General features: G+C 36.1%; 1 protein-coding gene and 2 long non-coding RNA genes across 11 annotated transcripts; 2 read left to right on the forward strand and 1 right to left on the reverse strand.

The window, feature by feature from the left end:
* Positions 1–14,152: 14,152 nt before the first annotated feature.
* On the reverse strand, positions 14,153–43,502 carry PEX2 (peroxisomal biogenesis factor 2). Of its 4 annotated transcripts, XR_010883306.1 has the most exons (4): positions 43,242–43,502; positions 17,307–17,458; positions 16,208–16,263; positions 14,153–15,646 (listed from the first exon to the last, which is right to left on the reverse strand). XR_010883306.1 is itself a non-coding variant. In XM_067290569.1 (2 exons), the coding sequence occupies exon 2, from the start codon at positions 26,401–26,403 to the stop codon at positions 25,489–25,491; it is 915 nt and encodes a 304-aa protein (XP_067146670.1). In that variant the 5' UTR covers positions 26,404–26,421; positions 43,242–43,500; the 3' UTR covers positions 21,233–25,488. The 4 variants fall into 4 exon arrangements, 3 of the variants coding, with proteins under 3 accessions (XP_067146670.1, XP_067146671.1, XP_013798335.1); XM_067290569.1 differs by lacking the exons at positions 14,153–15,646; positions 16,208–16,263; positions 17,307–17,458 and adding an exon at positions 21,233–26,421 and having other exon boundaries at positions 43,242–43,500; XM_067290570.1 differs by lacking the exons at positions 14,153–15,646; positions 16,208–16,263; positions 17,307–17,458; positions 43,242–43,502 and adding exons at positions 21,233–26,421; positions 28,182–28,659.
* A 221-nt stretch (positions 43,503–43,723) lies between these two features.
* LOC106484655 (uncharacterized) lies at positions 43,724–81,004 on the forward strand. 6 transcript variants are annotated; one of them, XR_010883310.1, is made up of 6 exons: positions 43,724–43,827; positions 45,782–45,866; positions 46,303–46,460; positions 49,896–50,004; positions 54,856–54,960; positions 58,228–59,761. It is a non-coding gene; the product is annotated as an uncharacterized lncRNA (long non-coding RNA). The 6 variants fall into 6 exon arrangements; XR_010883307.1 differs by lacking the exon at positions 43,724–43,827 and having other exon boundaries at positions 43,976–45,866; XR_010883311.1 differs by lacking the exons at positions 43,724–43,827; positions 58,228–59,761 and adding an exon at positions 55,081–55,109 and having other exon boundaries at positions 43,976–45,866.
* A 44,100-nt stretch (positions 81,005–125,104) lies between these two features.
* LOC106484600 (uncharacterized) lies at positions 125,105–143,651 on the forward strand. The gene is made up of 4 exons (XR_001292587.2): positions 125,105–125,177; positions 127,172–127,255; positions 127,531–127,670; positions 140,458–143,651. It is a non-coding gene; the product is annotated as an uncharacterized lncRNA (long non-coding RNA).
* The last annotated feature ends 528 nt before the right edge of the window (positions 143,652–144,179 follow it).

Here is a 144,179-nt window from a genome sequence, read left to right on the forward strand (position 1 = left end):
GAAGTTTTTAAAACACAGATGATTATCGAAAGAATAAGTCAGATCCTTTATCATAATGAAAATTGCCAGTAATAGATTAAATGTATAGATATTAAGAAAACATTATTTTAATGGTACACATACAAAGGTGTTTGTTGCTTTACAGTGGTGGCTTTCAGAGATTTTATTTAAATTCTGTTAATAATGCATGTTGATACATATTGTGCCATTTAACTGAGGAAAGGGAAGAAAGGTTGAAATCTGAGATAGTATTAAAATACGTTAGAAACTTTAGAGCATTATAATAGTTATTTCTATAAAATTACTTCAAATATTTCTTCAAGAAGGAAACAATTTGGAGTTCAAGTTGAGCAGCATAATAACTGAAAATATATAACAGTACTCTTATTCCCATTGCTAAACTATAGATTAGGGTCTTTTTTGGTTGTTGCCATTATAAATCCCTGTTCCCAGGGGTTCCCTAGCAATCATCAAAATTTGCTTTGGGCAAAGCTTTGAGGTATGTTCTTCAAATAATGCATAGGGGATTGGCTTACAACTCCAACTTGTGTTAACAGGAGCCATCTAGGTAAATCTCTCATGGATTCATGGGAGAAAAAACTCCAGAGTATAAGAGGTTTCGTCCCAAGGATTATTTGTTTCTGATATATATATCCTCATAAAAACATGCTCTAGAATAAAACATTCAAAACTAGTGATCTCAGATACTTGTTGGGACTACTAACACTCACTTAATTGTGTTAAATTGAAATTCCATTGATGAAGTTTGCAACATAAACTATTTCCTAAACATTTATGGAAGAGAAAATGATAGTGTTGATGAAGAAATATATACATTTGCAAGTAAATAAAATATTAACTAATGAATTATGTAGAAAATCATCCAAAATGTTTATATTAACCACTGTCAAATTCAAAGTGTTGGTTGATGCACCCTCTGTTCTTTACAAGGCAGGGATATAGGTTGGCTTGGCTGATCCGAATGTAGGTGGATCTACATGCCAGCTTCTGTTTTCCATTTTGTGGGTTACAAGAGTAAACTAGCTCATCTTCCTGTCTTATTCTGGGAGGAATTCCTTTCCCCTGATTCTATCAGCTCAGTTCATCCACAGATTACGTCAAAGATTTACTATTAATGAGTGTGCTGATTAAACAACTTGACAAACTATATGTTCTAAGAAATCTGGCTATGTCTATGTCTCTGGTCCCTGTATTTCCCAAGTAGCCAGGCAGCAAAGTATAGTGGAAACCATGACTGAGAACCATAATTTTCAGTTCTCCTAAATTTTCCTAACCATTTACATCAAATTGTCATCTGATTGCTGCAAAAGAGAAGCCATTACTCGGTAACATCATCAACCAGGATATACACAGATGCTAGCTTTAGTCTAGTGAGAATGTCCCTACACAACTTCTGGAGTTCATGAAGAGACAGAGATTCCTCCAGTCAGTTTGGAGTAGTAGCTTAATTCCATGTGCTCTGAATCACTCCCTGGAGGAACCTCTTTCCATGGACTGTTGCAAGACTACAGGGAATAGAAAGATTAGCCTTCCAGATTAAAAAAGGCTTTGTGAGCACCACTTGTTCTGCCTGTGAATTCTAACTTCTTTTTCTTAGGCAAGGTATGCAAAAAAGCATCAACTTATTTCAGAGGTAGAATATATTAGCTGAAACAAAGTACTTCACTAATACAGCTACAAGACTACAAGCTCAATGCATTTAATGGGCTGGAAAAAGTGTGCCATTCTGCACGTACAATGTGCAGCTAAACATACACTTTGTCTCCTGTAAATAGATATTTCAAATACACTTCCTTATACTTCTTTCAATATCTATACATCTTTCCAGTACACAGATGACTGGGACTGTACATAGTACTTTGGGTGAGAACTCAACAATGTTTTGCATAGTATTCTTATTTTCCTGTCTCTAGTCTGAGTACCTTGCTTGCCATGTCCTCAGATCATGTTTGTCTTTTGATAGTCTTATCACATTGGTGTTTCACATCTTTTATGTGACTGGTTAGTACCAAGCTTTTTGTTCTTTCTCTATTATTTCCAGTCTATAAGCACCAAAGTCTTGCTTTTAGTCCTAAACCTCATATTTCCTACTGTTGTGTGTGATCACATTTCTTTTACTCCAACGTTCAGTTCTCCAATTTGCTCTATCTGATACTCTGGACCTCCTCTGTGCTGATAGTATATCCCAACATAGTATCATCATAAACAATATTATTCTTCATACCAAGAGTATCACCTAACATTACCACCTGCTGTCACCATCTCTGTGGTCTTTTCCTGCCCATATTACAACTCTTGGGCTAGTCTACCTTTTCTAACTTACTTAAAAAAAAATCCTATTGGAATTAATTTATAATAAATTTGATATCTAGATATATGATAGCTACAATGTTTTCTTTGCCTAGAAAACCTGTTACTTTAGCTGACAAAGGTACAGCCTTACCCTGGCAAGATCTGCCTTTGCTATACCTGTAGAGAATTTTATTTCACTTCCTATTTTTCTCCATATCCTTAATTATACCTTCATCCAGATTTGTTCTAAAATCTTGATACTAATGAGGTAAGATTGCTGTTAATCAGATACCCGGTTCACTTTTCTCCCTTTCTTAAATATAGACATCATGTTTGTTTTCCTGCACCAAATGCATATCACTCCCAACCTGATGGACTCCTTTAAAAGTACTTGCTATCAGAGTACTACCTGTGAGGAAAAACAGTTCAAATATTAAAACAAAGCTTAAAAAATATTGGCTGTGGTCAGGCAGAAAACATTTCAATAATTAGTGGAAAGTTATAATGAAATTGCATTTTGCTGATCTCTTTGGTTTGCAATGGGTAGCATTTAACAAAATAAATAAATAAAGGTTTCATGAATATTTATAGCCCATCTGCTCTGAATATAGTATATCAAATTTAAATGAGGCAAAGGATTAAAGCTACAATTTAAAAATGTAAAACTAGAGGGGCTTATTTTTAACCTTAGGACAGCCCAGCATTTAAATAAGACAGATTGGAACTGGGAAGGAATATGAACTCTTAATTTTATTAATCTCCTTATGCTGCTGTGCATTGTTCTGAGTCACCAAAATATGCATAATTTCTGAACAGCTTGACACTTTGCTTTGCTTTCCATGTTAAATTTTAAGAAATACATATCATGTATCACTTGTTAATGGTTTCTGTGGGTGGAGATGAGTAATTAAGGGCTTGTGAAATTGGAGCAGCATACATTTTATAATTGATAACATAAACTCACAGGATTACTGCAGTTCCATAAAGGGCTTAGCTTGTGCTATTTTATAAATAAGCAGAGGAAACACTCCCTTAAAATTAGATTGCCAAGATTTTCAAAAGTGACCACAGGCTCCATGTGTCTTGCTTTGGGTCTCCAGCTGTGTAGGACTTTTCAGTATCCTGACACTTGACACATTTTGGAAGTATGTCCCTTTTAGAAAGTATTTTAGTTGTCCAACCTAAAATTCTTGATACATTTTTTTAAAATAAGTTTTATGAGCCTTGAGGAAGAAAAAGAAACAAAAACAAAAACAAGAAAAACCCCAAAACACAGAACAAACAGAATTAGTAATTCAATTACACTGTTTATTAGACATATCATATATAACAAACTATGGGATATAAATTTTCAGTTAGAAAAGTGGATTATGGTCACTCAAGTACACTTGTGTGTGTGTGTGTGTGTGTGCGTGTGTGTGTGTAAAGTATTTATCTGTAATACCGGAGATACAAACTAAGGCTTACAGTTTCTCCCTCTACACAATCAGTTTGCAATTTCATTTAGAAATTTAATGTATGTTTAAGTTTCATTGGTTTTCTTTCCTAAATGTTAGTAGAGTATGAGACAATGCCACTTATAGTCTTGGAAATTTGTAAATAAGCCAGTCCTGTTGTTTTGGGCTCAGTTACTGAGTTTCAGTTTCAGGCGGAGGGGGAGGACTGGAGACATTTTTCCTCCATTAGTGCTGAAGAAGCTGTCTGGTACGTGATAGCTTCAGAAAACCTGCTCTGTACAACTGGGGCATTAAGGCAGATTTAGAAACATGGTTTGTAACTATGTTATGGATTCGGGAATGCTTCCCCAAATCCCTCTGATATCTCAAACCATGCTTTGACTCTGTTTTGGAATAAAACCTGTGCACTCCCCTTCCCTTACTATCAGTTTGCTTTCCAAGAGAAGAAAACCAAGGTGGGATAGTGAGAAGGATACTGGTGTGGATGATGGGGGCAGCAAGAAAATTTTCAAAACACACTTTGGCTTCAAGTCTATTCTTGTGTTTACTGTGATAGATCCAATTTTTAGGAAGGCCTGTAAAATGCTCTTATAGAAAATATTCTCTTTCACAGAAGGAGAAAGTTCAAAAGATATAGCCTGTATTTATGGTTTCTCCTGAAAGAAAAGGATACACTGACAATTTTCTTTTTGGTGTTTTTGATGAGCTGTTTTTTGGTTTGTTTATTTGTTTTGTTTTTTTTTTTTTTTGACTGAATTTGAGACAGACATCTCTATAATCCTGGACATTTATATTTGTTGCATTTTTGGAGCAGAATGAAAAAAGAACCCAAAATAATGAAACTTTATTCCCCTTTTCTTAAATTATCTCTTTTTGCTCAGTACTGTTTCACTGGTTAAACTGTTTATGAAAGAAAAGAGTCAAAATGAGTTTTGAAGATTAAAAGAAAACTTGCTAATGTACCTACATATGATCTTGACCATAAATTAAACATTCACAACGTGGTAGCAGACAATGATAAGAACAAAGAAAACAGTTGAATGTAAAACTCAGTAGTTCAGCTGCTGCTGCTATATCACAAAATCACAGAATGGCTGAGGTTGGAAGGGACCTCTGGAGATCATCTAGTCCAACCCCTCTGCTCAAGCAGGGTCACCTAGAGCATGTTGCACAGGATCGCGTCCAGGCGGGTTTGGAATATCTCCAGAGAAGGAGACTCCACAACTTCTCTGGGCAACCTGTTCCAGTGCTCTGTCACCCTCACAGTGAAGAAGTTTTCCTCATGTTCAGATGGAAGTGTCTGTGTTTCAGTTTGTGCCCGTTGCCTCGCGTCCTGTTTCTGGGCACCACTGAAAAGAGTCTGGCTCCATCCTCTCGACACCCTCCCTTCAGATACTGGTACACATTGGTAAGATCCCCTCTGAGCCTTCTCTTCTCCAGGCTAAACAGGCCCAGCTCTCTCAGCCTTTCCTCATAAGAGAGATGTTCCAGTCCCCTAATCATCTTTGTAGCCCTTCACTGGACTTGCTCCAGTAGTGCCACATCCCTCTTGTACTGGGGAGCCCAGAACTGGACACAGTACTCCAGATGTGGCCTCCCCAGGGCTGAGTAGAGGGGGAGGATCACCTCCCTCGACCTGCTGGCAACACTCTTCCTGATGCAGCCCAGGATACCATTAGCCTTCTTGGCCACAAGGGCACATTGCTGCCTCATGCTTAACTTGGTGTCCACCAGCACTCCCAGGTCCTTCTCAGCAGAGCTGCTTTCCAGCAGATCAACCCCCAACCTGTCCTGGTGCATGGGGTTATTCATCCCTAGGTGCAGGACTCTGCACTTGCCTTTGTTGAACTTCATGAGGTTCCTCTCTGCCCACCTCTCCAGCCTGTCCAGGTCCCTCTGAATGGCAGCACAGCCCTCTGGTGTATCCGCCTCTCCTCCCAGTTTTGGATCATCAGCAAACTTGCTGAGGGTGCACTCTGTCCCTTCATCCAGGTCACTGATGAAGAAGTTGAACAGGGCTGGAGCCAGTACTGACTCCTGGGGAACACTGCTAGCTACAGGCCTCCAACTAGACTCTGCCCCACTGAGCACAACCCTCTGAGCTCTGCCATTCAGCCAGTTCTCAGTTCACCTCACTGTCCACTCAGCTAGCCCACACTTCCTGAGCTTGTCTATGAGGATGTCATGGGAGACAGTGTCAAAAGCCTTGCTGAAGTCAAGGGAGACAACATCCACTGCTCTCCCCTCATCTACCCAGCCAGTCATTGCATCATAGAAGGCTGTCAGATTGGTTAAGCATGATTTCCCCTTGGTGAAGCCATGCTGACTACTCCTGAGCACCTTCTTGTCCTCCACGTGCTTGGAGATGGCCTCCAGGATGAGCTGCTCCATCATCTTTCCAGGGATGCAGGTGAGGCTGACTGGCCTGTAGTTCCCTGGGTCCTCCTTCTTGCCCTTTTTGAAGACTGGGGTGACATTGGCCTTCTTCCAGTCTTCAGGTACCTCTCCTGTCCTCCATGACCTTTCAAAGATGATGGAGAGTGGCTTAGCAATAACATCCACCAGCTCCCTCAGCACTCGTGGGTGCATCCCATTGGTGCCCATGGATTTGTGGGTGTCAAGTTTGCTTAAATGATCTCTAACCCACTCCTCCTCCACCAAGGGAAAGTCTTCCTTTCTCCAGACCTTCTCTCTTGCCTCCAGGGTCTGGGGTTCCTGAGGGCTGGCCTGAGCAGTAAAGACTGAAGCAAAGAAGGCATTCAGGAACTCTGCCTTCTCTGCATCCTTCGTCACCAGGGCACCCACCCCATTCAGCAAAGGGTCCACATTTTCCCTAGTCTTCCTCTTGCTACTGATGTATTTGAAGAAGCCCTTCTTGCTGTCCTTGACATCCCTTGCCAGATTTAATTCCAAACTGGCTTAGCCTTCCTCGTCGCATCCCTGCATACTCTGACAGTGTTCCTATATTCCTCCCAAGTGGCCTGTCCCTTCTTCTACATTCTGTATACTTCCTTCTTCTGGTTGAGTTTTACCAGGAGCTCCTTGTTCATCCATGCAGATCTCCTACCTCCTTTGCTTGACTTCCTACTCATAGGGATGCACCACTCTTGAGCCTGGAGGAAGTGATGCTTGAGTATTAACCAGCTCTCTTGAACACCCCTTCCTTCTAGGGCCCTCACCCATGGGATTCCTCCAAGTAGGTCCCTGAAGAGGCCAAAGTTTGCTCTGCTGAAGTCCAGGGTTGCGATCCTACTTAGTGCCCTGCCTCCCTATATGAGCCTTTTCTATTGTCTTCACTACTTGCAGTGTGACACTTGTAGTGTTCTGTAAAGCTGGCCTTTACAGAACATCTGTGCAATATCTAGAAGCTTATCTAATACCTGTATTTGGCTGTTTTCAGTTTTGAAAGTACCTTTATACTGGGAAAACAGTAGCATAGATAAAATGTTTCATGAAACAAGGGGAATTTTAACTTCACCTTACTGAGACTATTGTCAACCACATAAAAATGGAGATTGGATATGCCAGTCCCTTTGTTCTCCAGTCCCCCTCAACTTCTCTTGAATTACTGGCCCGTGTAAGAGGATTTGGGACACTGGAGCTAAAAAAATAATTAGATAATTATTCTAGCTGCCATTAAAAACATTTTAGATGAACTACCAACAGTTCTTGCTGTTGTGACAGTACAGGTGGAAGAAACAACAAAATGTATGGATAAATGTGCAAATTTATAAGTTTTGTCCAAAATTTTTATTATTAGAGGATCCTAAATCTACTTTGAAGTTGACTTTTTGTTTCTAGCCCATCAGTTGAAATCAGTCCTAGGAAAACTGTGATGAAATTTTATCAAGAAGAACTGGTGATCCTTGTTAGATTCCTTCATTTTCTTTCTTTCTCCTATCCCTGATAGATACGTATACACTTACAAATAGCTGTACCAAAATTAAATGTTCAGACAAGAATTGGAATGGGTCTGTAAACTGTGTAACTACTCTTTTTGTGATGGTCTATGTAAGACAGCATACTGATGGCACTGTACACTGGGGAAAACATGCAGCCACTCCTTGTGCCATCCTCCTTTTGTGCCTCACAGATGTAAACTTATGCATATTAGCCTTATGCGTGAAATTCATGTACTCTTTGAAGGACAAAATAAAACACTAAGTTGAATACTATCAACCGCGCTGAAGGTGGGAGGGGAATAGCTGATGAACCACATTTACTTTGATTGCACTCTCTCACTCCTCAGCTGAAATGAAGGAAATGCGAATCTTACTTCCGTTCGGTGAGAATCTGAATACCTTTGTGGGTATTTTGATGCAAGTGGAAATAAGGAGTTTGAGCAAATTCACTGTGTGTGGATGAGGAACAGCATAACAGCAAATCTTTATCCTCTGCTATTTAACCTTAAAGCCAAACTGCGTGCGTATGTATGAATACACCATAAGTTGTCTAGCATATATATACTGTATATTATCTATGAAATATGAAGCTGAGGTACCAATCTGAAGCAAACAAATAAGAAAACTGATGTCTTTAAGTTAGTATAACAGATATTATGCAAACCAGAAGAGTCTGTTTTTCAAGAATAGTAAAAGACTGTTTTCTTGGACAATGTATTAAGGTCTACATAGTCAAAGGGTTTTTTGGACTTAGGCCCAGCAAATGAGTGAAGTGTTGTATGATAAGTTAAAACTGGGAAGTATTTTGGCATTTAGTAAAAAAGATAGCATGAAGTATTGTGTCTCCTGTCATTTCTCAGAATTGAACTTATTGACACAAGAATTTCTAATTTTAATTAACACAGTATAATAAAATTTTACTCTGTGTGATAAACTTCTTACAGAAAAAAACATTTGGAAATGATGCAACAGGATTTAATTTAGATCCTGAAGATGGGGGGGGGGGGGGGGGGGGGAGAAAATAAAGTCCAGAACCTGATATATTCAATGATGCATTGAATACCATCAGTTCTTGTTGTTGATCGTTTCAGTTCCCACTGACATCTATGGAAGCTGATCTCTTAGTATCTCTCAAGCGCTGAACCCCAAGAAGGGACATGCAGAATAAAAGCTCTACAGAGATAAGAAGAATAGATACTAATTGACAAAATATTTCTGCTGACATTATTCTTGATTAACTTTTCAATTGAAGCTAAGTGATTATTTTCTCCCAGGGGAAAGGACAGTGTAGAACCTAACACAGGAGACAGAGAAATAGATTATTAAAAAGAAACATTTGAATGCTATAAATGCTTACACATTGACCACTCATTCTACCCCTACCTAATCTAGAGCAGGTATTAGCTCTTCACAAATGATTTGAACTTCCAGGAGGTAGAAAGCACAGAAATCAAAATCTCCTGTTTCTAGGGCTAATAGTCTACCCATTTCTGTATTAAAATACATGGATATAAGCAGGAGAGACCCCCTCAGCACCTCTCAGTATGTTTTATGTTGGACTCACTGCTGTCAATGCATGTCTGAAGATCTTGGTGCATGACTACTGAATGAGGTCTTTCAGAAGGTAAAGCGATACCTACTTTATAAATCCCAAATTGCCTTAGGCACAATGTAGGCACTGGCATGCTCAGCTTTCCCAAAAGAGCTGGGTACACACAGTAACAGCATATGAGATGTCTAAGAAATTTGCTGTAGCAATATATGTACCTGTAGAAAGTGAGGTGCCTGAATATTTATGTGGGAGTTGTGGATCACTCTCTTGGACTTAGATGTTGAGTCCTTTCTTGAATAAGGTCCTTAGACCCTAACCATTTCTGTTTAAGAGTTAGTCTTAATACCTTAATTATTATTTAGTGTTTTCTATGTGTATTGCATCTTAAGAAACTGTAAAAAATTCTCTCTTAAATGTTGTCTGGGAACTACTAATTGCTACATATCTGTGTTTTTTTTTTTTTTTTTCCCCCCCCATATAGTAGTGTAGTGAGAACCCATCTTCCGTTTTGTCAACAAAGTCTAGTTGCTTCCCGGACAGTAGGTTCTCAAGGTTAGCACAGCTGAGATAAGGAAGTAGTTCTAGTAGATTTAAGGGGCCCTTAGGAACAAAAAGTGGAGTCCCGCCTAGGCGTCTGACCCGTGTGTCTGACCCGTGCCTCCAGCAGCCTCCCATCAGTGACCCCTCCTCACAGTTCCCGGGGCTCCCCGTGCAGTTTGTAGTGCAAGTCCTTTATTAAATCTATCCTGTTTAATCCCTTATGAACCTTGAGTGTCTCTCTCCGCCAGTATCCGATCCTTTCTTGCCTGCTTTGTGGTCACAAGTAGCTATGAAATTTAACTTGTAACTGCTTTCTGAATGCTACTAAGAAGAGCAAACTTTGCCCTACATTTCAGCAAATAATACATCTGAGGTGTAGGAAGAAAGAGGGCATTAATTTACACAGAGCATTACCTTGCTTTTTGCTTTACACATTAGAAAGAAATTAATTTTGCTAATTATTAGCTGATTACTCATATTGCATTTCTGGTGAGTTTAAGGTCTTTTACTAATATAACTGCTGTTCTCAGTTACAAGTTATTAAAACAATTTTTTTTTCTAATTTCACTATTTTTACTGAACAGTGGAAAACTATCAGTCTGTTTTTTGTAAGATTTTTGAAACTTGAGCCTGGTATTAAAATAACATAAAACTATTTTGCTTTTAAGTGAAACAGTATTTCAGGTTATGTTCTTTTTGTGTAAGAAACTGTCATTTCAGCTAACATCACAAACAATGTATTATTTCTCCATTATAATTGCTTTAGGCATGACTTTTCTCTTTGCTATCTGTTCATTGCATGCAAATACAATTTCTGATTAGAAATATGTGCTGAACTAAGAATTAAACATATACAAATAGTACTTTCTTAAAAATATTTAAGTTAAAATTAATTAAGTAGTGGCCTAATAAAAAAGAAATGTTTGGCTTTATTACTTATCAAATAAAACCACTGTAGAAATATATTATTCTGCTGCTTTTATGATGATGATTGCACATTAAAAAATGTCAGTTCAGTTCAAACTAGTATTATTTCAGGAGAGTTTTGCAATTCCTGCTCTGTTAGTACAGCTGTTTTTCCCTAAAAGACTTAAGCAAGATTTGTATTTACGATAAGCTTTTGTTGTTACCAGTAGGAGGAGTTGTCAGCAGCCAGAAATTGGATGGGTATCTCATTTCTTGTCTTGTCCGGGTGTATTTTAGCTTATAAGAAGCAATTTGTTACTAGTATTAAAGTTATTTTTGCTTGGTTTGGATGGGCCGTTTTTGTTGACTTGTTCCCTTGTCAAGACACTGACATGAACCAATAAGAACACAATGCATGCTATGCACATAAATCCAAGGTGGTCACTACAGTGTTTTATACATCACGTCTTACATCTAAACATGAGAAAGGAGGGCAAACGTCTAGTGGTTTCAGATTCATAACCACATAACATTCTTGGACTCTTCGTTCCTAGAACATAAGGCTCATAAATCTTTATATGCAAAATATCATGCTAGTGTTTTCAGAGTAGGATATCTGTTTAAATCGTCATGGCACAATTTAAATCAAGAGTGCTGTAACAGAAGATACCGCTGGAGGATATAGTTTAAGAAAACTTCTTAAGACATTTCTGTTCAGGGTTTCATAAGTAAAATTTTCATTTAGGCTGAAGTATCTTTACCACCATCTGAATTTATTCTTCAGTATCTAACCTGAATGTGGTTATATGTAGTGTTATCTCCATTATCTCACTTTTAAACCTGTTCACTGCCTACAAAGCAAATGGCTCAGTTTAGCCTAGTTTCAGCAACACACCCACATAAGACTCCAATATCTGAATCACTTCCTATTTGTTCTTTGTTTTTAGTCTTACCAAACCTGCATGCTGGAAATATTTCCTCTTGCTTTTCACTGCTGCATCTATGGGCTTCTAATCAAGTACTTACTAAATCACTGTGTCCTTCTGTTTTAACTGCATGTGTTGGTTGGCTTTACCTTGAAGACTTTCAATTCACATTGGCTTTTCAAAATATAAATTAAATGTTTCACCTGAAATTTGATAGAATATAGATGCTTTCAATACCTTTACTCATTATCTGTTAAGTATGTTCATTAATCAACATTTCCTACTTTAAATAAAAATGTATTATTCTGGCACTTGTGATTATGGTCTCCTAGCAACTTTCTCAAACTGGCCCTTTTCATTTCAATGGGTCTAAGACCAGAAAAGAATGAAGATAGCCTTAATTCTCTATGTGGTTTAATCCTTTTCTCCATGTGGTATAACTTTAATTTATTAAAGGGGTTGATATCTGTAATTTCATTGGACTAATGATAAAGTATAGTATTAAGCTTTCATTCTACATGTCAGTGTAAGCTATATCACAGAAAAAGAAAAATCTTTTTCCATGTGTTCAGTTGGAGCCTGCAGTTATCAGACTGTTTTTCAGCCAGAAAGCTCCAGCAAGGGATTTTAAAGGAAAAGCTTAATTCAATAGTTTTTTTCAATAAATCAGTAAGAATCAACTTCTTTCATTTTATGTGCTACTCTCCTCAACTCCACCAGGCTGTATGAGGAAAATTCTCCTGTCCTCAGTTGCCAAGCGCTTTCTCCTTTTTCAAGTCCATAAGCTTCTCTCTGAAATTACCTCCTCTTCTTTTTATTTCTGTCTATTTGTCTATACTTTCTTTCTCCTGGACTGTATTTTTATGTCTTGTCTCAGTTCATTCTTACAAAACTGTGTAAGCTCTTCTACTGATCTTACAGTCTCTGGCCCCCTGGGGGACAACTGCACTGCTTTCACAAGAGCAGGAAAGTTTATGATGCTATGTCAGTAGATTCTAAAAATAATAGCTAATAAACTACCCAGTTTATATATGTATATTTACATATATAAAGAAATCTGTTCTTCATTACTATCACTGTGCAATTTCTCATCCTTCAGCACACCTGAATTTAGGACTCAGCAGTTCTCTCTGCTTTCATAGGGACTTACTCTTGATGGATACACAAGGATAGCAGCCATAATACCAACAGAATCTCACCCTCTCTATGTATACCTAAACTATCAATTTGCCAATGATCTAGGCCTGTTCTTGAATTTAGATTTGTCCTGCAAAGGACAAATACGGGTAGCTTGAGTAAGCTATCCTCTAGCAGATATGCCTCATTCAGCTTTTCTTTCTTGACACATACTGAATGTCTTGGTCCTCTGTGGTTTGGAGCCAGAAATCTGTTTGGAAAGAAAGAGCTAAGGAGATGGTCATGCTTAAGCCCAGTCTAGGACTTGCCCCAGTCTCTGAATCAACGCAAGTTTTCAGGCAGATTAGGGATGGAGAGACTAGATGATTTCTCCAGCACTGTTTTCAGCAAATCATACAGATTTTATCTTGGAAACATGAACAACAGTAGTCTGAGCTCTTTTGCTTATTGTAGTAGTCACAACAGGAAAACCATACAGGGATACTGCCCTGGAAAAAAATGAACTGGAGGAGCAGTAAAGAATCAGAGAGAACTTCGGTGGAATTCAGAGCTGCTTCTGCAGAATCAGTGATCACAAAGCTGAGCTGGTGCTCCTGTTATGGTGTCTTATCTTCTGCTGAAGAATTAAAGAATAACCAATGCACAACTAAGTACATATTGGAACTCAGTATTTTCAAAAAAATCCTGTGCCACATATCACTTCCTTTTCTACAGAGGTCAGTATAAGAAGGAAGCATGCATTCTTTTTCTTCTATTTTTATCTGTTATTGAGATCACAGTTATGCTGCAAATTCTGTAAATAGTTACAATATATGGGAAGTGCATACCATATCAAATATATCAGAAATGACTTAGCTTAGAAACAAGGGTTCTGTGGTTGTTCCTGTGTGTGCATATGGATATATTCAACAGAGCATTCAACAAAAGCATTCAGCTAAATTACACTGGGGACAAGGTCTTCCTATTCTGAGGGATGGTGAGTTTACTAATATAGATGGGGCCATCCAGGCTAGCCAGAGTAACAAAAAACAGGTCCTGACAGATTTAGTTTACTAGTATAGACATAGTGCAGCTGTCGGATACGATGAAATTCTGAATCTGGTCAGGCCAAAAGAACTCTTTCAATAGGATCAGGATTTTGTTATTTTCTAAGTCTTTTAACAAATAGGTTTATCCTTTAGGGCTTTCATCAATGTTTTTAGGAAAAAAAAATATATATACACTATTTCCGTGGTATCAGTCAAATGTATCAATATGTTATCAGTGAAACTTCAACTTTATAGGATAAGCTTAAAATCACTTCAGATATCATGTAATTTCACCATTTTTTAGATACATGGTACATTTTTAGGATTTTAGAGTACTCTAATAATCTATATGGGTTCAGAAGATACAGGTGCAAGACTGAGTCTCTTTCTGTAATTAGTTCAGTATATATTATTCACATAATTTTACAGAAATGTTCTTTCATCATTCTGCATTAAGAACAGTAGCCATGGAGAAAACAAGTGGGGAAACACACAGCTGTGAAGACTTACATAATTCTGCAGCATCACCTTCAAAGTAACAACAAATTTCACTGGCATGCACTAACAAACATTAATTTATACTTTTTTTTTTTTCCTTTGGCAAGCACCTGCTCCTATATAAAGCCAAAGGGTATGAGACTATAAAAACCATACCAGGATAATTGTAGAGAAACATGCAGTGTTCTATAACAGTAGCAGTAACATCTTAATGTCACAAAACAAAATGATTATGTTCAGGCCCTGACTGAGACTAGGTTTAGGCCTGACATTGCTTTGTAGCTCAGTCAAGTGACTTTGAATGTTGGCCTTGAAAGCTTTTAAAATAGTTAAAATAGTGCTAGTTATCTGTCGGTCAGTTCTCTTGAATCCCAAGATTAGCTTGCATGAACCACAGAGGTTAAAAAGAGAAAATAAACTTGGGCATTTAGGGAATTTACTTTGTAACACTAACATCTGCAACACAGGGCTGGAGGGTGTAATCGCTAAAGCATCAAACAGTAATTATTAAACAGAAAAGTACAAATTAAGGAAAAGGTCTATTTTTTTGTGTTGTTATAATTGACAAACATACATATATACATACATACATAAATACATATATAAAAAGGAACAAACCAGTGTAAGCCATCATACATTTGCTGACTTCATCTGTGAATTCCACTACTAACTGCTTCTTTAAGGGCTGAGTTGGACTCTGTTTTGGAGTTATTGGTGAAATTCATTCTCCTTATTTGAAAAGGATTTTTCTTTCTGCTTCCTGCTGCCTACCTGCCTGCTACTGTTCTGGTTTCTCTGTTTCAAACTTTCACACTCCTTTTTTTAAATTTTCATCGGAATGTATTGTTTCCTTTGTCTCCTTCCTCCCTTTCAGCTATCAGAACTGAATTTGGTGTCTACATAATTTAATGCAATGGAAATACAGTAGGGTGGATTCTATATGCTGCACAGAATAGAATTACATGAAATCACATACATTTGCAAAAAGTACCTTTTAGGCCCATCATCTCTTTCTGGCTCACTGAGATAAAACAGAGTTACATTAATAGTTATTTATTGGTTTATGAAACTAAACCCCAGTAAAGAAACAAGCCTGCTGGACAATGAAAATTAGTAGCTGATAACTATGAGAAACTTCTATATTTTGAAATATTTTAAATATTATTTGATATATTACAATTTTCTTAATTATGGGATTAAGAAAGAAGGGAAGGAAGGAAGGAGAGAGGGAGGAAAGAAAGAAAGGAAGGAAGAAAGAAGAAAAGAAAGAGAGGCAACTATGTAAACCTGTTACATTTTGTTTAACCTCAAAGGAGTATTTTTCTCTCCCACAAGTTATTCACTTATGCACTTGCTATGGAATCAGCATTGTGAGTAAGTTGATAGCCTGTACAGGAAAGGAAAGAATGGCAAGATGATTACTTTATGGTTATTTCACAAAAGTGATGAGACAGCAAATGATATTCAATCCTATTAAAAAGACTAAGCACAGCCTCCTTCCCCTCCCCCCCCCCTTGAAAAAAATCCTACATTCCTTACATTGGGATTGGATGATATGATTCTACAATTCAGGGATTCTAGAAATTACAGAACATCTGCAATGAAATTGGTTTTCTGGGGAAAACTGATGAATCACTTACTGCCAATGACTGGAAGGAAAAGTACTTGTTTATGCCCTTATGTAATGAATTTTTATGAGATGAAGTTTGCTGTTTATAAAAAAAATACACTTTCAGTTGCTGTAGATGTAAAATAATAGAATTCAGAATTTAAAGCAACACATTACTGAAAAGACAGTCACTAGCAGATTATCATCTGCTTACAAAATGCCAAAAAAGGCTTTTACTTCTGTAATAGAATTAAATTTTTTCATCCATCCTCCAAGATTCTTACAAGAGAAAAAACATTAACTGGGGCAGTATTAACATTGTCACCTTTGCTTACATACCTTAAAGTAGAATGAATGCTTTTATTGAAAAATATCTTCTGCTCCAAAAAGCAGATCTGAAATACAGTATAGAAGAAAATTATGCTTGCAAGCAATTCTTCAAAAACAGGCAATGTCTCTCTGTAATCATGGGTAATCATGGGTACCCACTCTTCTTTGCATGCCCCTTCATTTGTACTATATACCAGCTGGCTGTGTTTGCATGTAAGATATATGTTGAATTTCAGAGAGTCTCGCTTTCTTCCTTTTGAGAATAATATGGCTTGACTATATGAGAAAATTGTATTTCTGAAGAAACTATTTTATGGATGATAAAAAGAGAAAGCACCTATAAATTATTTGAAAAGCTAAAATGCTCTTTTAAGCAAGAGTTAAAAGTTAACCGATAGCTTGGGGGTAAGAACTGACCATCTGAATGTGAAAAAATACTTTTCACAATCAAATGTGCCTTAAGACAGTCAGTTGTATGCCTGCATATTAATTCATGAAGCTAGTTTTGAGAATTTAACTGAAATAATTATTTTATTCTTAAATTGGGGGATGGGAAGGGGAGTTGAGTTTGATTGCTGTTATCTTTAAATTTTTTGTTTTCACTAGCTTGAGATATTTCAGTAAAAGACATCATTGCTTGAGTGTAATTTCTTTTTGGATCCTGCCAAATGTTTCCAGGAATAGCTGTAGGTGATTGGAAATGCACAAATATATATATTTTTAATGACTAATGCATTTTGCATTTCTTTAGCAAAAGCCATATTTGCTGCATAGGAGAAAAACTTTAAGTACTGTTTTCTTTAGATTTCTTTCCTTTTTGTCCTGACATATATATTGGTTTTGCAAATACTGCTGATGTGCAAGTCTTCCATGGATCTATTTACATTTTAGCAGCACTGAGCAAGGGTGCAATAGGTAACCTGTGTTCCTCTGTGCCTTACCACACATCTATATACCACTTTTGAAATTGTTACATAGTGCTGCTGTTGCTGCTGTCAGTGACTGGGCTTCTGGAAAGAATATAACTGAGAAGGCATGCTGCAGGTCCATCTACACTTTCTGCAATGGCCTAAGCAAACCTGGAGGTAGCTGGCCAAATATAACTTACCTAACTCTTATTCTGTTTTCCACATGTATGCAACAGAAACTGCGCCACTTGGTGAATTGTCCATCTCATCTTCATATTTGGAGCATGCTCTGGCCATTCAAACATTGGTTTTGGAAGAGAAATACTCCCACGGGATAGGACCATATCATCCTCTGAACATGGAATGAACAGCAGTGAGTGCAAAACTTTCATATAGAAGAGGCCCCGTTTGATATCCTCAGGCACCTATCCTGAAGCCACAGCACTCTAGAACTCTGATTCCTGTGTCTAACTCAACTCCCTCCAGTCTGGCCCAACCCCAATCCTTTGTATCAGTATGGAAAACAAACAAACAAACAAACAAACAAAAAACCCGGGATGAATTCTTACTACTGTTAGTGTAGCAGTCATAGAGAAGTTAGAGGCCATCACTAATACTGCCCAGATATAATGGTAAGTATTGGCTCCTTGAATTCATGTTTGAACCATGCTTTGAATCATGCTTTGAATGTGACTTTATTATAATGTGGGGCAATCCATGGAATCTACATCTTTAGTAGGAGCCTACATCAAAGGAGTCTACAGTTATCAACAATTATGTCCACATCAATCAGGCTATTGCTGATTTCAGAGATTGCTTTCTGGATGTTATGACTAGCTGTAATGGGCACTCTCATAAGAAAATCTTACCTATTTGAGTGCAAGCAGACTGGCACCTTCTTTCCACCAAAGCAAAAGTATTCTTATAAAAGCTTAGTTAGATTCTGGGAACTTCTCTGTATCATGGACACTGCTTGTCAGGGGCCATGCAGCTCTACCCAGATTATCAGGTCTCATATGGTACGTTCAGTCAGATGTTCAACTCCTGCTTGAGTGCATCAAAGCAAGACGGAGATCTCCAGGGACGGATTGGGTACCAACATCCAGTACGCCAACGACATTGTCTACCTTGCTGTACCATGCATAGCCATGACTTTCATCAAAACTGGGTATAGAGCAAGACAGGATTCCTTCAGAGTAATCATGTAACAGGCAGTAGACCAGGTTTAAGGCTGAGCAAGCTTTAAAACTCTTTGCAAGTATTTAGTGCTAATATAAATTTCAATGAAAATTCATAAAGAGTTAATACTGCCACAAACACTACTGTCTTTCCTTGTTGCAATAAGCACCTTCCCAGTTTCATAGCCCCAGACACTGCCCTGTCTCTTGGCATAGAAAGCAGGTTCTTTTTGCACCCCGTCTTTGTGCCCCCAGCAACATGGGAACTAACTTCAGAGGGTAGGCTCGTAATCTTGTTTGGGAATCAGGCATATTTACCCCAAAATTTTCACTGAATCTTGAAGCCAACTTTTTTTTTTTTTTTTTTCCTTCTTCTCCCTCCATTAAGATAGCGTATCCCTGAGGAAGACACTTGCCACAGTTTTCATTGCTCCAGCGGAGACCTTCCCAGCTGTACACACAATTCAGAAATGCTAGGTTGGGCTATTTTGTTTGCAGACCTGTCCTGAAAGATAGGTAAGATCTCTAAATGAGATGGCACATCAGATTATTAGTAAGTGTCCAAAAGCTTGGGGATGTGACAGAATATTTTGGTTAGTTTCATCAAACTTTGCTGTTCTGCAATCAAAAGGTTAGACAAAGGGTTGGGAATATGGACAATGGCAGAAGATAGGAGAAGAGTCAGTCTCTTCCTCTCTCCTGGGCTACCACAAGATGCTATTGGTTCTCTGTTGTAGCTCTTCCAATATAGCATGATTTAGAGCGGGTAGCAGACTGACAACCTTCTGCTCCTTCAAATGTCTCTCTCAAAGTGGACTGATTGCTTGAGATGAAAGGTGGCACGCTGCCAGGCTTTCTGTACTTTGCATCATTCTGTTGCCTAACCAGATCCAGGATCAGATAGGCGTGCAATTAAGGATTATCTACTTATTAAGAACTACCTGCAATATCTAGAACTACCTGTAATTCCTTTTGCATTATGTGTTTCCCTATATCTCCTGTCCTGAACGGGTCTGCATTCTGTGAGCAGTGAACAGACAATTCAAGCAGAAGTACAAAATCCAAGAGATGCGTTCAAGAGAATGGAACAGACCACTGCTTCACCTCTGCAGATGCCCTGCGTCTTTGTAAATATTCGAGTAGTCCTCATCTGGCTCCAGTGTCGCAGAGTTTGACTGGGATCCCCACAGGTGCCTCTTGTTTGAATGCCATCTATTTGGTGACCTCATCTAGGCTTGTGCCAGATCTTGTCTTAGAAGTGGGCTCCCTGGAAGTGGGGGAACTATTAAGACAATAAGAATCGTAATTGGATCAAAAACTCTCTTTGGAGGGAAAGCGTTAGCGAGGTGGAGTAAAAAAAAGACAGTTATAATCTACATGACCAATTCTACCTAAGTTTCGCCTAAGAATGCATATGGTGCTGGCGCTCAAGAGGTCTGAAGCACCATTCTGAAACTGCACCCTGATGTTTTGGTTGTATGTGCTGTGATTGGCAGCAATAGGCCAAGCTATGATTATTTTTGTTATCAGCAGTAACTGTCATTCAGTCTTAATACTTACCATGGTACCCACCATATGACCCTATCCTGTGACCAGGTTGGGCTTGTCTGTTCTGGTTTGGGAGGGATGGAGGAGTAAGAAATGAGCAAGCTGAAATTTTTTTGGAATGCTCTTTTCACCTTGGGTGATAATGCTATTGCCTCTCCCTTCTCATTACACTGGAAACCTTGTGTGTTTTAGACACAACCCTTTTATCAGCCCATCTGCCATTTCTCAAAAACTTGATTCCCCACATTTAGTATCTCACCAAGCCTTGCTATTCAGTCAGGACTGAACCATCAGTTTGTTTGGCATCTCTAGTTATAAGATCGATGATGCTTCATCCAGTAGGATGGCTTCCAGCAGGCTGAGCCAGAACAAATCCCGTGCTCAGGTTCTCAGCTGACTATCTGCACCATCCCTAGGGGGCACTTGCAGCCTGCAGTATCACTGCATGAAGTCAAATGCCACACCAAGTTGGTTAGCATCATATATGCAGAAGAACTGAGGTTCTATTAACAGAAGCAGGCTTGCAGGTTTGTTTTTTGTTTTGTTTTGTTTTGCTGTTTTAAGCAGATGGATAGGGACAGCTGTGGCATAATATTCTCCTCTTTGCATGAGCCAAGACAGCTTCCTATGAAGCGCCTAAAAAAGTGGAACAGTTGCCAACTTATTTGAATGACTAGTCTGCTCAAAAGAAGCATTATTAAAAGAACAAAAACAACAAAAAAATGCTTTGGAATCTACAACTGAAGAAACTATTTTAAGTGAATTGTTTGTAACTCTAAACTAGTTTGCCACTTTGCATTTTAGTCTCAGAAATATTCAGTAAGAAATAGTTTGATGGCCAAACCATTGAAAAGGCATTATAACTGGCCTTCAAAAGAAAAAAAATATATATATATTTGTCTCTTAAAAAGAAAAAAAAAAAGCCTCTTCAGAACCTTCTGATAAGAAGTGTCTTTCACTTGTCAACTTGGTTTCAATCAGAATGATAAATCCCAGGTAAGATTTGTAGTAATACCATTCTCAAATAAGGACATTCCTTGGTTTTCATGGTATTTAGGAAAGACTTTTCTTCATCTTTGTTAACACCTTGTTTTCATCACTTTGTCCAGATCACCCTCTGTTAATAACATTAACATTTCGCATTTATGGAGAAATAAAGACATACGTGCAGGCAGTAGAGAAATCAGATATTCCTATCCCTGTCATTTCTTTTACAGAATACTGAAACTCCTGCCTTTGAGTCTTCCATAAAACTACTTAGAAGAGACCTCTTCACTCACAGGCAGCATGTAGTGCAGTTGCTTGTGGAAACAGGAAACCAGCATTCTCAGACTCTTTCCATTTGAATGCCTCCTAAAATGCACCTTTGTGGTAACTCTTAATTGTCATTCAAATTAAAATATGGAGAGTTCTATAATATGTTTATTAATATAAATAATTAGTCCATTTCAGTTATGGCTTCATTTTCTGATTTCTGATACAATGAAGAAGCACACCAAGACATGCAAGACAGCACAAATAAAACTGTTAATAAAAACTTGTAACCCTTATCCAAGACTAAGAACTGATTAATAGTTTTGGTCCTTTAGCTTTGATAAATTCTAACCATTTATCCTCTTCACTGATGCACATATGACTGCTCAGAAGTACATCTTCATGGTAGCTGAACACTAAAAACCTTTTGTGTAGAGAAGACGATTGGAGATTAATATTCAAAAAAAATGGACGTCAAATTTATTCCCTCTGTTGCAGGAACCGTAAGCAGATGTATCTTAGTCCTTTCTTATAGTATAGTTTTTACTTGAAAATATATCAATTACAAGAACATTTTACCCACACAATTAGTACATAGAATTAATTTATCCTTTGATTTAGCTTACAAATTACCAACTTTTTTTTTCTGTAGCATCTTCAAGTAAAACTTTTCTGCGGTTTTAATATCACAACACACAAAAAAACCAGAATGATAATATAAAAAAGACATTTTTAATTTCACAGTGTTATAAGGAAGCTACTGAGTATTGATTTTGTAGTCCTAAAATACTGACCTGGTAGCAAGTGTTTTTTGAATACGGAAGTTGAAATCTTCATCTCATCAATGTGAGTTTCAACTCCAACAGAGCAAAGGTTTCAACAAGTGCTAACAGGTTGGGGGGGGTAGGGGTGCGGGGGAGAAAAAACTCAAGAGCTGATGAAATGAACTGCTCTCTTCCCAAATCTTTTATTTCTGTGAGAAGAGTGGTACCTGCTTACTTGCATGGAAAATTGAAGGCACTCTGTAAAGTTAACACAGAAACAAACCCTGCCATGAATATGAATGCAGTATTTGCACCTGCAAACTTCATAAAGTACCCTGAAGCGTTAAATACCCTGAAACAGCATCCTTCTTTTCGAGACAGCTAACTGAATGAACACTGGACTAATGGCACATAGCTACAACAACTGTGCTGCTTAAACAGCACACATGAACTTTACAAACATACACTAGCAAGTGAATATGCTTTAGGTTTAGGTAACATTCTCCTGTATCGCAGCTCCCCATTATTAGTCAGGTGTAAGGCTAGCTTTACTATGACTATTAACGAGTGTCTTAATTTGAAAGTAGATTTAAAAGTTTTTATCATCTTCAAAAAAGATTATGAAAACAGTTGACTACATATATCAATAACTTCCTCAGTATACCATAAGCTTCCTATTACTATGGTTAAAAATGATTTCTGTATGATGTTCTGCACTTCTGAGGTTCTGAAATGCATGCATTTGGGGTCAAAGCATAAGAGTTAGGCTCTGGATTTTGAGAGAGCTGTTCTAAGAGGGAGCCGACAACAAACAGTTCCCGGCAGGTACCTGTACACTAAAACCAAATGTAAGACAGAATCTTAAAACAGGGAAAATAGAAGCAGCCTTATACATCTCTGGAAGATCAGTTAAGAGACTGGAAGTATTCTGAGTTATTCTTAACAGACATTGAGTCTTTAGTAGGCCAGTCTAGGAGAATCATATGAACCTTGGGAAGAATCTCGAAGACATCAAATTGAAGACACCCTGTAGGGGAAGGATCTCAATGTAGTGCAAGCTGTACTATTTGTGCCATAAGAGAGAGAGTTTACAAACTTGGTCAATGCTAATGGCTACAAATCTAACACTCTGATGACAAAGTACTACAACAGTAAGGTCAACCCTTTGGAGAAACAAGCCATTGTCAGTAAAGTATCAAAAGTTTAGCACCAGAAGAAACACAGGGATGCCAAAGGAAATATAACACAGCCCACAGAAAATAATTTTGACAAATACAGTTTTCAGTAGGAAACCACTAGCAACAACAGGTTTTGTACTGATATTGTAACAGAGACAAAAACAGAATAACAATGTTACTAGGATTTGCAGCTGCAAGAAGCTTCAAGGGGCAAAACAAATCCCCCAAAATTCAGAAAGTCTAGATAAATCAAACAGCAGGACAGGCAGAGGTGGAGTGAATAAGGAAGATAAAACATTCTTTAAATGTTCAGGTAAAGGAAATATTACTAAATAGGAAAAAAGTCAACTCCTACATAAAAGAAACATGACACCTATGTATAGATAATTCAGGCACTTTGGACACAATACCGCACTGTGACTTCAGAAGGAATGAAGAGTTCACTGGAAACAAAGGTCTGCCGTGATCATCATCACAGAACATTGGATTTTGGATGTGTACAAATCTTAATAAGGATAGTCAAACAGAGGGAGGTAGCAGGCATGCTGATAAACCTTTCTGAAGACATTAGACCACCTCCAAGTCAAGGCTGCCTTTACATTTCTTTGGGAAGAGCTATGATGTGGTATGCACAGACAATTCATAAAGAACCACTTCAGCACCAGCTCCTGTTTCCAGGATATTCTCCAATGGACTTTATAGTTTTGATACTTCTAAGGAAGATACACTTGTACTGGCTGGTTCAAATAGCAATTGTGAGTAACTGAAATGTGGCAGGCTGCTGACATGCTGACAAATAATATATTATGATACACAGTACCTGGAAGCAGTTGCTCTGAAGTGTCTGTTGATTCAGAGAGTAGTAGCAGAATTAATGAAGTTTTGGGCTGCCCAGAGAAACTTATGATCCTGCTAACTATATTTAATGGCATCAAGAGTTATGTGTCACTCTAAAGATCAAAAACTAGAATTTAAGATCTTCAAACAAATAGACTGGTACGCTGTTTTAATCAGACACTGAAAAATGTAATAAAACATTTTGTAAAAGGAGATCAAAGGTACTGGATCAGTTGTTACCATACTATCTTTGGGACTGACTATTGATGATAGCCAATCAAGAACCAAGTCATCATAAAGTTATTTATTCAATTTAACTGTATAAGATTTTAAGAAATTGTTTTAAGAACCAAAAAAGGATGAAATGTATTTTAGTTTTAATGAGACTGCTGGGTAGGATTTCCTGTAAAAAAAGGACTACAGTTTGGGTGAAGAAACAAACAAACAAACAAACAACCCAAATCCACTTATAAAAACAGGTCAGAGAATAAACAGATAAAGTATTAAAACTGGGAAAAATAAAACCATTGCAAAGCTGACAAGTAAAACAAATAGTAATAATCTCAACCAAGAAGAGTTACCTATTTTATTTCATTTTTTAAACACATCTACATGCACATATCTATATTTGATCCGTTTTCTGTGTGGTAGTGAGCTGCTAGTGTGGTTTGGCACCCAGCTTGACCACACCACAAAAAGAAGTGTGGCAAATGCCCATGACAGCATCTTGTAAGTAAACAGTTTTCTCCGCAACCTCTGATTTAGAAGGCAGGTTACATCATGTAGCTGCCACATTCCAATGGATGGTAGACTGGGTCCTTCAGCTTTATAAGGAAGAAGTGGGAGGTGGTCATATACCCCACCAAAGATCGCAGACATACAGCTGGGTGTGAAAATGTAAGATCTAAAAGGTGCTTTGTATTTGAGCAGGCAATGGCTATATCTCTTATAATAGTTTATCTATTGGGAATCTGTCTGTCTACCTGATGGATCACTTAGAGCTTACGGTCTATTAATTACAGTGGCTGCATCTGATGAAAACTATTAATAATCTGCTGAGATGACACTTCATTTGCACGCTTCCTTTTTTTTCCAGTGGAACATCACATTTGGAAAAGTATTCAAATTTAAAATTATTCTTTAGACACGGCTAAAAAACATTCCTTAGGCATGGGCACCTTCCCCACTAAATCCACCTACTAGCTAATTTAGTACTGTGTTTGTACAACAAGGTTGAGAAAAAAATCACAAAATGGGTAAAGGTTCCTCGGGCACCTTCTTCTCTAACCTTGAGGGAAGTGTATCGCACACAGTGGTAGGCTGCCAGGCTCTGTATCTAAGAAAGAGAGGCCCAAGAACAGAGGGTGCACCAAATAGGGATCGAGTAGTCAGAGAGCAGAAGACCTGGTGACCTCCTCCCTTTTGCTTCCTTCAGAGAGGCAGGTTGGCACAGTTAATTCATAAAAAAAACCTAATACCAGTAAGACAAGACATGTTACAACAAATCACAGAATTTCCAAAACCATCTTTCAAGCTGCCTGTTTACAGTAATTTCTGGATTTTTCCTGTCATCTCTGTAATATAATATTTCATGTACAGTATAAAAGCAAATCAAGTCCTCTATCAGGTATGCAATTCTGTCATTTCTATTTTGTATTTCAGTGGCTGAACATTGCGTACCTCTGAGCCACACTTAGGACAAGTAAAATACATGTCAAACAAATAGTTGCTTTTAATACAATAGTAACAAAAAACATGTGAGCAGCCTATGGTATGAGGCATGGTAGGCCACTCCCCACATAGTGAACACTCCTTGCAGTGAGCTGCTAATGTGTTTTCACTATTGGAAAGACCTGCAATAGGCAAAGACCAAGAAGAAATTTTGAGTTTCAGTTTCTGTACATTAATAAGTGGTAGTAGATAGATCAGAAACTCAGCAAAGCCATGCCATAAGAGCTCCCTGTTCATGTATTCAAATCCTATCTGACGAGCACTTTGAGGCTTGCAAAAAACTGATCTAATTCCTAGAATACGTTCTGTAAGGGTTGCAAATGTTCCTTTCTGAAGAAAAATCAAAAAATTTAGTAGTCCACAAAGTTTAAGTAGTCCAGCTCCAAAGTTAACACAATGTTTAATTCTGCAGAAAGACTCCAGCTGACGATTGCTAAATAAATCGTAACATCTTTCTTCCAACCATCGTCCGCCAACAGTGAAAATAAGATACCATAACTTCTGGTGTTTGCTCAGGGGTTGGTATTTCTCTGTCTGAGGTAAGTTATTCTTGTACTGAATATTCAGAATAGCCTGTCCAACAGTTGCATTTTTGGAATAGATAGTGAATCTCCACAATAAAAGCCATAAAAATGCTTTTACTTCTGGTTCAAAATGAGCCAACATCCCTGGTTTAAATCCATGGAAACAGCTGGTAAATTGGGACCATACAAGTTGCTCCAGGGCTTTATTTAATTCCAGAGCATCAAGCTGACTTATTCTGAGCACAGGATTCACACTCTTTTCATTCCCAATGCTGGAGGCCATGTCTTCACAAAAAATTTTCTAGGAATAAATAAAAATAGATTATAGTTTAATGGGGCATTTCATATTTTTATTCTTATTAAAGAATAGAAAGTTGTGATATACCAAAACTAAAGAACAACAAAAAAAACCCAAAATGCTTCTTTAGATATTAATGTGCTATCAGGACCTGCAACAAGTCCCTTTCAGTAAGCTTCACATTACCAATATGTCATTTCATCTTAAAAGGACTTACATTGGATTATTTTTCCAAAACAGTAACGCATTCATTGGGTTATAGGGAAGTCTATATCCTCTTCCAGAGAGTCACAAAACTTGACAGATTTAACATTTCACTATGAAAATTATTACATTCCATCACATCTTAAAAAGGAAGACCAGAACGAGATTCACAAAGCTGTAAGATGTTTTACGAGAAAATAGGGAAAATGAGCACATTGACTAAAATCTAGGAGAGATCTACAAAAATCTGCATAAAAATTAAGGTGGAAATGATAAAACATGTTAAATAAAGGCAATAATTTCTTTAATTTACAGAAGAATTGTTATATGAAATTAAAGAAATATTCAGCATTCAGACATAAATTATCATACAGTACATCACTGGGGCCTGCACATATTTTCTGGAGTCTGTTGACAGGCGGAGGATTGTGCTACTTTCTGTATAACAAATTTCCTGGCAAGATGATTAATGTGTACTAGAAACTTCAACAAAAGTGTACTCTTCTTGTTCAAGGATTACAGAGCAAGATAAAATTATTTTTAAAAATTGCTTGTTTTACATGTCATTACATCTGGAATTCTGTGAATAAGAAAATAAATGCAGTAAATTGCAAGAGCAAAATATGGGTAACATCTCAGTGATGCATGATTGTGGGATAACTGATTTTTGGTTCTTTTTGTCCACATTAAAAAAAAAAGTGATTACTAGGAGAAGAAGTGATTACAGAAGAAAGCGCAACAGATATCAGCTTCTGAACCGGATTCTTTGCATAACAAGCAAGGGTCAACAGCATTCTGGAAAAAGTACAGAAAAAGGTACTTCAGATTCTTATTTATAAGACGAAAAGCTGCTATAACACAAGACTGCTTTGAACAAAAGATGCTGTATAGGATCCTGTATAGGAATGGTTGCTAATGATACAAAGAGTACTAAAAACCTTCTCCAAACCAGCAACCCGTTGTTGAAACCGAGTTTGCCAAAAGTTTAAAAACCCAATTATAAAACATTTGTGGCATTCCTACTGTTTTTTACATCTATAATTGGTCATGTCAGCAAGAAAAATATTGTGCAAAGCTCACTGGAAATATGATTTTGTTCTTAATGTATGCTGTAGAATCACAGAATCACAGAATCACAGAATGGTTGAGGTTGGAAGGGACCTCTGGAGATCATCTAGTCCAACTCCCCTGGCTCAAGCAGGGTCACCAAAAGCACATTGCCCAGGACCCTGTCCAGGCAGCTTTTGAATATCTCCAAGCATGGAGACTCCACAACTTCTCTGGGCAACCTGTTACAGTGCTCTGTTACCCTCACAGGAAGAAGTTTTTCCTCATGTTCAGATGGAACTTCCTGTGTTTCATTTTGTGCCTGTTCCCTCTCGTCCTATCGCTGGGCACCACTGAAAAGAGTCTCACCCCATTCTCTTTACAGCCTCCCTTCAGCCGCTTAAACACATGGATAAGATCCCCCCTGAGTCTTCTCTTCTACAAGCTGAACAGGACTCTGCAGGACTCTGCACTTGCCTTTGTGGAACTTCAGGAGGTTCCTCTTCACCCACCTCTCCAGCCTGTCCAGGTCTCTCTGAATGGCAGCACAGCCCTCTGGTGTATCCGCCTCTCCTCCCAGTTTTGGATCATCAGCAAACTTGCTGAGGATGTGCTCTGTTCCTTCATCCAGGTCACTGATGACGAAGTTGAAAAATACCGGACCCAGTACTGACTCCTGGGGGACACTGCTAGCTACAGGCCTCCAACTAGACTCTGTCCCACTGAGCACAACTCTCTGAGCTCTGCCATTCAGCCAGTTCTCAATCCACCTCACTGTCCACTCATCTAGCCCACACTTCCTGAGCTTGTCTATGAGGATGTTACGGGAGACACTGTCGAAAGCCTTGCTGAAGTCAAGGGAGACAACATCCACTGCTCTCCCCTCATCTACCCAGCCAGTCATTGCATCATAGAAGGCTGTCAGATTGGTTAAGCATGATTTCCCCTTGGTGAAGCCATGCTGACTACTCCCGAGCACCTTCTTTTCCTCCACATGCTTGGAGATGGCCTCCAGGATGAGCTGCTCCATCATCTTTCCAGGGATGCAGGTGAGGCTGACTGGCCTGTAGTTCCCTGGGTCCTCCTTCTTGCCCTTTTTGAAGACTGGGGTGACATTGGCTTTCTTCCAGTCTTCAGGCACCTCTCCTGTTCTCCATGACCTTTCAAAGATGATGGAGAGTGGCTTAGCAATAACATCCACCAGCTCCCTCAGCACTTGTGGGTGCATCCTATCGGGGCCCATGGACATGTGGATGTCAAGTTTGCTTAAGTAATTGTGTAATGTAATTGATTTGTGACTCTCTCTCTATGTGTGTATATATATATAAATGAAATTATATATATATATACACACACACACACACACACACACACACACACACATATATATATATATATAAAATTATCAGGAAACCTTTTAAGGAGTATTCTTCAGTATTTTGTCTTAAAACGTATTTGTGTAACAAGTTAATCACACAGGTAGTTTGTTGTTTATCCTCACCTGATTTTTGACTATTGAATTCTGATCTTACAAGCTAAGTCTGATGGCATTGTCCATGGTCCTTTATGGAACTTTATTTGAAGGAAATAACTTCAATGAGTCTATTGGTATGAGACGGAACTTTGACTACAAAAAAATGGGAACCACTTTTGAACCAAGAAGTCCAAGCATTGTTTGTCAACCTACAAAATTTCTCAAAATCCAGGAAGCCCTCTTCAGCACTTTTTAAAATTAGAATCAACAGTGGAAATGCTGTTTAACTGTGCATATTTAATGTTGCTTCCTGAACTGCAAACTAGCATATTGATTCAACTTTGGAGTCACTGATATGCAGACAGACTATATGAAAAGGAAAGAGTATTGTACAAAAATGTAAGAATTTATTAATAAAGATACACTCCTTTAAAATCCTTTAAGTTGTGCTTATAATATTCCTATGTAAGTATAGCTAGGTTTTGGGGGTTTTTTGATCAATAATTAGGTAAGAATATTCTCAATTTAAGCAATAAAACTGGACATTATTTTGTTGCTAGGCATACTGAAAAGTTTGCTACAGGTCATGGCTGTTAATTGGACCCTGCAAGCTACCTAAACATTATGTCCATATAATTTTGACTTTAATGGGACTATGCGGGACTGATTACTCTTAGGCACATCCTGAAGTGCTCTGCTATATACTATACTTACTTCAGAACTTATTTAAGGTTTTACTGAACTTCTAGGCTAGATTCTCCACCTGGCACACATTTCCTACTTGTTCTCCATAGACAAACATTAAAATGAAAAATTTAAAATGAATATTCTCCCATGAAAAATACCTGCAGAAGTCCTAATGATCTGAGAGAGGAAGCCTAAATTCTAATCTTTCTCCATTTTGCTACAGCGAGGAATTCTCATTTCATTCCTTATGTATGATATCCATTGTTTAAACTGATAGTAAATATGTGTTTCCCTTTTTATATTACTTCCTCACAAAATCCTTTCAGTGCTTTTTAAATTTTTTTCAGGTTGTACTATTTTTACAAATAGTGGTCCTACAACAGGAATAGATGAGAAACCTGCTTTGTTCCAAAACTAGGTAATAAAAGCAAAGTCTATGAGTGTCAATACCTTTCATTCATACTTTTTAAAGTTAGTTTTACAGTCCCTATTCTGCTCTGCTACACAGATCTTAAACAGAATGTTGTTCTCCACTGTTCTGCATTAAATTCTGTTTTGTCAAGTCCTTACTGGTTTTATTTTTTTTATCTGGTCTATTTAAAATTATTTAAAACTCAAGAACTCAAAACTGTAGACCCAATAATGAAAAAGATAAACATTAAAGTTCATTTAAGAATGCCATCAGACTTAGCTTGTAAGATCAGAATTCAATAGTCAAAAATCAGGTGAGGATAAACAACAAACTACCTGTGTGATTAACTTGTTACACAAATACGTTTTAAGACAAAATACTGAAGAATACTCCTTAAAAGGTTTCCTGATAATTTTATACCGCCATAGATATTGCATGGAAAAGAAGAGTAACAATTTAATTCTCAGAAAAAAATAGACCTTTTCTCTCTTAAATAACCTGTATTTTGTCTGTTTTTTAGACTAAACAAATCAACAGTCCCACTTGTACAGTACACTGTACAACAAAACAAATTATTGTATATCACCAGGGAAATAGGAATTTCTCAGGGTATATATTAGTGCTGTTATCGAGCGTTGTACAAATTATGAATGAATATATTTTATTTGGAAACATGTTATTGACAGAAATCTATCAATAGTAATGTGAGTATTGTCAACAGCCTGTCAATATTAATGTAATTATGATTAAGAGGATAACATGGATTTTAGCTATAACACCAAGTAACATTTCCTGCATTGCTGCTATCAATATAAGCATTATTATTGAACTGAGATGTATTGTATGAGATGTATTACCATCAGGCATATTTGTCAATGTATTCTGCCTACAAAAATTCTACATTTAAATTTACAAGTTTGTAAACTTTGCCTGCAGAAATGCACATATGCAAGTAATCTCTAGGGTGCCATTTTTCCTCAGGGCTATTCCACTGTGGATCAGTAATCAAGGGGCTTCTACCATGTCAGTGCTAGTGCAATCTTATTCCCTGTTTTTCTAGTGTAATCATTAGAAGACAGATAAATATTTATATGCAGAAGCTTCAAGATATTTAAGCATGATTTGTTAAAACACTTTTTTAGAAGCCAAATAAAAATATATTTCTTTAAGTCAGAAATAAATTCTGTTCCTTACTGTCCTAACTTAAAATTGCATTTGGATGCAAGAAGTAGCACCCCATTCACTTTAATGAGTTCACAATTTAACTATTTTAGATAATGTCTTCTATGCAGCCAAAACATGTCTAGTCTGAGCACTGTACTCATGCAGAGCTGGAATGGATCACAAGAGACCATCTAACCCTAACTCAGCATAAAGGCAGGCTCAAGAATATCTAGACAAATGCTTAACTACCAAGGCAGCAGATTCCACAGTTTCTCTAGATAGTCTGTTCCAGTGTTTTATCATCCTAATAGTTACAAAGAATATTTTTCTAATATTCAACCTAAATAATCTTTATTACAAACAAAGATGGTTTTCATCCCACAGGAGAAAAGAATAATAAAAATGAAGCAGAATTCCCACTTTGTCTGCATCTTTTCAGGAGGAAAAAGCAGTGAGGAGTGTGAGGGCACTGAACCACACATTGAAGACTTGCCAAACTACAGAATCTCCTATTTCCTCAACGTGCCTGGTATTATCTTCCAGAACCAATGTTATTATTTAACTTGAGACCTTCTCTATCTTCAGATCTTTTTCTGTCACTATACTGTCTGAATATTTAGTTCCTATTCTGTATTCATATATTTGATTTTTTTCCGCTTAAACACAGTGCTTCATGCTTGCCTGTACTGAATTTCATCTTGTTGATTTCAGAGATTCTCTCTAATTTGTCAAGATTATTTTGGATTTGGATCTTATGTTCCAAAAAAAAACCAAACAAAAAAACCCAAAAAACCCCACCACCCCAACAAACAAAACCACAAAACTTTCAACCCCTCTTCAGCTTACCGTCACCAGAAACTTCTGTAAGTATATGTTCTCTTCGATCATGCAACTCATTAATGCCTTTTCATCCTGACAGGGTTCTATAGATAATTATTCTGTAAAGGCAATTTTTCAACTAGATGCTGTTAATCTCACCATCTAATGGAGATAGCATCAATACTATGTTTCCCTAGCTTGTTTATAAAGGGAAAAATATCTTTATTAAAATCAAGCTATATCCTACCTAAAGTTTTCCCCTTATTTATTAAGCTTGTCACCCTTTCCAGGAGGAGAAACAGATTAAGGTTTTTTATGAGCGGGTCATGTCAAACCATATTGGCTGTTTTATAGTCTGTCCTCTACGTATTTTTAGACACTAAATAATTGCTAAACTATTTATTACTAAATCTTTCTTTGGAACCGAAACTGATAGTTTCAAAAGAGATACTTTGCTGGCCATTTTCATCCTCTGTGACATTAAATAAATAAATAAATATTTAAATAATATCACTGAGGCCTAATTCCACAATCATTCTAGGATGAATTTTATTAGGATTTGCCAGTTGAGCACATCTATATCAAGATTCCTTAGGCTATTCTTTTTGTGCTTTGGTTCCACTCTTATTGTCTAGAATTAATTTTATAAAGTAGCAGGTCACAATTTACCTCTTTCATAAAGTATGAAATAAAGAAGATTTCAATATTTGAAAGTCTCTTACTTGTTCTCCTTTCTTGTTTAATAACAGACATAGGTAATGGACCTATCCCTTTGTGCCTCCTCTTGCTTAGATTTTTAGATCCTTTCATTGATTTTTTTTTTGTGCTTTGTTAATTGAAACTTATTTTATTCTTCAGAGTTACTGATTTTATCCTCACATTCTCATACTATTCCTTTACATTCATCCTTAACCATGCTGAATTATTTTTACTTGTAAAATTCCTTTTTATTTCCAGGCCTCTGAAGAATTCCTGATACATAAAGTCTCTTTAACATTTATTATTATTTTAGTTTATTATTATAAACTATCTCAATGCAAAGAAAAGAGACTATAACAAATAACAGATTTTTTTTTAGCCCTGATGGTTTTTTTTTCTAAAGTCCAAAGAGTCTGCCTACTAGAGCCCTGCAACTGTTGAAGCTTATTTTTCTAATGCCCATTATCTTTATCTGTTGTCTCTGTCCTACTTCTCTGAGTGAATCTAACATTTCACAGTCACTTCCAACCAAAATTCCCTTCCACCTTTAGATTCTCAAACAGGTCTTCTCTTTCAGTCAGAGCTGAACCTAAAACAGCTGTTCCCTTACTAGCTTCTTTGTCCTTCTAAAACAAGTTTTGTCTTAACTTCATTCCAAGAATGAAGTATTTCAGTCATCCTCTCCCGATTAGGCAGTGTAACTGCAGATCACACCATAGTCTTGCTCTTTCTCATTTTTACCTCTACCTAGAAACATTCAACATCATATCCTCCTAATTTAACAGCAAGTACATATAATTTTGATATAAAACACAGCACAGACTTCATTTTCCCTGCCTGCTCTTTTCAAGCAAGTTTCATTACACAAACCAATTGCACTGCAGCAGACATCGTGAGAATACCTGTTCCAGAACCACAGGAAAACAAATGTATAAAACTTTCTGTACTTTAGATGAATTAATATATCATTATAAATGATAGAGAAGAAACACAGTCTAGAGAAAAAAGGAAAAAAAAGTTTTTAAGTACTGAAAAGTTTGAATTGTGACTACTATCACTACCATCACTAAGGAACATTACATTATTATATATAAACAAAAAAACATGTAGGCCTACAGACTACTCCCTAAAACAAGAGGCACAGGATTAAAGCACCACTTTAATAGACTAGATTCTGCAAAGTCCTAACATTTGGATCTATGGCCCAGGTAATAATATGTTGTGGGCATGCTATGAATCACAGCTCCTCTAAATAAATCATCATTGACATAAGAGAGTTCCTCTCTTCTGCAGGAGCTACAAGGCATTACTCTGTTACTGTGGATTCAGTGTTGCTATACTGTGTGTTTGCCAGAGAGAGTGAGAGCAAGCCAGCCAGCAAGTAAAGAAGCAATACGATGAAGACCGGAATTACAGTGAAGACATTGGGCTTCTGTGTTGATACCTTTGGTCTCCTATCCCTCCTCTTTTGTGTTCACAAGGTTAGTGTACCAACAGAGAGCAATGAAAATGATTTTTTCACCCACTATATGAATGCTGAGATTTTTTTTAAATGGAATTTTTTTTGGGGGGGGGCAATTTATTTCATTTAACTTTTCTCTTCAGATATTCTCAATGGTAGAGGATGTTCTACATGTCAATTTGAAATCACTAAACTCTGAAGATTAGAAATCAAACCACAGGTATTCAGTTAGCCATAAAATTTCCCCTTATAAAGCACAAAACCGAGACCTCAGTTAGTGAAAACCTCCTCGTTTCTTACTATTAACTCACGTCTCTTTTTTGCTTATCAAGTGTAGAGAGAAATAACCTCAGATCAAAGTCTAATTGGGAGCCCCAACTGTGTTGTCTCTTAATCATTGTAAAATTAACTTATCACTAGATCATTACCTCAAATAACCTTACAAAAGATTGATTTTATGTTCCTGTCTGGGTTTCTATACACTTGAGTTAAATACCTATCATTTTTTAAAGAACACAGAAGATTCTCTAACCATTGGAATAACTACTAATACTAATTTAAATACACCAGTAATACACTGCAATCACCGAAAATATTATTTATTTCTCACCGTATTCCTGAGAGGCAGGACTATTGTTTTGAGAAACAGAGAAAATAAAGGCAAACACTGAATGACTGAATAACAACTCAATTTCATAGATGAAATTAAGTTTTTTTTTGTTTGTTTGTTTGTTTTTACTATGGAGGTCGAATGAGCAACTAGTAACAACACCTGTAATCTTGACTGCTATAGTTACATTTAATGCCAGTTACATTTAAGGCCAGAACATACAGAAGACAAATTCAAATCACAAATTGCTTTTCCAAATTAACTCAGTAAATTTAGATTTCATAAAATGGGATACAATAAATTAGCCTCTGCTGAATACACGGAGATAGTAAGAAAACATAAGGGTAGCTCATTGACTTATCTTCCATAAAATAAGTGTACTTGCAAGAGTCAAAATATTAGGGCTTCAAGGGACACAACACAATAGGCTCAGAAGAGCCAGAACTGATGCAACAGCAATGAAGAGCAGTAGGAAAGTGGTGCACTATTAGAAGCTGTGCAACAGTCATCTTTGTCAGTATCTGATGGAAACTGAAAATCCTGCATAATACATTTTCTTGAACGTTTGCAAGGAAGACTACTATTGACCAGAATTAAAAATATTCTGAATACTAAGAGCTTTCCTTGACTTCAGAGAAATTTGTGATCAGTCAGTACTTTTTAAAGACAGACTATTTGAAACAACTAGATTTGATCTCCTAATTGCTGCATAACTGATATTTAACATATTACCTCATAAAGTTTGTGATGTTAAATTTACAGCTACAAAAGCTCAAAGGTAAGTATACTTGTATTCCCTGCAGTATAACATGAACGGATAACATCATCCTACTGAATTTTTGGATATGGACCTTATTTTAGTTTATTAAAATAATTAGGAAGAGAAGTAGGCAATGAGTCATAGGTTCAATCACTCTTCCTTTCTCTCATACTCCATTTCCTTTTCTTCTTCTATCTTATTTCCTTTTTTTTTTTCTCTCTCTCTCTCTTTTTCTTTGAATCATCCCTTAGTATGTCAAAGTCAAATTGCAAACTTCTCTGTAAAGGGACACGTCCATATTGCTTGCAAATTCTCACTCCCTATTGTATGAAATTAAAACAAGCTGCTGTTCCTTTCAAATCACTCCAAAAGAAAAAAGAAAAGAGGAAAAAGGAAAAAAAACCCCCAAAACTTGACATAACAAAGTTGCATGGTAACTTCAGGCTTTCCAAAATACGTGGTTCAGAAAACCCTCAAACACCAAGATGAAGAGCCAAAACATAAGCCCACACAATCTTAACTCTCTTTGAAACTAGTAGTACCTCACGGGAATTATCTGGAGACGTGCCTTGTATTCACTGTTGCTTAACCTAAGTGGTGGAGGGGTCAGCTGGAGCAGTTTGGCAGAGCTGTTACTGTGATGGTTAACTATGAAGGACCAGCCCCTTGTGTGGAAGGGGGTAACACCTCTTGATTAAATCAGTATGTTTATATACTGGTATGTTTATATATGTCAATACGTACAAGCAGCACACAAAAAAGATACAAGACCCCTCATGCTACCAGCGTAGGTCTCAGTGAATTGAACTGTTGAAGATCACATCAGCAGATGACAAGGAGATCCTTGTACTTGAAGGGATTTTGGTCACAATGAGGATATGAGGTCTCTAGATATAATAATGGATAACTGAAAGTATATGCTGCATTGCATCTGTAAAAGCGAAAGGGATGTAAAGCTTAGTAGTTATGCCATCCTTTGTGTTAAGCAGGTGAAATATCACACTGTGGCAGAGGTATGCAACTCCTTTTCAGAATGGTTCAAAGACAGAGCATGAAAGCATGGTTGTTAGAGCACTGTGGGCAGTTATAGCCATAACTCTTCATTTTCTGGTTACCGCTACTTACCTGAAAAGTTGGCCTTATGCTTAGCAACATATGTAATATTTGGTTTTACTATCACAAGGGCACGGTACCTGACATAGCCTTATTTGTTAAGCATAGTGTCAATCCCAAATGTATGTTTTGTTTCTATGCCATCTCTTACCCTTCTTCAATTTGATACTAACTCAGAAAACTGAGTCACCTAACTTAAATTCTCATTTCACAGCTCTGTTGTCTTTCTGTTCTGCCCGTACTTGTCTGATCCATATGAATGGATCACCTAATAGCTATGGAGATGTCAGGATGAAGACTGAGAAGATATGTAGAAGGGATTCAGGAGCAATGCCTTTTCTACATACTCAGATGCAATTTACCACAGATAACAGAACTCCCCATTTGCAAAACACACAGCCACTGCCCAGACTTTATTCCATCTTTCTTCCTTTTTACACAGATATGTATAGTCATGTATTCAGCCACATACAAATGAAACAGTGCTACTCCATGTACTGCATTGCAGGAACATAACATCCTTTAGTCTTTTATTAAAAATATCTATTAGACAAGAAAGGTAAAATCTGTCATAAATGCACTGTAAACTCATAATTAACTTCTATTCACATCAGTACAAAAAGGAGGACTGTTTGCAAAACCAATGCTGTAACAGACAGTATATATGTATGGTATGTTAAAGTCAAGAAGGCCTGGCATCAGGAAAAAGATAAGCCTGTTTACCGTCACTTGTAAGTTTTGGCCTTATATTATATGGCATAACTTATGAATGATTACATATAATTACAATTAAGAACTCTCAGCTGCTGGAAGGATAAAGACCCATACTTGACTTGATGTATGTGTTTCATTTTTTAGGCTCCAGTAAGCTGATACAGTTTCCGACACATACAGTCACTCCCTCCCGTCTGCCCTCAATTGTGTATGCCTGCCCTTTCTTATAGGCTAGTTCCAATGCTCATTTGACCCTCCACTGAACTGTTTTAAAACTATTTTACTATGTTAACTGGCAGAAAACAAGTCTTTTTAAAATTTATTTATTTTTCTAGAGCTGTAGTACACTGAAACAGATCAGCCCAGCATCAGGTAAGAGGTAAGACCTATGCAGTATCAGTAAAAAACAGCATTGGGGTCAAGAAATAAAGGTGGGATGATGATAGTCATGAGACTGGCTGCCTTTGAATCTCGGCATTGTACTCTTAAATCTGCTACCAGTCAATACCGAGACAGAAAACTGAGCCTTTCATTTGACTAGCACAACTGTTCTTACGGTCTTCAAACCTGACATGCTGAATGGGCAAAGATAACACCAGAAAGCTGTAAATCTGAATAATGAAACTTTTCGCTGTCTTTTGATAGTGAAAAGAAAGAAAGAAAAGAATTATTTGCATGAGTCAGCTGTAGGATTCATGCAGATTTGCTGGTGAGAGGCTACTCTGTTTAAGCAAGGAATACTATTTGATTCCTCCCCATTCTTACCTTTTTGATATGATTGTACTTTGAAATGTTTGGCATACACAGTGACTAACAGGGAAGTTGGGAAAATTAGATGTGCTTGGTGTCCCCAAATCTTGACAGTTTTATTACTTGGTAATTATGGTAACTTTAAGCACATGAGAGAAGACTGATATGCTTTCACCACACTTTCTTCAATGCTATAAATACATTAGCATTTTAGAATCCACTAGCACAGTTGCATACACATATTACAATTGTAACAAGATCACACTAGTTTCTGCTAGGGAGTATGCAGATTAAAGAAGATGCTAGATAAACTGGCACAAACCTGTTGATTTTTTTTTTTTTTTGGTAATTAAAAAAGTATTACCTAGAGAGTCTTAGAAAACAAAAAAATCCTTTCCCAAAGAGCATTAAATATCTAAAATTTTCAGAAGCCATAAACTAAAGGTAATGTAAAATAATCCATTTTTTTCTGCAATTACACTGATGTTAATCCAGAATAAATTTATTGGTAGTCTTTGAAGCACACTTCTTACTAAATACAGTACTGTCTTTCAATATAAAACTTCATGTTTGTCTATTTTTTATTATTATTATTATTATTATTGGAGCACACCACACTTACGTGCTACATTAATGAACTTGCATCTATCCTGAAAGTTATCAGTTAGTGTTAGCTGGAAACAAATTATCTGGAAACAAATCATCTTACATCTTTTTGATCCTGTTCTCACTGAATAAACACAAAAATTGCAGGTGCAAGAGTGCTGTGGGAGTTTGGGGTTTTTTGTTTGTTTGTTTGAAAGAGTAGGTCATTATAACCAACATAGAAACATGGTACATCAGGTAATAAACTACTTATTCATCACCTGATATTGGTGGCCTACTGGTCTATTGTTTAATTAATTACTAATTTTTCTTTAAACACCTATCTCCTCCCTCTTTTCCTTGCCCCCAGTCTACCTGAACCTCATAACTTTTTAAATATGTTAACCACTCCCTCAAAAAATAAAATAAATAAATAAAAAACAGTAAAAAGAAAACCTTTCCCACTTTCTCCCATTCTGAATATGTAATTATGTGTTGGATTACTACTGCAAGATATATGTTAATAGTGGATTCAGATATCACTCTTATGTTTTGAAGAGTCATTTATTTCACAATATATTTTTTAGTACTGATAGTATGTAGTCATCAACTTGTTTCATTCCTTCCTTCCCAAATATTCTCTGAGTAGCAGTCTTTAGCAATTTTCAGAACCATCACTTTAAAAGACTATAAGCTCTTAAAGGATTAAACACAGTAAAGATCAAATATCTTTCTTGACTTGCACCAGAGTATTTGATGTCAAAGCACAAATGGAAGTCCTTGGATTAGAAACAGTGTCAAAAACTACCACAGCAGAGAAATTACCTTTCCTATTCTATTCTGAGAAGTTTCTATTGAAGTCTTTATATAATAATACCTGTTTGCAAGTTTTAATTGAGTTTTATTTAGTCCACCACAAGAACATTTGCTTCCTACACGTCCTGAATCACTGTAAGTATCAAAACATCTCTGTGAGTCATTACCTTCTCTAATAAAATAAATGATATCTAGAGTCTCGGGAAAAAGAAATTCTTCTAAAAGGAGACACACACAGTGTCCTCAAAAAAAAAGGAAAAAAAAAACACCATCCAAATTTAAACACCACCACTCCCACCCGAAAACAGTCAGTCAATTTAAAAGGAAAAACATGAGACACTCAAAAGGGAAGTTAAGTCACTCTACCAAACAGCTCCTTAGAATAATCAATAACTGAAAGTGAAATATCTATGTCAGGCCATATTAGTTTTACCTACATATACTAATCTAATAATGCGCCTGATTTGAGTCATAAATTATCATCCAACAAAATCAGAAATTAAAATTTTTGCATTTTTAAATGATCATCATCTGCAAAGAAAATTCTCTCCCTAAATGATGAGATTAAGTTGAATCAGTTTTGCCTATTTTATTAATAAACCTTTGGATCCTTAAATTCATGCTGGGTGTATCTAACTTAATCCTCAGTAATCCACCAGCATGAACTGGGGCATGACATCCCATCTACCTGACAGCCTCTTAAACAGTGAATGGATTTATAACGCATCTGAAGGCCCATTACTTGAGAGGTTAAACTTTTCTTAAAATAAATTCAGAGGATGATATTTTATGTGCTTGTATTGCTGTACTGAGAGTCCTGAGGAGTATTTGGAGAGATTTGAGCATGAGTTCATTCAGATAGGTGCAATTTCACCATTATTACTATACAGTTTTGCAACATTTCTAGCAAGAGTAAAGGAAACTTAGGCACTCATTCAATGAAATGTCTAATTCTAATTATTTAGGAGATTATATCAACATTGAAAGTTTCAGTTTACTTGTTAATGGGAATTCATTTCCTTCAACTGCGTTCTGAAAAGAATGAACAAAAACACAAGACTGAACCAAGGCAGGCCTAGAAGGTAAAAGGACTTAGCAAGCAGAGGCAGAAGTCTAAACTAAAAGTTATTTCAGCTGTTTTATCTTCAGACTAATGCACTTTTACACATTTTGTATTCAACATACACACATCCACTTGTTACTTAAAAACTGTAAAAAAGCCTTACACTTGCAAAAACCCCCAAACATATAAACACTCTCACTCTCCCATAATACAACCCAGACTGGAAAGCATGACAGAGTATGTAAATATAAGACAGCTGCAAAACCTTCATATAGTATCTGTGAGTATATTCTTCTTCTCAATTCACTGAATCTATCAATAGTCTAACAATACTGAGAACACTGTAAACATCATGATAATTGAAGTGTAAATATGTAAACTAATACTAGCAAAAAAGGAAGGTTTTCAAAAATAATAATCCAAATTTCATGCTGCTTTTTGAATAACACGTTTGCACCGTTTGGCTGACTGGCAACCTAGTGACAAATTTTAGTAATGATAGTAAGATCTACTCTACCCAAGGGACAAGAGAAATTCCTTACAAAACATTATTGAAATGTATGGGAGAGCAAAATATTGGAGGAATGCTAGAAAAATGAAAAATGTATTACAATGATAACAAAAGCTCACTACACTATCATATTGTTCTCCAAAACATGGATGGTGATGCAAATTCATCACTTTAACAAAAAATGCTCTTTTGACTGTGAAAGAAAAAAATCCAACATTCTAAATAAATTCTTTATCAGTATGCACAGAAAGTGACATGTGAATCTAGTTTTAATTCTTTTCTTCATAAAAATTACACTGAAATAAGTTTCAACTAGCCTGTTTGTGGTGTAACACCTAGTGCAAAACACCGTCTTTTCTTCACACCACCAAAGATACAAATGATGAGGTATTCTCTCTAAAGAAAAAGTACATGGGCAATGTAACTTTTTAATTCCAAGCAGATATTCTAAGAGCACTAGTCACAATAATAGGTGTTCCAAGACTGACGTGATCCTCTCTGCCAGAATTTGCTATAGGAATAGGAATTAAAGTTCTAGCGTCAAATCCATCCAACACTCTTGCCATTATGTATGGGGCCTACTGGTTTATTCTGTTTCTACAGAGAAACAAGCCTTCCCTCCTCTACCATAACTGTGAAGTTAATCCTCTAAATCTGGACCAAGTAACTGAAATTGATGACTTCATGCAGTGTGAACACAGATTGAAACAAAAGAATTCAGAGGTGTGAATTCTGTTACTCCTCTTTACAGTCTTTTTGTTTTGCTAATTCCTGAGCCAGCAATGACACTTTAAATATTTTCTTACTAAACACTTCATTAGATAAACTGATGATGATGAATCCTTCTAGGAAGTGAAGAAGAAAATGCTGATGAGTAGAAACCGAGGCATAAAGAGAAAAAAAGTTGGTAAGGAAAAAAACCACACTGACTGATGAAATAACTTTGATAAAGAATAAAAGCAGTAATAGACTTCAAGTGAACACTTTATCAGCAGTTAATGCTGAACTGTATATTAATATAGGTTCCAAAGAAATCAGTCCAGAATTCAGTAAGTTCCAGTAAAATCAAACAGCTAACTAAATATTTTTGAATCAAGCTTTGCTATAAGCTGGCTGTATTTCATCTTTGACCTTGATGCACACTTCTCTCCCACTGACAGATGAAAGGTGATACAAGGAATATGTTTTCGGATTTAAAGAAATATACAGTGCTATGTTTTTCTGGTAGTGACTGTAAGTGGAAATCATCTTTCTGCCAAAATAAGTTGGCCATTCAGTCTAAATCTACCCCAACTTCGTCTGTGACAAACCATTATTTTGCCATCAAACACCTGAGAGCTGCACAAAACTGGCTTAAACAGAAAGTGGAATGGAGCCACTGTCACTTTAGCGGACAGCATCTATGATCTGAGGACAGACTTTTGGAAGTCTTTAAATATTTCATTCTCTCAACTGACATCAGATTAACAATTCAGAAGAAAAATTCTCCTCTGACAAAATATTATGCCATTTCCTCTCTGCTTAACACCTTATAAGGCTCCATTCTTTCTTACTTTTCGCTTTGGGCCTTACTGGCAAGCTATAAAGTGCTTACATACTGGGGTACACGACAGTTGAAACAGTTTCAGTGGGACTCATGAAACTCAGCAGCCCGGGCATGGCACTGGAGGGAACAGAGACTGTTATGAACCGGGGCAGGAGGCACCTCACGAGCCGAGCCGCAGCGGCGGCCCTGGCCGCACTCCTGCGGGCAGCCCGGGCAAGGCGCGGGCGAGCGCCGGGACAGGGCCGGCGCGGCAGGCCCGCCTCCGCCTCCGCGCCCGGCCCCGGCCCTGGCCGGCGGCCTCCCTCCGCCCCTCGGCTCCCTCCGCGCCCCGAAAGCGCCGACCTCCCCCGTCCCCCCCCCGTCCCGGCCCCCCTCGCCCCGACTGACCTGCGCCGGGGCCAGGCTGCGGCACCGAGGGGCAGGCGCTGCTGGGCCGCGGGGGCACAAGGGTGAGGGGGGCCCTGTGCGGCGAGAGCCCGCGCGGACGGGGCCTCCTCTGCCCGCCCGGGGTCCGCTCTGTGGCGGCCCGGCCGACTCCCTCGGCCCCTGCCCCCGGAAGCCGTCCCGCCAGCCGGTCCTGACAGCCCCCGTGGGCCACAGAGACAGCCTCCGCGTCCTAGAACAGCTGCAGCACGGACGATAGATACCGCAGTGGAGCGCCTAGAGAGGCTTTGCCTACGCAGGAAGTGACCGTGGCGAGCGAGATAGCGTGCTAGAAGAGCTCCCGCGACAGCATTCGTGCCCGGAGAAGGGACGGCACGGCGGCACTTGACTGATGGTCCACAGAGCAAATCACGCGGCTCAGAGGGGAGGCTGGGTAGCCAATGGGGAGAGGGCGGGGGCGGTGCTGGGGCCGAGCGTGGGGTAGCGGCTGTGTAGGGTGAGCGGGGGGGTCGTTGTGTCCCTCCCGGCCGGGCCGGGCCGGCCCCCGGGTACCGGCCCGCAGGCCCTGCGAGCGTCCCAGCCCCTCGGGGTAAGCGGGGCTCGTCGTACAGCGGGAGTTTTCTGTGAAAACCGTCCCGTTCCCCACACCCCCCCCGCAGCGGCGCGGCCGCCGGCGCCCGGGTGGGCCCGGCCTCGGCCGGGGCGACGCGGGGCCGCGGGCAGGCGTTTCCCCGGCAGCTGCTCTGCGACGCCACTTCTTGCGCACCTGGCAGACGGGTGGCGTGTGGCAGCGACACGGCCCAGCCCAGGGGCTCGGCATAGCTGCTGCGGGGCAACATGCGGGCGGTGTAACAGGCACAGGGGTGCTGGGGGGAATGAAGAGAGGGCAGGGAGCGACTAGTAGTACTTGCAAATGATTTAAGTGTGAGTCCTGGGGATAGATTGCAGACCTTTCCTTGACTTGTTTTTCGAACAGGGGCCAAATTGCAAATTGTGGAATAAGTTAGGAAAACCTTTGTCCATTTTTAGCGTCTGGGTGTTTCATTTTTCTGTAAAAGCTTGAACGTACTGCACACTCAGTTGAGGAAAACTCCACTAAAAAGTTGCATGTTATGGTTCTAGAAAGCTGGTTGAAGGGGATTCTCTAAAACTGGGCTGTAAGGACAAGTTAGGAGGAATCTATATTTTTAAGTGCGAAAATTAAAAAATAAATAATCTTCCCTCCCCTGAACAGTAATTGCACTTAGTTTAGGCTTATTCACAGATGATTTTAAGGTCTCGGTGCTTCAGATAACTTGCTGAGACATAATGTTAAGGATTATGGAGGTATTCCATGGGCAGATTGGTGGATCCTGTGTCAATTTTTTTAGCTTGCAGCCAAGAAAATAGGTAGTCTTCTGGGTTATCTGTGCTGTCACATGAAGGGATAAAACCCGTTAGGAATATTATGACCTTGAAAGAACAGTTCTGTTGAAAGTTTGTGTGTCATTTTTACAGTCCTAAAGCATTTTCAAAACAGTTGCCTAACTTTGTAAACAGTAATTCTTCTTTGAGAAGAACTGTTTGAAGTGAATAGGACTAAGAACACATGACTGATATTGCAAAATTACTTTTCTTAATGTGAAAACTACATTTTAAGCAAAATGGGATAATGCTTCGTCTTTTGTAGTAGGATCTCTTTTGTGGTTCACAGCAAGATGTAGTAGTAGACAGCATATGACCACCAGTAGGGAAAAACAGAATCCCCCCCAAGTGTTTGGACAGTCGACGGTGTACAGTGCAATATTTTGGGGATTTTATTTTTCTTGCCTTTTTGACACAAAAATCATGGAATCATTTATTTTTGCTGAGGAGAAAAAGTAGTCATTCATTTAATTAAGTCATGGAATGAATACTAGTTATCATTTATTTTTGCATGCTTGAATTAGAAACAAAGAAAAACCCTTACTTGTGCAGGGCACTGCATGCGAACAGGCCTATCAGCTTTTAAAAGTTTTGTTAAGCGAGACCTTATGTGACATGTGGCATACCAGAGTAATACAACAGAGAAGGACCTGCAACTCAAGACTGAAGCAATGTTCTTTCTTCCTGTTGGGGCTGATTTTATTGTGAATCTCTCTGGAGACATGCATTTTGAGTGAAAGATTGCTCTCCAGTCTCTTTTCTGTGATGTGACCTGACACGCCAGGTGCAGCTGACCATCTGTGTCTGTCACATGAGGTCTCAGAGCAAACGAAGCTTGCAACGCTGAGCTGTCAATGCTTGAAATACATGCAGGCCCTGTAACAGGAAGCGTAATCAGGGAGTACTGAGTGAGTCTTACATGCAGAACAAGAGTTTTGACACATGTTCCAGAAGACAAGTTTCAGAATAGTTCCTGAGTAAAATTCTTGTAATGAAGCCACCTTTCCCCATCCACTCCAGTCCTTGAAAGAAACACTAAACAAACAGTGGTAGCTGAGATCCAGTGTTCATCCTCATTTGTGTACTCATCTGACACTTGCATTCCTTCCTGTTGTTCTTTTTGCTCTATTCATATGGAGATCATCTGGCACCCAGGCTGGAGAGAAGTATCTCTCTCTTCCAGGACTCAGCATGTATGAAGACTGCAAATCCATTTCTGCTCAGGCAAGTTTACAGACTGAATGGCTGGAAACAGCCTCTGCTTTTTCTAAGCTGGAAAAGGATGCTTGCTTAAACTGAACTACACTGGTGAAAAAGGAAGTTTTCAGATATACAAAATGAAATGGGTAGCAAAGTGAGATTACCTTTCTCTTTGAAAAGCTTTCAACGCCCCCTCCTCCCCACAAACAGTGCTTGAATTGTGGTAGTTTGCTGGTGATTCAAGAATCAAAATCTTGTTTGTAGTGTCTTTGTAGCAGACTTCACAGATTAGGAATTTAGTCACTGCAGTTAATGTTCTTCCTGAAGCAGAAAACCACAACTAAGGGACTGAAATACGAAGAAAGACTGGGGGATGGAACAAAAATGAAATGCTAGAGCATACCTTTGTCCAAGGTTTTCATTCTAACCTCCACTGTCATTTCTATCCTAATTCTTTCAGGAGATGATGGAAAAATGTCCTCTCTCACTACAGAAGAGCACTCTCAAATTTCCCTGCTACTACTTGAAACGTGGTGATGCTTTTAAAGCAGACATTTTCTGTGGCCTTAGCTGCTCACAGGTCTGTCCTAAAACCGAAGTAGCCACTGTGCATACATAGTAAGTACTGTTCATAAACATTTTTATAATGTTTGACCTAAGAGTGACCTGAAGATTAATGGATATGTTGTATCAGTTTTAATGGGTCTCTTTGCCCTTGGATGCACACATGTGACTCCCATTAGCCTTAATGGGAGTTATATGTGTGCCTAGAGGTTAGGCCAGACCTCTAAAGGTGTTGTTAGCTCTGTTGTATTAACAGTCTCATAATTGCTGAGGTGCTGCACCTTTGCATTGAAAGCAAACTAATTAAATCTGTCTAATGTAATTTGGTATACTAGCATACCTGGCACGTATATGTATTTTCCTATGAGTTCCTCAGTATATAGGTGCATAGGTCAAATCATATGCAGAATTTTAATTTAACTCTGCAGTTGCTTTCTTTTTAGTATCTTTTTAAAATCCAAAATTATTTCATAAATTTGATTCCTGAGAAAGAGGACTGTTCATATCCATACAGAGGAAGGTGGTGAATGTTTTTTTTTATCATTGTTAAAGTGTGTATTGAGAGAAGGGACTGCATTCTGGCAGTAAGCACATTTGTCCTCTTAATATCAAGTATGATTCTTGTTTTTGATGTCCCAAATCGTGCACTTTGAAAAAGGCAGGTCTAGAAGTATTAACACAAAGCTTGATGTTGAATTCTAATTATAGCTGTTACCCATTTCTTCTAAGTACCTGTAGACAAAGCACTTCACCTTTCTTTGATTTCCCCATATGTAAAATACCTGCTTGCTTCTCAGTGTTGTAGACATAAATTAATATCTGTTCTATGCTTTGAAAATTTAAGGCTGGTTCAACCCACTGTGTTTTGCTGGCATAATAATGACAGCTCAGGAGGTGGAAAAAAAATCATAGAACCTAACTGATACAGCCAGCAAAACTCCTGATGGGGTTGTAGGTATGCTGACAGAATTGTTTCTGTTGCTTAGTTTATGCAGCATAAGGCAGTTAATTTTACTGAAAAACTTCAGCATGGTTTTCGGTGGAGGAGACTGTATGGTAGCCAAATTACTGTATGTTGTATACACCTTAGACATTTTTATCCATCAAAATCTTAATTGAATTTGACTGTTACAATGAAAGTTTGTGTGCTGTCTTCCATTACTATTTCCATAAGTTTTAAAATTAACTATGACATAGTATTCTTTAAAGATAGATGTTTGGAGAAGGAATGAATCTCAGTATTTACATTCTGCAAAAAAGAAAGGGCTTTGTGTAGTAACCTCCACATTTAAGTTTTTCTTTCTTGTGCCAGATTAAGTTATGTTATATAAGCTCAATTCTGTGATTTAATTCTGTGATCAATTCTGTGATTTGTGAAGTTGTGGAAAGATCTTGCTTGCCTCTTTTCTGGTTTTTTTTTTTTAATTTTATTTTGTCTTTGTGTGATTCTTAGTCCCTACTGTTTATTTGTAAGCCTCAGATTTCCACTGAGATGGGATGGTAATGTCTTAGCTCTGTAATTTGTAAGGTACCTAGGAAACACCTTTGAATGGTTTTATAAATATACGTCTTTATTTTTGACTCCAATGTATAGAAGGTATGCTATAGTTTGATCAATGTATTTTCCTCAGGTAAATTTTGAACATTAATTTAGAGGTCATTTTAGTAACCCGGGGTTATTTCTCCCTTACTCTTTCCTGCTAAAGATGAAACAGTTATTCTTTTCAGTGTTAAGTATACACAGAGTATTTTTAAAGGAAGTTGAAGATGAAAACTGAATTTAGCTCACTTCAGTTTTTGTAAGTATACTTATCCATAAAAAAGAAGGAACATGTCTATTGTATAACCCTGGCAGACTATACACCTTTAATTTCCAGGTTTTTAGATGCATTCCCACATCCTTTTTTTTTTTTTTCTCTCCTAACTTTTTCTTTGGTGGCATACCTATAAATTCCCTGAGAGAGGGATTGTGTCCTATGTATTCGTACAGTATCAAGCCCCTACCCTCTCATGAAGCTTCTACTGGAAGAAATATTTCTAACTTTGATGTTATTTTTAAACCATTTTTCTAAGCAGAATAAGCAACGTCTTCAAAAGAATTTGGATTTTTTTTTCCCTAGCAAAGCTATGTTTATATTATGATTTTTGCCAGGATCATGGTTGACTGAGAGTGAGTGGTTTATTTCATCTCCCATATTTGAATGAAGATATTTGGGTAAATTGAACACTGGAACAGGTTGGCCAGAGATCTTGTGGAGTCTCCATCCTTGGAGATATTCAAAGCCTGACTGGACATGATCTTGAGCAACCTGCTGTTATCATTAAATTATATTGCCTGTATTTAATTTTTATGCATATAATCTTGATTGCCTTCAAAAGTTACTTTTATATTAAGTGCTCATAGTTTTAACAAGAATGAACTCGTTAGGCTTTATAAGAGATTTTTGAGACATAATAGTTGATTTTAATTGACCCACAGAAATATTAGGTGGTTTAATGGGAGGTTAAAGTGTTGAAGCTGAGAACAAAAAAAAGTATGTTCTTTTGAGTTATGGTCTGATATTGAAATCCATTGTTTAGTAGTTCTAGTGACTTAGTTCTAACTCTGATTCTCCAAGTTAAAGATGCTACTGTTACGCAGCTGTTTACCTCAATTCTGCAAAAATTCTGTAAAATAGGTGGCTGAGTTGGTAAACTAAAGTATAAGCCTGCATTTTAGCCTCTCTGTTTCATTGTCCCCTGCATTCATTAACAGATTAAGCATTAGTGGTGTGAAAACTAGAATGATTTCGGCATAGACACCCTTGCTACTTGCCCATAGGGATTACTGTGCAAGTGTGCAAGTGGAAAACAGATTGAGGATACCCTCTCCATAGCAATTTTTTTGAACTCAGCCCCAGAACTCTTGAGGATTTTAGAATCTTGTCAACCATTAGGTAGTATTCCATAAAGTTTTTATGTACGCCAAGTATATTGAAAGTTACCAGTTACACCTGGGAAAAAGGTCTGCTACATTTCATATGCCCATATAATTGTAAGGATGTTAATAAATCACTCTAGATTAATGACTCCTGTATGAATTTAATAAAGAAAAAATAAGATAAAAAAGGTCATGATAACTTAATCTTTGGTTTGGTAATCTGTAGTTTGTATTGCCTCTACTTGCACACTTCACAGATGGAACAAAATGGATGGTTTCATTTGTTAGTGGTCTATGGACAGACTGATTTGATATGCTTTTCCTAGCTTTTGTTGATCCCAGTACCTTAGTACAAAAAAATGCAGCCATCAAGGTATGCATGGGAATAGACCTAAGAGGGCAAGAGCATGTCTTGATTTATTGTTTTTTATTTTTATTTTATGATCAATTTTGAATTCTTCCTGTCTATGTTTTTAGTTGTGTTCGGTTTTGCAATGGAATTAGAAGCAGAGTCCAACTCTGTATTCTTTTATGAATGAGTTATTTATCCCATTCAATTCATTCTGCAGCTAATGTCACAGAAGAATGTTGTAGGAATTCACTGCTTTTTAACTCAATTTTCATAAGCCAGTGTTGCTCACATCTGGGATAAAGGGGCTAACCTGATTCTGAATGAAGGTATGTGATGGATATACAGGAATATTTGTTGCTTTTTTTAATGCACATATTAGTAACGATTTTATCACCCTGATTTAGAATTTTCAAATTATAGTTTATTCTGGATTAGAGGAAATTATCACCAAATAGCATGGCATGTTTTCAGTTGACTGTTCATGTACTTATATATGCAAAATCATCCAAGTTGTGCAGATGCCTAAAAGCAGGAGGAAAACTGCATTTGAGAGTAAAGCTGTGTTGTATTCTGATATCAGCAATAACTTAGATCACGTTGGTATCACATCAGAATAATGTTTTACAGCCTCTGCCAATTTAAAAATCAAAGTGATGTTAGATTTGTGTAGAACAACACATTTGACTGACAGGAAAAGCTGTTATAGATGGATGTGATGTTCTATCCTTGTATAACAAGGGTTTTGACTGACAGTTTAACAATAGTACACTTTCTATCCCATATATTCTAAATGATTATTATTATAGTACAAAACATTTTTTGCACTTGCTGTATATAGATAACATGTACACTTTTTGTGTAATAACATTCAAGAAGAGAGGATTTTTTATATCTTAGAGATGGTGACAATTAATGAATGCTCTGTCTGACACTTATAACCAATGTCAAGGATTGCTATTGTGGTGCGTGGTAATGCAAAAAATATATTGGGTACTTAGCTCCCAATGGAAGATCAGCATAACTCTTGACACATGCTATATGGTGGATAAAATAAATCTCCTTGGAGAGCAATAGAAATATTTCTTAAACTGAAGAGTACCCTTTCTGTTTTATAATCCCTTTCTTCAGCCTTGCAGTTCTGTGCATCACTGTAACATGCAGTTTTAATGTGAAAATTAGCTGTTTAAAAATGGTAACTGTTAATGCAACAAATGTGCTTTCTGTGCTTTCAGTCAATATTTCTCTTGATGTGAGACATAAGATTCTTCATTAGAACAATAGTTGGAGATAAGAAAGCTGTGCTTTTTCTTGTTTAGATATCTTCTCTCCCTGTTTTCTTCTGGGGGACCTTCTTTTAGTAGTATCCTTCTCATTTTAGACTTCTATTTTAAATTCTTGGCATCAGTTTTCCCTTAGATATTTTTAGTACTATGTACACTAGCTTGATGCTCTAAGTGCAGGTGTCTCCCATTTTGTATAGTTTTTCAGGAGACCAGGAACACCATAATGTATCCGATTGATTATATTTGATGATGTTGCAGAGATCAACACTGAAATCTAAACTTCCCTGTAAACTTCGCATTAGTGTTGCATGCAGCTAGTGATAAAGACATATTATTTTATGACCCTCTCAATGAAAAATAATATGAAAAATTTGAAAAAAAAAATTGAGCCATGTTTACAAAAACAGGTCTCCATCTTATCTCTATGATTGTTTAGATTGGGAGAACATGATAAATACGGAGATTGCTTTTACAGTGTTGAAAAAAATGGCTTATCCTGAGAGATATTTTTCCTTAATGACATGATAATATTTGATGAAGGAATTAAATAGATTCATTTGTTGACCACATTCTATGAAATAGGAGATATCTCAGAATAATGTAAAGGTACTTGTTTGTTCAGTAAAATTTGATGCTTCTATGGAAGGACAAATATGATAAATGTTTCATTCAACAACAGGGTCATTTATTGGTTTGGGACCAACGGTGAAAATTGATGGTGAAAATTTCCTGTGAAGTAGTAAAAAGGTCTTTAAAACTTCTGAAATGAAGGAGTGGATATAGGTTATTTGAGAAATAATATTATTCAGAAAAACTGAATTTGGATTCAATTGAATCCCTCATCTGCTACTTAATTCGAAAGAGTACTAATGACAGTCATCTGTGTATGGGCCAAATTCTAGAGGTTGTTAAAGCACACGCTCTGCCCATCACTGAAGACTGTTGAGATTGTAATCTCAGATTGTGTTCTAGTTTCTGTGTGGGATGTGTTGAAATAGCCCTCTGCTTCCTCTTAACCAACCACATCTGTCTGTGTCCCTCTTGTTTAACCCAGCCTGTCTCCTTCTGGTGTCTTTTCTCATCTTGCTTACGCCTTATCCTTGCCTTACCTTCTGTCCCGACTTTACTCATTGTCTTTCATGAGTAAATATGGTTCTAAAAGGCCTTATCTTAGTTTCTCCCCTTCTGCATTTTTTTTTCCTGACCTTTTGCATCCTTGTTCCAAAAGCAGTTGTCTGTCTAATCTATCTAATTGTCTTTGGCCTTTCTTCCCTCTTTTGTGCTTCTCTCATCTGTGAACTCTCAGTGCTCCATTAGTGAAGGAACAAAAGGCACAGAAGGAAATGTTCCCTTGCTGTCTATTCTTGTCTTTGGCAAGAACAGACTTTATAACAGCCTGGAACAGAGGCAACTACAAAAAGGTTGGATTAGCTCCTTCATCTCCAAATTGGAGAATACTCAGGAGAGGGTTTTTTTTTTTGTTTTTTTTTTCCCCAGAGATTTTGCTTTTAGGATGAGGCTTTGGCTGAGCATATGCAAAGTGTAATTTGAAGAGATTCACAACTTGGTCGAAGGTGGAAAGTTTTTTGCAGGGCTCACAAAAGCACAGCATTAACATAGTTCATTTCATGTGCCTTCTTTCAAGTTCTTGCGTTAAATTCTGATGAGACTTATGCTTTTAATCAAAACAATTGCTCACGTTTTAACAAGGACAAAGCTTTTCCTGCGTAGTTTGCTCTTGAAGTGTATGCACCATTTTTATTGTCATTCTTATGTGTCTCTCTGATTTAACAAAAAAAGAAAAAGTACAATCTGGGACAAGCATAAAAAAATACCGGTCAAAAGATGGAGCTTGAGCTTGGCATTTAAGCAGCTGAAAAATAAAGTTTAAGAGTTGGGGAAAGTCTGATATCTTTAAATACTTGCAGACTAACACCACTTATAAATATGTGTGAGGGAAACAGGTACACCTTTGTAAACTATCTTATTTTTCTAATTAAAAAGAAAAAAATGATTCTTCTTCTTAGCAAGAGAATTTCCTCTCTGAACAGAGACCTGGTTCTAGAGTCTTATAGATAATATTTAATTTGCAGGATAGAGTAATGAAAATATGTTAACAGCTTTTTCAATAAGTTAGTAGGTTTCAAGTTCATACTAATTAGTATTTGTTAAAATATTCTGTTAGTAGAATACATTTTCCTTTTCAATAAAACTTAAAAATTTAGCACAGCCTTATAGGGCCCATCTTGCCAATAGTAAGGGCGACATGAGAAGTAGTATGAAAGTTTTTAAAAAAGTAATGATAATAATTAAAAAATAGCAAGTGAGTTACAAAGGAGGCTGCCATAATTGCTATCAAAGATACCAATTGATACCAAAATGACAAAGATTTGTCATTTTATAGTGATATCTGAAAGAGCATGGGAGGAGTGGATCTTACAGAGAAAAAACAGTAAGCATTCTTGGAAACAGGATGAGAAGGTGGACTTCTCATGATGGGATACTTGCTTGCAGGTATCTTGCATTCCTGACTACCTACAGCTACAGCTGCAGGAATGGTGAATAGTACCCCATTCGCAGCCCAACCCTGGTAGCTTGGGTACCATGGATGCAATGCATACATCTTCAGATTGAGAAGATAACCTGTATCTTCTCTTTTCTGTGCAAGTGCCCTCTTGTTAGGGTAATATTACACTTCGTTCAGTGAGACATAACAAAGTACGTTTTCTTTGATTTTGTATCATGTCCCCCACATCCTGCCACACTCAAACTCAAGTTTTTGCCATCTTCCTCTTTGGCATCTTTTAAGACCCCTTTGCCAGCAGGACCTTCAAACCTCCAGAGTTTTCTAAAACAATACCCCTTATATGCCTCTACCTTTAGTCCTCTGATATCTCTTAAATCCCCCTGCAGTTTCTTTCATTTCTTTCTTATACCCCTTCAGATACATACCCTCATAGTATCCTCAGCTTCCTTTCGCTTCTCTTGGTGAATCAAGAGTCATCATGGGCTGCAGCTCTTCGCAAACAATTCATGTACTGACTGTCCTGCTGGCTATTGTCAAACAACATGAATAAAATCTAAGGTCTCGCTGTTCTCCCTGACCGTCAATCAGGGAATTATAGAGATTACTTCCCACTTCCCTCCCTTCTCCCCCACCCCCTGTTACTGAGTATCATAACAGTTGTAATATCTTTGAGAACTCAGTCCCTCTCTCAGATTTGGTAGAACTAGATCAATGGATTAAAATTTAAGGCAGTGCAGTGGACAAAACAATCTAGAGTTGGAGAATTTTACTTGAGGTAATTCACCGTCAATGAACACAAGCCTCTGATCACAGATTTGGGTGTTGAGAAAAAGAAGAACAGAATAAGGCAAACACATAAGCATCTATTCTTCCTCTCTCCCCTGTCCAACCTCCCTTATTTTTGCCATTGGTTACACTCAATCCATAAGAACTCCTCCAGTGAGCAGCACGGGAGGTGTGTGATGGGTTCTGTTTGCTGCTTTGTGTGTGTGCAAAATATTATTTCTGTGTGGATCCCTGGCGGCAGTTCCTGAGGGGTGTCCCTGCCCCATCATGGACTGCCCACAGCCGCAATCCCTAGGGGTGTCCTGCCATGGCGTGGGTCACCAGTGGCCTCAGTCCTTCAGAGGTCTCCTTACCCCGGCATGGTGTCCCCGCAACCGCTTGGGTCTTCCGCAGTCTGTCAGGGTGTGCTACTCCCTTTTGGCTGGGGGTCCCCACTCCACACCATGAGTGTCTCCACCCCCTTGCAGCTGTCTTAAATATGTCTGAGAAGGGGTAATGTGTGCTCCTCCGATGGCATGCAATCTTTTTTTTTTTTTTTTTTTTCCCCCTCCCCACAGTTATTTTTATCTGCTTTGTGGCAGGCTGGAGCCAATTTCAACTGGCATATGGCAGTTCACAGTGTCCTCCCACACAGGTCACCATTGCAGCCCCTGTTACTTAGAGCCTACGGTATATGCCCATTACAGGTAGGTGAAAGAGAGAATAAATGAATAGACAGATAACTTAGATGACTACCTCATGTTTCCATACAAAGCTATAGATAAGAAAGGAGGACACTGACTTTTTCCTCTGCTGATTATTCTTAGAAGATGGGTAAGATATTTATCACTCAAGCGATGAATAGGATATCTTCTTTGGAGGAAGGATTTTGGCAGTGAATTTCAGTATCATACAGGTATGTAATGGGAATGTTCCTAGTAGGGTGATATTAGATAGCAAAGACCAGAGAATATTGAAATCCTCTCACTTCGACATTTTTTTATTGGTAGTCCTTCCTCTTTCTTATAGCTCTTTAATTCCTAATTAGGCTAACTGTATTCACTGTGTAAGAAATTTGGAGACTTACATTTGGTTCATCGGCCCTAAGAATACGGAAATCTGATCAGTTTGTTTTTTCTGCTTAAAATTCCAGCTTTATTTTCCTTTAGGCTTTTCTAAAATGACTAACATAACACTTTAGAAAACTTCATTTGTCTCTCTAAACAGAGTATTTCATTTTTACACTGTTTATAGTTAGGTCACGTTTCTGTTTTCCTTTATCCTACTAGCATTTTTCTTATTGTTCTGGAAAACTATTTCCTGGTTCCATAATTTGTTGAAAGTATTATTTTCTGTTCATTTTATTAAGATTTCAGCATTTTCTCAGTGATTTAATTTTCAGTTGCAGAGTTTAATTGTGATTATCTGTTCTTTTGAAGGATAACTCTGTATAGTTATCAGTTTAATATGAAATCTATTTTGGTCAGGCATCATCCTATTTTACCTCTCCTGTAAAGGTATTTATAGAATCCAGCATTGTACAGAACCTAGATTTCTAAAATGTTTATATAATAATTGTTTATTATTTGCTTTAAAGTGCATTAATATTTTGCAAAAGAGACAATATCCTAACTCAGGTAGGGGAAAGGATGGAGCTGTGGAAAATTATAAGTGCTATTATATTTTAACTGTGGGTTAGGATACTTAATAAAAATATTTTCACTTCTTCCAGTCCTTATGGCAGTCATTAAGTTTATGGAAGGAGTTGAATGAGGCAAAGGGGTTTGTTTGGCAAACAGTGTTAGAATTGTACAAGGAGTTAAAATTTGTCTTGGTCAGCATCCAAAAGCTATATCCTAAAGGAAACCATGTTGTTAGTATGTTACAGAACCTTTAACCTTTAGATCAGTCTAAACTTCTAATAAAAGTAAGAAAGCATCCCTCCTCCCCAACAGTTCCTTGGGGCTACTTTTCCAAACATTTTGATTCTGTTTAATTTTTATTTTAATATGTATTAACTTACATGGCTATGCTTCTTATGACAATTAGGAAAAAAAAATGAATGATGGAATAATGTAGGTAGCGAGGTGAGAAGTAAATGACTCTTTTAACTTACAGTAAATACCAAAATTTTGAGAGAGGTGATCCCTTTTTAATGTTGTGGGCTTAATTTTCCTTGTTTTATTCTCAGTTCATGTGACAAGAAGAACTATGTCAGTTCTGTATCAATGATCTAAATGATGAAAATAGAGTTTTGTTTCAAACAACTGAAAATGTTCAAAGAGAGGCCAGTGAAGAAGTTGCTCAGTTGGATGCTATGATATTGAAAGCAGATTAGCTAACTAATGTAAGATCATCACTGCCAACCTGCTATAAACATAAATTTCTTTGCAGAAATTTTTTTCAGCTTTATGATTGCTTCTTATCATATCTTTCTACTTCTGTGTTCAATGTCTAGTTTTGCCTGTCTAATATATTTCTCCATATGTTTATAGATTACTGATTCTCCAAAATACTGGCTAAATTGGACTGCTGTCTTCTCCCTCAGCCTACCATGGCTGAGAGAAACTAAAAAACTGGTTTAACTAAATAAGCTTAAGAAAAGACTTAGTTAAAAGTTATAGAAATCTAGAGATTTCTGATAATCTTGAATCTAGTGGGTGAATAAACAGATCAATGGATGGTAGGTGAATTTAGACAAATTTAGAAAAGATTTAATTTTATGGTGAGGGTATTTAACCAGTGGAACAAATTGTATAGGAGTACGATGGACTCTTTAGAGCCTGAAGTCTTTTAAATTGGAATTGGAGGTCATTAAGTACAGCAAACTATTGCGTTAGCAGGAGTTTATAGATTTAATTTGGAATCATATAACTGTGTTGTCTGTGTTATTCAGGAGATCAGCATAGATGATCGTAAATAGCCTTAAGTCCTGTAAATCTAGAATTTGAACTCTTATGTTTATGAAAAGAAGCAAAAATACAGTCTTAGTAAGGAAAGCAAAGGAAAAACACAGTAGGTCTACAGTACTTAACATGAATGGCATGTGACAGAAGACCATTTTTTTCTTTTATTAGACTTCTACTCAGAAGATATTGCATAGGTATGATACTCAATTAGCTAAAGGGAGGAAGATGTTCATGTTGAAAACAGGAGAGAGAAGGGTTTTTTAGGGCATATCTACACCCTGCAATGCTTAGGAAATTAGCCAAAGCACAGTGCAATACTAATAGTTATTCTGATACTAGGAGTGAAGCTAGTGTTTCTGTATAGCACTTCAATGTGCCATGTAAATGTGCCAGCTGATTTAGTGCTAGTTCAGTCATCTCTAATATAATACTGCATTGCATGGCCTCAGTGTGCCCTTAGAGTTGCAGCTGGCTTTCTCTGAAGAATTTTTATTTTTGAGGAAATTTTCGTGTTTGTACAAGGAAGAAATGTCAATTAAAGTTTTAATGCATTCTGATTTCTTTTGGAGTAACTGCATTAGTATCTTGCTAGGGAGTTCTTGCTTTTAACCTGAGTTAGTGCAGTTCAGTTTCTTAACATTAACGCATTTTGTTTGTCTGCCTCATATACTAGGCTTTGTGAAAAGCCTGTGTTGCCAGTGACAGACAAATTTACAGTAATGACCACTGGTCAAGTCAACAAAAAGAGTAACCAGCTAAAAATGATGCTTACGTGATTTACTGTGACTCTGGGTCTCATATTTTGTCTTACATGCAGTTGGTAGATGTATAGACTACCAGTATAGTTAAACCATTCCTGTCTTTTTAGAGGGAAAAGGTTTGATCGTGAATGTAGGTGACCACTCCAGCATCTCTTCAATCCCTTTAGTGTGCCCTTCTCTAATTAGAAAGCAAACAGAGTAACCAGGCTATGGATGGAAAGAGGATACTTGCTCCATCCTTCTTTTACAGACCAAGCATTAGGGCATTCACATAATGCAATGATACTTTCATTGTTTCTTATAGGGATACAGAAATGACCAGCTGATTTGGAGAGATGTGGAGTCTGATCTGTCAGTCCACAGTGCAACAACAAATGTGAAGGACAGGAGTGTGAAGTAAGGGAAAAAGGGTTGGTGCCAATGGCATTGAACTGTACCTCATCTTCACCCTATCTCATTCTGCTGTGTTGGGAAAGGATAAATGCTGCTGTCCTCTTTGAATGCTGCTTTCTTTTCCTGAATTGGAGGTCAGTGGCAGTAGAGATTAAAAGCAGCCACCAGAGTCCTTGAAGAGGAAGCAGCTGTCAGCTGCAAGAAGCAGCATATTTCCAAACAACCCCTTCTTCTTTTTGGAGGCAGCAAGGTTGATGGTCAGCCAGGTCTTGCAGCTTCTCAACCATGTATACCTAAGCATAAAGCAAAAGGTGAATATAGGATAAAGTATGTTTTTAGGGCAGTTTTCTCACAACAAAATAATATCTTGATCTGCATTTAGATAAATGTAGTATTGCCTGCATCTATATTTAACTATAATATGATTTCCTCAAATAAAACTTTCAAAATGAAAACCTAAAAAGTAACTGAAATCTCACAAACAGGCTTGTTATTCTTTACCTGAAACAATTTTGATCACACTTTTGAATTATTAGACAGAATATGGTCTCCATGTGCCAGCATATTATTTGTGTTTTTCTATATCTCTAATTCTGTGTTGTGTAAAGTCTAGCCGAGTTAACAAGTAGCATATGACTCTGGGGCCTTATCAAGCTGCTGCTGAAGTCCAGAGAAAAAACATGAGAAGATCATTCTTGAGTACTTTCTTCACAGTTTCAGAGTCATATTTGAAACTTCAGACTGCCCAATTAACAGTTGGTGGGGTGTTCTGTGTTGCTGATATTTTATGCTGGCTCCTCCAAAAGTGAGGGGTAAATAAGAAATACTTGATGCATGAAGTCTTCTTCTTGTGTTAAGCCTAGTACTTGACTTTTCTGTATTATTTCTTCTTTTAGAATGCCAACAATAGATTATACAATCCCTTCACGAACGTATTAATGGACTGGTATTTTATTCTGCATGTGCTAAACTTTTGATCAGTGTTTTGGACTTTCTGATGATAAATTTACTGTAAATCCAGTTAAATATTCTACCATTTTGCAGATTTGCAGATTGCTTGTTTTTCTTGCACAGTAATGGATAGTGTCATATCAATTTATAGAAGAAATATTTACTATATCTTAATTTTATTTCCCATATCTTATTTTTGAAAGTTATGTTTTCATCTCAATTCAGATAACTTCTTCACAAGGCATTAAGTGATGAGCTTGCTACTGTTCTAAACATAGGGATGTATAGTGTGTGTTAATTACCTAAAATCTTGGTGATTTTTCTGGAAATTAGGTTTTGTATGGTAGGTTTTTCCCTGTTTCTTATGACTGTGTAAGAGTGCTTGACCTTTCAGTTGTATTTATTTTTGCATGCTGATAAATTCACAGGATACACTGTCCTTTACCGTGTATTGTGATTTTTACTGTTATTAATACAAGATGATTTACCTTAAACAGTGCATTTTTACTTGGGTACAGTAGATAAGGGAAAAGTATTATAAGTCATCCCTGCTCCTTCTCACTCCTCTCATTCTTACCTTGGTTATTGATTACTCACAGTGCATTCTTCTCAGGGTGTAGTTTATTCTCTGCAATGGTGCTGCTCCTCCTTTTTGCAGCCTAAATAAAAGGGTTAGTTAATAAATCTATTTTAAAAGCAACAGTGATTTTAATGTGGGTAGAGGCCACTCTCAATTCAACAGCAATCCAATTCAAGTTCTATCTTGGGACCATTTTCTAGAGCTGTAGAAGATAGCTTTGCTTTGACAGCTGATGGGGACAGCAGGAATCTTTCTAAAGCTAAAGCCCTCTTGTGTGGTGTCCTCAGTAAGTTTAAAAGGTCCTTGAAATTGCTCATATTTTGATGTCAAAATGTATTTCTTTTTCAATTATTGTTAATTGTACTGTTTGCTTAGTGAAATCCAGTGCTTGCCTTTGCTGATGCTTAATATTTTCTTAACGCAGTGACAAGATGCATTTTTGCTATTTGCTGTTTATGCTTTTTATGCTAATGTGTTGCTGATTGGTAAAACCTTTCAGATACAATGGAAGTGTTGAGTTTATTTTCTGACTATGGATTTGGGAAGATAATGCATTGTATCCACAAACACTTTGCTTGTTTTGACCCTGAAGTCTAGAAAATTTAAAAAAATTTAAAAATTCTAAAAATATTCCAAAAATGAATACTGTTTTTTGGTCCCTTCATTCAAAGAACAAATAGCTTGAACACTCAAGGTTGAAATTTTAATTGAAGTTTTAAATACCTTTTGAATTTACCAGTTAACTTATACATATATAAGTAACATACATAAATTCATTTTCATCTATGGATACATTTTTGCTGTGATTTATACTTGGTAGCTTAGAATGAAATAGTAAGAATTCAAATGATGTATCAGTGACATACTATCAGAGATGGTGTTTCTTTCTATGAAGCAAAACCAAGAGTAGAAAATATGGCACTATACAGTACTATATATTTTTTTTCTTTAGTGTTAAAAACAAACATGGCTAATGCATTTATCATAATTTAAAATTGAAATGGCTACATTTGGTGTTCTTCCTGGTATGCTAAGAATAAGATAAACTACTTTCAGTAAGTACTTTTTTTCATGTGTGCAAAACCATAGACTTTCTGCTACATTGCAATATCTTGTGAAGAGTTAAATATTTATTTTTGCATTTACTCATCTTTTGCAAGCGATCATTGCTGTGTTTTATCATGCTTCTTTCAGAGTAATTCCTGGAGCACAAAATAACAGCGTTCAGTAGTTGGGAATAAGTTCTGTTTAAAAAAAAAAAAAAGTAACATCCCAGTTCTTTTGCTTTCTTTTAGCCTTCAAAGGTGGTAATGTAGAAGAGATATATTAACTGAATTCCAGTTCATTTGGGATTTTCATTGTATTCAGTGGTGGTTTATCTGATATTTGAATAAATATTTGCGATGCGTTTTAGTACACGTTTTGTTGCATTTTGTACTTATAGTGAAAGCATTTCTACTTATATTGCTTTTCTTTATGGACAATCACAAGGTCCATTTTAGGAGATCTTTAGAAGATTTCTGATATTTTTTATTCTCTACTTTAAATATGATGGTAGAGGTGACCTTATTGTGCACCTCTTCTGTCATTTTTTTTAATATCAGCTTGATTTAAATTTTGTTCTAGATTCTTTTTCACATGGCACACATCTCTTTTTCATATAGATTTTTTTAAAGAGTACTCTTTAAGCTTTCAAGTTGAATATTTTAATTATTTGCTTAAATGTGCAATACTCAGATTGTTTATAAAATGCATGTTTTTTATTATCCTTTTTTTCTGGTACTTTGCACTGTATGAACAGAGTATGTAACATTAATTTATACATACACTGTGGAAAAGTTGTAGTGTCTTGATGTACGGAAATATCTCTGTATTAAAAATGTGGAATTTATAAAAAGAAAATAAAGGGTGTGGCTACACCAGGAAATACACTGTCCTAAATATGTAGCTATATCATATCTTTGGATACCTGTATTCTAGAATAAGCATGGCCATAGAGGAACTGTAGTGATATAAGTCTATGTATTTTAAAACAAATTACTTAAGTACTTAAATTTCTTATTTTCAGATGTTCTTAATATGATACTGTTCTTTCATTTCCACTTATTTTGATGAGTAATGAAATAGAACAATAGTTTGAGTAACAGAGCAGTTAAACATTGGCATTTAAAGTACCACCTCTGGTTAAACAAAAAGCTAAACCCAGGAATCTCACAGGTATTTAGCAAGGTGTGACCGTGATCTGACACCTTTGCTCATTTGCTCAATGCTATAAAGCTTTGTGTGCCTGATGGAAATGTTTGAAAGCCTTTCTCCAACTTTATCAAACTCATACTCTGAAACTTGTTCACTGTAAATATGAAACCTCATACTGTATCTCCAGTATGAAAACACAATAGCTGTCCCTAATCAAAGATTGTTTTTTTTTGATTTTCCAAATTTAAGTGATACTGTGGATTATGAAACTATGGAATAGAACTTTATGCCTTCAGAGAAAAAAATCTGTAATAATGTTTTATAAGCAACTGCACTCCCTCTTCCCTTCTGCTTCCTACAGTATGTAAATAAACTTTATTTTGAAACAACAAAGAGTTGGATTGAGTGGTAAGGATAGGACAGAAGTAGGCACTGCTTTAAATTGATATTATAGCTGAAAGAAACTGTCATCAAAGTACAGCTTCAAAAAACTGGGCTGAGAGTTTATAGAATTCTTTTTCAGCAGAATTCTTTTCATGTGACATGCATAGTCTGCAACAGGATTTAACAATTTTTTTTTGCTAGATGGCACTATTCATAAAAAGTAGAAGCATTGAGATGAGTTGCATACCATTTTGAAGCTGTTTGTGTTCTACTAGTGATACGCTTCTATGAATGGTACACATTGCCACAGTTTGAAAACCTCTAGTGTAGGAGAAATTGCATAGTTGGGCCTCAGAATAATTTATTTTGCTTGTTTTTGATCTTGCTATGAATATTTTCATTCCTAAATAGGATTTGCTCTGCTAGTCTTAAATGATGAGTATAGAAAGAATGGGTGCTTTGGAACCAAACCATTTGGCCTTGGAGCTTTGTGAGGATTGCTTAATGTGTGGATTGAGGACATGAGACAATTACAGAGTAATAGACGTTACAAATGGAAAAAGACCTGTTAGGTCATCCAGTCTGTCTCCTTACAAATTCAGGATTATTCCCTACAGAACATTTTCCAACATTTTGTCCAGTTCAGTTTTAAATATCCCAAATGATGGAGATTCCACTACTTCCCTTGGGGTGCTTTTGTACTGCTTTACAGATCTTATTGCCAAGTATTTTTTCATGATGCTCAGCTGCAGGTTTTCTTTTCTTATTTTTTTTTAAATACTCCTGTTTGTTCATTTTCCTTTTCTAAGTAGTTCTTTAATAATCCAAAGAATTAGTAATACAAATATTATAATATGTAATTATGAGTATTACAGTGACTTTCTGTATTGCCTCATAGTCCTGCTTAGTGAAATTGTGTATTTTTAATTTTCAGATGTTTTTCTTAACAATTCAGCATTGCCAGCTCTCTGATCATTTTCACTGGCCTTCTCAGTGCTCCTGCTTTCATATCAGTGCATATGAACACTTTTTTATAGCGAACCTTTTACCATTTCGTTGTGAACAAGATAAACAGCAGTAAATACTTTGAGTGTGATGGTATGGATCACTGTGATTAGGGATTCCATATTAATTCTAAGATGCCTGGTGATAGTATAAGGAAAGGGAAGAGGGATTAGTCACAGTTTAACTATTTTGAGTGTTCCGGTGCATGTACGTTATTGGTGTTTCTTTGTGACAGATACGTTAGTGTGTATGTAACTCCTGAGTACATAAGTGACTGCCTTTTTCCAAAACAACTCCAACTATAAATTTTACAGTTATGGCATACAGATGTAGGTTGCAACTGCTATAGACTTTTGTAAAACGATGTTGTGGCATTAGTTTGGGAATTAGAATATTTTCTGTTCATTAGCTCTTTCCTGCGATTTTTTGTAATGCTAGTGGCAAGTGTAGTAACTCTTTTAAGGGAGAGTGTCTGTATTTTATGTTTAAACTTAATATGGAACCCCGTTCTCACAGGCATTTGTTATTTGAACAGGTGATTAATTCATTAGACTCTATAAGAAATTTGACTAGCTGCTGTATGGCTCTTGAAAAAACCTTGCCTGTTACGTAACATTACAAACTCTATAGATGTTTTGGTCTGAAGTGTCATTAGGAAGTGATGTTCTGGCTAACTTGAGAAGATTTAGTAAACTTTTTCCTAGAATTCAAATCAAGAATCTCTTTCCTTTCATTGCCACTTCCCTAATGTGTCAAAAATAGAAAATCGTAACATTTAATTTCTAAAAATCCAGAAGACAATAGGAGTGAAGGACTATCATCTCCTTCAACAGTTTTTGGACTTTTTTTTCTTCTTGCAAAGCTGTTTTCCAGAGTTGTGCATTAGTCTGTTCTGAAATGAATACGTCCCCATGTAAGCTGCCTTACTGAGTTCTTGATGTAACTTGGCATAAGTTTCTTATATTTTTTTTCTGTTTACTGAGGTGTTGTTTTCATTTTAGCCAAGTTTCAGTTTCCTGTGATTAAGGATTCTGATACCAGTCTTCTTGTTTTCATGTTCTTTCTGCACAAATGGGCATACTCTGCAGAAATCAACAGATTGGTTTAGAAGGATCCAACAAGGAAATCCGTATCCCAATAGAGATTCTAAATGAACAAGATGATGCTGTTGATCTGATCTGATGCTAGTGATCTGTGTGAATTCTGTATTAGCAACTTGACTGTCTGAAATTTTCTCATTGACTTAGGCACAATCAAACAGTGACACAGACACTGAAATGTCTTTTTGACATGGTTTGAATGGCAGGCAGTAATTTTTTTGTCTCTCTGATTCATATGTACAGAACTTCATCTCTCTCAATTGGGAAAACTAGACTCTCTAATTTTGGGGCAAGACAAAGTCTTTTCAGTGCAATTGAAAAGGAACAAGCTTTTCTTGAAGCCCAGAACTGAATACATTTGGCCATGCCGGAGGATGTAATGTGAAACATGGCTGCACTTTCCAGTCATCCCAATATATGTTGTTCTGGGCTCACCTGACGTTAGATTCAGTAAGTTGCTCAACCAAAGGTCATATCCCACATTCAGTAAAGGAATACCATGATTTATGAACAACTCTACCAGTGTGCTTTGTATTATTCCATGAACAATAACCGTGGTGCTATATCAACCTTCTTTTATGCAATCTTCCTTGAAAACTCATGCAAAAAATTGTGACATGCAAAAAAATCTGTGTCAGGCAGTGTACTTCCACACCCCATTCCAGCTCATCACTGAAGAAATAAGTTGATATTTTTTATTGGACATAAATATAGGAAGTGACCAAGAATGCTTCTGGATTCTTTGAACACCGGAATTGCACATTCTGAAGTTTTCATATCTAAGTGATGACTCAGGATATTGGATAGCTGTAGCTTTTTGGACACTCAGTTGGGAACACAGTATATACTGCTGTCTCCTTCCTGCAAAACAGAAAGTAAATTCAGCTGTTGTTATGTAGAAAAGAAGGAGAAATTAATTGTTATAAGGCAAATGTTAGTCATAATAGCTGTTAAGCCTCCATTTCATAGTCACGTGGATCAGACTGTGCTCCATTCATGCATTTGATGATGCAGCTCACCATATCCAAAAAATAAAACTAAAATCATTGGGATTATAACCATCACAACACAGATTTGATTTTTTTTTTTTTTCCACTGCTGGAAATTGTATTTGGTTTTCAAGGTTTTGCTCATATATACAAAGAGGAGGTGCTCAGCAGGGCTCCAGAGTCATGGAGCACTGTCTACCTGGGCTACCTGTCTAAGTGAAGAAACTCCTTTTTCTTGTCTATTTTAGACTGCTTCAGAACCTCTTTCCAAGATGGCTTATACATTTGCTACCATAATGGTTCTGTTCAGTGTGTCTAATGAAGGTAAGGTCACCAGCTCATTCAACGTAAACATAAATAAATAAATAAAGACACTGTAAAAACTAGTAAGTCCTTTCTTGAACTATGATCCTGAAATATCCTGAAATGTCCCCAGTATGTGACCAAGTGTATCCATGAAAATAGCAACTGTTATTATGCTTCTGTCACCCTTTCGGGACCAGCATGACATTTCTTACAAGTGAATAGCTGTCTGTGTGTGTATGTATATATGTAAATATGTACGTATGTATAACATGGAATGAGATTGCTGTTGTGGGGGTGTTTGGAAGGCTGACAAATCAGGCCAGTTTTAAACTTTAAACTTTAATTCATTAACAGCACACTTCTTGCTAATGATTAGTTCGTGCACATTATTAAGCATTGTCAATCATATACAGAATGGTTGGGTTTAACACATATTTATTCTGTGAATAAACAATACTGTAGAGCTAATGCAATATGGTTAGCACTGATAATTATGGCCCTTGGTATGACAGAAGTCAGAACCAAAGTGAGCTTTTCTTCTTTCTTCTCCTGTCTTTCTCACTTGTGCCAGATATTTTTATGCTATTGCTCCCCTCCCCAAAAGGGAATGTCTCCTCTGCTCCCAGTACTGCTTATCTTATTTTTGGTTTTGCCGGTTATCTCCTGGTGTATTCAGTAGAACTGAACTATTAGTAGGCAGTAGAACTGTAGGCAGTAGGTAGTAAAACTGCCTATTTGCAGTCCCTTGTGCTTTCCCTCTCCTTTGTCTGACAACTTCAATTGCTCTGATGCCCTCTATGTGAACTACACCAGTTTTTCTTTTTCCTTTTGGTGGTCACATTGTTCACATACTTAAGTAGGATGCTTATATGTTGTGTCTGTGCAATTAGTGTTACAAAATACATAGTATTGTTAGTTACACTAACTTGTTTAGTACACTTAATATTTGGGTCCAAGGCAAGTGAATATTAATTATATCCTGTTTACTATATATATAATTTATAGCTGTTACAGTCCTCTGCTTTGGCTACATGTTCAACTGATTTCCGTACACGTGCTGTAAAGCCCAGTGTCTGCAAACCTGCCTGCTGTTACTAATGTAAGGCTTGTCTATATGACTCGAGGTCCAACCCCCAAATCAGGAAAGTAATCATTCCATATTACAGCAAGCATTTTTACAATTGATCTGATACTTTATAAGCAGCCAGTCTGTGCTGGTGAGAAACACTCCGTATCATGCTGCCCACAAAGGGACCAACTGTTCTGTTTCTTTCTATGCCCTGAAATTCCAAAAGCTCTGGGACTGGTTATGCTGAAAGTTCCTGGACAAAGTGCCTTTTCTACCCCTTCCCACAGTTGACTGCATCTGTGGTTCCAAAGCCAATTGGACATCAGCTGGGATTCTTGCTTGACCTGAGGAAAAATTTTCTTGAATGTTATCTTGCATCTTCCCAGACGAAATGCCATTATAGTACATATGCTACTTGAAAAAGGGATGTTAAAGCATATAGAGCAAGTTTGGAGGTCTTTAATAACTCTAAATGACTTAGTTTTTTTGTTTGACAGTGATAAGCACAGACTTCAGTTGTTAGCAAAAGACACAGATGTTTTCTAAGAAACTCTTCTTGTTGTGTATGTGCCACTGGAGAGATTCTTAATCTTTTTATTAAGATCAAACCTTAGTTTTCGATGACTTTGATCACTATTAAATACATAATTTCCCTTCAAAATACGTGCTGCAACTCTATACTCTGGTTATATTTGACTGTAATTGGAATTTCTATTGCATGCTGACACCAGAAATGCCACAGAGACCTGGGCAGGGTTTTTGTATGTCCATGTCCTCCTTCCCATTGCCCCATAGTTTTTCATTAACAGTCAATTGACATTAATTGGCCATTGCTTTTCTAGCACAAATGTGTGTTATACCCTATGCACATTTGAATGCAGACTGCACCTGCTTCTGTGATGCCTTCTTATCTACTTTGTCTCCCAAAAGACAAGGTTCTGGTTTGCCATGTGGAATGCATGATTTTTCATTAGTATGTCCAGTTTGATTCCTAAGTATATGAACAGTTGGACCAGGCCTTCATGTTTTTCCTTTAGATTTCTGGTGCAGCCATGGCTTGATTTTACTATGCTGTCTGATTTTAAACCTATACCCAGGCAGGAGGTCATTGGGTAGTGGTTTATCTGAGGCAGACCCACCTCCTGCCCTGATCAGTCATATGAGCCAGAAACATTCTGATGCATCTGAAAACAGAAAGAAATGAGAAATCCATGTCTTGTAAGTCTTGTTGGTTTTTTTTGTTTGTTTTTTTTTAAAGACAACATTCTAAAGTTGAAATTGCAGAGGTGTACCAGTAAAACCAATGAGCTGCCTTTGCCAACAACAGTTCCCATGAACAAGCATAAGGCGTTGCTCTTCTATACTACAAGCTTTAAAAAGGACTTCTAAGATGCAGCAGTCATGGCTTTCAACCCTGCTCTGAACCGTTGCAGTTTTTCTTTGCAATTTTACCTTTTCCTGTTCTCATTGTCTCCTTCCATCCACTGTGTTCCGAGTAAGCTGAAAGTGGCCAGCTTCAAATGCGAGAAAATTGTCTTGCTGTAAAAGCAGTCCCTTTGTCACTTCTACACAGTAACACAGATAAATTTGCTGGAAATCCAGGAGAAAAATCGTGATTCATCATGTGGCTGCATAATGGCTGCTGCCAACATAAGGACCTTCTGGAACAGGGGGATTGCATTTTTTTAAGGCAGCACATCTTAGATCAGTTTAACCTGGTCTTGTGTGTATATTCAGTGTATCCCTTCCTACAGCATTTATCCTTTTTGATTTTGAGAAAAATACCCAACTAGCTGCTACTTGCAGTTGGTGCCTCTGGATCCAAGAGCTCAGCCAGTTGCTAGATTCACTTAGCTGAACATTTTGGTTTAGGTTGCATTCCTCCCTGCAGCTCCTCTGTGCCTTGTCTTAGATATGGGACGAACATGTACTGAGTATAACCTGTGCGTAATTGCATGACAAATAAAACAGAGTATTATGTATAATAATATGTACTGCCTCTCAAATATATTGAGATTTGAGAAATACTGTTTATACATTTGCACTCCATAATATCATCAGAAATCACCAAGAACAATGGAGTGAATGTCCCTCACTATGCACATCGGCAGTTCTGATGCTTTTAGAATCCGTGATTGTCAGAGAGGGATTCCTGTACTTGACAGAGTCAAATAATTCTTTTTTGTGAAGGGCATAGTCTCCATTATTGACATCTAGTGCCTGAGTTCTGTACTTTTTCCAAGTGAGTTGAGTGCTGAGGAGAGAGAACTTCCATAAAGTAGAAAACATCTCTTTTTACTCCATCTCACTGTTTTTACTTTTTCAGTTTAATGAGAAAGTGATAGAGTTCCACATGAATGTACGTGAAATAGCCTGGTACCCATTAAACATTTGGTTGGTCCTTGCAATCCCCGTCCTAGAGGTGGAAGTGCACTTGAACTTCTTCCCCTTTCTTCATCCTAATATCCTGTGCCTAGCAAAATCCTCTCTCAGGTATCTGGTGGTGTCATCTACATAACTTAGATTTTGGTCTGCTTTTAGATATCACTGATATTAAGAGCAGAATATGGACTAAAATAGAGAATTAGACATTTATAAGTTATTCTTCCCATTTGAAAGATTGTCTTTTGCATCTAACTCTTCCATTCTTTTTTCATCTGAACTTTACCACACATCTTTTTTGTAACTATGCTGTACAAGTCATTCATGGATGATTTTTGTATAGCTCAGTATTTTTTTCTGATGATGGAGTTTGATAGGTCTAATTTTCAGTGAATGAATATGAAAATCAAACTAGACTTTAGTGGCTACAGAGACTGCTAGAATTTTGCAGTCATGATGGCTTAGGATATGTATGGCTTAGAAAGTGATTAATATACAGCGTTTTGACAAATTTTGCTTATTATTACTGAAGTTGTTGATGGATGGTAGTTGCTGTAAAGGTTAAAAATAGTTATTTTAATATTGCCTGGCTAAGGAATCTGTAGAGTAAGTCTCTACGAGTTTCAGTTTCTGTTCTGGGTTCTGGTGAGTTTGTTTGTTTCCATAAAAATATATCTTCTTTCTGAGTACTTATAATATTGAGAGGTGAAAACCAGAAATAATAAGTTGACCTTTCACTTTTGAAAGCCTAAATGTTTATCACTTTTTTTCAATGATGTTTACTGTATTTGAAAAGTATTAAGTGACTAGTAATATTGAACACTAATAGCCTGTGGCTTTTTGACCTGTGGTGAAATGTAATTGTTCTTTCTTAGTTAAAACTCTTCCATATGGTTTGTAGAGGTTTCCTAGGTAAACTCAGCTACATTAAGGTGCACCAGGACTTGGAAGCCTGGGAAAGATGATAGCCTTTCAAGAGAGGTCTGTTGGAGTGATAGGAAGCATTACACTTCTGTAGGGTTGAGAAATGATAACAGTAATGTACTCCTCTCTTTCATAGTGTTGAAGTAACTTTTTTTCCTCTCAAGATTAGCAGCAAGGGATATCTCTTCTTAGCAATAACAAACAATAAATTATTGGTGTGCTTTATTAAATAAATTGTGGTCATGGATCATGTTTCTACTTTACAGCTAATGCACAAATATAAAATAAAAAGATGATACTTGGCCGGAAGTGCTTGAAAAAGATGAGAAGGACAAATAAAGAGGAGTGTTCCACCTGTATCATGATGTTTCACCTGCAGAATTCATTTGCATCTAACCCACCCAGACAGTCTAATTGCTCTGTAGCTTGCTTTTGGTTATCATCTTCTGTGAGGCACAATGGGAAAGGTCCTTGGAGGAGTGATGGAAAGGGTTAGCTGCTACCACCAGTGTTATTCATCTACCTTGCATCTGTTGCTGATGTTTGATATGTTGTCAAGAAAGATGTCAGCCAAAAACTAGCTGTGTGCTGAATGAATTACTTCGATGAAGGCAGTCTGCTCTTAGCTATTTCTTTGTTGTTTACTGCTCAGTTATGGGAACAGTACAGTTGAACTTTATAAATCAAATGTTATCAGGACTCAGTGAATTCATTGTGCATTTGCAGATTGACTGCTGAGTGCATATTTGTGCGGAAATGCAGGCAGTGGGGCTTAAATCTGGGGGAAGGTAGGATGTTACTGAATTCAAACTTGCCACCATCCTTAAATCTTGTTCTAGGAGAATCTTATTCTCAACATACTCAACTACAGTATTAAACAGAACATTTTTCTGCCCATGGCTGATTACTTTCAGAGGCTGTTTCTCTTCAGTCCTGCTGATTTACTCCATTGCAGGTGTTTGGCTGTCTCTAGAGGTCCCTCTGCAATTTAATGGGAATCCTGAGCTTGACCTCTTTGGGTCTAAAATTGCAAAGGATGTCCAGCTTGTCACCCCGATACTCAACAATACAGCTTGGCTTTGTTACGCTTGTGTGCTGTTGTTATTAGTACAGTGAAGAACATATGTATTTTATTGACTGGAGCTGCCTCCAATTTAAGTAGAGAGCACTCCTCAAATAAAAGTAATAAAAAAAAACCCATGAAGCAGTGCAATCATGAAAAACTGCTCTCCCTATGTAAGCTTCCAACCCTATGTGTGCCCCATAGTCCACCTACGTTTTCTGTCATGTGTTACCAATGGTCTACTGTCCAGCTGGGCCATTTTGCCTGTGCAGGTGTGCTGCTGCTTGCCTAGCTGTGTAGTTGCTTAGTTCAATTGCTTAATTCAAATGCTTAGTTCATTTGCTTAGCCCCATGCTCTGAGCATGAGACTCAGCAATTGGCTTTTAACTGAGGTGGTGTTAAGAAGATGGCTACTGCCTGTTTAACTCTTCTCTCCCTCATTGTGTATTGACTTGCTATGGAAAGTGTTTTCCATTAGTGTCTCAAAATACCTGATGCTCTGGGCTTGCTCTGATTGAGATTCCATAACTGAGTGCTGGGTGGTTGGGCTCTGCTATCATTCATTTCTTTCTTTTGAGGCAAATGCTGCTTCTGTAGGTTCTACTACCTAATTGGGACAGAGGCAACTGAAACTGTGCCTGGTCAGTCTGAGTTGCCATTGGCTCTTGCTGGAGCTTTCTAAAAATTCATACTGCAAATCTGCCTCTGGAACATAAACAAAGATAAATGAGTTGGATTAAAAAAATAAAAATAAAATAAAGCAAACATTTCTGGAGAAAAACATTGCTGTATGTTAAGGGCCATGTGATAGAGAAGATTTTGTGTGTCCATAAGTTCTATGAGAAATCTGTTAATCTGTGTAATATTTTTTTATCTAATATAAGGAAGGAATGATGTTGAGCTGAATTATATAAATCTGTGTGTCAAAACAAGTAAACAAGGGTAGACTAAGCCGTTTACTCAACAACAGAAAACACGGACATTTCCGGAGGCTGGCTTCTTTATCAGAGATTCAGAGGAAGGCTGATTTGGGGGATAGTACAGTGCACTCTTGTATCATCTCTGTCTTCCTTTCCCTTCTTTCAGTCTGTAAATTAATAATTTGTTGTGAGACAAATGGAACTAACAACAAGAAATTTAATTTGATCCTAAATCAATTTGAGGGAATCCTCCTTCATGAGAAGTATTCAGATTTAACTGTCGTAGTAGATACACATTCACATTTTTGAGGAGTCAAAAGGAACAGCCTTTATAAGTGAAGAGAGAACCTGAGGAATGCGCGGAGTAATGTTTTAACTAAACATGTAGACAGATGCTTGCTTACAAAATGTATGTAGTGCTTTTCGAGGTTGTTACCTTCCAGCAGTTCATTACAACCTACTCCACTGAGATAGGGTAACTGAATTTATAAGTGCTCCAAGTTCATTTCAGTGTGGAATGAAGCAGGTTCACATAAACTAGTATCAGTAATATTAAATAGCTACTGTTTTTCTCAAGTATATTTCTTTCTTATCTAAACAAGTACCCTAAAATTAAACTACATTTATTTAGCTGAATTTTGCTAATTATCAAAACAGTATCTTTTCTTGCAATTTGAAACTTTATTCCTAATGTATTTTATTTAGATTACTTCAATCTTAGATTAGAAAATACATACAAACCATATCAGAAGGAGGGGGAAAAAAAATCAAATCCTGTGTCTCAGAAGAAGTAGTAAAATGAGTGCAATATGTGCCAAATCTTGCTTGTTGTAGTTTTCAACTGAAGGATCCTTTCTCTATCCTTTTTCCTATATTGTGGTACAACAGAGATATGTAAGATGGTTTAAATTCTCAATACATTTTAGAGGGTACAGATGGGAAAGTATTAAGTGGAGAAAACAGGAAGGAACATAAGATGGATAAAGATTTTAGAAAGAAAGATGATACGTTATACTAGAAGGTCAACTATCAGACTATAAGGACATTATTAGTAGAATTCACTGAGGCTTGGTCCTTGGTGAATTTTGGTTTTAATACTTCGGTGAATGATTTGATTTATTTTATTTTATTTTATTTAACACATATTGTGGAAAATACAAAGCTTTTTATGTTAAATGTTCTGTTGTCACCAGAACAAACTACATATACTGTCTATGAATTTAGCTGGATGTATATTTTTCAAAAAACTGAAACTTTGGGAATCCTTCAAAAATGAACATTAATGTTAAGAAAAATAGTTGCTTTTAAGGTAACAGTTATATTTGTTGAATCGTATTATGGATATATTGGATTGTGTGATGAGATTCTCAAAAATGATGTTAATAAAATTAAAATACAGACAATGAGAAAAGATAATTTATCATATATAAAATAAAAAATTCTAGACTCTATGTCTTAAACTCTTCTGGCTTTCACTAAAGTTATGCAATGTTGCAAGTGTTCAGTTATTATTACACTTGAACCATCCTGTTAATAAGACAAATTCGAAGTTGCAGTTTTGAATGAAATATTACAAAGTGCTGTTAGCTTTAAATTTAAAACTTAACATTTTGGATAAAAAATAAATTAATTGAAAAAACATATGTGGCCATTTAAGTAAAGAAGGTATTGTAATACCAACAGACCCAGCAGACTCTTTTGGGATGTGTATGTGCAACCTTGATTTTGGCATCTCCTAGTTTATGATCCTGTATATGTTCCTTTTTATACACTGAGTTTTATGGAATTATTATAAGATTGTACATTATTAATTACTGTAATTGCTCTACATTTACTTTTGTGTGCAAATCTATACTATGCTATTGATACTGTAGTTTCAGTGCTCGCTTGCAGATGAGGATATATTTTTTTTTTATTGCTTTCAAAGTCAGGCAGAAAGAATCATTGATATGTGCCTGTACCAAAGTCTTGTACATACAGCTAATGAAATAAAATAAGCCAAAACCCAGCTAAGAGAAAGGATAGATAATAAAGTCCTCCAGAATTGCAATAGGTACAAACAAACCCTCCAGTCATGGAAATGATAAATGGCAGGTAGGCTGTCTCCTTTTGGATATATTTCGTCTTTTGTTCTGGTGTGGACAATTACCATGTCAAAGGACTTCACCAACTGCTTTAAAATGTCATTAATTTTCTTAAATGAAATGTATCACAGGAAATAGCTCTAGTGCTTAATTTCAGAAGCTTGGATAATATACTAGGGACCTATCTTGGAACGAGCAGTCCTCTAACATTTTGTTTGCCCTTGAGATTTAGAAGGAATCATATCTATAGTCTTCATAATAAGTAGCAATTTAACCAAGTTCAAATTAGATGTGAACAAATGGATTAACAAGCACCTCATTAAAATTTTAATTTCCATTTCATTTATCACTTTTAATAGAATCAACTCTGTTTCAGAATGGGGGAGGATTCATTTCCAAGTGTAACATTAATTTCATTTGTTGTTCTCAATAGCTTGAAATTTTTCTGTAAAATGTATTTTCTATAGTTTAGAAATATCTAACACACCCATAAACCAGATATGTGCTTAAAGAAGGAAAATTCAGATTTACTGGATTTTTTTAAAGTACTAAACTTTACAGTACTGTTGTGCTTAGTATTTTCCTCTAATCTGCTGGTGTGCTTAGTTGTAATGATTTTAAGACGATTAAATGAATTTAAATTAAACACATATTGAGGAGTTATTTAAATAATTTCGCTAAAATTATCAGGGTAAATATTTCAGAACTAAATTCTGAGTTTTAAACTTTACATTACGATTCCTACCTCAGATATTTTAAAGTACTTTGAATTCCTTGGGCAGTGTCTATCGTAAGTGTGCAGAATTTTCATAATTTATTGGGAAGCTCCAATTTAAAAATGATTTCTGTTATTTAAAAATCATTTTACAGAAAAATACGCTTTGTTAAAAATGTGATTTTATTAATATTTTCACTTTCAAGGACAAAAATAAACTATAGGAATATAAGAATTGTATCTTGTGATGCTATGCCTGTCCTTTGAAGTTCCTTTTTTCAGCAGTGACATGCTCCAGGATTCTCCATTTTTTAGTTAAGAAAATCTTTTCTAACAGTCATGTTTTTTTCCCCAGATGTTTACTTCATGCTCTTTTCCATTTTGCACTGAAATGTATGATACTGATCACTGTCAGAAACAGGATAACTGTTTAGGGCAATTTTTCTGTGTACCAATATTAATGCCAGATTCTTAAATCTTTCTCAAATAAGTTAGGGAGAGAGAGAGAGAGAGACAAATCACTTTTAATTTTTCACACTGTGTATGGTATGTTTTCACTGTGGTGACAGGCTTTTTGCTTGAAAGAGAGGAGGAAAAATAAGGGAAAAGCAAGGATTTGAAAGAGTCTTCTTTCTTGGGAAAGAGTAAAAATAATATGAACAAACAAACATATCTAAATAAGAAGCCAGAAAAAAAAAGTAAATTCCTTCTTAAGATGGAGAAACATGTTAGGCTTCTTGAGTGTCAGTCCAGGTAAAGGCTAAACATAATGATCTTCAGTCTTCTTTTGTTGTTGTTGTTTTTCCTAAATAAATATATTAAAATGTAACCTCACTGCAATATTTTAATGAATCTTAGAAAACTTTTCTTTTTCACTGCATCCATTACAGCTTTTATTACAGATACCTTGATTCTTTGTAATTAATGTAATCTGTAGTTTGTAGAAGGGTCAAAATCTTAAACTGAAATAGGCACTGGAGCATCAGTTAGGATCTTAAAAAAAACCCAATCAAATTAAGAAAAAAAAAGTTGAATTAATTAAAAATAAGGCTGATTATTTTAACACTACCCTTCCATCATAGCAAAACATTAATATTTGAGCTTTAATGGCACGCTTAAAGTCTGCTTCCAACACTAAAAGTTGTTTGAATTTACAAATGTGAGGGTGAATATTGATATCCAGCATTAATAGACATCAGATGTTGCTGAAAAATATAGATGTGACTGATGGGGTACCTTTGTCAGCAACAGATATTAAATTAGATATTAAATTAAACAGGGTTTGGGTTTTTTTGTTTTTTTTTTTTTTGAAAAATGCATAAAGCCTATCAAACATTTTTCATATAGGATGCACGTTTTAATTATTGCAAAAATAGAGCTCTGCTTTTTCTGTCTCTCACATCTAGGGCTTTAGTGTAGTTTCAGCCTAAAAGTAAATAAACAAAAATGCAATTTCATATCATATCTTAAACAGAAAAGACATTTAAAAGTTGAGTCTAGAAGAATTCCTATGTCTTTTTTGTGAGGGCAGTTTGCATGCAAGGTGGATTAAATGTGTTGTGCTGGTGCTTCTCTCCGTTATCTAATTGCAGGTTATAATGCCAGTTAGTGTATTGCTTTGCATGAATTTTGAGGGGAAGAACTCTCTAATAAAGGACAAGGCTTGGATGCCTTAGGAGAAACAAGACGCCTCAAGAGGATGGAGCCATATAATTGGTCTAGACTGGATTAATCTTTTAACTAGAATCTTTGCTGATTTGTATAGTAATCATTGGTAGGAGGATCAGTTTGTCCTGAAAAGACACCCAAGTGAAAAATGGAATTGACCCTTAGTCTTTGTTTAGGATTCCAATATTAAAAATTTTTAGTTTTGTCGTGATAAAACTAAAGAAAGAAATATATTTTTTCATGGCTTCTTTTAAGATAGCAAGAAATTATTGAAATAATGTTTCATATGTGGAAGAAGAATCAAAAGTCTTTTATTGCTTTCAGAGGAAAGGATTGTTATTATTATAAATGAGAGTTTCCAAAGTGCTTAAACTCATCTATTAGGAATTGAGATAAAAAGAAAAAAGGATTTGAAGTATATATTGCAAATTATATGGACCAAATGTCTCTTTCATTGCATATTCATTAACTGTGAATAGATACATGAGTTTGCCGGGGCAGGGATAATGTCTTGGGTAACGCTGAATATTTTTACCTTGCTTTGGCTGTGGTCTGAAAGACAGGACAGTTGACGTTTCAGAAGTGATACAAGAATAGAAAAATCTTAATAAAATAATGTAGATCTAGGGATTGGAAATTTTACATGCCATGTTGCCAGCAATGGGAAGAAACTGGATTTAGATGCCTAGGATATATTTTGCTTTCCCATATTTGTACTGGTTGATTTTTCTGTCCTCATGTCTAAACTCTCTGTGGTAAGCTAAGAAATCTGAATTCAAATAGAGTACTATTAATGTTAAAAAAAAATTTACTTTGTTTGAAAAGCTCTCACTTACTTCCAAAAAGAAATGTGATCTAAATAAACTTTTTGAGTAAGTAAAATCAAGTAAATATAAAATCTGTTGCTTTTAGTAATATCCTTAGATTTCAGATTAGAAGTTTTTAGTTTTTTCCAGGGAAGGGGGAAAAAAAAAACTTTTAACTGGTATTACTCGAACGCTAACTTTATGCTAGCTTTTCTCAGTGTTTTTTGATTGAAGTGGTTCTGAGAACCCAAGAAAACTACCTTAACTGGTGAAGAAGGTTAAATTAAAGGGAAATGTCCCAATTTCACATCTGAAAGATAAAGAAAGACGAAAGATAAAGAAAACTTGTATGAATTTGTGCACGTATATGCATGTGGTAGTGGTCTGGGGTTGCTGCAGAGTGACTGACTACTTTTTTCCGAGAGAACTGAGTGAGTGGGTTAATGAGAACAAGAAGATTGTCTGGGTGTAAGTGATCTATCATGTCAGATTAAATATGTTTTGAGGACTCTGTGGTTCCACTGTTCCTCTTACTAAACTTTCTTTCTGCTAGATTCCTTTATGTATTTGAACTTCAGTTTATCAAGAAAAGAAATAGAATCATTTTTATTTTCTCTGGTCTTCTTTTTGTTCTTGAGAATTTTGCATTGCCTCTCCACAAGTTTGTGTTCCCTGTAATTATATCTCTGGTGTAAAGACACATAATTTCATCTACCTTCATGTCACCCTAGGTCCACAAATTCATTTATATCACACAGATGCAGAGTTAATTTATAGTAGGTGTCATTTGGTAAAACATATCTTGCTGTACTATTTTTTTAAATACTGTTTTGACAGGTTCTGATCAAACTTTTTTTTCTAACTTGTGGAGACAGAAGAATATGTCAAGGCACTAACAGGTACTTTGAATTATTAAGATAAATTAATTCTAGTAATTGCTATGAAGATAGAAGATTGAAGTACAGGATAAGGTTAATAAAGATAATTTAGACCTTTTATTTTTATATATATAAATACATAAATTAAAAAAATATATATATATATACTGTCAGGATTTACATTTCCCAGAATGCCTGTTTAGTATGGCTTCCAACTAGCGGACTGAGGTATGACTGAAGACCAGGCATAGCTGGAAAATCAAAAGAAAAGAATCAAAAGAATCAGGCATACCTGGAAAAGTATAAATAGTTTTTTGCTCCTTTTCCAGAAGCTACAGTTTGCTCTTGTAAAATGAAATCATCATGTATTGAAATGATGTTCTGAAAAACAAAAAAAGCCCCTAAAAAATAAGAGAAATCTTTTTGTTAAGCTCATTACGCTGGAGTATTTTCAAAGATGCAGTTATCCTTCTGTCATCAAAAATCACATGGCAAAAACAATCTTCTAGAGAAGTATGTCTCTCCTTTACAAAAAGGCAGACTTAGTGAATAAGTACTTCTGTTCTGAGTTTGGTGAACTACTAATATACAGAAGGATGGTGAAATATTGGCATCAAAGGTGACCCTCCAACATCGACAGATATTCTTCAACGTCGTGTGTTTGAAAGACTCAGAACACTTTTCTTTTTGCATCTTTGCAGAGTCTCAATCAAAATGTCTAAGGTATACAGCTGAATGCTTACAAAAGTCTAACTAGTCTCCTGGGACCTATGATGGCTTGCATGTTTGTGATGTTATTTGACGGATTATACATAAGAGCATTTCAAGCATTGTTCAAGTCCGTACACAATCCAAAACCATAGTGTACAGTATTTTTTTAGTAAATATTCCAAAGAAAAGATTTCTTCCCATGTAAGTGAGTGAATAGAAATAATATTTATATAGAAATGTTCTGCTGATGCCTGTCATGACTTATATCTTTAGAAGATCTAGAGATGCCCATGTAGATCAATTTCAAACTAAAGGATTAACACAGAATCATAGAATAGTTGAGGTTAGAAGGGACTTCAAGAGGCCATCTTCCTGCACAGAGCAGGGTCACCTATGAGTCATACTTTATCCAGTCTGGTCTTGAAAACTTCCAAGGATGGAAACTTCATAACCTCTCTGGGCAGCCTGTTCCAATGCTTGACTGGCCTCATAGTGAAAAAGTTTTTCTATATATCCAGTCAAAACTGCTCTTGTTTCAACTTCAATGTCCATCATCAATCACAGGACATGTGCTCCAGCTCCCTGACCATCTTGATGGCATTCCACTGAACTCACTCCAGTTTATCAATGTCTTTTACTGGGGGGACCAGTGTTCTAGAAGCCATCTAATGAGTGCTGAGCAAAGGGGGATAATCACTTCTCTCAATCTACTGGCTGTGCTCCTCTTAATACAGCCAGGATGTTGTTGGACTTCTTTGCTGCCAGGGCACACTGCTGGCTCACACTCAGTTCGCTGTTTACCAAGAGCCCCATGTCCTTTCCAGCAGAGCTGCTCCCCAGGCAGTCAGTCCCCAGCCTGCATCAGTGCAGGTGCAGGACTTGGCAATGTCCTTGCTGAACATCATAAAGTGCATGTTGATCCATTCCTCCAGCCTGTCCAGGCCCCTCTGTTTAGCAGCCCTGCCCCCATGTGTATTGACTTGCCCGTCCGATTTGGGATTACTGCAAACTTGCTAAGAGTGCCCTCTGTCACCTCCTCCGAGTCATTGATTGAGATATTAAAGAGGAGAGGTCCCAATATAGACCCCTGTGGTAGTCCACTTGTTACTGGCTTCCAGGTAGAGTTTGACCCATTTACTACTACCCTCTGAAGCTGACTATGCAAACAGTTTTTTAGCCATCTATTTGTCCATATCTCCAGACCATAACATCTTAACTTGCATACAAAAATATTGTGGGAGACAGTGTTGAAAGCCTGCTGATCACTAATGGATTCCAGACACTGTTTAAATGTCCTAGAATGAAGAACAACAGAGATGCCATTCAAGACTTCCACTGTTTCTATCTGGAAGATCAGTCCGTATCATGATGAGCAAAGTAATAGCCATTTGTATATAAACAAATGTGTGTGAGGTCAAATTGTTTATAGTTTGCAGAAAGCTGTTTAGGGCTGGTGCATCACTGATTGAATTATTTTGATAGTTTATTATCTCTTGAGAGAGATCATAGACTTAGTATATATTTAAGTATGAAAGCCTCCAGTTCATCCAAATGTGTTTAAAACTATCATCTGATTTTCACATATTTTGAGTTCAGAACATCCTACTGCAGAATAGAAAGCTTTCTGATATGAAAATGTAAACAGAAGAGAAATGTTTTTCTTCTGAGGACATCATGAAAATTTGTGAACTGAGGCAGTATTTTGTTACTATTTTGTCATCTTCCATTATTGTGGAAGACATTATTATTACTTTTAAGACAAAAGTGGTATTCTTGACTTACTGTTCACCAAATCAAGGTGTTTTGTTTTCTTCATGTTATTTATTCCTCTTTCTAAAGAGTTTTTTGAAGAGCTGACTTATTTTTATTTTCTTTTCAGGAAAATCCTGCCTCCTGAAACTTAAAACTTTGTTCTTTGTTCCTTGCTAGAACCTTAATTAAAATAACTGCATCATCCCTGTAGGTATTGTTTCATTACTTATGGTAAATAAAAACTTTGCACTAACTATATTCCATTTGAACACACTAACAAAGAATTTGCAGCCTCTCTTTATGCCAAAATGTCCTTAGGTTTTCATTCTGATCAGTATACATCTGTATATTTTTTTCCAAAGCCTTATTTCTTTCCAAGAGAAGCAAAACTTCATACCTTATAGAACTCTTTATATCACATTTACATAAAAAGTCCATTTGAAGATCCTCAAGAATTAGCTAGGCTGTTTTTTTGGCAGCAGATCTAAGATGAACCCAGTTTTGTCCTAGAGAGTATCAGATTAGATTGCAGACTGTATTTGTCTAAGCTATGATATTAGTAAATTAAATGTCCAAATTCATATGACAGCTGACAGAGAAAAAGGGGTTGAACTGCTTCCATAGCACACCTTTGTATGTTCCTAATTTTGGATATTTGCAGGGCAGCTTTATGTTTTACAGTACTTATTTTTACCTATCATATGAGCACTTGTCTATATAGGGACAAAACACACGAGTAGAATGATTCTATGATTATCATTGATGTGATTTCCAGTTTCCTGCTCCTTGAAGGACCAATGTTCTTGCTAATTAGTTGAGAAAAGTCTACATGTACACATACTTTAAAAAAAAAAAAAAAAGCAATAGGGTTCAGTGAGTTAGATTTTTCGGTTGTCCTGTACAGAGGGTTTCTACAGCCTGCCCTCTTTTGCCAGAGTTTAGCATTTTGCCATCTGAATAGTGGGTGAAGAAGGAACTAGATGATGGCTGAGATTGCTGCGTCTTTTATTCCTGTGTATACATATGATACAGAAACTTCTGAGGAAGACTTTCTGAAATTCAGAAATTATGTATGTGATGTGCATATAAAGAATAACTTGAAGGTCCAAGATAAGGAATTAAGTTTTTCCCACATACATTTATATTACTGTAATTCTGTATTGCAGTGCAGTATTGATACTAGTAGAGAAGATATTTGGCATACTAGAGTTTTAAGTCTTTCAGTATCCTTCAAATGGCATAGACAAAGCAGCTGGTTCTTCAGATCATCTGGCTGTGGAAGTTGGATGAGAGTTATAATCTGAAGCTCAGGGTGGATTAAGTGAACTATTGTCTTACTAATGGAGCTGTTCAGAGAAAATGGCCAACATAAAAGCATTGCATGCCATAACATCCTGGTATGATTCAAAACAAATTTCCTTTTGATGTATTCCTTATTCATACTTCTTATATTTCTTAAAAGTAAAATACATTTTTTTCATTTTAGTTGAAATGACTTTCAGCATGTTACCTGGATGAAATTATACTGTCCAAGTTTGCAGGGGGTCAGACTAGAATATCAATGTGCTCACTTCCATCCTTAGTATCTACAAATAAATCAAGATATTTTGTCAGAAGTTACAAAAATAAATGTGAACTGTAATTCTTGCAATCCTTATGAGCTTTCTTTAGGCTGGAAAACAGAGGGGATAAAACAAAGGGAAAACACCCAACCATATGTTTTTGTTTTGAATAGACAACAGTTTGAACAACTACAATTTGAACAAAATTGAGCAAATGAGGTTTTATTTTTGAAAGTATTCAATAGAAATAGTCTAGATTACTGCTCTGAGAAGATAAAAATGGAAATGGATGCAATTTAATTGAATGTATAGCAGTTTTAGAAATACTAATTTTTAATGTGGTATAAATTCTGGTTTTCTGTTGTGAGGCTTTAGGAAAATTTTATGGTCCATTCTATAAGTTTTGTGTTTGTAAATTTATTTTATTGAATCAAAAGTTGACTCTCTTCCTTTTTAAATCTGAACATTTATATAATTATATACCAGTCTTCTGCTTGTATTAAGTTTTACTCGTGTTAAATCTTGCTGTTTTTTACACTAATCTGAAAAATAATAATGAATAATGATACGATCATCTGCTGTTTTTCTTTGAGGAACAGCAATTAAATTTTCCTCTGATATAATAAAGCATGTTTTAAAAGCTAGAGACAATTTCAAGGTGTAATAAGCCAGAATTTGGAGATGGGAACAGGGACGCATATTAAGTTCTGCCTTGGAAACTATATATTTTTTTAATTTGTTTTGTTTTTAAGAGTCATCTGAACTCATTGTCTATATGTAATTAAGGAGGATATCTTTAACTTCTGAAGTGCATTTTACTCTTTGACTCCACCTCCTGCACAAAGTCTCAGAGTGCTTTTCAAGCTATATTGTACCAACTGTTAGAGAAAGTCTGTCTCCTGCTTCTGAAACATACCTTCTTTATGATAGAACATGATTGTTTTACAGTTCTGACTATACTATGGAGAACAAGGAAGAGATAAAGTGAGAAAGTAATTGTCCAAACTAAAGCTTTTGTCTAGACCAAACATAGGCTTCAGAATAGAAGAAACATTTTTTTACCACCTATTGTATAACTTGCAATTTTGTAATTATTTGAATTCCAATAAAAACAGTTTGACCTGTAAAAGAGTTTAAAAAAATGTTTTGTTATTGCAAATATTTAAACTTAATAGAACTTATTAAAATTACAACTACTGCATGTATAATATAGAACTTCGATTCCATATTATATTACTATTACTAATTTGCTCTTTTTCATTTTCTTTTATTTCCTATAAAAAGCAGTTTTCTAATGCCTAGTCTAACAGCCTGTGACTTAAACATTAGATTTATACTTCTTGTCCACAGAGTGCTGAAAGGTCAGTAGAATCAAAAAACATTGTTTTTGGCCATCCATTATGAGTCATAGACCTACTCTCCTTTGTTGAAAGCAAGTATCAGACTATCTAAGAGGTATTCCTTAAAAGTTGGGATGCTTACTTGGTTTGCCTCATAATCAGTGGAGTAAAGTTTCCCAAGAATTTGAAACTTCTAAGCAATCTGCTGAAACAGTATGTGATCTTAATGACCTTAACCCTCTATTTTGCCAACTCTTTGAAGAAAAGCTGTTTTTCTGAAGACAAGCAATATCAAGGTAAGATGCATAAAAATTGTGGATTTTTTTTAACTATCTTTTAAAGAAAGAATGTTAGCATTTGAAATTCTTTGTAATATCAGTCTCTAAACATTTGTAATTTCAGTCTCTTAATGGAAATTCAATTCACTAGTAAGTTATCTCCTATACTTGAAATAAAAATGTTACTGAAACAAGATAATGAGGATTTGGTAAAAGTTTGTTAAAGACTTGATGGAACTCTGTTGCTGATGGTCACCAGGTTATTATTATCAGATTTAATATGTATGCTGTATGTACTTTGAGGTAATATTTGGATGCTGCCTCTAACTGTGGCCTCTAAAGAACATTCTGACAAAGCGCAGTCTGATGCTTTTATCTTGGAACACATGGCTTGTATCCCAGTTACCCTTGCCCCTAAGACCAACGTCAAATATATTAATGTAAGTACATTGACCCTTATACTCCAACCTTCTGGGCACTTCTAGTTTACAATTTAACTGTCCAGGGACCATGTAACAGTTAAAGCAAGAAACATGCCAGTTCTGCAGTGGATTTTCATAAGTATCAATAAAAGGGGCAAGAGTGCTATAGATCAGTGGATTGTATGTAGATCTACATACAATTCCCTGACACACTTTCTTTGCCAAAAACTAAAAGGCTTTGGGTGCTATTCAGTATCCTTTACTGGTTCATACCTTTTGTTCTTTCTTTCCTTCAGTTCAATCATCTTATTCTATCAATAAGACCTGTTGAGAATCTCTCTTAATAATAATAATAATGATGATAATAGTAATAATAAACCTGTTAACTCTCTCCTGTTGTTCACACTAGGATTTTTCATATTACAGTCTGAGAGTAAGATTTCTGCTTTCTAATGGAATGGCTGACAAATACAGTAACCTCTTCTGACTCTGTAGTTTGCCCTGTTTTAAGCAGAGGGCAGGGTGAGATGGCCTCAAGATGTCCCTCCCAACCTAAGTTATTCTATGAGTCTAAATATACTGAAAGTTTCTGGCTCTGATTTTGTCAGTTACGCTTATTGTTCTGTGTGAGGAAAACTATTCAGTTCTTAATGCTTTTCTCATTTAGGTGGACACCTTGGTTTCTTAATAATATTATTTTATGTAGAATAGTACTCTTGCACAGTTTACTAAATGGAGATAGTTTTTGGTCAAAGAACTTGCGTAAACTCACATTATTTCCAGTTTATCCATGTTCCTTTCAATACCTTAGACCAGATGTCCAGAGATTCCTGCTGCTTGAACTATAGCAATATGAGTAGAATTCTGAGAGATAAAATCTCCAGCATTGATATATGAAGTGAGAATTAAAAGCATTGCATACTTTCTCAACTTGGGAATCAAGTTAGGTGACTGGTTTGGGAAAAATCTTGAAATCGTAATGAAAGTAGCATTCTAACAGCTTTATATTTTAAGGGTATGTTGGCTTGTATATTTAAAACATTTAAAACTTTGGGGCTTGGGTTGAAAGGTCACATGCATTTGCTCTGTTGACTTAAGAGCGTTCAAATCGTCCCACTGGATCACATCCAAAATCCATCCAGGTAGTTCCTTGTCTCAAATAGTGGCTGGTAGTGAAAGGCTAGAAATACTATAATACACAAAGCATAAAGAGATGCCTTTTGGCATAATATTCTCCAAGCTCCCAACAATTTTTATCTTAGCTGTAGGTAGTATTACTATGTTTTGTTAGTTTTTAAAGCTATATTCATTGGTATTTTTGCCATGCTTTTATCATTGTGGCACATGAATTTGCATTTCATTGTTTTGAATCTGTCATTTTGATGTTTCCCTTTGAAGCTTTCTGATTCTTGTCTTACAAGAATAAGGAAAATATGGTCTCTTTATTCATACTACTCTTGATTTTATAGGTCCTTGTCATATCTCTTCTCAGTTGTCTTTTCCAGGTGGAAGAGTCCTAGTTGAGTTAATCTCTGGCTGTCTGGAAGCTATTCTGTACCTTGTTACCCCACCTTTATATCTCATAAGATTAGAAATTCTTTTAAGATGAAAAAGAGTGGGACCAGAATGTATAGACATGGATGAAAATGCACTCATTGCTATAACATAATTAAGACCTGCAGTAATGATTCTGTTTAATTCAGGGTTCCTCTTCAAAAGGAAAAAAGAGGTCCTTGTAAAGGAGAGAAAAGACAAGTGGTTCAAATATATCCAGAAGTCCACTAATTCTAATCTTTATTATAGCTCCTGCTAATATGTCCAGTATGACATCTGGCTTACAGGTCTACAGTTGCACAGATTCCCAGATTCAAGTGTAGTAATTGCTTTTGATAACTTGCATTCCTCATATACCAAAGGAATTTTATGCAAGAGGTTACATACTACCATTAATAATTCAAATTGTTCATTCCTGAGTTCTGCTAGAATAATTGGGTGAATACCATCTAGTCCTGGTGATTTGTTAGTGTCCATTCTGCCTATTTGTACTATAACCTCTTTCACACCTCAATTTCAGACAGATCCACTGTTGCATCCCCTTCTACCCCAAAATGCTCCCCATATGGTAATCTTCTCCATTTCTTCTGCAGTGAATACCAATGCAGAGGACTCATGTAGCTTCTCTGCAATGACTCTGCATGCTGGTGCATTAGGAGTGTCAGCTGGTCTTACAAACTCCCTGATGGAGTTTTTTTCCTCCTGATGTTTTGGAAAAAAGATTTAGTGTTTGATTTGATTCCTTCAACTAGTTAAGATCTCTCTCTCTCTTTCTCTCTCTCTCTTTCTTTTTATTTTTTGACTTGACTAATTATATGTTTACATTTAATCTGACAGATTTTTTTTTCTATTATCTTTACTTAAATACTATTTCAGCTTTTTTTTTTTTTCCGAATTGCCTCCTTTGCTTTGTGTTTAGTCAGTCTGACCTCTATAATTGTGTCCATGGTTCAGAGCCAGTAGCTGCCCTTGCTATAGTGGATTGTGATGTTTTCTTCTTTTTAAGTTATGATTCTTCACTCAAAATCATTCCTATAAATCCTGTCTAGCATAATAGTATGTTGTTTAGTTCACTGTATATGGCTACATCTACATCATTTTCAAGTGAGGATTTGAACCTGTACTTAAATTGAATGTAATCTTCTATTTGTACTTGATGCTAGCTCAAAGTCTGGTTTGGGAAGAGGAGAGGTAGCTAACACACAAAGATATGTAGGAAAGATAGGGAAAGAGAGAGGGGAAGAAAATGTCACAGTTCAGAGTAAAGAAATGGAGGGGAAGATCAAATGAGTAGAAGTGAGAAGAAAAGAAAAAAACAAAAGTGCAAAGACCATGCACAGGCTATTGGGTGGAACAAAAATGATATTAAGAAATTATGTATTGAACAAGATCAGTGACACAGTTATTTAAATAATTAATATAAACATAGATTGAAGGGGTTTCATTTGTTCTATATAACTTCACAGAATCACAGAACGGTTGAGGTTGGAAGGGACCTCTGAAGATTATCTAGTCCAACCCCCTTGCTCAAGCAGGGTCACCTAGAGCACATTGCACAGGACCCTATCCAGACAGCTTTTGAATATCTCCAGAGAAGGAGACTCCACAACTTCTCTGGGCAACCTGTTCCAGTGCTCTGTCACCCTCACAGTGAAAAAGTTTTTCCTCATGTTAAGATGGAACTGCCTGTGTTTCAGTTTGTGCCCATTGCCTCGTGTCCTGTCGCTGGGCACCACTGAAAAGAGTCTGGTCCCATCCTCTCGACACCCTCCCTTCAGATACTTGTACACATTGGTAAGATCCCCTCTGAGCCTTCTCTTCTCCAGGCTAAACAGGCCCAGCTCTCTCAGCCTTTCCTCATAAGAGAGATGCTCCAGTCCCCTAATCATCTTTGTAGCCCTTCGCTGGACTTGCTCCAGTAGTGCTACATCCCTCTTGTACTGGGGAGCCCAGAACTGGACGCAGTACTCCAGATGTGGCCTCCCCAGGGCTGAGTAGAGGGGGAGAATCACCTCCCTCGACCTGCTGGCAACACTCTTCCTGATGCAGCCCAGGATACCATTGGCCTTCTTGGCCGCAAGGGCACATTGCTGCCTCATGCTTAACTTGGTGTCCACCAGCACTCCCAGGTCCTTCTCAGCAGAGCTGCTTTCCAGCAGATCAACCCCCAACCTGTCCTGGTGCATGGGGTTATTCCTCCCCAGGTGCAGGACTCTGCACTTGCCTTTGTTGAACTTCATGAGGTTCCTCTCTGCCCACCTCTCCAGCCTGTCCAGGTCCCTCTGAATGGCAGCACAGCCCTCTGGTGTATCAGCCACTCCTCCCAGTTTTGTATTGTCAGCAAACTTGCTGAGGGTGCGCTCTGTCCCTTCATCCAGGTCATTGATGAAGAAGTTGAACAAGACTGGACCCAGTACTGACCCCCGGGGAACACTGCTAGCTACAAGCCTCCAACTAGACTCTGCCCCACTGATCACAACCCTCTGAGCTCTGCCATTCAGCCAGTTCTCAGTTCACCTCACTGTCCACTCAGCTAGCCCCCACTTCCTGAGCTTGTCTATGAGGATGTTATGGGAGACAGTGTCAAAAGCCTTGCTGAAGTCAAGGTAGACAACATCCACTGCTCTCCCCTCATCTACCCAGCCAGTCATTGCATCATAGAAGGCTGTCAGATTGGTTAAGCATGATTTCCCCCTGGTGAAGCCATGCTGACTACTCCTGAGCACCTTCTTGTCCTCCACGTGCTTGGAGATGGCCTCCAGGATGAGCTGCTCCATCATCTTTCCAGGGATGCAGGTGAGGCTGACTGGCCTGTAGTTCCCTGGGTCCTCCTTCTTGCCCTTTTTGAAGACTGGGGTGACACTGGCTTTCTTCCAGTCTTCAGGCACCTCTCCTGTTCTTCATGACCTTTCAAAGATGATGGAGAGTGGCCTAGCAATGACGTCCGCCAGCTCCCTCAGCACTCGTGGGTGCATCCCATTGGTGCCCATGGATTTGTGGGTGTCAAGTTTGCTTAAATGATCTCTAACCCACTCCTCCTCCACCAAGGGAAAGTCTTCCTTTCTCCAGACTTTCTCTCTTGCCTCCAGGATCTGGGGTTCCTGAGGGCTGGCCTGAGCAGTAAAGACTGAAGCAAAGAAGGCATTCAGTATCTCTGCCTTTTTTGTATCTTTGGTCACTAGGGCCCCTGTGCCATTCAGCAGTGGGGCCCATATTTTCTCTAGTTTTCCTTTTGTTGCTGATGTATTAAAAGAAGCCCTTCTTGCTGTCCTTGACATCTCTTGCCAGATTTAATTCCAGACGGGCCTTAGCCTTCCTCGTCACATCCCTGCATGCTCTGACAATGTTTCTATAATCCTCCCAAGTGGCCTGTCCCCCTTTCCACTTTCTGTATACTTCCTTCTTCTGTTTGAGTTTTGCCAGGAGCTCCTTGCTCATCCGTGCAGGTGTCCTTCTCCATTTCCTAGACTTCTCGCTCATAGGGATGCACCAGTCTTGAGCTTGGAGGAGATGGTCCTTGTATATTAACCAGCCCTCTTGGACCCCTTTTCCTTCTAAGGCCCTATCCCATGGGATTCTTCCAAGTAGGTCCCTGAAGAGGCCAAAGTTTGTTATACTGAAATCCAGGGTTGCAATCCTACTTATTGCCCTGCTTCCTCCTCGCAGGATCCTGAACTCCACCATCTCGTGGTCACTGCAGCCAAGGCTGCCCCAACCTTCACATCTCCAACCAGTCCTTCCTTGTTTGTTAGTACAAGGTCCAGCAGCGCACCTCTCCTTGTTGGCTCCTCCACCACCTGTGTCAGAAAGTTATCATCAATGCTCTGCAGGAGCCTCTGGGATTGTTTGTGCCTAGCTGTGTTGTTCCTCCAGCAGATATCAGGGTGGTTATAGTCATGAGAACCAGAGCCTGGGATCGTGAGGCTACTTCCAGCTGACTGTAGAAGGCCTCATCTACTTCCTCTTCCTGATCAGCTGGCCTGTAGCAAACACCCACAACAGTATCACCCATGTTAGCCTGCCTTTAGTTCTTACCCATATAACTCTCGACCAACTCATCATCCACCTCTAGGCAGAGCTCAATACATTCCAGTTGCTCTCTCACATAAAGGGCAACTCCCCCTCCTTGCCCTCCTGGCCTGTCCTTCCTAGTGTGTGCAGCCATCCATTGCAGCATTCCAGTCATGTGAGCTATCCCACCATGTCTCTGTAATCGCAAAGAGATCATAGCTCTGCAACTGCACACAGACCTCTGATTCGTCCTGTTTATTGCATATGCTGCAACATTTGTGTACAGGCACTTAAGGCTCTTCAGAGAGGTATCCGAGCATGCTGATTTCCCAGAAGGGATGCAAGAGGTTTCCCCATAGTCTTGTTTTGTAGGTACTTCCTTAGCTGCATGCAATTGCTTGAGGTATCCCCACCCATGCCCTGTTTTGCTGACTGCATGGTCTCTATAATAATCTATAATATAATCTGTCTACTCCTTCTTACATTCTTCCTCCTCACTGGAAGGATGGAGGAGAAAATAATCTGGGCCCCCACACCCCTGACCACCGTCCCCAGAGCTCTGAAATCCCATTTGATACTTTCAAAGTTGCCCTTGGTAGTACCGTTGGTGCCCTTCATAAAGTTTTCCAGTATTAGACAGAATCCAGTTTAGAGCCGGGTAACCATTAAACACTTAAGTATACAAAATATTAAGTGCTAAGGCATGTCAGCACATAAAGCCTGAAGGACTGAAATACTTAACTGATTCTGCTGTATATCAGCTTCTACTGATCCAAACTTAATGGAGCTGAATAGTGTGAGGGGAAGCTTTGGTGTCCCAGTGCTTTGAAGATCTTTATGATCCCAAAGCTACATGGCTGCTTTGAGTTCCTCATGTTCTGCATATTTACTAAATTGTGAGGTGCAGGGATGCACTAACTTAAGAATTACCATTTAGTTTTTATTTACTTTGAAAAAATATGCATCTATGTTATTTACATTATTGTTATGTTTTAGGGAAAAACCGGAGTGTGATGCTGTTGAGTTCATTTCTGCAAAGTGCTGAATGCTTTTTGATGATGCCATCAAAGATTGAGGCCTTGACTAGAAAGTTAATTAAAGAATCTGAAGGTATAGCTTTCAGTTATTGATGAACACACTATCTGTAGAAGTTAGTTATCTCTCTGGTATAGATTAATGTTGAATGTTTTCGAATGGAGTAGTATGTGTTGCTTTTAGAACAATGTGTTCCAGCCAGTCTTCAGAATAATAATGTATTTTTTTGAAGTAAAAATGCAGTTTTATATTAAAAAAAAATTGCTTCTTGAGTGAAGTTCTAATCGGTGTAACAGTAAATTCAAATTTCACTGTATCCTAGAATTTAAACACCCACCGACTGGACTATATATGTCAGTTATAGCATCTACACTTAGAAATCTTTAAATACCTTCATGGGAATGAAAACTGCTTCCAATTTCTTATAAAATTACAGCAAAACAAATAAACACCCTATGCATTTCACAAATACTGAGCTGCATCATATGTATACATTCATGTGATATGTAGGTCTCTAATCATATAATTAATGAATGTATTCAGATGTAGAGATGCGCATATCAAAAGTATTCCAAAGTAACCACTGTAAGCTAGAAAACAATTCTCAGGAGAAGAATAAGACTTTTGGCAGATTGAGGGTTTATCCTTTACATTCTTGATTATTGTCTACCGTGTAGATAGGATTCTGCTATAATAGAAGGTATAATTGCTATGATTTTGATTGACATCTTGGATGCTCCTGTGAAATACAAAATAGATAATGATGGTGATAGAGACCTTGGAAAAATTCTAATAGAATTAGGGTTAGAATTAAGTATTGGATCTACAAGGATAATAGACTATTTAACCACTTAAAGCACAAGTTGTGATTTGATTTTAAAAGTTTGAATTCTGCAGTTTCTACTGTAAGGTAAAAATATTCCGGTAGATGTTTCCTCCTTCTCTTTATACTGCTAAACAAATTCTGACAGGGCTGACTTCTATCACTAGCTCAATTTTGTCCATGAAATATCCCAGACCACATGGAAAGTAGTTCTAAAATTTTCCCCAATAGAGAAATACTCCTGGATCCACTTTGGTACACCTGGAAACCTCATTTCCTTCTTGTAATATTCCATAATATTTTCTGAGAGGTTCCATAGACATTGTCTGGTTTGCTTGAACTTTGATTTAATAGTGTAGAGTTTAAGGACTATGCAGTAAACAATTGCATTACAGGCAGTTTGAATTGAGTTTGTAGCTATGAATCAAGTCTCACAAAAAAAGGAGTTTATAAAAGGGAGTCAGAGCATTAAATAGAAGGAATATCATGAAATAAAATTGGTATGCTTATGCAAATGACCTAGCTATGACTTCATGATTTGTAATGGTATTCAGTTTGGCAGTGTTTACACTTGTTAATGACTTCCTTTATGAGTGATAATTGATCTGGCTCATTATCATATTAAATCCATGATCATATGTCATTAGTTGGGAATGTAATAAATGGTCTATTTGATTTTTAGTGTAATGAACTAATTAGACTAATTAAAATCAATATGTGTGCCAATATTAGGCTTTGAATCCAAGTGCTGCTGCTGTCTGCTGGCTAAAAATCAGCAACTCAGGAAAAAAGTGGCCTAATGCTGATTTATGAGCACTTGATGAACGTGAGGTAGAATAAATTGCTTGTAGTGGTAGAGACAGCATTAGTGAAGTGCAAGATACTAAGTACATTGTAAGGTCAGCAATAAAGGCATACTTACATGTGTAGTTATGTGGCACCTTTAAACCTTCCTAGTAGATTAGATCATCCTACAGAAGTTATTCAGTTTAACTATTGTAAAATGCATTAATCTATAATCGTTTATAGATATAATATGCTATGTATGTGTCTGTATATACACACAGTATGTTGGTGTCTGGGTGCATGCATATGTATTTATATATGTTAACACATTTTGTAAATTTTAAATTTTGTACTGCACTTTTATTTCTGTAGTAGTCTGTAAATACAACAAATAGGTAGCACCTTCCAATTTAGTAATCTGCTGTTACTACAGTGTGTTATTCAACCACGGTATCACTTTTATCTTTATGAGGTTTGTATTTGTAAAACCTGGGAGAGACAGGAACACATCCTGTAACTCTGTAACGACCTTTTGGAGAAGAAGGGATTGGCTACTGGGAAGGGAGAGGGAATATTATTGTAAAATTCAAGATCTTGTTAGTATAAACAGCAAAAGATTACTGGAAATCCTTTTTGCTCCAAGGAGAGATGCAAGGTGATGGGTAGAAATATGCCACATTGTCATCTTCAATAAGAACACTGCTCAGAGGAAAATTTTTGTATAATTAATTAATATATAAATTAATATATAAATTAATATATTTTTGGAATGTCCATATTTTTAAAAGATCTTCCTAGATACTTCATCGGTTCTTTGTGGGATTTCTGATATTTTCAAAATGAAGTATAATATATCTATTAATGGTATGTGTTAGACAGATCTGTGCTTTATTTTGCCAATCTTCCACTATTGATTTTATAGTAATTGTATGTTTATTTTGTCATTAAGAAAGCTGAAAGGCTATTTGCTTCCTTTTTATTTGTTGGTTTGGGTTTTGGTTTGGTTTTGGTGGAACACAAATAGACATTCAGAATTAGGGAGGTCCCCATCCTTTTCTCCCACCTCTCCCACCACACACTTACTTGCACAGGATGGTACTGAAGAGAATTCAGAATGACAGAGGAGAATTTGGTACATTGATTCTTATGCCTTCAGGCTATCATTATTGAGTTGTCATTACCGCAGTGAGTAAAGCAGAATAAATGATATACACCTAATTTGTGACTAAATAATGCTAATGCTAAGTACAAAAAATAATAATAATAATGCCAGTAACTAAGAGGAAATAGAATCTTATGGCTCCCAGGCCTAGACTAAATCTACTAGATTATGTGGCTTTCAAGCAAGAACAACTTCCACTTATTTCGCTGAAAATGTGGGTGTTCAGACACTCTAAATTTCAAGCTTTGTAGGAATAATCCCTTAATCATCTGACCTAATTTTGATGATAAATATTTTAAAATAGTGGTGACTTATTTATAAGGATTTCAGAAATGCATGATTTGGAATAGGTGTCAACTCTAATTTAAACAAGTACTTGAAGAAAATCTACAGCATTAATGCGGACTTAAATTAATGGTAACCATTGAAAGTTCTTTTTTTTTCTTCAACTTATAGACAGAAGAGAAGGTTTCATATTCAGAATAAGTACTGAACATTGAGAATTATATCTGTTAAAATGGTTCACCCTTTTAATGGTTGCTGTTAGACACAAAGTTTTGGCACAATTCTTTAAGTGTTTAGTAAAGATAATTACTAATTGTCAGATACAGTAAAATCAGTAATTATTAATAGGAATTGCTTGACTAATCATCATTTCCCACGCTATTTAAAATTCTAGTCTTTGGATGAGATCTGAAAAGAAGCTTGAAAATTATTTGTGGCAACCTACATATGGCAGACTGTAGGTATTGATCAGCAACTCCTTTATAGTTAGAACTTATGTACATTGTCTCAGATATGGTGAGCATACATTGCAACAACAGACTCTACTTTGGGGAGTATATGCAGCTTGAATCCCAGAGTAAGTACTTTGCTTTGTGCCTGAAGCAGTATACCCTGAAAACATAAATGAGATGCTTTATGTCTGTGATGCATTCAGTATGCATATTATCAACCCTCTGATCCAAAGCACATAACCAATGATGTCCTTGATTCGTATAAATGTATTGAATGCCCCGAGGAACGGTATGGATTTGAAACATCTGACAGTTGTTTGTGAGGTGGCATGAGTTCAAGTACCTTTGTTAGCAACAAAGGGAAGAAAAAACTTTTTCTAGGGTTTTCAAATCAACTTTTTGTCCTTCATTTACCAAAGTTGAGAAATTAACTTGTTTAAAATGGGATGTCTCTCCTTTAGTTTGATAACAGCTCCACCATCTCTTTTTGTATGATAGACAATAAAAAGACATCTTATGTACTGTTTAGTTTAATTTTGGCCCAACAGAAGTTTAACCCTTTACTTAGTTTCACTAGGCTGTTAGCCAAGATGTATATATGCTACTGAATCATTACTTGCGCTATTACAAAGTTAAATGTCTAATTCTGAACTTTGACTTTTTTTTAAACTACTTTTGTAGATAAGAGGTTACTATCTTTAATATTATTTTCTTTGATATTACTTTTTTCTATGATAAAAAGAAATGTTTCTGAGAACTTTTTTTTAATCAGGGTTACTATAATTCCTTTTTTCTTTTAACAGTATTTCTACTCATCTGTGAAATAATAGTTCACTGACCTAAATCTTGAACCTAATGTGAGGATGTTTATCTAATTATAATAATTTCAGCATTCTTTTTTATTTCATATATATGGCATATTTTGCCCTTGCATAATACCCTTGTTGTTGGAGACATGGGGGATTTGCCTGCTCAGAATAAAAAGGATGGGAACAGAGTAAGAGCTGTATCAAAATGAGTCAGTGCTGTTCCCTCTTTGGCTGGGGGAGCTAGCTGTGAGATTAATGTTTAAAGGGAAAAAGCAGGAGGGCTTACTGGGTCCTGACTCACCTGGGGACTAACTCATCTGGCCCCTGAAGCCATGCAAATCAGCAGTGACCAAACTAGTAGAAGGAAGATAAAGGAAAGCAAGATGCTTGAAGTAAAAGATGCTTTTTTTTTTCTTTTGGGGACAGGGGTGTGAGTTGTCCAGTCAGGTTTTCTGCCTTCATCGAATCAGGGAAACTAAAGCCATCAGGTTCAAATACTTATCACATTTTGTCTCAACTCAGGGAATGTGTTGACTGTAAAGCAAGCAAGTTAGCAAGTGAGTTCCAGTGCTTCCAAATACTAATCTGAACCAGATCTAAGAGTTATTGTGTCAGTCAGATGAACCATGACTGAGGGCCAGCCCATAACAGGATACATGCTGATGGACCCTGAATTTTAGGAAGGACCTTTTGATCTAGTAACTAGGTCTTTGCCCAACTTGCATCATAAATTGACAAGGGATTCTAGTGTTTCCTAGCCACAGGATATAGAAAGCATCATATTTGGGAACATATTTTTATTAAAAATAAAGGTGTAGCCTGACACCTAAACTAACATCATACATCTGTGTCATGCTTGTGTATATGAAGTAATGAGAAGTCTTTGTTGAGTGTCTATTATGTTGTTTAAATCTTGTTCCTTGAGGATTAATTTGATATCTAAGAAAGTCTTACAAGTACCTCAAAACATTCCTTCAATTATTTAACACTTTACATATAGCAACAGAAAATTTGATCTACCATTATACTACCTTTGTACTGTCCCTCTGAAATTGCTCAGATTTTTTGGTAGTCATCTTCTAATCTGGAGTTTGGAGCTAGATGGTACCTGAGCTGGTTAATGAATTCAGTTCTAACAAAACAGGCAATTTTGTTAAAGAGTACAGAATGTTATTTGCAGGTGCTGAAGAAATGAAGACCCCAAATGAACAAAAAGAGACACTGTTTTTATGTCCAAGGCCAACTGGTGCTTCATAAAGGAAGCAGCCTAGAGTGCATTGGTGCAGATTGCCCTGCATTCACAGTGTTCAATGCTAGTGCACTCTGGAATGGACTATCTGCAGTGCACGTTATTAAGGAACAAACCATAGCTCACCCACACACCGCTCTAGCACTGTGTGCATACCTTTTCCACCCTCTTGCCTGCTCCATAATTATTATTTTGAATAATAATATAAGAACAATTGCGTACATATTAAAAGGAAGTTATACTGCTGCACACCTGTAGAGACTGTCTAGAATTTTTTATAAGCAAAGATTTTCTGTTCTTTTCACCTCTTTTTGCTGCTACTGCTACTTCTGCTCTTCAGTAAATGATGTCAGAGAGACACTGTAGGGAAAATCTTACTCTGAGGCATGGTTCCAGATAAGTACAAGTTTTAAGGAGGAGTTGTGCCTTTAAAGACCTATTAATCTTATAGACCTTCAGTTCATGGTCCATTGCCTCAGCTTCCTGTTTCACAGCTCAGTTTCGCAGTCATGAATCAGGCTGATCTGATGAGGAGGCAGAAAAGACGTTTAGGTGGCAACTGTTCACCATCAAAGTTTTCTGCTGAGATTTGTTGCACATGCTTTGGCACCAGCTCACAAAGATCAAGATGCTCATTTTTATGGAGCATGGCAGTACTAAACTCCTTCTAATCAGTTAGCAATCAATCAAAGATGGATCCACTATAAGTATTCTGGTCATAGAGATCTGCAGTGTTGTATTGCGGATCTCCTACTGTCTGTAGGAGATGTGCCCAGACTGCACAAACAGGGACCTCAGAGGCTTTCAGCTTGATCGTGTACTCGTGCAGTGCAGTGGTGCTTTGTCAGCCTGGCAGAGAACACAGGCTTGCAGTCAGCCCAGTAGGTAAGAGGGTGTCAACACTGAGATCATGTAAGAGTCATTGCTACTGTACTAACAAAATCTCTGTAGGGAAGCCGCCAAACCTTTCATTATGGATTTCTTGCAGTGTGCCTGGCTACTCCTGTGTCTAGCAGGACTGTAGTCTGTGACAGAAGTAATATATAAAGATATATAAGTATACAATGCTATCTGCACATGCAGGTTAATCATAGCTTGACAAATAACATCTGGGCCTTCACGGCCTCAGTAACAGCTACCTGCAAGTACCATGTACACCATATCAACAAGGTCTCCTACTAAATTCTTCTCATATCCAAAGCAAGCAGGAAAAATAACTCCACCTATCTTAAACTCTCTTCTCACATTCCTAAAAGAAATAATACACACCCCAAAATAATACTTGAGGCCTCCACCAAACATCTCTCCTCACCAAATCAAGCACAGGCAATAGCTCAGTAAAGTTCCCTGACATGAAAAAGGGAAGTGAATCAGGACTCCTCAGGTCTTTTGGCAAGACTGAAGTGCTTTGGACTGATAGCTGCCCTCAGGTATAAATTGTACTTGGTCACTGAAGACAAATTATGCCTGTTGTAGAATGGTCTTGCAATTTTGGGCAGTTTATCCTTGATAGTTGTTAATAGTTTATAAAGCTGGAGCTCTCATATCTGACAAGATTGTGGTTTACGTATTCTTATCAAAAACTGCTTTCCACAGCATAAAGTGCCTCAAGTCTTCTGAAGTTTTAGTATATATGTTTTCATCAGTCAAGAAGAGGGTTGAGCTGTCTCTAGCAAACTCCACTATTTCTGAAGGGATAGCAAAATAAAACCTGATAGTTTGCTCTTTGTATTAAAATACTATAATATGCTCTCCCCCGAATAGTTCTAGTAACAAAAACATTGTCTTTTTAGTGCACATGAAGTCTATGTGAAACTTCTGGCTCCAGAAGTACAGTGAATGACTAACAATCTGATGAAGTATATATAACATTTATTTCTTCCTAAGATAACACCCTCCTAAAGTTTGTACGCTAAGTACTTACATGTAGAAAGCAAACTAATCTAAAACAGAATGGTTCTAATATTAAAATATGCAATCAATTACTTTCTTGTTAACATAACATAAACTATATATGAATTCAAACAAATCTAAAACAAAGGCATTTATTTCCTTTACGCTAACAGCCTATGCTAAATATAAACATCACAAATATTAATATATACCTGTCCTATGCACATGGACTGATAGAACAAGTAACTTTGAGAGAGTGAATATGAATGTATGAAATATATATTCAGAGAAAAAAGAAACTGATGTAAGTGGACACATCTCACTGGATTTAACTGATTTTTGTAATTTGTAATTTTTACATCTTATTTTTCTTAGTTCTAAGCTTATATATCTCCTTTTTAACATACTTCATACAACAGGAACATCCTTTTTTTTGAGCATTTGTTATCAGCCATTGGGATTTAGTTTTCACAATGGAAAATATTTGTTGCTGGCATCAGTTAAAAGTCGGGCTAGATAACTGAAGTCCAAATGTGACATACTGCATTTTATATTGTTATTTTTTAACCAAATTTAAGACTGACTTTCAGTTTCTATAGAAATTATAAGGACAATGTTTTATATATTTGTGTACATTCAAGAAAAAATCTGAATGTTGCTCATATTTCTATAAATCAAAAAGTTATGCTTTAGTATGATACTGAGTAAATTTGCTATTTTTCCCTAGAAACTCCTAGGGAAAGCAAAGTTATTTTCTGCAAGTTTTCTAATTTGTGGACTGTCTTGTTTACAGACATTAATATAATCATATTAACAAATTGTAAAGCAAATATATATTCAAACTGTATTTGTAATAGCATGTGATTCTTTTGTATTCAGCCATGATTATCTTCTTTATTTAAGAACATATTCTTATTTTATTGCTGAACCATTCAGTTACATATGTAAGTATATCATAAAAAACAACTTTCAATTTTTAGTTATTTGTAAGTAGTGGATTTGTATTTTGATTGTCAAAATTTTTATGAGAGAATCTCTTAAATACTAAAAAAGTACTCATTTTATCTTTATGCAGCTATGAAGAACATAAGAGAAATCATTTCTCACAGCGCAGAAATTATGTCTTCTCACTATATTTTTCAAATTTTTCAAAAATTGAAAGCCAAAGTGGATTTTCTAAAATCAAATAGTAACCAAAGTATAATTACAAGAATTAGAATTTGCATGAGAAATTATGATTCACACCACAAAATGTGCTGGAATCTTTCATTCACATCTTTCTGGTGTATAATGTTCTAGCTTTCCCAAAAGATGAAGTATATACTCCATTAAATTTTGTACCAGGCATTGAATGAATTGGGATACATTCTGATTTTTGAAACTTTATCTTAATTGCTTTGCCTCCCATAGTGCTAATAAAATCAAAGAGATTGAAATATATTGGACAAATAATGTGTGAAAATTGGTCATGCTACCCTGATTTGAAGAATTCAGTTCAAATCTTAAAATTTTCTTCTACAAAAGCTTTAATACTCCAGTGTATGAATATCTAAAGTAACGCTTTCTAATATGATGTGTCATCATATAACATTACTTCAAATATACCCTGAACTGAAAAAAAAGTAGACTCTGAAGAAAACATTCAGAAATGTTTTTAATTTTCTTCAACAAAAGCTTTTGTACTCCAGTGTACGCTGAGTATGTAGCGATTTCCAATATGATGCATCATCATGTAACATTACTTCAAATACACCCTGAATTGAAAAAAAATATAGATTCCAAAGAAAACATTAAGAAATGTTTTTCTTCTGTGCTTTCTTTACAGTTGTACAGAATTGGCTAGTAAAGCGGTTTTACATTTATTGGCTTTTGGTATCGTTTTTAATTTGCAGCTTACTGCTTGATGGCCTCACTTGATTGGTACAGTATGACAACAGGTAATAGATACAATAACAGTAAAACAGTCATCATTACTGCTGGGACTGGAAACCCCATCATTGCTTTTTTAGCTTTCCTCAGCTGGAAAGTTTTGACATCTGCTGGTTTGGGACATAGCTGAACAGCTGTCAGCAGTGGGGTAGCTGCTTTCAGCAGCAGTTGGCGGGATGGCAGGGTGCCAGCTTTTACCATCTGTGCGCCTGACATTTCGTTCTAATTAACAGTAGGGTTAATTGTTCTGGCAGGCTCAAATGTAGTGTCTAACATTACCCAAGGGAAACCTGTACAAGTGCAGGAGTGGCAGGGAGCTGGGGACAACGTTGCTAACAAACCTATTGAGGGAGAATGGTTAACAACTACTGATGATTTTACTAGCTGGCCACATGCAATAAGGCTGAGGTATTTTTTTATTCTGATGAATTATGCCAAGCCTGTAATGATGTAGAAGAAATCAAACTTTGAAAGGCTGAGACTGCTGCCTTGGGGCAATTGAGAGGGAACAATTTGCATGTTATTACTGCATATTCATACCTAATTGTGTTAGGCTTTGCTAATAGAGCAGAATGACAGTATGAAAAATCGAGCAACTGTTTTATAGCCAACAAAGCCAGTGTTTTTTCCCTACACTATGAGTGCTGAATGATCATTTAGACATTTAGTTGTTCAATATGACAAGTCTACCATTTGTTAGCTTGACATATAGTAATTTATAAAGAAGTATTCTAATTTTACTTTTAGTTTATTCGCATTTTATACAGTATTCATGATAGCAATTTGAATGGAGATATTCATAGCTATTGTGAATAGTTGTGATTCAAATAAAACTATTTTGTATGAGCTACTTCTATTGTTTTATGATGTATTAATTTTAATGTTTAAATAGCTTTATCAGATATTAATACAACTTAAACCAGGAGTTGATGAGAAATCCTTATTACAATCATGTTGATACATACTGATTTAGCTGATGTTTTTACATCCCATTATGACCCCTATTTCTAGAGTGTTGGGGGCTGTAGGTTGGATTAAGAAGTTCTCAAGTAATACTATGCCAAATCTATAAATTATAATTACAAAAATACTGATATATTCAATTTAGGCTGAGTTACAATCCAGCCTGTAAGTGTAAATATCGTAAAACATCAAATATAATGCATTTTTGTCATATATATATTTATGCACCAGTACAGAATTTCCCTTTTAAAAATTAACTTACCTCTTGAAGAGAATTGCACCCCAATTTCAATTTCACCATGTGTTATTAATGGCTTACCCTTGCAAATTTATACAGTCTTGTTTCTTACTCCCTTCTTTCATACCGTTCCATAGACATGACTTATACTCAAAAAACATTGTCATAGATTGTGTGCATTACTTTAAAAACTTAGTGGCATCTGAAAATTTGAAATCAACTAGCTTAATTTTAAAAAGTCCTGAAAAAGTTGATGTTAATACCAAACATGATATAAAACTCATGAAGGAAGGCCAGGAATAAAATTTTCAATAGCTCCTAATAATTTTGGAATTTAAATCTAAATGACTTGAACATTTAGGAGACTGAAGTTGCATTGTAAGTTGATGTAAAGCAGGTTGAAGTTTTTCAGAGGAATCTGTCTTTAATTCATTTGTGTATTGGTTAATCTGAGAAACAATAGATGAGATTGTCAAACTTGGACACAACAGAATTAGAGTACTCGGAGATCAAGTTTCAGTTGGTTTTGTCCTTTAATATTGAAAAATTAAAAGAAATTTTGAATTTGCTGACTGAAACTTGAGACTCAAAACTTATTTATATTATTTGGCTAGCTGTTGACTAATGTATAGATCTGTTTATCCAAATGGAATGCTTTCTTCATGGGGGAACACTCTACTGTGGATAGTTCGTACTTATTTTTGTATATAGTCAATAGAAAAAAAAATTACTCGATCTACTTTGTTTATATGCAAAATATTTCCAACATAGAGTGAGGTTGTTTCAATAGTATTTATTTTTATGACTAATACTTACATATTTTATACAAGGTATTATTTAAATCTGTAGTCCTTGCAATTGCAATTGAATACAACCTTCCAATAGATCACTACATAGTTGAAGTTCATATGGTATGGTTACTAAAATTGTGGTTATTGATCAGTAATTTCTTTTTTTTTAATTTAGATTTGAAGCCTTACTGCCAAAACTTAATAATAATAATTATTATTATTTTGTGGATAGTTTCTGATTTATAAAGAAATCAGATGAAAACATGAGAACTGGTGTTGAGCCTTTAATGTTACAATTGCACAAGGGGTAATGTGATTGCTGCAGCAGGAATGGCCTTAGCAAAGTCTCATGTGAAAAGACGTATTAGTGGATGAGGTTTATAACTTCTAACTTTTAAAAAAGCCAAAGAAGTTAATGTTTGATTTCATTTCAAAAGCAAAACTCAACTGGTTATATTTACCTGGTTATTACAAAGAATGTCACTGAATATATATGAACATCTTTAACAAATCAACATTCTGAAAATGCCTAGAGCTAATGTAATTTATTATGCATGGAAGAAGATGCTAAATATATTGGCCTTCAGCAGAAAATAATAAAATGGTTTGATTAAGTTTAATTTAATTATTGTTGTAAGTGAAAATCCTCTATTCCTGCCTTCACTGTCCTTCAAAGAATTCCTTATGGAAGAAAAGCAGTAAAAATCCACTTACCATGTTGCAAAGAGGCATGTCAGTCAAGGCCATTGTGAGGTCTTGTCCACTCATTTCCTTAAGTCTTCTTTTCTTTTTTTTTTTTGAACTGTAACAGCTGAGCCCATACTTTAGTTCTGTGCCATCTGCACTTACAGTTTTTATCTAATTTGGTGTCTTTGCCTTTCTTCCTGACTTTCTGGTAGAAAACAAAGTGGAAAAACTGCCAAGACTTTACAAGATTAAAAAGACAAACTAACAAAATGTAATAATGATTATGGCTAATTTTCCTCTTTCAGATCTCTCTTTTAAAGAGAGAACTTACCAAAGAAAATTATTCTACAGTATGGTCAATCTTAATTTGAAGCCTGGATATATTTAACTCCTAATTCCTTTCTGTGGGTAGGTTAGCTTTCCATTATGCATTTCTTGTATCAAATTCCACATCACGTAATCATAGATATCTTCGTCATCACTGTCCCTAAAGACCAAGTATTTCTTGCCAACACTTTATTACTTCCTCAACATCTGTTAATCTCATATACTACCATTTTAAGTTCATAGGTAATCCATATGCTTGATTTCTTCTAAATAGATTCTTATCAGCATATTTTTTGTATTCCTTTCAGTAGGTTCCCTGCCTTTTTACTGCATAGAAGTTAGTGTCTTTTCATCATTTAAGCAACTTTCTATCATATATTTACTTTTTATCATTAAAAAATGCATTCTGAAAATGTAAATCACTTCTTTCAGATAGGAACCGTATACATATTTTCATAAAATATACTTTCTTTATTGTGTTATCATTTCATAGTTACAGAAAATATTTGAGCCCTCATACTTTCAGATTTTTTTCTTGGTTTATATAGACTGTTCTAAATCTATCTGAAAGGTGGAAAGAGAAGAGTACATATAATGGAATCTTACATCAAGAGGACTGAGAAATTTGTGTATCCAATATTAGTTAATAACTAGAGTTACAGTTAGAACTGCTACTAGCTGAGTCTTGTTTTCTACACAGCTTCCTTTGGAAATAATTTATTCCAACCTACTTTGCAGTGCATTCTTCCTATCCATATGCAGTTCTTTTATAGGTAAGGAATTCTGGTGAGCAAGTGGCAGACACAAGAGGAATTAGGGAAACATTGTTTACATTTTTTCATTTACCAATCCTTATCTTTCCTGTATTTTTTCCATTTCCTTTTTTTTTTTCCTACCTATTAGGTTGTTTAAAATGTATTTTCTGCTATGCTGGTTTCTAGATATTTCTATGCTTATTTCTAGATATTAATTCATTCTGGAAAGAAGTGAACAAGATGCTGTCTTTATATTTGATTGGCAAGGCCTTTTGGTTTTGAGGAATTTTTGCTGTTCTGATTACTAGTGGGTGTAACAATAAACCTGTCTCTAAGAGATTCTGTTGTGAGTGATGGAGGGGGAACACAACAAATACCATTACTGATAATTTTCCTATCTCAAATTTTTCCTTATGCAGAAGTAGTTAAATCTTTTCACACTGCCACATCAACAATACTGCAGTAGGGGAAAAAAAATCCTGTACTTTGTGGGTGAGGTTGATACAGTTTTGACAGATGAGTGTGCTTGGCATGTTCATCCTTAATTGCCATCTAGAATTATTTCAGATTTTTTGTTAAGACAAGAAGGAGTAAAAACAAGTCTCAAAAATAGTGAAAAATTGGTTTGGCTGAAGCTTACTGAAACAGAAGGTTATATTGATTTGGCTATTTCTGTTCCATATATTTGGTTGATCTGAATGTAATTGTTATTTAATATCAATAATTGTATTGTGTTATAGTTGGAAGGTATATTTTGAATTAATATTTCCCATTCTAGACACCTGTGGATTTTATTATAAATTGCAAGAATTTTTATTACTAGTTTGATGCCAACTATATATTTTTGTTAATATTAATATTAATATCATATTAAGCATTCATACAGTAAGGAACATGATACTCAGCTGTGAATTTAAATCTTGTTGTTAACTGACAAGTTTTTTTTCACTGTAATGTCAATTTTTTAGAATAATTTAAAAATATTTCTATCTTCTTTCATTTGAAACTAGTATGTTGGTTTATCCTCTCCATGGAGCTTCGTGCCAATATGGAAAATTAAAGCAAGACGGAAATGCTTTGCAGTATGAAGTTTATCTGAAAAATGTTTCATAACTGCATTTGGTCTGTACAAACTACTTTTCATTATTGTGCCATATTAAAGAGCCTTTACAAGAAACAACACCTATTTCTTTCATAACATTGTTCTACAGTCATGATGAAGATAAACAAAAGTTTTATTGGCTAATGTGTATTAGAGATCTAATGTATTTACATGATTCACCTGAACAATCTGTGATGAGAACCTCACGTTTGCTTTTAATTGTCAGATTCTTGCTATCCTGACTAGCAGTGTCCCTAAGTCTTTTAAGGAATTCTACATTAGAAACAGAGCTTGGCTTCTAACCTCACTGGTGTTAAATGTGAAAGAGAAAACTGTTTTCATGGCAAAATTCTGTGATCTAATAGTCACTTTTCTTTTTCTGTGTAAACATTATTTCAGCTACTAAATAATATTCCTATTCATTTGCTTCTTCATAAGCCCAGGGACAAATTTTTAAATCAAAATTTTAATGTGTATTTCTTAATTAAATTTTCAACTTTTTCATCTGATCTATGGCAACTACTACTAGTATGTCATTTAATTGGGGGGGGAAGCTTTTTTTATTACTTACTATTTGTATTATCATAGAACATTGGTCATTGACCTGTGTTAAGCTAGTAATAGAAACATGCAAACATAGAATGAAAAGGTGTTTATCCTCAAAGTGTTTATAATCTACTATAAGAAACTAGAAATAGTGATAGCTGGAAAGAACCAAGAGATGAAAAGTGACATTGGTCAACGTGATAAGAAGGGACATCGACTTAGCAGCAACCAGGAAATCACCACGTTTTATGAAGGCACTGAGACAAAGGAGACTATTAATTAGGAATCTGAAGGAGGAAAATTAGATATGTTGGTAGGTATTTATGGGTAATTTCCCTCCCACATGAGCAGAGTGTAATCCCTGATCTTAGAAATAAAGTAAGATACTAATAAAAGATTTTGCTGAGGTTCTGAATCAGAGTAGTAGAGAGGGTGCTGGCATTCATTGCAATAATCAAGAAAGGAGATAGTAAAACAGATATTGAGGTGAAGTTAAGAGCTCTGTTTTAACAGAAATAACTATATCTCTTCAGGCTCATGTATACTGTAATAAGTTGAATGATAAATAATATATTTTTTTATGATATTGTGTTACCCAGTATTGTCCTTGCCCTTCATTCACAAATAAATGTTAAACTATTGAGAATGAGATGTGCTGTTATAAAATCAAATCCTGATCTTTGTGGAGCTTACACAGTTAAGGTCTTCACTTACTGAATACACAAGCAAAAGTTTTTTACTGCTTTTAGCTTTGTCAACCAAACTCAAGAATAAATAGCCTTAGCTCGCTGAAGGGACAGCTTCCAGTAGCACAAATAGTGGAGCCTGCCAAGACAGGTGGAATATGTAAAGATTAATAAAAACTGATGGATGTTACAGCTTTTTTCCACCATACTATAGCTTTTTTTTCACCTAGCACAGGAACCCATATCTTGTCTCTCCCAACTGTACACCTCCATCACTGAGCTAAGCCATGCTTCCTATTGCATTTTGGCTTGATACAAGAAAAAGAAGTTTTATAAGTAATTAATAAGAAGTTTTATAATATATTTAATAGCTAATTGTGAAGATTATGTGCTGTGAAACAGGGGGTTTCCAGCATCATTTTCTGTGCTCAATATAGACAGAGGCCATTTCCCTCCGTTGTCTATGAAAATCTCTAGAGCAGCTAACACAGTTCCTGACATTCTTACAAATATATCCAAGTGCTCCCAGAGTAAAGTTTAATCTTCACTTAAAAGCTGATAGTTTTATAGGAGGGAAGAACTGTATTGTAATAAGAAACTGTCAGGGTTTTTTGTCACTGTCTCAGGTTCAAGCAGTTAAGATTAGTTAAATTAATACACAGAACAACATAGGCAAAATAGGAAATTGTAGACATGAACAAAAATATTTAATGAAACACACTTTCAGAAGTTGGTGTGTTATTCTTTACGTGCCTTCTACAGATTGTAGCTTTACTGCAGCTATTCTATGTGAATGTTTAGAATTTACAATGACGTTTTTTCTTATTTGCTGTTCTGAATAGGATTGGGTAGCCTGGTGCAGAGTCCTAGAAAGTAAGGAAAGGCTGAGTTTACAAGTAAAAGCAGGAGTTTCCTTTGGTATTCCTTGGGACATTGCAAAAAACATCTTAATAAAAAAAGGTCACCTTTGTCAGAGATTAATGCTGGAATGCTGTTGTAAGAAATGGCCTTCTATGTGGAGAAATGGAATCTATATTTTAGTAAAAGTGTTGTGATGCAGGACATAGCTATACACTCTCAAGATAAGATTTGATGCTATTGAAAAGTCTTTTGTGTTAGTGAGCTACAGCATGTAACTTTTTGCTTTCCTTTTTGTGAGTACCAGAAGACTGAAGTTTATGCATTGTACCAGCAAGAAGTAGGAGACAGTTTTTTATATTTAAGAGCTTAAAATTTACATAAATAACACAGAGAAAGTATGGAGAATGAGATAGAAAATTAAAGAATGGTGGTTCATCTGTGACACATTGGTTCCATAATAAGTGCATAGGTTTTCTTGCACTGCTGAATAGAAGGTATCTGCTCTTGTCTGTTTTTACCTTAATTTTACATCCATTATATCCTGGTATTATCCTGGTACTTTACTTCCAGAAAGAATTTAGATATGCAGCTTTTCAAAGTTCCCATAAATGACTGCACACATTATTTACAAAGAAAAACTTTTACAAGAGAAAGGTTCTGGCCTCTTTCTAGCTACAAATGCCCACATCTGGAATAAATCTAACTTAAATCGAGAAGTAAGAACTGATCTGTGCTTCTCACATATCTCTATGCATGTCATGGCTAAGCCACAATTTGACTGTGCCCATTGTCTTGCTTTCTTCTAATAAATGTCAGGAAAATTATTTGATGTGTTTGTGTGAACACTGAATATTTTCCAAAGAACTGGGGAAAGTTTAAAAATGTATTTTAACTTCTGTATGAACCCAGGAGATAGGATTCTTAAATATTGATAACACTAATAATTTAGAAGAATTTTAATAAGCATTTGCAGTCACACATTGAGTATAGAATTGTAAGGAATATTTTTTTGTCCTCTGATAGTCAATAAGTGGTCATGGATTCGTAATTTTTTTGACACGTTTTCTTTAACATAAATAGTCATAATATAGCTTTGCTTGCATTTCCATTATGCAAATTACTTCTGTTTAAAGAGACTTTTGCTAGAGTAGACTTAATATTAAAAGGATATAGCTGTCTCTTTTCCTTTTTTTTATTCCTATATCTCTTTATAATTGATTAATGTTCATTTTGATGAATAATTTATAACTCATATAGCTCCTGGCTTATTAATTGTTTAATTTCAGAGAAAGTAACCGAGTACTAAGGAGAAGCAAGTTGTCATTCAGAGTGACACATTAAATTTAAATACTCCATTGATGCATAGAGTAGCAGTGGTCAAAACACATCAGATGTGCTTCTTGCATCCAGTACTGTACTTGTAAAGAAGAATAATGGTAATGAAGATTAAAGTGTTTTTTTGTTTGTTTTTTTTTTAAGATAGGAGAGGCATTTGATAGCATCTGATTTGGCAAATTTCATGACCCTGTGCTGGTTCTGTTTTTCTCTGTACATCTTTTTTTGCATCATTGGTTTTCACTACAGTATGCCAAGCAGAAAGAGGAGCAAATTGAATAAACAGTGCTCACACTTTATAATAAACAAGATTAAATATGCAAATGATTGAATGATAAAATTAACCTTAAACTGTAGATAAGCCTTTTGCCTTTGGAACTGAAATTAATCTTGAGATATGTTTAGATTAAAGGAAAAGAATCTGAATCAACATTGATCTTTTGATGAGGATATGCAGTGGTTCTGCTTCACTGGAGAGCCTCTGACACTCACTAGACAGAACTTAATTTTAATGAGCTTGCTGTTTTTCAAAATCCATTTTAGATAGATCAAGAAGAGAGGTTTCTGTTCCTTATAGAAAAGTAGCTAATGCTGTTTAATGTTTGGAGCTGAATAAGTGTTATAGTCAAAATGAATATGAAACATTTTTGAAAGATTTTGTTTTTAGAATTGCTAATAGTAACAACTTTGCAGTGGGTTTGAATGTTACCATTTTACCTATGACTTAGCTAGCTTCACCTTGTACATTTATGGTACACTATTTATAGAAGGGTAATTAAGGAAAGACAGAAAGTGGTTCCAAGGATCTTGTGTCTTAGCTTTCTGTTATAGTTATTTTGCTGTCCTTTGAAATAACTGAATTATTTATTTTTATTAGCGTAGGGAAGGAAGTAAAAAGAAAAGTCAAATAGCCTGCAGGTGAATTTCTTTGTTTTGAACTTGACATTTAAAAACTGGGAAGTTATTATATATGATGGAAATCAGGTACATCCCCCCTCAAAAACCAAAGTGTTGTTAATAAGATGCGTATTTCCTTTTCTTTTTTCTTCTTAGAATGAATATCATGTTCTGTAAGCAGACCAAAAAGAAAAGAATCCCCAAATAATTTGCATTTACCACATTCACAGAGCTGCATGCCTTACATTCAAGAGAAAAAAAAAGACATTAGGAAACACATATTCTTCTATATAATGCAATATTGTTGGAAGAAATAGAATACCTTGAATGTCTGCTATCTTTACATCTCACCTATCTCTATGAGCACTGCAGGAATCTCTCTTTTGCAGGAAAGAAAATGGATTGAGGAGGCAAATATCTTTGTGTTACTTACAGCCTCAAACAGCAGGGGATCTCCATATAATATGATACCTGAAGGCCATGTAAGTTCTGAGTCTATTACTAGATGGCTGTCCAACTTCTTTTCCAAGAAGCATGAGGTGTATACAATGGCTAGACTAGCAGGCGTGATTGGTTCTCTGCAGTCATCCTTCATAGCTCTGGCTATGAAGAAGAGGCACCAATTCTCAATAAACTCTTAGAGTTCTCATAGGTCCCAGCAGTTATCTGTACAGGGAGAACTCCAGGGTGCAGGCTCATTACCATATCATCTAATCTTACAGTACTACCTTTTTTTTTTTGCCCCTCAGACCATTATTCTTTGCAGTACCAGCTAATTCTCCAATTATCAAGTGTTCTGTTAAACAAGTAATTGTAGGAGGACATCTCTTGAAGATACAACAGCCTGCAGTCCAAATGTTGCATTCTTTAACCCTTCAATTTACAGTGAGAGCAGCCTGTATCATTGGCACTTCCTTTCAGTGTATAATAGATCTTTTTCAAACTGAAGACTCTCAGCTGACTGAAACCTCAGCTATTGTGATTTCTGGGACTAATGACTATAACACTACTTATATTTTCTGATGTAGGATGAAGTCAAAGTCAAGGAATCTTAAATTTTGGGGGGAAATTCAAAGCCCTACCATGGAATTGATATCTAATAGGTGCCTCACGGATTGGTATGTCTAAGAGAGGCTGCAAAAAAAGAGAAGTAACATAAAATAAAATGAATATATTTTTAAAGAAAATCAAAGTAAAGTTTGTGTGATATATATAAGCTGATACCTTAACTAATGTTAAGCAGTCTAAGGTGGAGAAATACCTATTGAATTCAGGTAACATAGGCAAGAATAAGGTATTTCAGGAATAGCAAAAGTTTAAAATTTTGATTTAAGGCTCAGACTTCCTCTGGGTATTTTTATGCCTTTCAAGTACCTTGCAATGTTAAATAAAATAATATTGTTCCCTTCTCCAGTAACGTTCACTGACTCCTACATATATGACATGGTGTTTTCTCAGTTGCAGGTTGTGTATTCTGTCTTTGAGATACCAACATATTATGTATTTGTCATGTAAAAATAAGCAGTAGGTTTTTTCTGAATAGTTTATGAAGGGAGTTGCAGAAAAAAATACAAAATGATTTGACATAGTTTTTTGAAGGGGGATTAAATAATGTGTAAAGGCTTAAGTATAGGAAAGACGTTCAAGAAAATGGAGCAGTTCAGTGAAATAATGCTGTTCCCTTTTAGATGTCCCCTAAATCCCATAAAAAGAAACAAACAAATACACACAGAGGTTACCAGGAATGGAGAAATCTGGGGTCGAGAATGGAAGACCAAAATAGATAGGCTTGGCAACAGTGGAAAACTATTTGATAACGTTGAATTGATATGTTGAGTGTCAAGGAGAGTTTTCAATAGTAGGAATGTAGATTTTGTATATCAGAAGGGATTAAGGAGCTATGCAGCACAGAAAATAGTACTGGTGGTAATTCCATTTCTTACAGTGGGGTGGCATTCTGGAACTGGAAAGGTTTAGAGAGGCAGAGTGTTTTGTTAAACTACTTATAGGTTATTCGGGATTAAGAAATTAATTTTGAAGGCAAGAAAATGTGAAATTTTATCTATTAAGGTAAAGTGGAAGTAAGGTACCTGGAAAACACTAGAGTTGCAAATATATTTCTAAATCTTTTGTTCTTGGTAGAGACACCTTAGAGCTTATCATAATATAATCAATACATTATGATGATACTGAGGAGAAAAATGTGAGCGATAATTCAAGTTGGTTACAATTGAACCAACATTGTACAAAACTACAAAAAAAGATTTCTGTAGTTAGCTTTTGAAAGTATCACTAATATTTTTCTTTAACTGCTTTACAAATGTTAACTATTTAAGGGATGATGGCAGGTAAAGGGTGGAAAGAAGCATGAGTCATCTTGGGTATGTCTTGCTTCTGTTGTGAACAAGAAATGCTGGATACAGTTGTTCAGGCTGTCCTTTGAGCTTCAAGATTGACAACTTGTAGTTAGATCCCTACTGTTTCCAAGTTAGTTGGTCCACCTTCTCACATTCATACAGAAATCATGCTTCCCTGGAAAGTCAGTTCAAACTACCTGACATTAGACAACATTTCCATGGGAGGAAAAAAACAGGCATTTTCTTAAGGATCAAGAGATGATAACCTTAGACAAATGGGCTATGAATGTATAATCTTGAAAATTTCGTAGCTATTTGTGTTTCCTTACTATGATGTGAAAGAGATAATAATTCTCTTAAGAAAAAAAAGGCAATTCATGACAGCAGTTTGCATCTGACTGTAAGTCAAAGTATTATCTAGCAAAAAAACTACATGGATATCTTGAGGTTCTGTCACAGTGTGGGGTAGTGAAGGGGTTTCTCACAAGAAAATAAAAGACAATAGAATAGAATTCTCAGTTAATGTACCAGTAAAACGGATATGTTAAGATCATGTACTTGCTCTTTGTGATTGCAAGGCCTATGGGTCAGTAGATCCTAGAAGTAGTATAGAGAGCCCTGTACAAATGTGGAAAAAAATCAAATATAGCCCTGTTTTCAACCATACTGCAGAATTTACAAAAAAAAAAAAACAACTTTTAATCTAGCAAGCACCTATAGGCAATCCTTATAAAATCCCTTCTTTTCTCTTTTTATTCTTTTTTGAACAGTTTATATTTAATATATTTGATTTTTTTGTTTATATTATAAGGATATATAAATTTACTTAAGAGGCACCTACAAGTACACAGTCTAATAGAAGTCCCTTTTCTGTTTAAGAGCTATGCAAAGAGTAGTCTGACTTACTGAACAGACATAGGAGAACATAAAAAGTGACTAGCAGCAGGAGGAAGGATTGCAGTCTGTCTCTCTGTGATTTTTCTTCATGCCCATCTTGATGTAGCTTGCAATTTCATGCTAAATATTTTTCGTTAATACTGGAACTTTTCTCAGCCATAAGGGAATTCCAGCAATGTTCCACAATGAGGCAGAAAAGGAGTAAGATAAAATGACTGCAAATGAAATTCTTTCTGTTTTTTTGGCTGAATCAAACAGGAGGCAGCCCTTTCCATGCATACATTTGAGAAGGTGTTTGCTCTCTTCCCACCACCACCCCCCCAAAAAAAATTACCTGAGAATTTTTTTTCTGAAATAAAATGGATTTTGTGCTAGTGCTCAGATATTATGTGAGATGCCAACACCATAAAAAGACAGGAGAGTAGATTTCTTCCATTACTGCACTTTACATGGGAAAACACCACCTGGATTTTGTACTACCAATAACTGAAGGGCAAAAAGGCGCATTAGAGGAGCATTAGAAATGTTTTATATATTTTCTGTTTGCTCTTTTACATTGTTGAGGGGTCCCATAGCTTAATAATACTGCTTAGGTAAAACTGATTCCTTAAGTCTGCATGCAAATATATTTTGCTGTGATATTGTTGCCATAAATATGAAATTAAATTTTCTATAAAAAAAGGCAGAATACAAAATTCAAGTTTTGAACCAAGACTCTTTTCAGGTTTCTCACTAGCAGCTGTCATTCCTATCATAAGGTCATTAATCCCGCTGAACGGAGTGTCTGCCCACCACTTTAGCACTTCTATACCTCTATAAATAGATCCCCTGATAGCAGATCTGAGTTCTTAAGTTCAGCAGAAACACGTGTCTGTGATCTTATAGAAACACTAAAGAAGAATTTGCTAACTTCTGTTAAGTTATGAATACCATTAAAAGATGATTTTTGCTATACAGGGGGTGTTTGTTTTTTTAAAAATCAATCTGAAAGCAGTGGTATCGATGTCGTTTTGCTACTAGTGTTGAAAGATAAATCCATGTGTATACACATACTTGTGTGTAAGTCTGTCATTCAGAGTCATGATTATATCAACCTGACACAGATGCCAAAGAAGAAAAAGCCCCCCAAATTAGTACAAACTTCATGGAAGTAGACTGTTAAAGCAAATGTTTTATATTACAGTTTATAAGAAGTGTGACCTTTACAAAAGAATATTCAGAAGATATCAAGTTCTTCTGAGTGCATCTTTATCGTACAAAAAGCCCATTTGTTTTCAGCTGTTATAGTTGGAATTCAAAGGAGTAAATCACCAAAGAAAGCATCAGGTTTATGTGTTCAATTCTATATCAAGTTTACAGTGAATGTAAATAATCAAATGAAATAATAGCTAAAGGAGTCTGCCCATCTCCCTTTTTTTGTCTGATTATTTTCTGCAATATCTCACCTTTATATATTAATATAATTAAAATAAGAATGTCAGCTCCTGCTTTGGGCCTAACTTGGCCTTTATAAACTAGCATGACTTTTGGAATTTGTCAGTTTAATTTTTAAAACAATGTTAAATATTTATTTTTTCTAAGCTGCTGTTTACCTTTTGCTCATGAAAGTGATTTAAAAGGGATGCTGTTTCATGTTTGTTTAGGATGCATACTGGAAAAAAGAATTGTTTTTTATTTTCACAGGAAACTTCCTTCTGAACATCTGAAAAATATCAAGAATTTAAAAAAATGAAGTGTGTGCTTAAGTCTGTTGCGTACAGTTCCATCCATGCTCCTACATTACAGAGGTAGTTTAATCACCCATAAGAAATTACTAGCTTCTCTGTTCGTGAAGCATGACATTTCAATTGCACAGCCAATAAAAGAATTACATGAAGAGGGCTGAAATGATTTACTGTATGGAAAGCCACAAGACCAAGGTTACCATGGTGAGCTACCTTTCTGTGCATACAAGGTCAAGTGAGAGTGACCTGTCAGTGGACAACCTTCAGCTCTAACATAGTAATATATTGTTCCAACAATGGTTTGTTGTTTTCCTTCTTAAATTATTATAAATATTTAAATATTTGATATTTTTCATTTTTGGATTTTTAAAATGTACTAATTTTTTAAATGAGTACAGAAATCTTCATTTTATGCATCAGTAATAGTAGTTTAAGAGCAGTAGATCAACATGTGTTTAGGTAATTTTTATGAATCATAATTATATACATTAATGTTTCTTAGGATATGTTCAGAGATTAAAAAAGCTTACCAAGGGTTTTGAGATATTTAATCTAGTGTATATGAGCTCTCAGTCTATGCTTTTCATATTTTCTGACTCTGCATTATTGTATATTGCAGAATTCTCTTTCAGTTCCAATGGGGATGGAGGTAGGGAAGCAGGAAGCATTGCAAATAGTCTGTGTACAAATATTGTCAAAGAAAACATACAATTATAATTAAAAGGTACACAAAAAAGTCTGAAAACCAGGGCGTTCATCTAATGGTTTTCTGAAAAATATTTTGTTGATGCATAAAATGAGAACTATACTAATAAATGTCTCTTGAATTACATATGCTGTAAGAAAATGAGACCCTTTGGGTTATGAATCTTGGATTTAAAGAGGCAGCCATCAAATATTTAAGATGAAAACGCCATAACACATGCTAGCTGTCATGTGTAAGTTTGGTGAATGTTATGACAAGGTTTTTAAAACATTCATAGTCAGAGTATTTTTATAAAAATGTTCATTAATTCAAACAGACATTCATATCTGGCAACCTGCATTACAATCAAGATTTCTAGATGCATGAGAAATCTTTGTAAAGCTAAGAAAGTATGGGTGAAATATATAGCAATCATGTTTAAATTATACATTATAAGGCATACCTATTGGTATGTTGTCATATTATGCATTAAATTTAGTGCATAAATCAGGTTGTTATAATTCTGATGTCGCCAAAAGGCACAAAATATGACAAACAGGACGAGGCATGTAGATATTATCATACTCAATAATTCAATGAGCATTTGTTTTATGTAAATTAACTTCTGTTAATAAAAATTACACTCATTTATTACACCACTTCCATATGATAATTAAAAAAATATCCCTTTTCTGGAAAATCATTACAAAATGTGAATAATGCATTTGTTTAATATCTTTATAAACAAGATCTTACCATCAAATTAGTTCTGGAAATGAAAGCGTTATTGATTTCTGTAATAATTTCATAATACTGTTACATTGCAGTGCTGAAACTGCTAATCTCATTTTTGTGGAGAACTCTATGCATTTAAAACAGTGCTTGAACTCTCACGTAGAGCATATAAACAATATTAATTTGATACAGGCTGCTATTGTTGAATCTGTAGAAAATGTACCTTTCAAATGTTGAGAATAAAAAACATACACTTTTAAACTGTAGCTTTTAGCATAATGAACACAACTAGCTATTAAAACAGTGTTGCAATGAGTATTTTTCCTTTCAATACATTCAAGCATATTAAGTGGTAATGAACCAGAATTTGGATGTGGTCTCAAGTTCTTAATTTATACTTGAAAAATATACCAAAAATATACCTGAGAAAATTTTAGAGCTGTATTCTTAATAAATCCATATAGTGCCATGATTATATCACCTGACCTTGTGTCTACTTTCCTATTTAAAAAAAAAAAAAAAGGAAGCTTATTATTGTCAGCTTTTAATTCCAAACTATCAGGGTTCATTGGATTCTTTTCTTCCTATTTATTTATTACTTAGAAGGTATGGACTTTCTTAAGATATTAGTTTTCCTATATCCATCTTTTTTTTTCACCATGGTCAACTACATTATTGCTCCTCTTCATCTGCTGATGTTAACCAGAATAACAAAACACATGAGTGAGTACATGTGGGAGAAAAGATATGAAGCAAGGCCTATGTCATGCCAAGGAAATTTTGTCTAAGGGCTACTAATTGAATTAGTAAGCCAAATCATGGAGAGCTTGTGGACATCTTGATAACACAGAGCACACAGGGAAGGTGAAATTCTTGAGCCTAACCTGTTTCCACCCTTCATCACTAGATCCAGCAAGCCTCTTAGCAGGAAATAAAAGACTTTTTATCCTCTGTTCTTTATTAAAAGTAGCTAAATAAGTGCTTTAAGGTACCAGGCTTAGTCGAAGTTGAGTATGCTGCTGTGAATGGTGGTCCCAACTGAGCGCCATGTCAGAGCACTTCTATTCAGTTGATTGTTGGTGGCAGGCTGCTAGAGCCACCACTTAGCCCTGTAAAGTGGCAGAAATCAAAGGCGGCCTTGTTGCTGCACACAGAGAAACAGCAAATAATCCTGATGTGCATTTTCCAGCTCCCATGGCATGTTACAGGAACAGGTACTGAAAACTGCTGGGCCTGTACTCTCCAGTGAAAACTCTCCCGTTCGCTTTCAGGACGTGCGAAGTGAAGTTCCCTTGCTTTTTAAAGGAGAGCCCATTAGACAGCCAATTGCGTGCAGGCCAGACCTTGAGATTACTGGGACTGTTGTCAGATTACCAAATGACTGTTAAACAAGATTAGGCTTTGAATGGTGCATAGGTACTCAAAAACCAGAAACTAGAAATATAGAGGTTAAGAAATGTCAAAATTTTGGCCTACATTGAGGCCACTGACAATAGGTAAAATAGGTGGCATTATATTTCAAGATCAGAAGCATAGGCTAGACAGCATTAGTCTTATGTCATAATTGGAATGGCAGTGAATGCATAAAATGGGGAAATCCATCTGGTAGTCATAAATACATAGGTCACATCTGTTGTTTACTCAAGAGTGAATTAAAGAAAACAATTTAATAGCTTTTTTAAAAGAGAAAATAAGCACAATAAGACAGGCGAAGTGAATCTCCAGAAAGTTAACCCATATACTAGAATGCTAAGACTTTTTGGTTTTGTCTCAGTTTTCAGGCTCCTTTGCTTGTGAAGGTATTAGACATTTACACCCTCTATTGCAGGCATCTAAAGTAAGTCTTGTAAATCTTCTGGAGGCATTTCTTCACTCAGTATATAAAAGGTCTTTTTTCCTGTCTTTGTTTCACTGAACTGCATCTTAACCAAGATATCTAAATAGTCCTCTATATATCTAATTAACATAAGAACAGGATTTTTTTTTTTTTTCTTAACATTGTGATCTGGGAGGGTAAAGCATTATTTGAATTCCACCTGAATTTGATTCAGATGTCAGCCTACTAACTGAAGAGCCAAGTATCACAAAATTTATTTATGTATATCAAATAAACAGTAAAATCATAGGGTACTTTGTTAGTGAGATTTTGCATCTTGATTACACTCTTCTTCAATTTAAATTATACAAAATTATTAGAGGGGACAGTAAGGTCAAATAAACTATAATGCTAATGGAACATCAAAGTCATTAAGTAGTCTTGTTTTTATACAGCAATCAGTTATCTGAACATGTAAGCAATTCAGGTGTCCATATTAAACTGAGCAGGCAGAGATACTAAGTAGATAAGATTTAAGTGATTTGGAGGGGACATTGAATCATTTAGAAAAATATGTGAAGGTGAATTTTGCCTTATATATCTGGAGGGTCTGTTCACATTGCACCAAAAATGATTGGCAGTCTACTTTCAGTGATATGCATTACAGATTATTACCTATAGATTCTCTTTTCACATTTGTGAGCAATCCAAAATACAGGTTATAATATTCAAGACTATATCTGTTTTTTTCTAAGAGAGATCCTCAACTATTAAATATTTCTAAGGCTATTAAAATGTATGTTACTTTCTTATTCCATGAGAGGATTCAGGGAGTATTTCTCTGGAAGGACCACAGTTTTTGGAACTTTAATTTCTTTTCTACCATTTCTGGAACTTGGTTTCTCTTTAAAGAATATGAAAGGATTATTACTCTAGTTCAGCTTTTAGGATGTTTTACTGTTTATTTCACAGCATGACTGTAAGTATACTACTGATGGAAGCTGTGATTGTTTTATCTGACACAGTATCTTTTTGTGAATTGCTTATCCAATTAATACTTTGAAACTGTAAATAGTACCTAGCTAGTATGGGTGTATGTATCATATAAATTACTGACTATATATGGAGGAATTTTTCTCAGTAAGACTCTCTTTGATAATGTAACTACATTTAATACTTAAGTGCGTATAACTATGTGCTGATGAAAAAGACACAAAACAGGAACAAGCAGTAACCTCTGTTCAGCAGGTGAGATTATAAACACAAATCAAAGCAAGCAACAAATGTAAAAACGTTAGCAAACAAAAAAAGCATTCTAAACTGAAAATAAGTCCTTTTTTTGTGCTGTAGGCAGATTTATAAGTCTCTAGAATTCCTACTTATATGGAGAGGAAGGGAAGAGGAAGGAGAACACTGTGCAGTAAAGATCACATGCAACCTATTACATTTGCTAAAGGTATGGCATATCTCCTGTCACAAGAGAAGAGCTGTCTTTCAAGTTATATATGCAACATTTAGCATGTAAAGGCCATTTAGCATGTTGCAACCATTTGATAATCATATATTCAAAGCAAGAAGGCATCCCCTATATTTAGGGGAAGATGAAACTTTAACATATTAATACCCACAAATAATCACAATGTTTTAACAAGCTATGAAGGAAAACTTCTGGGTGATGTTCATTTTCTAAAGGCCTTGTCTCTCTCATACTGCTTCCCTTCTCTCCTTTTGTAGTCTATGTTGTTGCATTTTTCTCTGATTTTCTCTTTTTATTACAAAGCTGCTGAATTGTCACTCTTAGTCCATGTAACAGTAGTTCTTCATATAGATTCCAAAGATTTGACAGACTCCTGAATAAGAATTTTCAGATAAATGTGTATGCCCTTTATAAAGTATATTAGTAGACAAATCTTGCATTCTATAAGTGTCTAATACTTACTATAAGTCTTTAATTGTGAAAGTCATTGTTATTTTCAATGAGAGAAAAGACTGTAATATTACCATAACTTTTTTTTTTTTTTTTTTTAAGAATGATCCAGATGAAATGTCTCATTTTGAATTCTCTTCCGTGGAAGGCTGCAGGTGCATGTTCATAATTTGACAGTGCTGCACTGTGGATTAGCTAGTGGAGGCTGTTGTATGGTGAGCACTGCAGTCATCTCATTGACTTCCTTGAAGTCCAAGCATATAATCTCTGTGAAAGCAACACTGCTGCCAAACCCATGTCTAAATGTTGCAGCCAACCAAATTTTTGAAAGAGTTGTATTTTTTAAGAGTTGTAGAGAAGCTGGAGATTAGAATGGAAGAACAAAGGAAGCAAGCTATAACCTAAAGAAAACAGGCCTTTAAATACAGCCTTGAATGGCTGCACTATATTATATGCCCACTCAAGCACCTTTTCCACTGTTAATTTCTGTCTAGGTGGCATGTCCTCTTTGTCCAGCTTTTCCATACTCTTCCTCCTTAACTGTCAGTTTTCTCTACCTCTCACTTTCTGAATTCCTCTTGAATCTCTGTCTCCTCTCTGCTCTACATATTTTTCTTTGAGTCTGTGAGTGCCAGTCATTTTTCTAGCCCAATCTTCTACCTCTTTTTTCACTAGTACCTATTTTGTACCCCAGGTGACCTTGCTTTTCATCACGTTTTTGTCTACACCAAATGCTTTGGTTGTCCTGAGTGCTCACCCTTATATTTACCATCTAGATATTCAGAACTCTTGCCTGTACCCATTCATAAAAATAGGGATTTTTTTCATTACTCAGTTTTAAGTGAGCTAAATTACCAATGTTTGTGGAGTTTGCCCTTGTCAGCTACAGAAAAAATTCATTGTTACTTTTGTAAAAGTTTTATTCCTTCCCAGTTATGTCTTACTCTTTTGACTTTCTTTTCGGCTCTTTCATCTTCAGTTTTTATGCCATTATTATTGATATTTTTATCAATATCGATTCATTTCCCATCTCTTACTGACTTATAGATTGAGTTTAGTCGGTGCTTAGAGGTAATTATTATTATATTAGCAGCAAATTACAGAAACTAAAAATGGATTAGCTAACAGAAGAGGCTGAACTAGAATATGTCTCTCATACTTGAGCTATTTTCCTTTTTTCTTTCTTGTATTTGACTTGATCTGCTTATCTGCACATTCAAGAATGTATGGATTTTGGAAAGCACACTTGAATTTATGGCTTATCTTTTGAATCCATGTTCCTTTCTTGGAAAAAGTTTCTTTGAATTACAACAAATAACATACTGGCATTGTGTGCTTAAGCAGTTCACATATGATTACCCCCAATGACATGCTTACTTCATTCCCATACACAGAATGATTCGGAGTCCAAGAAACATTTGTAAGACTACTCCTACCAAAACCAACACGACCGATTGTTTTCTACTGGTCCAGTTTTCAGCTTCATTTCTTTCTTCAAGTCAGCTGAGGGATATTTCTGCATTACCAGAAGAGGCCATTTCAGTTTACATCTTAAACTATACTTTGTCCCCAGATGATGTTGTAAAATGAATTGCATTCAGGCAGAGTCTTTCTCAAGCCCAACTGCTTCATTTAACAGTAGCATATAACCTATTCAACTCCCAATCCCTGGAGTTCTCCCTTTGCTAACAGTTAGAGCATCGGACTTAAACTGGCAGGATATTTTGGAGAAGGCAGTTTTCTGAGACAATTAACTTATATTGTGAAATGTACAATATAACAGTTTTCTCTCTTTTAAACAAGGCAACAAAGAAATCTAAGGAAATCAGAAAAAGCATGAAGCCTCTTGTCAGCTTCTGAGATAAGAGCTGAAAATGAAATTCAGGGTTTCACTGAGACTTTCGATAATATCAAATGGAGCAGGAACCCCTTTCTTCATCCTTTTGTCTTCAAGAAGTCATCTAACAAGTTTAATCACACTTAATCTTTCAAATTCTGTAGACTGTAGTAGAAAATAAATAGAAAATTCCATACCGATGCAGACTTCTGTGACATTCTCCTCTTACAGAAATCACAGTGTGAGGACTCAGACCTAACACACACTGCGCTACATTTTCAAAAAAAACCAGACTATCATTTACTTATTGTATCTAAATGTTTTCCAGGTTCTTACAGATAATGTTACACAATAGCCCTTTCATCGAGGGGAATGTTGGCAGAAATGTATTGATAAGAAGGGCATAAAAGGGTTAATTACATGCCCAAGGCCTGCTGCTCTGGAGCTCTGTGACAGGAGCAGGAACTGATCCCTGGCCTCCTGAATTCCTGCTGGGTTTGACTGGATTTGTAACGAAGTGTACCTACAAAGTTTTGTTAGCTTCTCACTTTGTTCTGTCCTATACCCTGCGAAGACTCAAGAAAGAGCATAGCAGTGCTGACTGTAGCAGTTAATTATACCAGTCAGAATTATATTTGTCCTCTCAGAATGGTTTGAGATGGTGGGAAATAGCTGGTAAGGAGGTGAAGACAGATCAAAAGAAGACATTCACTGGATCAAGGAAAGAGACTCTCTGAAAAATTAGAAGCTGCTGACAGCCATTAATTTAAAAAATATCAATATTTCTTGACAGTTGCAATTTTGTTTATCATTGGCTGGTCTTGTACAGTGTTTCCCTTACTTGTGAAAGTGCATTGAGAAGGGAGGCTTTCACAAATACCTAACAGCTTTTCAGGCAGTCTCTCGATTTGGTCGTATCATGCATGCAGTGGGGATTGCACTGATGGCTGGTTTTCTTTTTCAGATTTTATAGCTGTCAGAAAAACAGAAAAATTACGTGTCATCAGTGGGTTGGTATGTTCTGGAGGATTGTATTTTTAGGTTCCGACAGGAAGAATAAATCCGCCAAATACTTTTTTTTTCTTTTTCTCTTTTTCTTTTCCTTTTTCTTTTCCTTTTCCTTCTCCTTTCCCTTTTGCTTTTGCTTTTCCTTTTCTTTTTCTTTTTCTTTCTTTCCCTTTTCCTTTTCCTTTTCCTTTTTCTTTCTCTTTTTCTTTTCCTCTCCCTTTTCCTTTTCCTTTTCCTTTTTCCTTCCCTTTGCTTTTCCTTTTCCTATTTTTCTTTTTCCTTTTCTTTTTCTTTCCCTTTTCCTTTTTCCTTTTCCTTTTTTCTTTTCCTTTTCCTTTTTTCTTTTCCTTTTCCTTTTTTCTTTTCCTTTTTTCTTTTCCTTTTCCTTTTTTCTTTTCCTTTTCCTTTTTCTTCTCTTGAACAATCCCAGAATATACTGATGAAGAAACTGACTATGTATTTTATATACTTCTCTTCAGAGTTTGGTTCTCCCATCTGCTTTATTCACTGTCATGTGCAAGAAGGTCATGGGCCTTCAGTATGCCAGCATACCCCAGGTTATGCTATTTCCTTGTTGATTGTATGCGATATAGTGTCAATTCAGGGCTTGATATTGTTCCAAATTATAGAGACTAGGATGAAATACAGGCAGCTTGCATTCATTTTGGGCAAGAGAGAAATGTTTAAAGAGAGAGCAACTTTGAAACCTAACCAATAAAATGTTTTCATCCTCAGCTGAAGAAATCGGTCTTTTCATTTGCGGTAGGGTGGTAGATGGTCATCTCTGATCCTGGGTGTAGAAATTTCAGTAGTAGCCTAAACTGCTTTTCAGGTGCAGGGCAGTTTTTTGTTGTCTTTTTATTTTTTCAGTTGAACCTTTCCTGGAGTTGTATGAAAAACTTGTCACATAACACAATTTTCTGTCACCTATTTTGACTACTGTATGCTAATGTAATAATGCTATATTTTCATCCCATCACTTAAGGTTAGAACACTGTTTTACGTTTTGCTTTACCCACTGAGGGTACGGTCAGGATGTCAGGCCACAGCAGACATCCTTCTGTTTTATGTAAGAAAGAATACTTCATATACCTTCCTTCTATTAGTGTTAGAGACCAGTGATGACTCCTGTGTCTCTACACCTTTGGAGTACTTAAACCTAAACAACATGTTGAGCCTTCTTCAGAGAGAATACTTTCATACCAGAGGAGAAGGAGATTGACAAACCGTTATGAACTTAAGAAAGTTAAACCTTTGTCTCTTCCAGTTTGTCCTCAAGATGTTAAAACTAACCAGCATCCTGTCTATTGAGACTAAAAACTATAGCAGAATAAAAATTTAGAATATAAAATCACTAAAGAGAGGTATGAAAAGAATAAAGAATACAGACAAAATAAAGAATAAAAGACTGTGAAATACTAAAAACTGTTTTGTAACTCTTGATCCCCAAAATATGTTTTTTTTTCCCTTTAGTTGATTCTCACAATTTTGAGTCACCTATCTAAGCTGATAGCAGTCTACTCTCTCACTTAACTATTTTAAGGTCCACCTAAGATCTGTTTTGACCTACTGCTCTTTTACTGATCAGGACTCTGCTTGTCTCTTATCCCACAGTTCTCAGATTTCTTAAAGGATATATCAAAATATTCTGTCTTTAAAGATCCTGTGGTTCAGTGGGATTTAAAACTACTGCTATATATATTCACAGGTCCTCTTTAGAAACATTAAGTACCTGTTTATTTCTTCATCTATGTATGAAAGTGGTTTTCTTGTTGCCATGACTGGTGCTAATAGTGGGACATATTCAAACATATCATGGCTGCCCCTCCTTAAACTTGTTTTTCAGAGGTAGGATACCTCTTCTGATCTAGAGAAAATTTCTCTCTTCAGTGGTATTCGGATTTGTCCTTAACAGTTAATCTTCTAGTTTTCTTTCCTGAACTTTAGACCTCTGAGCTAAGAGTTTACCTTTCATACATTCAATGTCAATAACACCATTTTGATATACCCAGTTCCACACCCATCAGGAAATTTCCTACTCTGTTCATTTTCTACTGTTCATTTCTACTCAATGGCTGCCTAAACTGATAGCGGTCTGAGTTGAGTTGCTATAAACCTGCTGAAATGGATCCTCTTAAAGGGGCACGCTCCACCAGAGGTCAAACAATATTAGTGGCATTGCTGTGAAATTTTTTCTACATTGTCTGTCATACCTTTGCCAAATACAATATTATTTTGAGTCCCTGAGGGCCAAATGGTTCTACATTTGTTGATTGCATTAAAGACATCAACATCCTCCATCAGGTAGTTAATGAGATATTTGCTTGGAATTAGCTATAGTATGAATGTACATTTGGACTATCAATAGAAGAAAGAAAAGGTACAAAACTATAACGGGTGCTCTTTGAGACTTATGGTCAAAATGTCCATATTTCATAGCTGAACTTCTTTCAGAGTTTTTTATGTTTCTAGATGTATATTTCAGCAGATGAACAGAAGCAGTAAGGCTGCCATCTTATACATGCATATGCTGAGCATAAGCAATAGTTGAATACAAATGAATCTTCTGTGAATATGAAAAGGAAAAGAAGGCTGTCTTCAAGAGATGAAGTGTGTAAGTGTACATGTGGTCATTTAAAGAACTCCCCTTTCTCTAAATAATGTTTTTATCTCTGATGAACCTCAATGTTTTCTCACTATATATGTTATCTTCAACTATAATATGTGCCTTTGAATTTTGAGACTTGTGTTTTGAAGAAAAGTTGCACATGTCAAATTATGCACATGCATGTGTTGCACCTGAGCAGTGAACACAGGCAGATCATGCTTGACTACTCTGATTGCCTTCTATGGTGAAATTATTGGTTATGTGGACTGAGGAGAACTGTGGAGGTAATATACCTTGACTTCGCCAAAGCTTTTGACATCCTCTTCCACTGTATTTTTATTTAAAAACTAAGTAAATATGGGCTGGATGAAAGGACTGTTAGATGGATTGAAAACTGAGAGAGCATTTGGACTCAGAGAATAGTAATTAATGGCTCAACTTGCAGATGGCAGCCAATCAATATTATTATTCAGTCATCTTCATCAATGACCTGGGTGATGAGATAGAATGGACCCTCAGCAAATTTGTAAATGATATAAAATTGGGAAGGGAAGATTAAGGGACACCTTGGACAGTAGAGCTTTCAGAAACTTGGGGACTGAGACAACAGAAACCTAATGAAGTTGAAAAGAAGTGCAAAATGTTGCACTTTGGGCAGAATAACCATTACATCAGCACAACCTGGGAACTGATTGACTGAGTAGCAGCTCTGTTGAAAGGAGAGGTTATGTGGATTTCAAGTTGAATATGAACAGTGTGTTCTCATCAGAAGTAAGACAAATTGGGCTGCATTGGAAGAAGCATGGAGAGCAGATCAAAGGAAGTTATTCCTTTATACTTGACACTGTAGAGGTTATAACTGGGGTATTTTGTTCCTTTTGGCCCTTCAGTTCAAAAGGATGTTGAGAAACTGGAAAGGATCCAAGAGGGCTATCAGAGTTAGGGACCTGGAGCACATGATCTTCAAAGAGATGTTGAGATAGAGGCTGGCTTAGCCTGGCAAAGAGAAGGCTAAGGAGAGCTTTAATAACACCCTGTGAAATTTGAAAGGAAACTAAAGATGATGGAGCCAACAAGTTTCAGCTTCAGAGTGCACATTAGAAAAACTGCTTCACCGGGAGGGTCATGCAGCACTGGAACAGTTTATCAAGTTGGGTGATGGAGTCTCCATCCTTGGGAGGTTTTGAGATTTGTCTAGAGAAAGCCACAGCTGACCCGATCTAGTATTGGTTATGGTCCTGCTCTGAGTGGGAAGTTCAACTAGATGACCTCTAGATGTTCCTTGTAATCAACATTTCTATAGCTCTATGTCTTATGCTACTGAGTAATTACATACTTCAGTTGCCTTTGTACTCTGGATTGGGTGAAGAAAATGCAGACTGTGACCTGTATATTACATGTGTAGACATGATAGTATAGGAATTCAATGATTAATTAAATATTTCCCTTTCTTCCCATGAGCATAGGAAGATTTACATATGGAGAAAAGAAAAGCTTTACTGTCATAATCTTTAAACAGTAGCAAGAAACATGTTTTGTTATCTCTATTCCCTGGGATTCCTAATAATGTTTGTATAAATTAAAAACTGTTAATAGCAGAACTCTGTAATTGATTATCCTCTGTATGTTTACAGCTCACTTTAATTGCTTAAAAATGCCATTTGTCAGCTTCATGTTCTATTGACAATGTTATCGATTTATCCGATTTGGGCTTTGTCTTGTCCCTCGTACATAAAACTCACATATGCAGTTCAAATGGGAAATGACTCTATTGATTTTCTTAACTTGACCCCAAATGCTAAAGATTTTTGGATAAGCTTTCTCATTACTTAAGCCAAAATCAATAAGAGAGAGCATCTTTTAATGAAAGAGCAGTTTGAGCAACGTACTTCAGAAATGGGGTCCTGTTCATCCTTTGCTTTACAAATCGATCTCCTTGGTTCCTTAAGTGAGGTCCAATTGGTTGACATTGTGGTTTGTCTTTGTGTGTAAACTTGCAGTTTCAGAAAAGAGAAGATGAGCTACAGAGACAGCAGAAGGAAACACTTTCTCTGCAACAGAAAACAGATGATCTTCTTACTGAGGTACTGCACTATACATTGTGTGTTCTGCAAAATTCTTACCTTTTGTAGCCATTTTTCACTACATAATTTATGCTTTTCAGTTCTAACTCTTTGTCTATTATTATTCCTTTGTGTGTTGCATTACATTATTTATATATATTATATACTTAAATGTTACAATTAGTCTATTTGGAACTATCACCTTCTTTTATGACTTTTCTGCATAAAATGCTTTCAGTGACAGCACTGATCTTTTTGCTTTGTTAACCCTTTAATTTGTTCTGGGTTTATTTCAGCTCTAGCCTCAAGAAATCAGAGTCACCAGCTCCAGACTGAACTGCGTAAAATGAAAACTGAGATAAAAAATGAAGAGCTGAAGAGCTACAGAATGAACTGAGTATATCCAGCTAGTTAAATGGGCAGGCCAAATGTTCAGGTACTGTACAAAGGTATCATTAACTGCCCTGAACTACATAAATTAAGCTGATTATGCCTTCACTTAATTAACTTAGAATGACCTATTGATGTATACTCAGAGTCAGATAGAGACTACATGCTGCACTGTACTAAATTTATAGGTTTTCAATTAGTTCAACTATTGACTGCGACTACTTAAAAAAGGAGTTTACTTTTATGTTTCATAGAAGGTTTTTAATTTAGTAAGTTATCTGAAAATGTTCTATTTGTGTGCTCTGAATTATTTGAAAACTGATCTAGTGAAAAATGTTTATTCAGCTAAATCCATAATTTTCCCCCATGGCTGATTAACAGTATTAGGTATTCATATTTGAAACTGTTGTTATGACTTATTATAACTGTTGATTAATTATCTCCAAAATTTCAGTCCTCTCCAAATTTCAGTCATAATAATTTGGTTCAAAGGAAAATGTTGTATTGTCTTCTAAAATGAGTTTTTTCGTTCTGTAGAACTAGGGAGTCAATCACTAAGTAGTTATAAAATAGCCTTTGCAGTAGCCACACTTTTGAAAAATCATGCAGTTAGAAACTGAAGATAGGAAAAATTATAGCAGTTAATTAATAATACTGTTGTAAATTTTGGAGAAAAGTAATAAACTAAAAAGTTAGTGTGTAAGTATACACTATAATAGTAGGACTATTGCATTATGCTGATGAATCTTCCGTAGTGTTTCTTTAAGTGAGGCTCACATCTATTTTAAAAGAGAGACTATTGCAACCATAAAGAAAATGATAAAACATCCTACAGATAAGGAAATACCACATACATTAAGCACAAAAATCCTTGAATACTCAAGTTTGAGCCCCAGAACAAAGTTTTCTTTAGCTTATTCTCAAGTTTAGATTTTGGGGAATAATGTTACTGTTCTACAGATTCAACTTGTCCAAGATACATTTCTATGAAAAATATTAAAGTAAAATATTTTTCAAAATGAATTTTCAAAAATTAAAAAATGCAGTTTTCAAAAATGGTACACTACATGGAAAAGCATATAATGTCTTATCATACTCTTGGACTAGGTTACAATCTTTATTCATGTAGTTTTCCTGAAGCTTGTAAACTCAGACACATTATTACAAAACTTTAGGTACATAGATTGTAATGTGTACCTGCATTCTTTTTAGTTTTTTAATTTTTAAAATTGTAATGGTTCTTTGAGTTTTTCATCTTGATACATGTCTATGATATTCAGTTACCTTATGCTATAGCATCTATCTGAGGATTTATGATTAAACCTGCCCCTTGTAATTCAGTGATCACCTTATTAAAATATTCCCTGAGGTTTTCCCAGTCTGTGCTGAAGATGACTACATTGTCTACATATGCAGCACTTATTTTTCCTTCCAATGTGGTCCATAAGCCTTTGATATGTTACTGGTCGTACACAGAACACAAAAGGCATTGCGGTAAATTGATATAGGTCCCTGACTTCACTACAGTTAGACTGTAGTGGCAGCCTCAACATCTGGTGCCCAGCTGCTGTCCAGCTGCTTTGACTATTGCTGACTGACCAAGCCAACTCTCTGTTTTATCCTCCTTATTGACACACTTATTAACTTGCAACTTGTTATTCTCCTGTAAGATAATTTCCATAATTGTTTTGCTTACTTGTTTACTGATTGATTTCTTGCATTACTGATAATTAGCTTGTGAGTTTTACAGCTTGCCTAACACTTGTTTGGCTCTCAGTGTTTTGCCTGCATTCTTCATTCAGTTAATTTATATTCACTCTTTATACCTCAGATCTTCAGCCCCTCCCCTTTTAGCCCATTTCCCTCTCTTTATCCTTCCTCTGCTAATATTTGCATGGGCCTAGGTCTTTTTTCATCTTTTCTATTTCTCTTTGCCATTTCTAATTATCTGGCCCATTTTTTAAGCTTCATATCTACTACTTAGACCTGTTTATGTAGGAGGTCTTACTCTATGGATTCTTCATATCCAGGATGGTCAGAAATAATGCTTTTAGCCATGTTAATTTTTCTCCCCCATTTCTCTTTTCATCAGTTCAAAGCAGTTCATTCACTTCACCATCTTTTTTTCTTTTCTTTGGCATCACAAACTTTAATCCACTCACTCACAGCCCTAAGTTATCCACAGTATTTACTTCTGCAACTTCTTTTCCCAAGTATCTGAGAAATCTCTCCAAATGCCTGTGACTGTGCCATCTGTTTTATTTTCTCCTTTATCACGATAATCTCACTGAGCAAACATTTCAAAATAAAGCACTAAGATCTTTTTTCTTGTTCCATCATTTGGACCATGTCACTTTTTATTCTTCTCATTTTCTGTCTCATGAAATTCAAAATTTTTGCTGTAACTTTCATGTTTTTTTCTCATTTCTGCCACTTGTTATTTGCTGTGTCACCTTCTGTGTCACATATTTCAAATTCCTCCTTTCTTCCAGTGATGTAAAAGTTAATTAGAAATTTATTTGTCTCCTTCTTCATAGGCTGTGTCTCTATTTTCTTCCATTATAATCCTGAAACATGCTGCATTCTTCATGGATTAATTTTCCTTAAACTCATTCCTCTTAGCCCGCTTTACTGTGATCTTTAAATAAATCGACCAGTCAGTGATTGCTAAATTTTGCGTCAGTGGAAGAAAGCTGATAAATGACCCTCTCTTCTCCTTCTTGTCTCTCTGGGAGGAATCCAGATCTTTGCATTGTGTTTGACTGTCAAGTTTTACAGCTCGCATATTCATGTTGTCATATTTTAATTTGAGAGTTGCGTTCTCTCTTTTTCCTATTTATTACATTCACTTATGATTAGCTTCAAATTGGATTACAGGTTAATTTGGTCGGGAATCATGCCTACTTTTGTAATGTTTGTATTGGCCCAGAATAAAAGGCTGCACCTATATTTATAAATGTAACAGTAATAGGGAATCTCATGCTACCTGGGCTCTCCCAAATACTTCTTGGGCATGGTTCAGAAGTCTGTATGGGGAAAGGCTCATTTCCAGTAGGCAGTTTACGTAGCATGGACACAGCTGATCCATGACCGCTGGCCTCAGTGGCAAAGAACAGTTCCTGGCATGTTTAATTTACTGATATGGATGTAGCCAAAATGTCTTGACCCTGACTGACTGTTGACTGTTGCCTTAGCACAAACAATAGTAGTTCTACTAATAATTGCAACAATTTAGGCTGAGAGAGATGAGATGGAATTTGTAATATAATTTTGATAAACTAAGAGTAGCTGTGAACGTAAGTCATCCTAAATGATTAACAAATCATTTCCTTCTGTGTGGCATGGGATGTAGTATATAGTTTTCGGAAAATGATACATAATTATTTCTGCCTAGATATCTGCATACCTGTTAAAAATGGAGGGCTGCCACTAAAACCCCTTTTCTAGCACATTTTTGGCATGTAAGCTGTCTGGTCATCAGAATTTCATAGTCATTGTCCTTGAAGGATATTTCAGCATTACAGGCAGTGACAGGTTTAGGCTTTAATACTGGTTTGCACACATATCATTTCCTCATTCTGACAAAATTTTTACAGCTGCATCACCCTTCATCTAAGGATATAATTCCTGGATTGTAGGTTTCTAGAAAAGGGACATTAAAGAAATTCAACTTTAGTGGTTGCAGCTCATTACATCTGTTGTCTGTTCTTGAATGTTTTGTTGGTTAGGCAAGAGAATAGGGAAATATGACAAAGAAGAACTGTTCACCAGAAAATGTGACAAAGGAAACTATTTATGTCTTTTGCTTTAATACTCTCTTCTTCTGTTGTCTGTCCTTATATCTTGCTTTCCCCCCACAGAGGGATGTGTCGCCATGTATTCTACCCTTTTATCACTGTATTTCTCTCTTTCTGAAAGTCTTTCTCTGTAGCTTTGGAAAGCTACTCTTCAGCCCAGAGCCTGCCTCAGCAACAAAGTATTGTCAACACACCCAGGGCTTTATGATCTTCCTCCTAACCTCCCTTTGGAGCAGTTACTTCATCTTTAAGATGAGATGCCTAAGGCATCAGTTTATGCACTCCTGCACAACAAACTGTTTCTCTATTGCTGTTTTCTTTAGGTTTTGTTCTCTTCTTTTTTATTTAATGTAGAGTATTTTCCAAGCATTTTTTTAAATGAGATGATGCAGTTATAGCTGGACCTTGGCCCTAATGGGTATGTATGACTTGTTTATTCTCAAAGAAGTAGTAAATAGTTTGTCTGTGAGGTTTGCCCTCAGATATGCTGAACAGGTTCTCCTAAAATTCTTAAGAGTCCAGCAGGAAAAAGGCCTAGAAAAACTGAAAGATCTCCACTTAGTGAAAAGCTGAACCAAGATTCCACATTATCCTTGGAACTCTGAATTTGCATTTCATTGATGGGGGCTTTTCTACTAACTGTTGAATGCTGTCTTATAAGAGACCATGATTTTACATAAGCAGAGTCCTTTGAATGCTTGTCCATTTATATATTCACACTCTTGAAGCTTACATTGCAGGCACATAGGGGAGAGTTTGTATTAGTAGCCACAGGTTGTGTCTAATCTTTCAAACTATATGTAATAATAAAAAATTAATGGGTAATAGAAAATTTGTTCCTGGCAATTCAGAAGTATCTAAGAGAGAGATTCAGAAAAAACAGAGGAAGAGAAAGGTTATTTATAAATGAGCAACACAACTGAAGAGCTAAATAATTGATAAGTATCCTTTCTTTTTCAAGTCCTTCTTCATAGGTATGGAAGCACTTCTTTGTAGGTATGTGGCTTATTCTTAGCAGTACATTTCCTTTGTAGTGAAGGTTACCTGGAAATGAATTTTGAAATCTTCTTAGAAGAAAAGAACCATAGGACAGCTCTACCAAATGCATGCTTTGAATGTCTTATCTTGGCAAAGTAATTGGTGGAACTGATGCGGTTCCAAGTAGCCACTCTGCCAGTCTCAGTAACACAGGTAGTCTTCAGTGAAGCTGCTAATATGGTTAACGCTCTGGCAGATTTCCCTTACAGCAAATCATCATGTTTTCTGTTATCACTTTGAACAATATCTACCTAGAGATGTCCATGTCCTTTGATGTCTCTTTGGGAAAAACAGAAAACAAAGACGTGGCTGTTCAAAGGATATACAGTCACTTTGGCTTTCCAGGCATGTGAACTAGAGGGAATAAAAAGGTAAATTACTATCTTGACTCAAACTGAATTCTGATAAAATTGGGACAGAACTTCAGATGCTTTTGGTATTCAGGGGAGAATATAAAAGTGATAGTCAAGAAGAAATTTTTTTTGGATAATTCATCAATGAGTAAGCGGTCAGTGGTTCAAAGACTGATCTGCAAGCATACCGGAGATCATACTGAAGTATGATAGGCCCTGTTAAAGTATGATGTATCAGACAAGAAAAAACAAATTAGGTAATTAAAAAATTGCAAGATGATAGAGTGAGGAAAGAAGTGAACAACTATGAATTACTAAGAGATGATTTAGCAGCTCCAAGTATCCTGAAAGAGGAAATCGAAAAACCCTTTCTCTTAAGAAAAAATATTGCACAAGGGAAGAAAGAGTATCATGTGCCCTAAAAATATACTTTTAGCAAAAAAACAGTGTCTGAAGTACTTTGTAAACCAAGTACCAATGGTATAAGTGTATATAGAAGCACTTGAAGAAATGCTAGTAACTTTTTTTTAGTTACCTAATGGATAGCTAGCAATACCACTCTTGGATACATAAATAAATTTTGAATCTGTCCAGAATATTGATTTATATTTCCAATACAATATACAGTTAATGTGTCCAACAGTTATTTAACTCAGACAGTTTTTCCTATATTCAGTATCTTCCATTGGGAGATTAAGTTTGTTCATACTCTTAGAATGCTTAAAAACTTACTTTTAATTTAATAATTTTGCTTTTGGTTTTCTTTGTTGATCTTAGAAAAACTAGGATTTTTTCACATTTTTAGCTCAACTTTTAGAGATCTAATTTTCTCCCACATGATTATTGAACGTATTGTTTTTATTTCCTTTATTTGTCATTATGATGACTGAAGGACTAGTGTGGCAAAACTATTTCTGTGATCATTATGAAATACTTGTATTACAGATATAAATCCTTTTCCGAAGGACTTCTGTAATTACAGACCCATAGGTAATGGCAATGATGTTACAGTTAAGACAAGTTACGTATTTATAAAATTTTGTTAAACTATTTTTATAATCATAAGTTAACAAATGGTTATTCTGGGTTAGCTTACTCAGGATTTCATATTCATACATGCTTTTTTCCCAAGGTTTTCATAATAGTAAAAAAGTTATGAGAGAGAAAGATAATTATTTTAATTGTTTAATACAAGCTTTCAATAATATATGTGTTCTTCAATGTGCTAATATGTTGGTATACAAATCAGGATAGTTTATTGACAAATATATCAGTCTTTAAAGTGAGTATTTAAATTGTATATGTTTGTATATAAAAGCTTGTATACATGCAGCCATGAAGCTCAAATTACTATAACTTTTTGGATTCCTATTAACAAGCATTCAGAAGAATCAGATACAAAATACTAATTTAGTTTGTCAGATCATATCCTGTGCTGATAAATTGTCATCTTGCAAAGAATACCACATAGTATAACTAAAAAAATAATAATATCCTGCAAAAATACCCAACCTCCTGCATATAAATAAAGGAATTTTGAGTCTTTCCCAGATAAGACGATTGTGTGGGTTTTCACTAGTGTTCTTCACTGATTTACTTGACTTACTCCTAGGTTACACCATTGCAGATGGAATGACTGTACAGGCTATCAGATAGATGGAAGTTAACTGTTAACCTAGGTCTCTGTTAGCTGTTTAAGTTTTGTTCTAATTGCTGAATCAAAACAAAAAAGCAAAAACCTTTTTTTAGTTTCCTTGCAAAATTAAAAAATACTGCAGGGGAAAGGAAACTTTTGCTGGACTTAAAAGATATTTTTTTTTCCTATGGACGTTTAAAATTTTATTCATTTTTAAAAGAGAGAAAATAAAGGGCTACATTGGCAAAATTGAAGAAAATAAACCAATGGCATCTTTCCCTCCCTTGCATACACTGCAGTGGTTACTGGGAGCAGTTATCAGGAGCTAGGAGATGAGGTGTGACTCAAAGTGAACAGAGACTTGAAATGGAATTGCTCCACCTTTTCTTTAAAATAAATCCACAGAAGATATCCTTAGTACTCTAGTACTCAGAGCTGTGTCTTTATTTTATTTTTTTTGCCACACAAACTAATTAACTAAAACAAGATGATTCTCTAAACAAGGAAAATACTAGACCTGTATGAAGCCCTACCCACTATTTCCTTGCAGAGTAGGTTCTTTCCTCTAGGCTGTTTTCCAGTCCATCAGCTTTTGGTGGCTTTTAGAATTGCCATGCTCAGATCTTCTTAGGGAAGTTGTCTTTCCTATGTTTCCCCTTCCTCTTTCTTCACTTATTCTCCAGAAAGGTCTCACTCAGAGTGCAGTAGCCAGGAGAGAATAATGAGGCTACCTTATATGCCATACAGCCAACAACTTATGAAATTAAGTGTAATATATGGTACAAGTAGAGGAAATTAAAAATAAATATGTTAGTTTTGCTTCCTACAGTTGCACTAGGTTTCTAATCCACCATCTGAAACAGGTACAAAAAAGATCTACATTCAAGTCTCTTGCTGCACAGGCAAGTACTTTTGCCAGTGTGGAACATAAAGGAGAAGGTATCGTCCGTATCATCCCTCATGTCTGTAAATTAGACTTCAGCTCTTTCCTGGAATCTATCCTGAACAATTATATCAAATTAAATAATTATGAGATTTCTGAACCTTTTCAGAGTTGATGCTGAAACCATTCACTGTATTAAAACTTAATTTATGAATCACTTTAGATACCTCCAAACTGCATTTTTCTATGAGTAGAAGACTTGCTAAAAAATTGACTTGCACTAGTTTTCTGCTATGAGTTAAGAACTATCAAGATCAGTCAGATTGGTATTAAGGGCTACCAAATACCTGAAGAAAAAGAGAAAAAGTTTTTTAAAGATGACATTAAAAAAGAAGACCAATAAAAGAAAGTCCCTTTTTAAAGAAAATTTAGCACCATGTGGGTTGAGGAAGAGTCTATCCATATTGTACCATCTTTTTTCTGTTCAGTTCATATTCTCTTCCACATAAATTATATTCTAAAATCAGTTCTCATATGCTTTGCTATATTAGCATACCCCTTCTCAGTGGGCTTTTCCAGAATTTGACAGGAGTCAACATGAGGGAACAGAGAAGCATAATAACATCACAGAAATACAAGTGACAAGAGGAACTCGAGACTCTTAAAAGTAAACAAATACAACCTAAGGGAGCAGTAGGGTTTTGGAAGTAATGGATGGGGAAGGAGGGCTTGGGAGAGGTCAGTGAGAGCTGTGAGAGTGACAGGCTGGAAACAACCAAAGGGACTTTGCAGAACTGTGCAAGGATCAGAGAGAGGGATCTGCAGAGTTTCTCTTCTCTTCCTCCAGGGCAGCAGTGCTGCTGTGTTATAGTTGGCTGAAGTAAGGTTACTATGATCAGGAGGTAGGGAAGGAGCAGAGCTGAGAGGGAGAATAGGCCAATATCACTAAATGTCAGGACTCACGACTTTTGCTGATGATGAAGTAAGTGGGTTAGAGAGGAGCACTAACAGCTGTTTCCCACACCCTTTAGTCTTTTCTTCGGAAACAGAAACAACATATGAAGTGGAGAATGGGATTGATTATTTGGGTGTTAGAAATTTGGGCTTATGCCTAAAGATAGCTTTGATGCATCTAAAAAATGAATCTGAAATAAATGGCCAGTTCCTTTCTCCTCAAAGTTAAGATGAGTTAGACAAGACAAATGCTGGAATACTTTGCTTAAGAAAATAATCTCAAATTTCCCTAGAGATGTGGCTATGTCAGTTCTCCTACCCATTTGTTTGAGAAAATTATAATGTATTGATACTATCTTCACTTCCCAAAACACACTCTGAATAACCATTCAGATTATTCAAAGTGTGTTTTGGGAAGTGAGCATAGTAAGTCATTTTGGAAAAGAGACTGGAAAAATGGAACAGGACAGCATTGAAAGCATCTTTCAATATTGTAATCCTGCTTAAAGAAGTAGAAGTAATTTAGAGAGAATATGCTGAGATTACTTTAATCTCTCTTCTCAGATCATACCCAAAATGTGAATGTCTGGGTTTGTCTGAATATGTCTGAATATTCTGTCTGAATATGTTCATCAAATTCTAATATATACAGGATATATGTGAGAATATATTCTAAATGGGAACCCTACAGTAAAGAATAGATTTTTATATCTATCTGTCTATCTATACCTCTATCTATTTAAATACTTATTAGCTTTTCCATAATGTGAAATTGACCTTTTTACATTTGTACTCAGTAAGTGATACAACCTAATGGTATAAACAAAAACAGATCAAGCAATGGATTGAATGGATTGAATGGATCCTCACCAAGTTTGCAGATGACAGCAAAATGGGAAGAGAGGTAGATACCCCAGACAGAAGAGCCACCATACAGAAGGACCTGGGAATGAAGGAAGATGACCAACAAGAACTGCTTGACTTTTAACAAAGATAAATGTAAAATCCTGTATCCTGGAACAGGATAATCCCAAGCAGCATAATCCCAAGCAGCTGGAGTCTGACTGGCTGGGGTGCAGCTCTGCTGGAAAGGACCTGGGGGATTCAGGGGATGGCAAGCAAAATGTGAGCCAGCAGTGCACCCTTGCAGCAATAAAGGCAAACTATGTCCTGGGCATCAGGAAGAGTGTGGCCAGAACACCAAGGGATGTGATTATTTCACTGTGCTTGGGTGCTTGTTAGGCCATAATTGTAATAGGGTCCAGTTTCGGTTCCCCCCAGTTCCGGAGAGAAATGGGAAAATTGGAGCAGGTCCAGTGGAGGGCCACCAAGATGATTACAGTGTTGGAGAGCTTGACATATGAAGAAAGGTTGAAGTATTTGGGTTTGTTCAGCCTAGAGAAGAGAAGGCTCAGGGATGATCTAACCACAGTCTTCTGATACCTCAATGGTTAAGTATAGGGAAGAGGGAGGTACTCTCTTCACAAAGATGCATGGTGACAGGAAGAGAGGCACAGGGCACCGACAGCTTCAGGGGAAATTTCAGCTGATATAAGAAAAAAATTCTTCACCTTGAGTAAAATTAAACATTGCAGTAGGCTGCCCAGAAAAGTGGTGGAATATTCCTCACTAGAAATATTCAAGATTTAGCTTGACAGGACCCTTGATAACCTAATCTAAGGCTCTGCTTTTATCAGGAGTTTGGAACAGGTGATCTCTAAAGGTCCCTCCCAACCTAGACTTTTCTATGATTTTATGATTCTGAATAGTTCCTTTGACCAAATTAATGAGTTAAGTAATAAACGACAGCATGAATTCAACTAGAAATGTCTTTCATTTTTTATGTTTAAAGTAAGATATGCCAGTATTCAAACTTTTTGTCATGATTACATTATCTTTTATGTCTGGAGTTCTTTTGAGTTCGTTTTCCAGTTTGTCACAGTGACTTGCCACCTTTTAAGTGCTTTGCTAACTACAGTATGATGAGGTCTGTACTCATTTATGGACAGTAAAAATTAATACCTTAGTAATTTGGTAAAGTCTGTAATAGTCTGTGTGAGAAAGCTGTAGATTTTCTGGAGGGTTTTCAGCGGCCCAGTGGGCTTTAAAATGCGCCCAATTTTGATTTTTTTTTAAGTTCTTTCAGGCTTAAAAGATTAATGGCACAGCTTTTTTTTTTTTTAATCCTTCTTTGTTTCTGTTTATATTTGAGGGTTTTTTTTCTTGAACTATTCATATCCACTCTGATTTTAAGGATTCTCCTCAGTAATATTATATTTATTAACTATCTGTTTCCAACAGCAGCACAAAACACTTACCAAAATCATGATGTGAAATTCTAAGGTCTATAATGGAGATCAGAGTAACTTTGAACAACATGATTGTAACAAACCTTTTTAATATTTATAGTTAGATGATACAGACTAGCACATTAAAAAAGCAACAAATCTTTTTGCATTATTTTAACTAGTTGAGTTCCAGCAAAATCTAATCATGCTAGCTGTCTGTCATATCCCAGTTCCCTCATATTAAATTTATAACAATCTGCATATGACTTGAGTTTGGAACTTATGTATAACATTGTTCAAAAAATTTTACAAAATGGAGGTAAAATCTGACATTCAAAAAAACATCAAAATACTGCCTGACAGCATGAAATGTGATTGACGACTTTGCAAATATCATAGATGTTTGCATTTTTTCAGTAGAGAATGTAAAAAAAGAAAAAAAGGCCTTTCACTTAAGCTGATGAATATCTATGTTAACTTTTCATTTTAATCTAGGGAAATCTGATGTAGACAAAGTAGAAGCACGTCAGAGACAAAGATCTGGAGGATCTTAAACCTTTACAGACCATATTTTCTTTGTCACTTGTCCTGCTGAAACATAATGCAGTCAATACCTAATTATTTTGTATAGGAAGATCACTGTTTGCCCCTCTTAAAATTTAAGACTTAAAGTGTCCTACTATGAAAAGGATGAGATACCTATATCATAAAATGTTTGGTGTTGTAGAAGATGCTTAATATTATTTTTTCTTTGCATTTCTAAGTTATTTAATTGCTTTTTGTCCACTGTTTTTGAGAATAACATGGCAGTGCACATTTAACCCTCTTGCATGTTATTAATTAGTTAATCTCTCGTTGTATTATAATTCTTGTGTTTCTATCTTGTCAAGTTCTTCTTAATGGATAAAGTAACAAGATAATTCTCTTCATATACCTAGTTATAATCCTAACTGTTGTGATTTACACTTGGAGATTAATTATAAATAAACTAGATACAAATAATGACTGAAATAATGTATCACAAATTCCTGGTGGGTTTCCCCTGCTCATTTCACAACCTTTCATTTTGTCACTGTAACAAATGACAGAGTTTTTGAGCATGAAGGAAGTCAGATTTTACAGCAAGTAAAGTCTTCAACAGATTTGAAAATCTAAGTTAACAAAACATGTGTAACTGCTATAAAATCTGACCTTATTCATACTCAAAGCCTCTGTCATATGTGATCACACTTTCAATCCCTCCTCTAATAATTTCAAATTCAAAAGTTAGACACAAATCTCAAAGATAATTTGATCTTTATAAGTTTTGTGAAAAACAGCAGCTAGACAGCAGAAAGAAATTCAAAATGCAGCTCCCTTTGAGGAAAAGGTGGGTGTTAAGTCATCTGACTATGAGCTAAGCAAATTAAACACAAAGACCTGGTGAGGATCAGAGGAGCAATGCAATAGGTAGAGAAATCTTTGTAACCTAATCGGTGATCCCAGTGAACCAGCTGCTCCTCAGAGCGTCAGAGGAGAACGATTTTCCCACTGTCCCTGCTGTGACATCCACCAAAATGACTCAACAAAGATACTCTCCCTGGAGTGCCATGCACTAACGGGGTGTAGGACTTATGATATGCAAGAGGAGTAGAATTTTGGAACAGAGGAAAGAGAATTGGAGATTGTGTAAAACTTATAATGGGATGTGTTGAGAAAGAGCAAGGCATCAAGGTAGATTTGGTAGGAACCACTTTTAGAGAGGAGTGAAAAGGAGGTAGAAGAGGCTGGTTGGTGTGTAAGGAAGTACTGGCCATCATCCTTGTCTGACTGAACCCTGCACTTGGTCACCTCAGTCGATTCTGTGTTTGTATTAAATCCTATTTCTAACTGTCTTCTGTGTAGGTACGTTCTCTATCCTGAACCTGTGCATGTGAATGCCAGCAAACTCCCAGCTGGACTAGCTGATTAGTGGGAAGACGTCTGAGTGCCAGCCACTGGAGAAAGAGACTGTGGATCTGAGGGACCCATGGGTCTGGATGCCAGCAAGTGGAGAGACCAAGGTCTAGGGACTCAGCCTAGACTGTGTGTCTAGGGCTGTTTACTGGAGACACCTGTATTGTGTGTGCATGTGCGTGTGCGAGGGAACTAGCAAACATAAGTCAGACTAGCTGACAAGTAGGAACAGAGGTCTGAGTGCCAGCCACTGGAGTGAGACCATGAATCTGAGGGAGCTGGGGGGCTAGAGGCCAAGCAACTGGAGGAAACCAGGATCTAGGGGCCAGCTATAGGACAGACCCATGCTGGGTGTGTGATCCCATTGTTGGACTTCAGCCCTGATGAGACAGAGAGGAGGAACAGGCTTGGGCTGTCAGTGGAGTTTATGCTTGTGTGAGGGCTGTTTGCCTTGAAGTGGGTGCCAGAAAAGGCCCTGATCATGGTGTACCTGTGTAGCTGGCAAGGTGTGTATTGTTTGCAGTGTGTGTGTGTACGTTTCTTTTTCCTTTTTTTTTTTTTTAACCAGAAGGAAGGTATCATGCTCTATCTGGATAACAAAAAGTATTTTACTAGCATGTCATGATCTGCATTAGAATCAAAGGAACTTGGGACTGAACATAGCTTTCCTCTTTCCATCACTTTCCTTGTATCCTGAGATCTTGAGTTCAAGTAAAAAGTGCGCAATACCCATTATTTAAGCATTCTGACATTTTTATTTCAGATCTTTAAACTTTATTTCAGATCTATAAATATAGATAAGCCAATATCTCTGCTTCAACTAATTTTAAAGCTGTATATACCTTGGAAACTTTTTAGCAAGGTAAGCATTGCTACTATCTTTGAAATTCTACTGACTGAAAAGAAGTCAGTATTTGTGGTTTAGATTTTACAGAGGTTTTTCAAATATCTATTTACGGCAAGTTAAAATAAATTTTCCGATAGAGCCTGTTGCAAAATGTTGCTAATTGACTTGCCATTTACCAGGCTTTTAATTCTTTTTTAGAAATGGTCACGGTACTCACAGTCTCCTTTTTTTGCTCAGTTGTGTTTTTTAGCGTGCTCAAATGTCTTAGAAAAAAACAATTAAAATTGTAAAATTAACCTTTGTTAGAAAACTCCATTGAGAAAAAACTCTCTTCATGGCAAAAGGAAATAGAAGCACTGAGTTCTTATTTCATCTGAGACAATGTCAACAGAGTTGAAAAATGTAGCTTTTAACGCACAAAATTTAATACTGTTTAAAGATTGTATTCAGAAGTGTGTTTGTTAGCGATAACTATAATGTAATATTTTGCTAGAAGTCATTTTCAGAAGATTTTTGTTTGAAAAGTGTCTGTATTTCTTAAACTTGGATACATAAACCTAGGTTCTCAAGTATATTTTAGCTACATAAAACTTGATTATGAACAATAGTGCTTTACACAAGACTGCTTAAGATTGCGTGCCCTTTTTTTTTAGAAGGTAAATTACTCTTTTGAAGCCAGTAGTTAAGTATATGTTTAAATTTTATGCTGAATAATTCACCATGTCAGCATCTTCCCATGACGGACTCCTGAGACAAATACAATTTTAGCTATAACCTTGCCAGTCTGGAATGCATATTCTCCTACAGATAACTTCTTGGAGCTCCTACACAGACACGACTCACTCTCTGGAAGTGACAGCAAAATCACATTCAAAGTAGCAAAGAGAAATTATTGAAAAAAAATTTAATAGATTGTTTTCTTGTAGTAATACTAATTCAAGGAATAATTACTGGAGTTCTTAAAAGATCAGTAAAGACCAGAGGAATGGTTGATCAGGCTGATGGCAAAAATAAACTTTAAAAATACTGGTTTTACCATTTAGTGAATTTAATCATATTGTTATCATAACACATTTTACCTACAACATGTATGGACTGCGTTTTTTGTTTGTCTGTGGAATTTTATCTTAGAACTAGAATGCACTTCTTTTTACTCTTTGCATTATTTGTCGCTTTTAATATCTTTGGTGATTCTTGAAATATTTGGTGCTGCAAATATGACCTGTCATTTCAACAAATGGACTGATTGAATCTGCCACACTGGTGGAATTTACAGTAAATTCACTGCAGCACAAGTGAAACCATAAGAAGTTTTATTGTCTAAAATGGCTGAATATGAGTCATCTCATTTCATCAAAACACTATCTTTTCATATGCTCTTTAAGTGATAGTACATAAGAAGAAAGTTCATTTATCCACAGTCTGCACAGTAGATTCATTTAGAATACTTACATCAGTATCGATCTATTTTTAAATATCCAAATAAAAGCAGAAATATTTTTAACCAAAATTGAAGCAGCTAAGTACTTTTAAAATGTTTGGCTGTAAGTCCTTTTTCAAGCAATATATGTTGAATATTTTACTGACCTACAGAAAAATAAGATTTTGTTCCAGGAAGTCCAAATGACTTTTTAATTTTGGCTTTGTTCTTAATTCATTTAACTTGAAGATTGACTGTCAGCTATCAACTTGAATGTTAATTGTTAAATCAGAGATGTTTAAAACGAAAGCTGTTACACAGAAACAAAGCCTATTGCTATATTAGGCAAAGGTTTATTAATTGGTCAAATAAAATATTTAGAGTACATAATTGTCAATTTTTGGTCACTTTCTTAGTTAAAACACACGGACAATTTTTTTCCAATAAAACAGAGTTAAATATGACATTTTTTCTGAGCTATATTACAATAAATGATTGTTTTACATAGATATATATTGCTTTCTTTGTAATGAATTTTGTTATACTTTGTTCCTTACCACTGTTTGACTGAGGATATTTTCCTGGTGAAAGCAGACATGTTTCAGTGCTTATTTTGCTTTGTTAAGCCTAATAGTTAACTTTGTTATTATGCCTATATGAATACTAACACTGTAATAAAAATCATTTTAATAGTCCTGTAAAGCAGACCACATAAACCAAGAACATTTACTTTCAGTGAAGACGTGCTAATTTTTTATTAAGAGATACATTAAACATTGATACATCCAACCTCTGATTGAACCTTCAGAGTTGTCATATATAGGGGTAGCTGAAGATTTATTATGCAATATAAAATTAGGCGTATACAGTAAGCTTCATAATAAATGACCTTTGCAGACTGGAGAGTGCCACAAAGAATAGTTCTTTTGTTGCACAGTAGAAAGGAATTTGAAAAACAAATATAAAGATATTTAAAAATGAATTTAAGGTGGAAGAAGTTGGAAATCAAAAATGAGAAATATTTTTTAAAGAAAAAACAAATTGTTTCCTGAAGAGAAAACATATACTATAAAGTCTGTCTTTCAGTAGTGGAAAAATCAAAATATAGTAGTTAGCCAAACATCTTTTGACAATACTTTTTTGATATGCTATAGAATACTGCTAAATGATGAGATAATAACTCTGACCAGTTTAAATTTTGTAATGTATCAGGAAATGTTTATTAAAGATATATAAAAAACCTCACTACAAAAAGATTTCTTTGATGCAAGCATGATGTGTAAGTTAATGGAACAATAAGACTTTGGTAGAAGTTAAATATGTATTAAAAGGTAAGGGACAGAAAGGTTAACTTTATTGTAGCATACTTAGATCATTACTTTATTCTTATATCTGTCTTTTCTG

Source organism: Apteryx mantelli, chromosome 2 (genome assembly GCF_036417845.1).
Source record: "Apteryx mantelli isolate bAptMan1 chromosome 2, bAptMan1.hap1, whole genome shotgun sequence".
Classification (NCBI taxonomy): Eukaryota; Metazoa; Chordata; class Aves; order Apterygiformes; family Apterygidae; genus Apteryx; species Apteryx mantelli.

What these genes read in the sequence shown, in the direction of transcription:
- PEX2 (XM_067290569.1), bottom strand. Translation starts at nt 26,403, where the DNA reads ATGGCCTCCAGCATTGGGAATGAAAAGAGTGTGAATCCTGTGCTCAGA.